Genomic DNA, 138837 nt, shown 5'->3' on the forward strand with positions numbered 1-138837 from the left:
CTCTAGAAAGAAGCACCCTAACTAGCGTCGCCTATGAAAACCATCGTCCTCGCGTTTCCAGAAGCCGAGAAGCCTTTTCTTCCACGCTTCCCGCGGCAAGAGGAACGCGTATTCGCGCGTTTCGACATTCTTCCAGCACAATGTGGCTTCGGGGTGGCTCTGGCTGCGAGGGACGACTGAAATTACCTGGATGCGAATTTCGCGATGCATCGCGACGCGTCCATTCGCCAGTTTCACAATTCACAATGAGCGTACTTTGCGTCGCTAGGTCTCGAAAAATTGCATTGTCTACTTTCCTTCTTCTGTTCGTCTTGCGTTGCAAATTCTAGCACTCGTGTTCTCTTCAGTTTCGAGTAGGAGCGATCGAACACGCCACGAGGAAAACAACGACGTCGTTGTTGCACTTCGTTTACTCACTGACGGTGTTTACCTCGTTGCCGCTCGAGGGGAATATTGGGAGAGCGAAGCGATTCGCAAACACGGAAGAAGCTCGCATAATCGCTCCACGAAAACGCAAGGACATTTTTCGACCCTAGAATAACTTGGTCTGAGATCATATCAGGTCAGCTTCAGAACTCTAGGATTAATCAACGGTGTTTATTTATATCAAGATCTCTATAGGTACTCAACTTGATAACAACACGTACAAATTTCAATCGAACCCAACAATCCTTCCTACCATCGAAATACAGTACCTTAACCTGCTCTCGAAGTAAATCAAGCCCGAGATACATTTTCCTCGAAGATCAGAAATCCTTCGTGTCGACTTTTCCTAGGACAATTTTGTGGTTCGAGTGTACGTTTCTTCCCCGAGATCTGCCACCGATTAAAGCCTCGGTTTGTTGTCCCTTTTATATGGGGAATACGAGTTTCCCCGATCACACTTTCCAGCAGCGAGCGTTGCATCCGCGTTTGCAACTTGACCGACGACGAGACGAGGCTTTGATGTTTGAACCGGGAAATGCAGCGTGTAAAGTTCTCTGTCACTTACGAGTCGTCTATGCTGCACGCGGACTTTTAACCGCCTCGCTTTGACGCGATACCGAGGCTGAGGGAAATTGCGTTTGATTAGAGGGCGTGGTTGTTGCTGTTGCTGAATTGAAATTCGTTGTTGCCTCGGAACGTTTCAATTTCAGTTCACTAGCCTCGTCTCTGCTACATTCGCGAGTAGAAATGGGATCGGTGGAATCGTTGAATTTCTTACTTCGTCTGCTTTTTTGGGCATTCTCCGCATCGACGTTCGCGGTTGCTTAATAGCGCATGTCAGTGACCTGTTGGCGCTGAAGGAAGTTTGCGCAAACACGTTCTGTTTGTGAATATTTATATCGTCACGGGTTAACGAATGTGTGGCTGAGTCTGTACAGCTATTAGGCGGCATTCTCGTAAGGAAATATGCGCAGGTTCGGTGAAATTACCTTACAGAGAGGTTGTTTCCATCGAGTTCCCTAATGGGCAGATTATGCAACGGAGGATTAATTTGGATCGTCTTTCGAGCGAAAGATAGAAGAGAAGTAAGGAAACAGTAGAAATCATAAAAAACGTAGTGGTTGTACAGTGAGTAATTTTCTGGTACATAGAGTAATACTACTGCGTTGCGTCTTGGATCAACTAGATCGACTCCTTCAGCGAGGATTATCTTGCTTCAGACGCAAAGCTATTAATCGCTTGGACAGTCTCCAAGTACATAATTAAATGAACAGATTATTCAAACGATTAATAGCCTCACGTCCAAGACTGGATCTGTTTGATGAGCTTTACCGATGATGAGGAGCGAAAGACAGCAATTTGCTCTTCGTAGTAAAATGATTAGTATCATCAACTTTTAATTATCCTTGTTTGTGTAAACGTGAGCTCAGGTCTATACCACGTCGAATTCCAGAAAAGTAGTAAAAGTAACGTGTTCCCAATTTCTCCCTATGGTCACCGCTGATATTCCAGCCAAGTCCAACTAACCCACCTCGTCAAACATGAAAGTCCAGCTCTGTTAACGCGTTCCAAGTTCCATTATCCGCATCTGCCGCGTATCTCGCTGCTCTTACCGATTGTTTTCCCTAATTCGCGGCTAAAGACCACCTAACCCCTTCGCCTAACCGTCTTCTATCCCGTCTACCAGCTCGCTGGGCCACCCGCCCCCGTTCCGATTTTTCCTCGGTTTCGCGTCCTCTGTCTCTCGTTTCCGGTGGTGTGGTGGCACGACTATCAACAATCAACACCCTCGAGAGCAACGAGGGCGAGAGGGATGCGGCGTAGGGGCGAGGCGACGGGAGGTGGCGGCGGTCGCGCCCTCCACCACCCCGCGGAGCAACGTGGCGATGGTGATGGTAACGGTGACGGTGGATACGGGCGGAAAAATGTGTGCGCCGGGCTATTCCGGCAGCTCGTGGGAGAGCTCGTTCGATTCTCAGTGTCTGGAAATAATTAGAGGCCGAGGTGGCCCGGGTGTTGCCACGGCAACCGCCAATCAGAGGGCAAAGAAAAATTTTTCCTTTTATATCGCGCATTTTTCTGTGCTCGCCCCGCGAAAAAGGGGCTCGCGACGGAGGGGGAGGCTTGGCAGCGCTGCGGATCGCTGCCGAGGGGGTTGGCGAGGCGCGCTCCGTCACCCCCACGGAAAGATAATGTATGCAGAGACACGTTGAAACATGTGGATATACGCCTGTCACCGTGTGTAAGCGTGTACGTGCACCCATCGTTGGCTGCGTGGGTGTGCGACACCCGTAGACGACGAAACACCCAGGAATCTCGATTGCACGTTACCACTCCGCGCACTCTTGTCTTCACGGTTCGCTGTGAACGCTGCCCGCCGATGCAGCCTCGACAACGTCCTAAGTGCTCCCGCGAATTTTCTTCGCCGACGGACACACGGGGCCGCGATTCGTTCCTCCTGTTGCCACCCCACTCGACAGCCTCTGTGCTTTCTCGATGATTATTGTCCAACGTGGCAGTTTACCGACCAGAAATTCCTCGTCCCTATCGAATTTCTGGCAGGTGAGGCACGACGACGGGTGAACGCGGTTTCGGAAATTTTCTAATCGTCCACCCTTAACGATGGGGAGGATTTCTGAGCGATATGGATTTAAACGCTTAACGCTCTTGCTCGAGTATACTTCGGTACAGGGGGAGGATTGCCAAAATCCACTTTGGATATTGCGTTTGATATCCCCTGTTTGGATCTAATTTATGGGCAGAGTGATATCGATCGATTCAATCATTCGAAGCCTTAATTACAAACAGACCTAAAATCGTGAGGATTGCGTTGTTTCCGTAAAACTTCTCTGGAATAAGTTGTTTTAATTTACTCGCAGTGTAATGTGCCGGCAACATCTCGAGAAGCTATTTTCTAAAACAAGCAACGTGTATTTTTCGTGCGCATAGCGCAAAAGTTATTGGGAGTCCGGAATTTTTAAGTTGTTCGCAATTCTTCAATCTCACGACCCGAGGAGCGGGAAAACTATTAAAATTCAAACACACACGCGGTGCAAACGCCTCAAGAAAAATAATGAGAATCGTGGCGAGGCACGCTCTCGTCAACATTCGAGCGTTTAACGCTTGCCTGTGCTCGATCCTAGATCAAAATATTTATTCATTTAGAACGGAATGTAATAAAAGCACCCTTGTTTGGCAAGCAATGCCATTAAATCCCTCGCTGTTTAAGGTTTGGTTGTAGAAACGAATTCGGTCAGGTAAAAAACACTCGGGATAAGAATTTCTGATGCAGTACAAAAATTAATTAACTATATTAGAAGGAACCTCTGCCTTGCTGGAAAATGTGAAATAAATTCTAAAAAAAAACTGGCTGCTTACGTAGCATTTCCTGTAACTTTGCAATTATCCATACGAAACTGTAAAAAACATAGTCGATTCAAGGCGTGCGTTCGCGAAACAAACTTTCCGCTCTGATGGAATCTTTGACGACTTGTTTCTTGCGGCAAGCCACAGCCATCCCATTAGAAACGGGCACGAGATGTTGTTTATTATTTCGTTTGCACAGCGCCACGGTGCAACGAAAACATTCTCTTTGATGTGTCGCCGCGTCTCGTGGCATAGGCTTTTTCAATTAATGCAAAAAGGAGTGTCTTAAGCCGACACCCCATGGAACACTTCACCTCGCTTTCAAAAATGGCGTGCGTGTGCCAGAAGAGACGCGTTTCCTATTGAAAGCGCGCCTTGGAACCCGCTCTGATCACGATGATGACAAGGGAAACGTGCGAATCTACAGTTTCTTTCGGGCAATTGCTGTCTCAGTGGGTGAAAATACTGTTTCGACCATGAATCTGTCGACAGGTTGGCTAATTTGTTAAAGAAACGTGCAGGAATTGATTGATGTTTAATCTAGAGGTACGGTGTACAATATGTCCTCTACTTAAATTTATTGCTCGCAATGACCACGAGTAGTTATTGATTCGTTTATCCCAAATATCAAGCAATAACTGTGGTTATTATTTAAATTATTAGAAATAATCGATATAGACGGACAAAGGATTTCTGGAGAAATCGTCGAAAAGACGTCCTTGCACGCGTCAAGTTCGATGATTGTACACTAAAGGAAATAATAAATGTCGACACGCACCGACAAAAAGCGGCTCTTTCCCTTCGAAACGAAGTGTGGGTGTCACGAAGCAGCACGGCCGCCTGAATGGTTCTTATTTTGGTTCGGTTTGACAGTGAGCGCCTTTGTTTTGGCCCAAACTGAAAGCCGTACCTGTTTTAATTAACTTATTCAAACGATACCTGGCCGGATATGTAATGTCAACGACGAAGGACATGCGAGGGACGTTTAAATGGACCTCTTCAGATACATGGCAGGTCACACGACCATCGTGAAGCGTATTGGAACGGACGAAATGTCACTATAGCGTTTCATTGGCCCCGCTCTTGGACACCATTGTGATTCGAAGGCGAACGTGTGCTTCGAACAAGTGAGAAAATCCAGAGGTTCGACTAACTGCATCACTATTTCACTTTCTATCGACGTATTTGTCATTGCAAGGAAATCATCGACTTCTCAATCTTTTCCATTGAAGAATATTGTTTGGTTTGTTATTTAAAAACAACAAGTTGGTGTCTACGCGTAAGTGTATCTTAATTAACCATTATTCAAACATTTATTTTTTTGTACGAGTGAATAATTCGTCTTTTCTTGTCTGTCTAAAAAATTTAACTGAAACTTATTACAATTCTCGAAATTATATAACTAGCATCATTTATTTCTGCTAATATATTTCGTTCAATCGACACTTTTGTGTTCGAGCAGCAAAAAACACAAGGTTTCTACATGAGAAATTCACTGTCTGGTCCTCCAGTCATCGTGGAGCTTGGTTTCGATTGGTGATGATCCAAACGAAAATCGAGAATCAAGGATCCGTCGAAGTTTCGGGTTTCCGGCGGTCAAAATTTCTTCCGGTAGCCAGGGTTCGCGGTGCAAGAGAATACCGGGGGTAACACGACACGTATATCCCTTCTTGGGCCAGCACGTGGGAAGAAACCGCCTCCTAAATACGCTCATAGAAACCGTGAAAGGGGTGTGTTTCAAAACATGTCACCTTCAATATCGGCGCTGGCCATCGATCCGATACCAGGCTGGACGAAGGGTACGGTGTTCCCTTTCGAGGATCGTATCGAGAACTCGTCCTCGATTCCATCCTCTCGACGTCGTGAAACAACAGAGGCGAGGTCCCTTCGAACCACCATCAGAAATCTCCATCGTTCGCGTTGGCTTCGTCGGATTCGATTTGTTCCTCTTTCTTTGACAGTCCTGATGTTGAAATTCAGCTCCTGTTGTTTGTTTCTGTCCTTCCGGTTTCGGCGTTTAATGGCTCGCGAGCTGCTCGACGCCGAGAGGTAAAAAACGGGATCGATTTATTAGCTCAACTCGGTTTGCGATTAATTCCTCGGTTCCTCGCGGTGATCCTGTCTTCCTGCTCACGCTCTCTCTTCCGGCGCGGTTCCTCGATCTCTTCGCTCAGTAAAAAAGCTCGATTCCTAGGCGGATGTTTGGATATCCTGTTGCTTAATTGTGAGGAAAATTGTGCTTCGATATTGTCTTCTTAGAATTTAGGAGAGAGATGAAAATTTGGTTGGAATAATAAGTAAATAAAATGAAAAATGTGTTCTGCTATTAATTTTCCAGCGAGGGATGATCCTCCTCTATCACTGACTACTGCAGGATTCTTCGTCTTCATATCATCGCCAATGGTGTAATTAATATACCCAGTGATCAATTACGGCGTCGACCAGTTGATCTTCCTAATTTGTCTCGTGTGTCCGTTAATGGAATCTCATTTGAACGTGAAATGCGGGCTCATGCGTTCACCGCAGCACGAGACCGTGTACGCGTGGACATTGGGTCGCGAAAAATGAAGAATTTCAAATTCCATCTTCCTTCGGAGATGGGCAATATTTTATCCGAGTAATAGATAACAAATAAAACCAGAGATTTGTTTCTTCGAGCAGTCAAACTTTTTCCCAGATGAATTCCCTTCTATAATTCAAGCTCCAACTTTGATTCCACGAACAACGCGTAAAAAATCATTCTTATTCTTTGTCTTCTATTCTAAAATCTTCATTTTTCTTCACTGAAATTTGCCGTTTCACTGTTTGCGACCCGTGAATAGATTATGGCTGCACGGTTTGGTATCTGCTGTTTCGACTTCCTAATGCTCGAATGGTACGTATAATCTACTATCGATTACGGTCAGTCTAATTCTCACTTCGATTGATGTTCTGCATCATTAACGAGACGTTACAAGCCACGTAAATGCGAATTCGTGCGTGTCCATGCGCGGATGCCACGATCTAGCGATTCATGCGTGGACCATTTGAATCGATTGGGGAGCGTATCATAATGTTGCGATAGGAACTGTTTCGTGTAACGAATGTTGTAATTCGAGCACTAATCAGCATTAATTTTTTAAAGTAAACTGAATACGTTCCTGTAGCCAAGGAAAGGAAAATAAAAATGACATCGTTACATTAGATATTTTAAATATCTCAAAAGTTGGCGATCGAATGGGAACAAAAAACAACGACACTATAAATCTACAAAGCCAGAAGAATTATTTATCATATGCGCATCGGTACGCGCGATACAATATCGGGAAAGGAACGAAAACAATTCTAAAGCAGCGTGATTCCGAGGAGGATCGTATTCCCAGTTCACTTTACTTCGGATTGGATTAATGGCGACTGTGTACGCGGCTTGGGTTTTCATTACTTTCGACCACAACCTCGACGAAAGCGCACCTACACGATAACCTTTCAAAACTGACACCTGCGAGCAATTAAACGAAATCACTTCTGGTCAAACAAGATCTGCGATCGCCTTCGTTCGCTATCCTAATTGCGTTCGCGCTACCAAAATGGTTCCACTCTTTCAATGAAAAATAACGGATCATTCATTGGGCCTTTATAGAAAATACCATTACTTTTATTGGCGGATAGCACGAAATTTCTCTAAAAAAAAACGTGTTGAAGTGCTAAGAATCGCCAAAATTGGTGAATGAAACGCGATTGATGGCGCAGGGATAGGAAAATTGGCAGTTCCCTTATTTCTGACTATGTGCGAAACGCAATGTTGTCGTGAAGTCATCGTCAGACGGCCTAAGTTGTCAATTGGATAGAAAATACTCCCCCTTGATAGACTATATCACCGAAAAGGACCTTGTTCGTGGCGTGGTCAGCTTCTCATGGTACGAAGGATTGGAAACGCGCGATATTTTTTGGGCCACCCCTAATAATATTTTCGGTATCGCCTGTCGCGTAATTCTACGCGCGTGCACACATCACCGGAGGCAGTAAGACCGTAACACGCGAGTGCACACATAATGCGTTTCTGCACGGCGAGAGACTCGCGGCGTGTGTTTACGCGTGTGCGTGGGCGGGTGGGCCCCCTCTGTCTCTCCCGCTTTTAAACAGTAAATACATTTTAGCGGTGTAGCGGGTAATGTGTAATATTTTTAATTGGATCTCTCCGTCTCTGTCTCGCCCACGCCTTCCCTTCGGCTGCTTCTTCCTGCGGCAAGAAAACCGCTCGAAACTCCGTCCGTCTCTGTCCCTCAGCGCGCGTCTCGTCCCTCACCGTCGTCGCTGACGGAACTTGCAATTATTTTCTCGTACCTTGTGGATTGTCGCGCTGTAAAAATTTCTTCCCGCCGCCCTCTCGCTCGTTCTATCTCACTCTATCGCTCTCGTGCGTCACGCTTCTCGTGTGTGGGTGAACGCAGGGGCGGATTAAAGCGTGGGCCTCCAGGGGCTACAGCCTTAGGAGCCTTCGACGGATGAAGGACTCCCAGAGATCGAGGGAAACGTTATTTCATTCGCGAATACTCGGAGTACGAGGACCCTAAATTGTGTATGCTGGATGGAGTATCCTAAATTGGCGGTGCTGAGTCAAAGCTCGAGTAGTCTGCGTCGAATCGAAGGCTTAGTGTATGCTTTTAATCAGGAGAAAGAGTAGTGCCTGCATCTCTTGTTGAGAGCAGTACTACAATGCAAATCTCGGTATATCTTGTAAATATGGTAAAATAAGACATGCAAGTTCAAGTGAACATTCTTTAATATGTTCAGTAGTCAGTGTACAGTGAATACAATTTTCGCGACACAGCTCATGGGTTGCGTTTAAATTTATAATAATGGAGCAAGACCTCCCGCGCGAGTAGCAACCGCCTATGTTATCAACCATTACAGTAGTCATTGAATTTACGTTAACGAAAACATAATTTAGTACGACGAAGGCATTCAACTCAACAACCATATCTTCGAGGAGTATTACTCTCATTCCCTTTTTGCTATGCTTTACGAACGCAGTCGCAATTTTTTCCTTGTGTTACAGGGGGTCCTAGATGCATATATACCGTGATAAATAATCAGGGTATAGCCCAGGGGTCTATAATATCTTAATCCAGCGTTGAGTGAACCGCGTCGTTTTTTCCGAGCGTCGCGCGTAGGCTTCCACGTTTCCCTCGGTCCTCCTCCCTGTTTCCCTGCCCCTGCTCGCGCATTATATCCTGGCTTTGACGGCCGCGTAGCCTCCAGGTAGCATTAGACCCCGCAGAAAAGAACACTGAGGTGAATTAGTGACAGTGGCGGCCCCGACGATTCTTTTCGCGACGGGGGTGGCCGCGCATTGCTGAAAATTGAAAAGCAAAATGGCGCTTAAAGGCTAGACCCACTCCGAGGAGCAACGATACGGGTGCTAATGGCTTTCCTGCGGGCTGAGCTCGTCCTGTCGACTCCGAGGAGGACCCTGTGTCTTCTTTCCGTCAGCCACCTCAGGCTTTCGGCCCTCATTGTGTCCCTGTTCGCACCTGACTATCGTAATTGCCGCGGCGCTTTCGCGTCCATTCGAAGCTCGTTGCGATGGAATGGGCCCCTTAGAAGCGATTAATAACGATAGAGATCGGCGACTGGGCTTCGCGATAAAGATGGGGTCTCTGGAAGTCGCGGGGACATTGTCCTACCGAGGCCTCGCGCATTAGGCGTTTCGTAGCTTCGAATGGCGATGGGGCTGAGGTGTGAATGGAGTAAGCATTCGAGGATTCTTGAGTCCACTGCGATTGCTATGGAAAAATTAGTGAAACGAGGCCCTTGGAAACATTCGAGTTTGATGAATCTCTCACCAGAACACTTTGCTATTTTAGAGTGTGAAGCGATAAATGTTTAGGCATCGCCAGAGCGTTCCTCCAGTCGAAACCTAATGAGAATCAATCGTGGAGCCGGAAAAAGGACGCTGATAGGGATCTCGATTGTCATTGGCACCAGAAACGGACATCTGTTACCAGGTGCTGCGTAGATTTTGGATAAACATCTTCACCGGATGACGAAGAATTGCGTTTATTATTCGAAACCGTGGAAACTGTTGACGCCGATAACCATCGACGCGGGCGAGTGTCGCTGACTGAAAACACGCGCTCAATGGAGTTGCAAAACAGCACTATTTTTCGCGTTGCTTTTCACAGAGTGAAAAGCCTCGGCGCAACAAACGAGACGAGATGAAAACTTCGCGTGGAATATCCGTGTATCGCGAAACGGAGTGTCGGGTAAACGAGCCAACTGGAGATTTAATTTAACCTCGAAATTTCTCACCGCCTACGAGCTCGAGACCTCAGATTATATTCGAATAATCTAATATTCTCGCTGGAGTTTATATTTTTCGGTCGTGGAGTGCAGTCTCGGGTGAGCTTGGAAATATTTTTATTCGCTCGATGCCTTTTACGTTCTCTTTTAGAGAATAATGGTTTTAAGAAGATGAATTATAATGGTCTGAACTATTCATGGATTTGTTCCTTTAAATTTAATATTCAACTCATGCTAATTGTTGATAAAACTTTGATCAGAAGTCCGAGGAATGGTATTCGTGCTTCGATAGGATTTTGCTTGGTCCAGACAATTAGTTTTTGTGCATTTAATATAAAAATCAGTTAAATTTGATGGAGAGATCGAACGTCGATATGGAACGACGAAATACATACCTTTCGCGATGAGACAGTCACGGAAGATGCTTGCCGTCGCAATGGCGTATTTCCTCGGTACTTTTAGGCCTTCCGCCAAACATTTACGTGCGGTTTTCCACAAGTTTTCTACGACAGAAGGGTGTGCAATTTCGATCGAGACTGTTGCAGAGAGTGTGCAACAGACAGGGCAATAAATTACAACTGGGACAGTCACAGCACACGAGCTTTCCAGGAACTAACTCGATTAACTACACGAAATAGGTAGTAGAGAAAATTCGTGCAATAAACATTGGTTTAATCTTATTTTTAAATAGTTAACTAATGCTGAGAAACTTTCAGAAACCAATTTGGAGTTGGTTAGTAACGGCGTAATGTTTAAAACAGACCAGAAAACAATTACAAATCTACCTAGCCTACCCAACAAGTACCTCATTACTTCCGCATTAAAATAAATATTTAATATTTCACGAAAATATTTAATTTCAGCTATTTCTAAAATATTCATAATGAATTTCCTTAAAGTTTGAATAGAAAACTGAGGGTGACGTAGTAGTCTACCTATTTCTGATATCCTTCCTGGACGATCATCCACAAAATTAACGAATTATCATAATTTGAAATATTCTACCCGCTTCGAGAGCTTTTTTCGCTTAGGATGAGCCGCGTTCTCCACGAAGGTCCATGAAATGTGAACCATGAAAGCTGTCGCGAGGAGGATCGAGCGATTCCACTTCGTCAACACCCGATTATCTCTGGACTTTTGACAAACGAGCCGCCTGGTTTAGGCTGCAATCGGCCATTCCCGAGGAAGATTGCAGTCGGCCGAAACGTCACTCCTTTTGTGTGCCATTCTTCTGTCTCAATCGGCGCGTAGGTCCACCATTTTGAGCGACACGGACGTTGGCCCAATTTTTAGGGGTTGGTCTTTTGTAGATCGACTGGCCAGCCCCGAGCGACCCTCCTGCTGTGACATTTATTTAACAAGGTAACGACATTACCGCGTTAGGTCAGATTAGGGGATCCCCTGGCGTGAATTCGAGGGTCTAACGACCAATAGAATTTATTGTTCCGGGCAATGTACGTGATTTCTCGGTCGTTACGTTCTCCCATGATGGCTACGTAACGGATTTTCTCTACCTCCGTCGGGCTGCTGGTTTCATTGTATATTCTTCTTTTTTGCAGATCGCATCGAACCCTGATTTCGAGGATCTTAACGATCTTCCTATTATGTTGCTTTTCTATATAAGAGGGTTTGAGGAAAGGGTGCACTTTTAAACGACGATGTAGATCTAGATTTTTCTGAATCGTTTAAAAAGAACGTCAAATAATATCATTCTTCCGAAAGGACTACTTGGTAATTTAATTAAACGTAATCATCATTAATAAGAACAGACGCATATCAAATTGCACCTCAAACAATATATTCCTCGTAAGAAGATTTTCCACTCACGATAAAATAAAGAGGAACCAAAAGCATGAAAAATCCAACTGTTACCTCTACCTATCTCTACTTTACAACAATTTTTGTACATTGTTGGTGCTATCAAGTCCTCGTTATGCTCTGAAGACGATTCACCCCATGGTCTTATCGATACATGATATTCAAACAAAATTAGGATGCACGCAACTGCTCCATCTTCAAGATATGACCAAAACAGAGTCTAGTTTCTCAGCCTGCATCGAGTAATCGTACGAAAAGCGTCGCTATCCTCCACGCCACGCAAATATTACCCAGCCGCGTTCAGCCATTTTGTCCGTTCTCCGTTCGTGCTCGCAGGCGGCGGACACCATCTCTGAGAGTCTGTTTCGCGGGATCCCTTCAATTAAGGTGTGTCATGTCGCCTATGATTCTCTGTCCTTCGAGTGGTAGATTGAGCCAGCGATTCGATGACGAACGACGAGGAAGAATAATAAGCGGAGCGCCATTAGCCCGCAGCACGACCACCGAGCCACCTTTAACGATTTATTTAGCCCCCGTGGAAAAGTGGAAAGTCGGTACCGCGGTCGTATAATATGCGGGGTCCGTGATTCGAGTTAACGAGGATTTTTATAGAACAAAAAACGCACGAAGGAAAGGAACGAAGGGCGAACAGAGACGGAGAGTGCACCAACGAAGAGGTGCTTAGGAGTTCGGAGGGAGAGAGTGTGGAAAGAAGGGAAAAAAATAAATGTTCCAGGGCTTGAGGCCGCAAGTATTTCGTGCAGGGCCGATGTAGGATATCATTATCATTTAATTTTCGCGTTCGACGAAACGGCTCCCAAATCCTGGCGTCGTTAACGTTAACATCGTTATTTGGTCGGTCCTCTCGTTGTTTTCTATAGAGCGTGAAATTTAAATGTCCCAATCGATGCCCGATCATTATTCTCGCTGTATCGGTGGGAAACGCGACCGGTAACTGGTACCGCGGCTGAAGGGGGTTGGAGAAATGTCGAAAATACGAATCCTCCTTCTTCGAAGCGTTCCATCCAGCCCGAGGAGCTCGTAAGGATTTCCTCGAAACGATCCACGCCTCGAGAAACTCCTCGTGCTCGTTTCTTATTCCACCGTAAGACGAGCCTCGCTGTCGTAACGTTGATCGTGACGCTGCGATTCGTTAATCTGGAATTTTTTACGTTTCGCTCGTATGTGTTGACTGGGAATCATTCTGAACAATGGTCCAGGAATATCTTATGAAAATCAAGCCACAGGAACGAATGCCAGACATTGTACCGCGGAGTGCTTTCGCAAAATTGTATTGAATAATTATAAAACAGAATGAAAGAATACAGAGTGAAAGTAACTCACGTAACTGGCGCGTATTCGATAATAATAGTGCTCGTTCAACAAACAAATTAGAAATTTGAGACAATAGTTTTTAATGACACTTATACTACTGATTACTCTACGATTTTTCTAATTTATCACGTTCATTTTGTTCTGGAAAGTAATCAAGATCATTGTAGAAAAAGTATTAATAAAAAAAAACACTCTAAAAGATGTTCACTCAAGAACTCGAGAAGAGTTCATCGAAAGTATATATTTGTAAATTAAAACAGTTTTTAGTTCTCACGTTGAAAGTAGAAAGCGCACCGTGGGAACGAAAACTAATTTACAATGCGTCCCGCAATTCCGGCGCATACTGCATAAATCTAAATAATTAAACGTTTAAAGCGCGGAAATATGACATTTTATTGAATGAAAGTGATTACTAGTCGCTGGAATTCAGCGAGTTTGTGCATTTAGCGATAAAATACTTTATCAGGGGGTTGTTAGTAGCATATTGCAAACGAGGTTAACTTTAGGGGTGGTTACGCACACATTGGCGCCATCTGTATCATCGATGGCTAAACGAGATGATCTTTTTTTATTAATTCCAAAATTAGCAATCATATAATACCAGCTTCTAACCTCAAGAAGTGAACTCTGCGAACACATTTTCACTAGGTTCCGAAATTTGATAGAATTGTCTAACGTCAGGAAACAGGGGAAACTTCCTTACCCGTTGGTAAAAATAACCCTAGACTGTCGATACGAAAGAAACCTATAGTATCGCATAGGGATATCGCAAGCGAGGTACAGTTCCCTACATATATCGCAGACGAGCTTTGCGACGATATCGATATTACCGATACGCGATTCGAGTTTAGTTACAGTAGCGCTGCGATCTTGTCTTCCTCTTTTCGAACGATGGTTGATACATTTTCAGAGTACAGAAATTTCGAAACGACGAGGACGTCGCAAGTGTGGACACGAAAATTTAAAAAAATTATTCTGTCATGCACAGTAGGCTTAAATAAATAAACAATTGTATGCAAGTCATTGTTGCATTGATAACTGTATGTCAAAGAATGCCGTGGACTGTCACCGTCAAGGACAGTCCGATAAATTCACGATATTCGCTATTTACTCTGACCTGAACATGTATTAATGTTATATGCTCGTCAATTATTTAAATGCAGTATCTACACCGAAATATATCAGGTGTATCATAGCGAAACGACGTTTTCTTTTACGATACATATCTACGTGCACAATACACCACTCATTTCAGAATAGAATAATAATGTCTTAATTGCTCTCAGCGCAGAGAGATGCAAACAAAAGCAAAGTTCGCAATTTTTGTCCATTATTCGAGATAAAAGAATGGTTTTGCAATTAAAATAATAATTCACCCAGTATAGTATCGCGGACTTTGGATCACTTCTTTCGACCAGCGCCGCATTCTTTTGAGCAGGACGTGAATCATCGACGATGACGACATCAAACATAGATATGTGAAGATTTTGTATATGCAAGACCGTACAGCCGATGACTTCGTTAAAAATCATCCTTTTTTACCGTGGTTTTGTTTATTTTATACAAAAAAACGATCAAACTTCCCGGTGCTCTCCGTCAGAATTAAAACATCCTTCGTATACGCAAGCCAGCACTTGTTAAACATAAAAAAACTCGTACAATTAACCAGCCCTCTTTTCAACACCAATTTTACCCTCTTGGGCGACTCACATAAAATCAACTAAAGAGGTCAACAGCTAAGCGACCCAGTCTTCAATTAACCTCCTACCAGCTTCCACTAAACTCCAGGAAAGTGTCTCGCGACCGCGAAATTCAACGTGTTCCCAGCAGTTTACGAAGTATCCCATAAATTTCCTGGTGAATTTTCTGGGTCAGCGTAACAACAAAAAATGACCGGAAGGGAACGTTGTAGAAAGCTCGGTCGGTTCCTTCGGCGATTGCGTATTTCCCGCCGGGCGGCAACGAGGCCGGCCGCGGCGGGGCTTTCGATTAATCGATAGGACAGTTGCCGGCGGCTTCGTCGCTGGTTTCCTTATCAATGGCCTAGTTCGAGGTCGGGCTACCGGGGGCGCTGCACGCGTCGCGACGCCTGGTCTCTCCTAGTTCCGCCGCTCGCGTTCAAGTCGAATTTCAACATTGACCGTCGACGGACGGGCCTCGTCGCCGGGGCGAAACTCTCTCGCGTGCACGCGTCGTCGGTGACGGAAAATGACGGGCACAGGCCCGCGCGATTCTCCCGTGTGCTGGCGCGTCCTCGTGACACCCGTTACGTGAAGGTCCTGCGGCCAGGACACGGCTGTCCGACCTCGCCCGCGCTAGCATGAGCATTTCTCAGGACAGCGCTGCTACCATCGTCTGCAGGGAGGTCTTCGACGAGACGTCGCATCCCTCCAACGAAGGTACGTGGACAGAACCCGTTAGTTGTTCGATTCCAGGCCGCCGCGAAACCCTTCGTCCAACCCCCCTCCTCTCGATCGATGCAGCACGGGGAGGTTTTCTTCGCTTGGCACCGACTGTCAATTGGAGACGGCCAACGTTCACCTCGATGACAGATCGAGCCTTTTAGAAGCCACACATGATAGATTCGAAGTAACCAAGAATAGTCTTTAGCTAAATTTTTCTATTAATTTTAAGAGTGTAGATAGTTGGTTTCTGAGAGGCTCGAGTGACCTTTACTCCTTGTCCAACGTCACTTACGATTCCGTTTCTCTACTAAAGTTATAATCTATATACAATTCTCTTTCCGCGAGCAACGCACCGACGATTGTTTAATTTCCATCCATTATCCATTTTCCTGTCATCTTCTGATGTCCTTTTTCACCCTTCGAGCAAACGCTATTACCATAAAGTCATCCTACCCCTGTGAAACGCGAATCTACCACTGCCACAGGCTAAGACGTGACGTAGGCGTCGAAATTCCTCGAAGGGTTGATTCTCGGGAGCTATCGGTGATTCCTGAGGTCGTGGCCTTGACCATCCGTAGTCAATCGCTTCCGTTTGGTGTGCTCCTCGGTGGCTGAGCACGGATCACGGACCAGCTAATCGATGATCATTCGGTGATACGTCACCAGCCGCCGTGCTGGCTGTCCAACGCATACGGTGACAGTGGAGATCAGCGTAGCGATTCCAGGCTGACGTAATTTCAGGAAAGAGTTTCCTAAACGTCACACTGGGACGCATTCGGTTGCGCAACGCAACTGACGCCAAAGTGCATGCACCTGGAAGAGTTGGTAATGGCGCGGGCAGGCACCCTACAATAAGACGTTCCTTCTCGATGACCGAGTCCTAGGAACACACCTGCATTATGTTTCGAATAACGATAAGTACACAACTGTGTATCCAGTAGATGAACAGAACGAGTCGAATGAAGTTTGTTTGGCAATACGAGCAGTCGTATCGATTGTACGCTTTAATGATGGCCGAGATAAGGAGAAGGGTGTACTTAAATAAGAGTTAAAAGTCACTTTTCCGCGAAATTAATTTTTCAACTGTGGTAGAGAGATTACTAGGTTTCATTTCAGATAAATCTATTTTACTAAATAAGTTTGTTGATTTCACGATGACGAGATAAATGTGACAGTTCAGAAAAATGACTACAACCTCGGCCAAGTTCATTCCGATCTGTGAATGGCGATTGGGTGGTCACGTAGGAAGTGTTAGGACACAGAAAGTTATAAATAAAGCGACAGAGGGTTGAACGGTTTCGGTGGTGAGTTTCCTTGTTTATTTACACCGTGCTCGGTCGGGAGCAGTGAGCTCGTAGCCTAGCGCGCCGAGGAAAATCAATAGGATCCGCAGTGCGGCGAAAGTTTTGTCATAAGCCCCGAGAACCCACCCCCGTGGTGGCATGTCAGCGTTGAGATTCCGCAGACGGAATCTGTCACGTGATAAATCGAGAGTGGACTACGATCCTGCGTGATCATCCATCGCAAAAGTCTATCGCGTGTCCCAAAAATCTTGAATCGCGACGCTTTGACTGGCTGCTAAATTTTCTCCACCGAGGGGAAAGACAGATGTTGTGGCGGGTAACCCCCATACGCCGAGCCACCTGTCAAAGACTTCCATGATGGAATTTTAAATCGCCCCTGCTTTCAGCGCTGTCGACGCGACCGTTGTCTCCTCAAAGAATCCATGAAGCATTCAGCTCTCTCCTCCGTGACTCCAGGCGACTGTTTACTTTGTCGTTAATCGTACCGTTAAAGCGGTTTCCCCGTGTCTTTGGTGGAGACAGTCGATTTTTTAGTTTTCTTAAGGTTTAGGCCTCGAAAGGACGCATTTAAGATAGTAAGTCGACGTTCAAAGAATCAACGTAGAAAGTATGAGATCGGGATGCAAAGAAGTCTCACTGTAAAAATAATTAAATATCTCAATTTTTGTTAATTTTCCTATCACAAGAAATTATAAGTATTGCCCATTTTTCGACTGGAGACGAAGAAACTAAATTCGAACGCCCGTTTAAACTGAACTCTCCACCTTACGCGTTATTCCAGTCGTTTCCGTGCGAAGAAACTTTGAGAACGATATCTCGAAGATGATCGTGACGGACGTGTTCCCAGGCAATGGGAGCTCTTGTCGCGGTTAATCGGAAAATACGCGTATCGTTAAACCGCGTTCCTAGCTTCGGTGGCTAATGAATTATTTCTAACGAGTACGTGGAACGTCGACGACTGACGTGACGTAGACTTGTCGGAGCTCGTTAATCATTTTTGGTTGTGGCTGATTAAACGAAATGGCGAGATCGATGTCGCGATAAATTGCTGACTCTCGTTACCTTTTCGAGCACCTAATTTTCGGACCTTTGTCCGCGAAGTACGCCCTAGCGGTTGGGGTAATGAAAAATTAATTAAGCATGCACGAAAGCCGATAAACTTCGCGACGAGTTACCGCTTCGATGCCTGCTCGTTTCCAACGTTTGATCATAGTCTCCCACTATTTAAGATTTACTTAAAAATAATTTTCACTCGAGCTAGATCGATTCCACGAGCGAACAGGAAAACTATAGTGCTGCGTCAGTGGTTCCCCGTTTTTGCAAATGAAAGAACACGTCATTCGCCACTGCATCCATTAACGTGACGAAGCACGCGAATAAATTTCCCATTTACTCAGAGTCAGAAAATTAATTTCGATTTTCTTCTCGGCACCGTGACGCGTTTCCTGTTACTCGGTACAATGCTAGCTGCCCGTAAAGACATCTAGTCGTCCCTCATTCTTCCGGAACGACAGTTCCGCGTTGCCACGTGTACGCTCCACCTGGCCTATAATCGATAGACATCGTTACACATCGCACACACGACCGAGCTGGGAACCTTGAAATCACTTGTTTCAAGAGTTTATTAATATCGTCTCGCGTTACTCATCGACGGGTGTATTTATACCGTGGAATCATTTAAAAATGCCACCCTGATCCGCAAAACGAAGACGAAACGAGGCCCGCGCGCTGATTAAGAATAATTCCAAGAAGCGTCGGGAATTCTTTTGTTCGGAATAATTCAAGCGAATTCTTGATGGAAATAATCATCAGGGAATGCCATGGTTGGTAGAATTCTACCCCGAAGCTACTCTGAATCACTCCCATAAAATTCTACACCAATAGAAAATTACCACTCTTTCCAAAACCAGAGCGCAAAATTATTTCATCCGAAGCAACCGTTCCGCTCCAAATCATGATTATTTAACAAGAGTTATCGATTACCCTCGGATGTGGATCTTAATTGCGGAGTGGAAACCTTTTGAAGTAAAAGTAAGGACTTGTGCCTACTCTAACCTTTCCTAATGACAATTTCTTTGTTCGTCGTTGAACCCTTGACCTCGTTTCGCAGCTTCGTGAAAGCGTCGCGCACGCATCCGAAGCGAACGGTGCGTGTTCCAGGGAAATTAATACCCAGCCTAGTCCCATGAACACCTCCGTGATAGATCCGATTTCCAATTAGCTAATGGAGTGCACGCGTGCTTTTTTCCAGAGGTGCTCGACTACGCCAGGCGGTTGGGAATCGACCCTGATGCGGAACCGCACCTCCTGGATTTGGCCCGCGAGGGCCTCATGGCGGCGCTGCCCAAGGGCTGGCTGCCGTGTTTCCACGAGACCAGCGGCTCCTGGTATTATTACCAGGCTTCCACCAAAACCACCACCTGGGAACATCCCCTGGATGCCGTCTACAAGGAGCTGGTCGAGCAGGCCAGGGCTGGCAACGCCAGACAAATGAGCGTCGGTACGGATTGCCTCGTCATTACGGCTGAATGGAAAATATAGGATTAACCCTTTGCGCTTGGTTCGCATGATGCGCCACGCGCTAGATAGGGAATTGCGATAGAAACTACGATGATGGATCGACATTTTTCTTTCGTTTGATTGCTGTGTAGCGAACGGATGGACCGTGAGTTTATTCTCGTCGTGACGTGCGTGTACAGCGACTCACGAAATTGATCAGTTAGACTTTCCCCCGTCAGCAATTTTTTTTTTTTCGACCAGTGTCACTCGTGTTCCAGTGACAGAGGTGTAGTTTAGAGGGGGTCGCGTCATTCTAGTACAGTGGTTCTTAACCTTGTCGAGCTCGTGGGTATGAAACCAGATCTGAATTACATGGGTTAAAGGGGGAGTGACTTGGTGGTGGTCTCGAGGATTAGATCGACGCTTGTTCTAGGCGAGATTTTCTCTACTACTAAATTCTAGTAATCGTTTCGAAAGGTATTAAATTCAAAATTTATTCGTCTTCACAGTGGTTAAGAATCACTGCTGTAATAAGAGTGACGTTCTTATTTACTCTCATTTACGAGTGATACGAGTATGTACTTCTGATGCTTTCTTCGATAACCTACTCGTGTCTACATCGTCGATATCCGATTTAGAATCATGTGATATAATTCTATTTATTTATACGCTATCTTCTCGAAACGAATTCCTCTTCGTTATCACTTTGCAATCTTCGCAAACACTGATACAAATTTCTTGTCTAGTGCTATCGGTAACCAAAATGTGTGAAACATAACGGAGAAGCACGAGCTACCATTTTTACTACACGGTTCACTGGTTAATTGCACAGTAGATTAGTCGTTATAGTCGTCCGTTGATAGATTGAGTAGGTAGGAGAGATAAAAAATAGATAAGAATTGTTCTAATGCTCGTCCGACTGTTTCGAAGTGCGTGCTATCCTGTCATGCGATGATCGAATAAGCATAGTAGGATTTTTTAAGAGCACAGCGTGACAGTCACGTGGTAAGGAGGATAATCATGGTGCGAAATACGTTTTATCGAATGACCTCGATAAATGTTTATATTAATCAGTCTGTCACCCTGTATATCCTCCTTAGTCGAGAGTTTGTGATATTTTAGAAACTGATAGAAGAAACATTTATTCAGGGAAATAGTTAGGCTATATCTATACGTATGCATGTGGTCCAAATATAAGTCATAGATAGAAATATTTAAATGTTTTGTATACTTGTCTCTTGCATAGGTAACAAACTTTACTCTTATAGGAATTTCTATAAAATTCTTGCTAAGCAGATCTCATTTCATTTTTGCGATTCCTTGTCTAACGGTATGCATGAATTATGGTAGGTACACTGAAATCGACTGCATATCTTTTAATGGCCAGCAATTACATCGTAGGTTGCGATGAATGTCAAGGGAATAATTTTAATGGCGCTTCTATGACGACAGAGTATGTATACAAATGAATGCACCGACGCTGCAGCGAATTCTGCTTTGGGAATTTGATCAATTTTGTGAGTCATTGTAAGAGAGAATACCGTGATAAAGACTGACTTTGCCCTAGATAGGTTTTAAATATAGTAAATAGATCGAAAGCAGTGTAACACGTGTTTCGAGTATTTTCTTATCTTGGCGCAGCAGGCTATTTATTAGCAGTCGCATTTCCGCGTGTTGTACATGCATGTAAAGAATATTGTATGTAAATAAAGCACAAACATGTGAATTCTCGAATCGTAATGGCATGATTATTATTTTGTTCGTTTTTTCTTGGTTTCGTGCAAAGGGTTAAGACTCGCAAATATTTTCTTGACGCCTTATCATTTGCAACAGTTGAACATTTTTATCGATTTCTGCATCAGAATCGAACCGAGTTAGGTTTCAACGTGCAACGCCTGACATCTCGTCGTCATGCTTTCACTCGATAACAATTTAGACCAACATTCGTTTTCGTCCACGTGATTTCTCGACACAGGTGTTTGTAAATAAGATAAGATAATCGTAATCTTGTCAATCAACCGCAAATTCTTCCCCCGATTCTTATCTCGACGAAATGTACGTCGAGTAGAAAAACAAGTGTCGATGAAACCATTGGTTATCATTCAGAACAACGTTACAGTCTGGTGCAAGCATCTCTGTAACCGTTTTCATTATATGTTTCAACTAAGCAGAATTTATCAACGCTATCCGTTAACTTTCAGCATTTCACTGAGGAGAAACCAAACATCAGCTCGAAGCATTTAATCGACGAGCACATGCTTGTACCAGATCACGCTAATGCGCATTGTTCCATTGGACCTAGATCCTACAAATGACAATCTTCGGAATTTCACGAATTATTATTCCAAGCGTCGTTAAAGAAAACACCTGTTTACTAACGCTAGCTCCATTGCCAAAAATTTCGACGATCGTCATCAGCGTTGCATCGTTTTACGCTAATGTCTCGTCTGGTTAGCGCGTTCACGCTTCGATCCACCGACTCCAAGGACTCCCTTGGCAATCGAATCACGGCCTGGCTTTTCGTCAACGATGAATTATATTTTTAGGTCGTTCAGCGAAACTCTGGCCGCTGTCTTCCAATTTCACCTGCGTTCGCGCGTCGCGCGACTTCCACGTTTCTTTTAATTGATAGAAGAAATTGTTCTGCGTATGTTCATTCGTATGAAGAAACCTATAAAACCTCGCAGCATCTTTGCATGAAATTCAAAGTAGAAGAATCTATGCTATAAACATGGTTCTAACATTGTTTTCTCAAAATGATGTCAAAGTCGAGAAGCTCCGAGATGGAAGTTTCGATTCGTTTTGAAAAAAGGAGATAAAAATAGTTAATAAATTTCGCGCAGGTTCTCGTTTCTTGTTTACTGAGTCGTTTCCCCTTCTCCCTCGGTTTCTTTGATACTTTCAGTCGCGGAATCGACCGTACATCGTTGGAGCTCGCGCACTCGCAGCGACCGATTCCGTATCGGTTACGTAAAGTGGAAATATTCTTTCGCGCTTGACCTTGGAGCATCGAGTTCGTGCAATTACAGCACGCTTCGTTTTCTTTTCCAATGACCGCAGACCGCCGACAACGAGACGGCCTCCACTTATTGGCTCGGTTTTTTTTTTACGTAACGACACGTAATGCCACGCGAACCTCTGCATTCAGGTTTTCCGCAACCTTTCGATCCGCTCGCGTGCCTGCAAATTGACAAGGGTCATTTCCACCGGAAAATCGGAACCCAATGAATGCAACTTCCTGGATTTTTCTGAAATTAAAATACGTTGAAGACCATTGCGATAATTGAACGTAATTTTAAAGGATTTTCAAATATTTTAATAATTGACGAATTAGAAACTGAATGATATCTATTTCAAAAGAATGATCTTTGAGAATTTTTAGTAGGTTCTGGTCATAGTATGTTGCTTCAAATTGTGTCTGCTTTCACGTGAAACGATCCATGAAGAATATCGAAAGCGGCCGTATTGTTATTTACGCGAACGTGCACCGATTACGATAATGTCAACCTTATCTCGCGCGGGAGACGCTTTTGCCCAACAAATACGACGAACTTTGAAAAATACCATCCCAATTTAATTCTGAGATATTTTTGTTGAAGTGATCGATTGTTTCTAAAAACAAATCAAAACGAACAAGATCAATCTGGTTGTAATCACCATCGATCGTTTTAATCCGATAAAGCGATGCATAGCATTGCAATAAATTGCATTGTACCAATTGTTCCGCAGAACTATATTGGTCAAACTTTGGGAACTCTACTCGCCTTGAACGCGAAATAAATTTTCTCTTTGATATGCGGAGCACTTTTAGACACCTCATTCAAATTCTGCTGCGCATTTCCATAACCATTGTTATCGCATTGCAACGTTCCTCTCGATTGCTGGGTTGTTCTGCGTGTTTTTTTAAAGTGCTGTATTGTCCACTGCATATAAGTGTAATACTAGTTTACGTTTCGCAAGGTTAAATTTAATGCTAGCATTTTTTTTTTCATCGTTGAGCGGCGACCTTTGCATTTCCATTAACGCTAATTTCACGGGATTTCTCGTTACTCTGTTCTGTTATTAGTGCATATTTGCGCGATAAATACGACTCGGTTAATCTTCGTTTGTAGCGAGTGGTTGCAGTACCTGTGATCGTATGGACCTAAAAATAAAAGGCAAACAGTTACTCTATTTGTAGTCAAACGCATGCAAAAATAGAAGGCATATAGTTGCAGTAGATGTAGTCGAATGTATCCAAATGTAAAAGGTGACAGGGTAGCGTACATGCCAAGAACCTTTATAAACTTTTTACACAGTTTTACAAAATTCTACTCTAACTTGAACTAGAACTATTTCCACTTTTTATCTGACTTCTTACTCACTTTTTTTCTGACCTCAAGTTGAGTAGAAAATTTCAAAAGTTAGGCCATTTATTTCTGAAATACCCTGAGTGACACACAGCCCCAAAGCCAACATCGTGAATGTACACGCATACTAATATCGCATAGTCACAGTGTTTATAAATACACTGGAGAAACAGTGGGTCGTAAAAGAGTATGCGTACCGATAATAGTATCGGCAAAACCGATATTTTTCTAAATCGATACGACCACGTGTCAGTATTTTGATACACTCATTCATGAATACATTCGATAAGCAGTATGGACGTCAGACGTATATTTTCAGCATAACTAAAACTTTAACGAAGTAAATATATTTGCGTAGGCTCTACTTCTATAAAGATGGAAGGGTGCTTCAATCCTCAAAGGAACATCGAGTCCCTGGCTGAACACGAGGACGCCCCGTGGCGTTCGCGCAGCTCCGTGCTTGTAGACCCCGTGCTGCATAGACGTTTTTCACTCGACCTCTGTCCTATCGAAAGGATTGAAGAACACGCTCGTTGAACGCGTTTCGAGTGCAACGAAGTTACACACCGTCGAATTTGTCGGTCAATTTCCTCGATCGGATACACCGACGCGTGGACGGCGCTCGTCTGAGAGCCCTTGAAACACTTTCGTGCCGCTCGCCAGCGTGCGACACATTCGTTAAGGCACTCACGTGCCAGTGCACTCGCTCGTGAAAGTACGTAATAGTCGCTCGAAACGAGGATCCGTCCAATTATCGCGTCGTCGTATCGAATGCGAATCGTTGATGAAGCGACGTTCTTCGTCGGTCCAACTCCGACGTTGATGACGCGATTTAAATGAAAATGGAGCGATGAATCAATAATCACGCGACCGCATCGGTGTTTTCACCTGATTACGAACCACGCGGAAACGTCTCGACGACCTTTTGGCACTGAAACCGTAACGAGCTCGTGTGAAAATCGCTTTGACCAATCCTTCTCGAGCTGGGATCTGCAAATTCTCAGAACGAGGGATATACGGTAAACTTTCAGAATGAAATATGAAGGATACAATTCTATATTCCATTTCATATTTGGCACCACGCGAGAACGCGTGTAATAATAATCGAAGATTTGTTACTCGGAATTTTGGCGCTAAGTATAAGAGTCATGTGCATCGGAGAGTTATTACAAAATCGGATGAAATTCCACGATCTCGAAGATACAATGTTTCTTGGTTGTTTTTGCTAGAGTATAGTTTTTGAGGATTTCTTCGCGTAGATAAACATCGGTGGTGGTCCTCGCCAGATTTCGACGACTTTGAAACGTTTCTGTAGTCCTTTTATCTAGCAAAGAATATCTTTGGCAACTTTGCATCTCGGGAACTTCCTGTCTCCGACTAAATTTGCCAGTTCAGATACTGTTTCTAACAGACTTGCCACGTATAACAGAAATATTATTTGTACAAATTCGACGACCGTATTACTTTTTACAGATAGACAAATAACTCACGTTCTATCTGAAGATAACCGTTAAGGTCGAGAACCTGTTCTATTTATCTTTTTATAAATGGACCTAGCCTTATGAAGAGCTTATTATACGCTATAATACATCGGTATTGCATCCGGTTATTCGTACGATAGAAATCACTTTTTTTAGGAGAGGCTTTGACGAATCAACGAATCCAGGAATAACAATTTAGTTGCAGAAACGTTCGATCGTGAAAAGAATTGAAAGAGGGTCTCGAGTGCTGTGGTTGTGAAAGGCGTTTCGAAAAAGAAGAAACACAGTTTTATACGCGACGTGAAGAGCTCCTCGTCGCTGATACGTACAATAATCGGTATCGCGTTTTCCCAGTCTTCTAAGCGTGTTTTCTTATCCGTTTCATTGCCGTCTCGCTCGTATCTGTAGTATAAGAAAAAAACGAAAAAGAGGAAAGGAGAGGAAAACAGTCGTTGACTTGCACTCGAGGGAACGTTGACACCTCTTTTCGCTCGACGGTTCGACGAGGAAAAGTTTAGCGTGCAATGCTCTGATCCCCCGAGCAAGCGTCGACGCTTCCCCTCTTTCGAATCCCCCAATCTCGATCGACAGCTACACTTTGCTTTTTCATCTCCAGAGGAGGACTCGAAAACGACAGCCAAGGATCTCGAGTCCCACGAGGAGGCGACTCTGCCCAAGGAAACATCCTCGAAGGACGCGAGCAAAGCTACCAAGGCGATTCCACCTCCCACTAGAATTCCCACCAAGTTAACTCCCTTGAAGAAACTAGATAAAGGCGAGGGTGCCAGGAGGAAGGACCACCATAGCCAGGAGAGGCAACATTTCAAGTTAGACAATCCTCTGGCGACAGACAGAGCCGCCAGAGACTACACCAACCTCAGGTTCCAAGATCCTCGTTTCTACGAGTGCCCGAAGCTGTTGGAAACGGTGCCACCTGTGTCAGCCACGCCGACAACCACGCCTACGACTCCAGTGGACGAGCTCGATCTGAAAGAGGTGTTGAAGAGATCGGAATCCCTCAGTCCGCGTCACGAGAAAGACTGGGAACAGCTATCCAGCAAGTTTAGCTCCGAGGAGAATATTATCGACATCGACAAGCTCAGCGTTACCACGTTAGCCAGGTCAGAGAAGTCGGATAAGTTCGACAAGGAAAAGCATCCCAGTCAGTTTGGCCAACAAAAAGAACTCACGCTCAGCGGCGGGGGAACTATGTTTCTGAAGAGCAACAAGAGCAGAGACACCACTCCTATCCAGGAGACCGGCAAACTGGAAGATTTCAAAACCGTGGCGATTCCTGACGAGATCGTCAGCGTTGGCGGGGACAGGTTGAAATCGATCCTCAGGGAGAAACAATCGGAAGATGGTAAGAGGATTAAGGTCACTGTGCTGAGTAGGGCTTAGTTGGAATATATCTCATCGTTTTAACGAATAATTTTTCATTACTTAATTAGTCCGTAGTCCTAGCAAGCAGCTTATTTGTACTTTTGCCTAAGGCCATCTTCGAAGGAATTAAATTATAGAAATGTCTAATACAAAAGTAACGAACCCTGGCACGACCACCTCGGTACTTAAGCATTTTAATTATTGTATAGAAACCCCCAATTTATTAACTTTCATTACTTCCTAACAGACGACAGGCCAGCGGACGAAGAGCGGAAAAGCGTTCGGTTCGACATAGAAAAAGAAGCGGACATCAAGTTCACCTACTCAGGGTCCGAGGATGAGTGGGAGTCCGAATCGGAGGAGCAAAACGTACAAATGTCCTCGACGATGTTGAGCAAAGTCGCTTCGATTCTATCCTCCCAGAGGTCGAGTTCCCAAAGCCTCGACGATGAGAACAAAGAGGACTCTGAGAGCAAGGTCGAAGAAGACACTCGGAAGAGTTCGTCGTCGGACAAGGCAGAGCCGTCGAAAAGTAACGGCAAGGTCGTTGGAAGGCGTTTCGTCGTGCAGAACGTCTCCGAAAGCGAGCATCGCACCCAAATGGCCAGAGATAGCGTGTCGAGGGAGAGCAGCTTGGACTTCGTACCGCCCAGCAAGTTCGACAAGGTGAAAAACATCGACCTGGTTTCAAAGAGCGAGACCGACTGCAGCGTCGCCAGGAGTAGCGATTCCGACGAGTTTCGGAGGAACAAGTCGAGGATGGAGAAACCTAAAAAATCGGCGATACGTTTCTCCAAGGAGAGGCAAACGGTCGACGACGACACCTCCGACTTGTCCAGGATCCAGCAAGAGCTGGAGCTTCTGAGGAGGCACAACTGCGAAACGACGAATATGAACGAAGTGAAGGCGAAGCTCAGCAAAGAGCATCAGGAGGACATCGAGGTGCTGAAGAGGGAGTTCGACGACAAGCTGGAGCTGACGAGGAAGGAGTTGGAGGAGAACTTCTTGGAGCAGAAGAAACTGCTGGAGGAGAACCTGAACGACAGACTGGAAGACCTGAAACGCGAAATGGCTGAGAAGGTAGTACTCCACGTTAGGCTTTACGTGCTCGTTGAGGTGCTTTTCGCGTTTAACTGAATCCTTGATCGTTTTCCAGGAGGAACGAGAGATTCAGAGGCTGATCGCTGAAATGGACGAGGCGAGGTTGGAGAACCTGAAGAAGGTGAAAGCCGAGCTGGAAATCTGCTACGAGAAAGAGAGGCAGGAAATCTTGGCGAACTTAAAAACGGAACTCGACGAGAGGAAGAGGGAGTTGCTGGAGCTGAGGAACCAGGAAATGGGTAAATTGGAGAACGAGCACGAGCGCGACTTGGGGGAGGAAAAGCTGGCGAAACTGAGCGAGCTGGAGCTGACCAAGCAGCACACGGAGAAGATCGAGGCCTTGAAAAAGGAACTGGAAAAGGAGTTCGACGAACTGCGTGCCGAGCTGCGGACCCAGCAGAGGGAGAAAATAACGAAAATTACGGAAGATCACGAGAAATGTTTGGCAGAGATTCTACGCGATTTTAGAATGGACGTGAGTACCTGACGATGCCTATTACTTTGAGTACCCGAGACTGCGTACGAGATTGTTGCCCAACAGTCGATTCCACATCGAATCTGACAACATTCTGTTTGAAATAAACACAGTGGGTAGTCGTTTTTTCTTATTTTGCAGTTCTGTCTACCAATGGAAGTTGGAAATATGTCGCGAATCGTTTGCTAATCTCGATCAACGAAACTTCTCGACGCCTGGAATGTTGATTGCGAATGAACAACGATTATCGTAGAGGTTTTATTGATCCAGGTTACCAGATCATTTTCAACACGTTTCCAATTCTGTTTAAAATCCTACCTCCAATTCAATGTCCACCGTTGTTTAAGGAAACTAGGTTACGTGCGCGACACGAGCGATTGGCGTTACGCAATAACTACTCGTAGTTAACTCGCACCCGAGGCGTTCTATCGCAAGCTTCCAGCCATATCGCGTCAAGCGCGATTTCTTTCAGCGAACGCAATAAAACTGCAGGCCAAGTTCCTCCGGGTGTTAATAGATTCGTCATTCGTTTTCTCGGTTTCGTTCACGATTGTGTAATGCCGTCCAGACGATCGCCTTAGCGGAATAGCTTTAAGAGAGTTACTCCTGGAATTGTTGTACTCTAAGCGATTATATTTTAAGAACAATAAATCGTCACTGCGAAACGTCACAAAATGCATCAGTACATGTATACTTCTTCCTCGACACACACGATACACGTAGACTGCTTAGACTAGTATTTACGAGGTTCGTTATGTTGGATTGTCTCGTGGAAGAGGATCGGAGGGACCAAACGCGATCCAGGCAGAGGCTCCTGAAGGGGTTATGCCACCTTTGCGGCGAAAAAAAATCAAAATCTTATTTTATTTGAAACGATAGTAACCTAAAAAATGATTTTAAAATGGTGTTGTTATAAAATTTGCATTTATGAAATATACATGGCGCCTAGAGTGATAGTCTGTATGCAGGTGTCGATGTACGAGGGGTTGTACATACAATAGGAGGTACCATAAATAATTATTGCTTCATCCAGATCAGGAGCAACGCAATATCAGCACAAAAAATATTTTGTCAAAGCTTGGTCAGGCGTGTAGCGTTACCAAGAAAAATTCGTAAATGTATGATGTGTTTCGCCGCCGTCAAGGTTGCGTAAGCCCTGAAGGGAATTTGTCTGCTGGCATTTCAGGAGGGTCTCACGCGGCAGATGTACAAGCAGCGTTTAGAGGAGATTCGATCTGACTTCTCGAGGGACGCGGAGAAAAAGGCGCAGAAACTGGTGGAACAAACGGTTCAGCAAGAGAGCGTGGACATCGAGAAGATGAGGTCCGAGAACCGACTGCTGCAGGACAAGTATACGGCGCTGAAAGAGAAGTACAGGAAGCTGAAGGGCGAAGTTCGTCTAGTTGTCGAGAGGAGGATCAGGAGGAAGGCGGGATACACCACGGCCTCGGAGACCGAGAGGTCGACGTCCACGAGGACGAGAACCGACAGGACCGAGTCATCGGAACAAAAGTGAGTCCAGCCTCATCTTCTTGTTTCTTCGAGTTCTTATCGCTGTCAACCGTTTGCAATTTTGTGCAACAGACACATTGTCTAGCTTCTTCGTCGAACCTTGAACGAGTTTCAAATTGCAAATGGTTGACACGCTGAATTGCATTCGTGTGTACTTGAACACGATCCTTTTGAACGAAGTGGAAGCATGCCTTTATTTTCGTGTTAAATGTACTAACGTTAAGTTCTTGCACACTCATTTACTTCGTCACAATCCCAAGTACCTTCACAGTCGGTGACACTCCGTAACTGAACCGAGCACGCGAATTGTGTACCATTGTGTAATCTGTGTTTCCTCACGACCAGAGTCGGGTACTTTTCAACCCCATCGAACTAAGCAATTCAGTCCTGAAATTTTCTCAAACTCACACGTTATCGCAAACACATTATTCCTAGCTTCTTCGGAACACCTTCCATGCACTTGTGATGTCCTCCATATCGAGAACACCTTAGGGATACAAATTTTCCAAAAATATTACATACACACACCGCGTTCCTTTCACATTTTTTTTTTATAAATCTAAAGAAACACAAACCTGAGGATGCTCCAGTGTTCGAGTAGCCTTTGAAATGAAATCGTCCCCAACGTTACTCGTAAAATCATGGAAGAGTAAACTGTGAAGGTACTCCCTCACGCTCATGCGATTCGCCTTAATGTCTGGCTATAGGCCTTAAATCGTGCTCGCAGCACCCCGGTGAGGAACACGCGCTCGAGCTCAGTGACGACGAACGCCAAGGGGCACGAGGCTCAGTCTGGGAGCGAGCAACCGGAGAGCCATCGCGAGCTAGAGGACTCGAACCCTCCGAAGGTCAGCTCGGAGTTTCAGAAGACCGCCGTCGCGGCTGTCGCGAAGACCGCAGCTCGATTCGAGTCCGACGACACGACAACCGCCAGCGAGACGAACGCCAACATGATGAAGAAGAAGAAGAATTTCAGCAAAAAGACCACCAGCGCTGCTCGGGCCAGCGCCAGCTCGAATGCTGGGAACAATAACAACAACAACCCTGAGAACCCGGTCGAGAACATCAGGAAGCAGCTGAAGAAGCTGGAAGATCTCGGTGACCAGTTGCCCAGCAACGAAACGGCCTACACATTGCGTTATCCTTTCCAAGACAAAGGTGACTGTTGAAGAGAGTCTTCAGGCAGTTTCTTAATTTATTTATTTCTCGTAGTGTTGATGTTATGAAGAGAGTACACATGTTTACTTTGTAGTTTTCGACACACTCCAACAACGTACAAGTCAAATATCTACAGCTTGAACGCTTCGATTATGCTACCGAATACTTTTCGATGCGAAACGAAAGTTTTTCTTTTTTCCGAGCGTTTTCTGGAACTCTGAAAAAGTGTTTCTTTTCATTTATTCCCCAGGCGTCTATAGACTTTACTTTGGCTAAACGGCTTATGCTCCTCGACACGCTCGTAAGTGCACCTACCAGATTTTTCGTTCTCGTTCCGTCAACCCGTACGCTTCTGTTCTTCTCTTCCGTTTCGTTCCTTTTCCGTTGTTTCTTTTCTCGCACGCCGCTACCACGACCAGTCCGAGCGCGAGCTCGTCGGATGACACCGAAAAGGATTCTGCTCGATTTTTTAGCACCGGCGAACGCCTCATCGGAGCTGGAGTTCTTCCGGCACCGAATTCACGTCGAGAGGGATTCCGTGAGAAGGGCTCAGGAGGCGCTCAGACACCAGGAGAACGCTTTTCAGGGGCGACAGAGGGCTTGGAAGCAACGTAGCGCCAGGGCAACCCTCGAGCAATTGGTTCAGGTACGGCAGCCTTCAGCAATTTCATACTGGGTGGGTTTCAATCGATCCTAAAGGCAGGATCCTGTCGTTCAAAGGAGAATAAAAGAGGGAAAATTTGTTTTAACTCTAGGATACCTAGGTACACTTTTCCATGATTCCTTAATTCTTTAACGTATAAGATTCATTGAATTTTTTGAAAAGCAATGTTTATGGTTCCGATTGATTTCTCCTAGGAGGAACGCGAACTGTCAGACATGGAGGTGAGTTTGCACCGCACTAGGAGTCTTCTAGGTGAGAAAGTGATCCACCTGAGACACCTGGAGCAGACTCTAGAGAGAGTGGCCAGCGCCAAAAGGAACGAGAACGACGCGACTTGTACAAAGAACGATGAAATGACGCTGAGCGACCTGTCCAGCGCCAGCAGCGGTTTCAGCTCCACCGATCTGGGAACGGATACGTTCATAGGTGAGCTATGGAACCGGTAAACCCACACTCACTTAGAATCACCCGCTGTCTCATCGTTCTTTTTCGTTAATCATTCATCGCTTCCTAATTTTACTCCTTGCTAATTGATTTCTGATTCTAATGGTGAATACTGCTTCTTATTATGAAAAATCAATCATCCTAAAATGGCTACGCGAACATCGTTTAAATTCATTTGTTTAATAACAGATTTTACCTCTCTTTGATCGTGTACATGTTCTTGTTGTAAGGTGTTCCAATCTTTTATCTAGATTGAGCCCATATAATAGATATATAGATATTTTTGATAGAATGCTTGGAGGAACATCATTTAATGAGTACAAGTAATATAAAACAAAAGTCAGTCCTTTGTAGCATTCCCTATATTTTGCACAGAACAACAAGAACACGTGTGTTTGTCGAAAAGGACTAAAATCAAAATGTATCGATTTAAACGATGCTCGTATAGGTATTCTATGCAGATTGAATTTCTATGTTTCTTTGGATTATCGCAGCTTTCGTCGAAATGGCTGCGAAAGACGGTCGTTCGCCTTAGTTTCCTTTCACTCGAGTATTTATTTTCGGTTTTGTGTCATGATCCCCCGTATTCAGACAAACCGGATCACTACCAGGAGTCGACGGAAATCATCGCAAGCCTGGAAAATCTAAACTCGGAAATACGTGAAATTTGGGGCGTACTGAATAAACGGCAGGACAATAACGTGCCGCCTCCGCCGACTTTGATGTACTCCTATCTGCGATGGCTACGTTTACACCATCTATCTGCGCAGCCGCACAACGTGCAAGGTCGGTGCAAATCGGTTTTGCGAATCTTCCAGGTCCCATCCACACCTGAGCACATCTATAATAACATTATAGTGCAATCTGAAACAAACGATTCATTCGCGTTTCGATTAAATCGCGTACTACGAGTCGTCTTCGTATAAAAATTTAGAAAGCACGTAGAAACACAAACGAATCGTTTGTTCAAGACCTTAATTCTTTAATCGTCTTCCTTTCATCCGTACGTGCAAGCTTCTTCCTCGATATTATTTAATATACTATTTCAAACAACATTTTATCATACTTTACGATTATTTCATTTTCGAATCACACCTGCGTTATCTTATTTCATGAAATAAATTTCATAATAGTATTTCTATGTTTAAAATAACGAAATGCTCTTGGAAGATCATACACGTTCCACAAGTGGAAATTAGCGTAAACAGTATGCTTCATTGATATTTTACATATCCATAGATCATGATACGTATTTATAGTTTCAAATACTCGACGTATTGATCTACGAGGTAACGATTTATGTAAATCGCAAATGTGCTGGATACCCAACAGGTTCCCATGCAAATTTTGTTAGTAAAACGAAAATGTCACATACGTCGTTAGGATTCATTAACGGATCGTTCGAAACCGTATAAATTGTTAGATAGACAAACAGTGTCTGATCCATCGTTCTATCTAAACTTAACGTTGTTCGTCTTTCTTTCAGGGACATTTGGTACTCCGAATATCCAGTCGAACATCCTGTCCCAGTTGACAGCCGCGCAACCACCGACGACCACCACGCAGAACATCATCGCCCAGTACGGACCCAATAGTGGTTTCACGACCAGCGTTGGAACCGTCGAAAAGACCTCCTCGAATCTGATGGAGAGAACGTGGAATCTTAGAGACTGGCTGCGACAGGCTCGCGTCGAGAACACCGACCTGATCAATCCAGGCCAAGCGACCCTCTGAAGAGCAATCCGTTGTCTATCGAAAAATTCGTTTCCAAATATCATTCAACCAAACGATCCTTCCTCAACTGGTATCGCATCGTTGAAGACTCTGCTTGCGAAGAAATCTGACGACTCGTTCCATTAACGATTCGAAGCAATGCGTTTTGTATGAGACTAGTAGAATATTCGTCATGTTTTCATTCTGTAGATTTGTAGTTACACGTTAGCTCGTTACTTTATTAGTTTTCCTAGGATCGATTGATCGCATTAGAAGTCAGAGACGAGCAAAGTTCGACTCGGATGATCGATAAATGAAATGAAAAGTGATTTATCGATAGAGTTCATTGGATTCTATCATCAATTTTGCTCGTTTCTGTAAGAAGTATCATTTGGAAGCGAGTTTTCCGACGTTCGTCGTTAGAATAAGTCTGGAAGCGCGCACCCGCTCCCAAAGAGTCCGCTGCGCCGGTCTCAAACTTCGTCTCCGTTTGTTCCTAACGAGTTCAGTTCGTCTCTTTGCTGAATCATCAACCAAGACTGCAACGCGCGCAGAGTCGACGTCTCGTTACCCGGTTTACGAACAAGTATGGGCGTCGAGGCGCGACGACTGCGACGCGCACAGGCGTTCCTTGAATCTTTCACTGGAAGAGCAACCTCCTCGACGATGAAACGTTCGGCCGTTCCACGCCTAATCGAAACTCAGAATTCTTACCAAATACAGAGAGATTTTAAGTCATGACTTTAGGATTTATTCACAAAATAGATGTTCGCGAACCTTGTCGTTTTATACTTTTTAAACAAATTGGAAACTTGCAATGGAAACGATTATCCCGAATAGGGTGATCTATTCGACATGGAACGAATCCAGGGGCGTTTCTCGTGATTAACTTCGCCCTCGAATTTCCAGAGTTGTACCGGACAGCAACTCCTCGTTTTGTGATTTCGTAGTTAACCTAACTGGTTGACGTCGAGAAGTACGAGGCTTAAGGAAAATGGCAAAGTATGTAAATTGACGAGGGAACGCGTATTCCGCGCGAAAACGCAAGGAACTTTCGGGCGCGACAGAGTTCTCCTGTAAATAACGAATTTTCTCGATGTCCGTAAGCGGCTCGGTACGGTTCGCTGATTCCTTTCCCCGACAGTCTGTTGATCCTTTATATATATTTTCGAGATCGATTTTTCCGCGAGTGTAACGAGAATGTAATTGTACGTATCTCTATATTCTATACACTTACCGATAATATACATTTACCAGATACTCGGAGTCATTTCGCGTGAAGGTGAATCACGTTTGAGGCAGGGGATCTACGACGTAAACCGATAGCGCGATCTTCGAGGTTCGAGAAGTGGACGACACGCATTTCTCACGACTTGACAGAACGCATGTGATAATCCGAATCAAACTTATTAAATAGAGTGTCTTAGCTTTTGTATACTCATCGTCGCGAGCCATTGAACGCGTTTTACAATCGCATAGAACGATGGAGGTAACGGGATGATTTCTCGGCCACTTGATCGGGACTCGAAGCTCCTGCGCGCGTGCGATGCTCTACCAGAGATGGGGAAAATTTCGTTCGACGACAGACAACGAATGAAACCAGAGTACAGGGATTTACTCGCGACGTGCATTGATGGAAGAAAGTATAATAATATCAAAATACTTCGAATACGAATAGAAACCTTGATCAGGATGTGACTTTTCCCCATCTCTGGATCACCACGATATGATGTCTCTCGAATGCCAAAATTTCATAATTATCGACATTCTTAATCGTATTACGCGTACTACGATATTTACAGGGAAAGTAGACAGGCGGTGTATGCCAAACGCTTCTGGTTCGATCGATATTCCCCAGAGGCGACTAATTAATCCACCGTACCAATTCCAGACGATTTTAGAGGTTCAATCGATCTTCGACCCCGGTGCATTTAGCTCGCAATAATCCTGATCTCACTAGATGTATAGTATAGGGCGGTCAGGGACTCCATCCCTTGTGACTCGCGCATAATTAACTGAATTTTTGACGGGTAACTATACCCTAGAAGTTCCCCCGAAGCAACTTTTGCGATGTACCTTGTTTCCACGTAGTTGTTAAGTAAACGGTTCCTTCTTTCTTGTTACTGTCCTCTTTGATACTTCATTCGACTACGTTCCGTTTAGCGATCATCCTGACGTTGATCGATGTTCGGACAGGACGATAATCGTACCGTTAAAAAGTAATATGTATCAATAGAGTCGTTGGGTCGATATTTGGAATCGTAGAGTCTCTCCCCGAGACGTTCGAGCTCGCGAACGTCCTCGACAATCCCTACGAAGGTTCCAGAGCGTAGAGATTTTATATTAGTACCGTCCTTTGCGAATCGTACAAGTATCTTCCTCGTGAACGATTGTACCGCCAACGCTTGTCGTTCGACGTATCGACGTATCACGATCGAGGCTGAGCAGAATTTTATTCGATTGATATATCGACGAATGCAATCGAACGTAGCGCATTTAATTGAAGTGTTAATTAAATAAGTTTTTATTCGTTCCAATTTTTATGGAAGCAGTAACGCGTAAGATGTCGTTTACCTTTCTCTTGTTATCAGAGTTTTTATCTAGCTAAGAATATTGCCCATTTCCGATTAGGGTGTTACGTTCGACATTCCCTCCGTTTGTTTCGTCGACTGTTCGAATGGTGCTTCGCGCATAGTGCAATAGCGAGAATCCATTTTACGACTCGATTGCGTTGTTTTGTTACGTCACTTGATATCAAGTTCCTCGCACAACGAGTTTCGCGGAACACGATGGCGAAGATGGGTGACACATTGTTTGTGAGGTTTGTCTGACAAGGAGCGAAATAATTTTATTCGAAAAACTCGTGCAGCCATCCTGGCGATGGCGGAAGCGTGAAGCGTACGGCCAAACTTCATTCGGCGGAATTTATTTAAATGAACGATACATACTTTGAGAGGATTTGCATCGCGATTCACTCTGCTTTTTCTTTTTTCGTTCGTCGACGCGTACGCGCACTATACGGGAGGTATTACGACATTCGAGATTCAGTAAATTAATTTTTGGAGTATGTACCTTGTATATTCTGTAATATATGTAGTATATATTTGTATGGATGCAAATATATATATGCTATACAAACGAGTGCTCTGCCTCTTATTTGTCACATTTCCGACAGACAAAGCAATGAAAGTAATTATATAGATTAATTTTAACTCTCCTCAGATGTTTCTCGAACATCGTTGACACGTACTTGACAACCTGCCAGCGAATAATGTTAAATAAACCATGGCCCTACGCAAATAAACTGCAATCAGTGTGCGTGTTTTCGCAGTGATCGCTGTTTTCCTCGAATTCGTCTCTGCTGGGCAGCCATGATGTCATTCGTCGAGATTTGCTACGAGTTTTGTTCTTCAGGAAGCTCTGGGCTGCTCTAATCACCGGCGATGTTTTGCACAGCAACAATCTGATGCAGGCAGAATCGACACCGTCCACCCTTTCGATCAACTCGCTGGGCAGATTCTCGTCGTGCGCCTGCTCGATCAACTTTTGTATCTTGAAACATCAAAAGATCTCATTATCGAATACCAAACTACTTCGATTTACTCAAATATCTTCTAATCGAATCAAGTATCTTATTTTGTCTATAACTCACTCTCTCGTTCTTGCTCTCCATGATTATGTTTGCAGGATTCCAGGACGAAGCTTCGTCCTCGTCGTCTAAATCCCTCGCGATGTTTCCCTTTGGAGGATTCAACCCGAACATCGAACTTATCTATAAACGTGCACGAAGAAAATAAATATAGTTCGTTACGCATACATTTTCAAGCATGTACTCGCCATTTGCGCGAGGAATATGACACTGTTCACGGCGATCGCTGTAACTTTCTGCGAGTCGAGCCCAACCAGCCGGAAAAACGCTGACATGATGCCAGAGGGCAAGAAACTTCCTTTCTCCTTCGTGTCGCTGTCTTCTCCAAGCTTCTCTTTCTGCTTACGACCCAAACTCCTGGCTACCAAATCGGCGATGTCTTTCGCAGTCTCCAAATAATTCGTGGCGTACTCCAGGCCCACCTTAATCTTGTCCAGGACACCTGAATGATCATTATTTAAATACAAGCACGATGATACTTGAATTATTATTATTTTCCTCTGACCCACCATCGTTTTTCTCCGGCAAGGTTGCAGCACAACTCGCTACAACGTAGACGCAGATGATGCACAGAGATTTCTGCATGATGACACGACAAACTATAGAGTAACACTGAAAAATCGCACTCGAGTTGCTCGTAACGGATGTTAATTGCATATTTCCACCCTGCTGAGTTCTAATGTTTCCGCTCCTGATTCACAGCGTGGTGACTGGTCGACGATCGCGACTCTTCTCGCTTTGTCGACCAAGCACGAGAACCGAGATCTTGTGATTCGGGGGACAGTTGTACCCTGAATTAGTACAAAACGAACTTTTGTCCAGACAAGAAACGCTTCTTGTACTTTACCACAATCATAATTACAGTATTCACCGACGAGTTTAGCGAATCTACGTTAAGATTGTTTTTGGTGATCGGTGAAGCACTGTCGATCATGGCGACCGAGTAAGTAGCAATATACGTATTACATAAATCTAATCGGTATCCTCTTGTTTGTAAAAATTTTAAAATAACATAAACAATATGTAATACAAGCATTAGCATACAAGCATTGTAATACATGTAAAATATTAAGGAAAGGATTGCATAGTATGAAGAATCTTTCGTTCCAATGATAGGTTTACGGAACGCTTCCGACGCTTCGGTTTCAGGAACTTCAACGCGCTTGTTGCCGTTACTTCTATTTTATTGCTGTTTTCGTGTTTGGAAGCTGCGTCTGGAAATCAGACATTTTTATACGCAGACGAGATTCGCGGTCTGAGCGAACTGCCGATGACCGAATTGATCCGAATAAAGTCTTCCTTCGTGGACGAGAAAGGTAGAAAAATAATGTTTCTGAGATTATTTTAGTTGATTCAACATTGAATCAATTTTGAATCAATTGTGCATCACACAAATTGCATTTATAATGCACAGATTTCATGGAGGATGACGAAGAGTCATTCGACGTGTCGAGCAGGACATTGTCCTTGTCGCTGCCAATGGCCCTTCCCTTGAAGGGGTTGAATAAAAAGCCAATGAGGCGATACGAGGAGTACTGGGAAGAGAAGGGAAAGGACACGAAGATCTCGAAGATCTTTCAGCTGGCAGTCACGGCGCTTTCGTTCCTGGCTTTCGGCGGCTATTTGCTCACTCTCATAATAACAGCTATTCGTCGAAACTCAGGAAATACCGGCAATGGAAACGTCATAGTGCTCTCGGTGAGTCGATTGGAAAATGTGCGATCCGAATTTTCTACTAAACCTCCACATAAACAAATGCATACCCCTACAATTCAGTAAACTCTATTTTCAAATTTCTGAGCTCGCTGTCTTTCAAAACGTCGTGATACGCAAAATTTTGACCGACAGCGATGCTTCCCCTCCACTGCGTTCAATAACAGCCGAGAAAGTAAAACAAACCCGAATCGAGACGAGCGGCGCCGCTGGGATCGCGTCCAAAATTACGTCGTTTTCTCGAAATCGCGAGAATGCCAGGATTCGAGGTAATCGGATCGTTATCGAATCCCACGCGTCTGTGTTTCAGAACCTGCAAGCTCTGCAGGCCTACAATCGTCCCAAGAGGAGCGTCCTGATCTTCGATCCAGCGGAGAACGACTTCGAGATCGAGAAACTTTATCAGGGAATGATCATGCTGTCGCGAACTTACGCGTTGTATAATTAATTATTTTGTTTAGGAATTGATGATTGTCGATAATTAATTTCAATATTGGAATCGAATCAGACTTAGTCGATAAGATTTACCAGCACGATTGTAACGTATTCGTGATTTAAAAACTAAAATACTTTGGTTCTAAATTCTGACCAGAGCTGAAGCGTAGCCAAATCGTCGACAATGCTCACAGATATTATTATTACACCCCTAGGCAAAGTTTATCTTAACAAATGATCAAATAAAGTTTGATTTCATGTCGATACTGAAATTAATTAATCCATAACGGCATGAAATAATTTTAACATAAGTCTTATTTCTTTGCCGTACTGGAGGAACGAAGAGAATTTGTAAATCGATCAGCGCGTGATCCGAAAATGGCCGCGACAAAAAATGCCGAGTCGCGATCGTCGGACTCAATTAGAAGTTCGATTATCATGATCCAGCGGACTCTCGAAAATCCTAAAACCTAATAAAATCGAATAGAGGATCGCGGTGTGTACATATCCCGAAGAATATTCTTAGCGTGTGGGTAGAGAGGCTGCTTCAAACATGGCTGTCCAAATAAACACCTAAGTGACTGTATACTCCGAAAGTCTGCATGCAAAGATAACCATATGGCTTCCAGAGATATCATCGGCCATACGTCTCTATGCTATTATTCTACGGATATGTATAGCCTGAGTAGCATTTTTTCTCAAACTTCATCCTTATACCGCCTTTTTCGTTAACTCGTATCGTTGCTAATTCAAAGATGGACTCGCAAGTTCCGCGGTGATGCTTATTCTGTATAAACACTTTTAATGGTTACCAGAATGAAATTGTCTCTAAATAATACATTTAATGCATTACCTGCGAGGTGACGGAGTATTTAAACGTTACACGATACAATAAAATATAAAGAAACTTACAGGAAGCTTATTATTTTCGCTTTAAATCGACTAACGCGTAGTACAACAAAAAGAAACGAGTACGTAAAAAAAAGTAAGAATCGATTACATTAAAATTTAGTAAATTAAAATTGGATTGTACTTATTTTTCGTCCACGCGATATTTGCCAAGGTTCTCGTGTATAAATTTGGACATAAATTTAACGAGTGTTTATTTGATTTCATAATGTTTTACGCGGTTGGGTACGTTTTATAATATTTACTTAATAAAAAAACTCGGGGAGTGGAATGTTTAGTACGCTCCATGGTGGCAGGCAAGCTTGGCATTAGACACATCATCCTTCAGGGACCAATCTTCTGAGAGACACGCCTACAGCATCTGGGCGGACCAATCCTACGGTCGAAATAGCAAGCAGCTCCGATGATTTTTTTTTAAACCAAAATCTGCTCTGAAGATGGCAGGAATACCTTCGCTCATTCATCCTTATGCACTTCCGTGAAAGTCATTCTACAGCAGCTAATTATCTTCGTCGACTTCGGTGACTTACGTCCTCGTTATCTCTAGTTCGATGACGGTCGACTATAAAATTTTCATCGAAAATACCGTGTCTACTTTTGGCGGATAGTTGTTGGTTTTGATCATGCAACAAACAGTGAGAACGAGTGATACGTGCTCGTGAGAAATTGATCTGTTAAAATGTTGTGATCGTTTAAAATTGTCTGGTGAAACAGACGAAGTCTAATTTAACAAGATTAGAATAATTAGAAGTGAATTTGATTAAGTGTCAAAAATGAACGAAATCAAAACCCGTGTTGTGGATGGAATAAACTATTCGAAGCAATTGAAGTTCGGAGTGGAACGCATTCTTTCGGACGAAATTTCTTCGAAGAAGACAGGTGAGGACGTTGGAATCGATTGTTTAAATCCCTGACTTGTTAGCATTCAAAAAAAAAAAAAAAAAAACGTTAAAGAGTGCAAAGAAAACCAAATAATAAAACGTGCTTAGGATATTTTTTATACAGAATGTACCACTTTAAACAGACCGTTTAATTATTTCATTGCTTACCGTAGAAATGATATAGAAAGGTAATACTTGCTCTATAATTAGTTGGCTAGTTTCCAGTGGGACACTCTGTATTTCTCATTCTTATGGACGACTTTTGAGTAAGATCGTGCGTTCCAAAGATGTGCTCAGGCCACTTCCTGTTCAATTTTCTACCGTACGGTGTCCCTGCCCCGGAGGTTGCGTCAGGTGTGAAGGCCTTCGAATGTGCCCTAGACCTCTGTACGGTCAAACGACGATTCTCGGCAATTATGGTAACAACAATCACGGAAACGGAATCATCGAAAATTATGGAAACATCTATCGACCAGCACCTCTACGACCTGTCCCTCGAGGTAAGACTTCGACTTTTATTTAAACGAGTAATAGCCCACTAATGAAAAAAATATCACGGATCGGTTCGTTTAGTAACGATTCAAGAATGAGAAACGGTACACATAATTCGTATCTACGGATTCACTGCTGGAGGAAGCTGTTCTTTGCTTCGTAGACAGATCGTTTCATCGTTCGGTCTAATCGATAATTTAGAGACCCCCCAGTTCGAGAGCGTTTAGATCTCTTTAGCGGAAATCATCGCGAGAAGCTACGCTGGTGAAACGAACGTTGCGTCATTAACAAATGCGACCATATGGGCCACTGTCTTGTCTCTCGAATACTCGGCAGCAAGTAGGGCAAAATATTTACGCGCCAGTGTATTCTCGTGTTTCCTGTCCGTGTTTAAACGACATCTTAAGTGCCACCATTCGTTTACGCGCGATCTAAACAGCGGTTTCGTCGCGACCCTTCCCCCGTTAGTTAAAAGTCGGAAACTTCGACTACCGTTTCAACATGGCTCGTGAAACCCCCAGATGCTATAAAATATCAATTACGAGAATTAAATGTCCTTAATGATCTTCCACAGAGAATTCCGAAACAACTCTCGATAATAGAATTCGTACAACTGACCAGTTGTATAGTTCCGTTACTCAAACGTGTATAACAAATGATATATGAAGTCAATTGTCAATTGTTTTAAAAATTATTTCAAATAATTCAGATTCCAACGTTATTTTTCACACGCAGCTCTTATAAACATTTCGAGGCCTCTTTTGGATCGATCGTCATAATTCAACGCGAGCCTAGAATTGATTTAGTTGGCGAAGAACGCAAGGATTCGCCAATCGAAGTTGCACCTTCAAAGAGCAGCATAGTGTTCCCGAAATAACTATGATCCTACTGGTCGTCCAATTCATTCGGAGGACCGTACCAACCGGAGAGAGAACCGCACTGTTTAAATTCGTACACATGTTGTATACATTCTGTAGGGTTGTAAATCAGCCAGAAGTACCCAATCGCGGGGGCCTCTTGTTCGTGCTAGGATCTGTTGAAACAGACACCCGTCCGGCTTAAGAGTTTCGACTACCGTTTACATCATGTCACGTCTCCCTCTGATTTATGATCTCCACCCCGTGCATCGCGACGTATACCCTTGGGTTATGCTTTATAGACAAAACCCATGTATCAACTGAGAGATGGGAGAAATTTTATTCGAATGGTTGATATATATAAAACGACGATATAGCAATTTAATAGCTACATTTTTATCTAATTAAACGCTCGAACAGATATATTCTTTCAATAAAGCTCCTATAACTTCCACAACGACACCAACCAGCCAACCGGAACCCAATACTAGAAGAAAAAGGTCGTGGTCGAGGGCAGTATTCAGTTCCTTGCAGCGAAAAGGGTTGGAGAGAAGATTCTCCTTGCAAAAATACATAACCAAGCCAGACAGGAGGCAGCTCGCTGCTACTCTGGGTCTGACAGATGCACAGGTAACAATTCAAAGTAATTATAAATGAATTATCATTTTTCATAAAAGCTTTCCAACTGTTTCAGGTGAAGGTTTGGTTTCAAAACCGACGAATGAAGTGGCGGCACACGAAGGAGAGCGAGAACGCTTCCTCGACGAATCCTGAGGTGAAGGAGTTGTCTAAAAAAATAACGAAGGATAATTTAAGGAACACGACCACAGAGAAGGTTGTTTCGGACGAAGAGGACGTCGAGATCGAAGTCGACGTGTGAACTCTGGAGTGTACATTAACGATAACCGATACGGGTCTAGTTTGTAATTTACGAGGATAAGTTTGTACGATAAATAAACTTTCTATATAGTATATAGCAGATCTTCGTATAATATACGTTACGACGTGAATTTGAATGCGCTCCTTCAAATGTTTCCATCTGCTACCAAGGCAACTGAATAACTGACTCGACATTTACTCTTTTACGAACAAAAACTGCGTGAAATATAAATTCATTGGCACTAATGACTCACAGTCGAGGACTAGATAATAATTAACTTCAGTAGCGATGCATCGTTTGCTGCCAAAAATCTCGTCGTTCTCCCGTCGGTACTCGGTGATAAAGGCGACGAAGCCTCTGTCGACAACAGAGAGCCAGAAATGCCTCAATATCAATGCCTCGGACATAATCTGTGAGTACAATTCAAAAGTAAAGTTCGGAGTAAAAGTCACCAAAGCATTTCCTCTGACGTGTCCATCAATTTATTTTGCGAAGTTATAGAAAATGCTTTAGCGAAGTAGTGGCCAATTAATCTTTTATATCGAAAGAAAAGTGACGGTTGATGATAGAAGGATTGAATTTTTAATAATATTTCAGCCGCGTCCATGACTCAAAGCCAAGCATCCGTCATCGCCGAGCCTTTGACGCGCGCGGACTCGATTCCCCTGTTGGATACGGATTCCACGGATGTTTCATCCGCCTTCGAGGTGTCCACGGCGAAGATCGAACAGCAGATCGTCGCTGAAAGGTCGCCATTACCCTTCGAAGAGGTTCCTGGACCCGCCTTTCTGAAGATCTGGGAGAAGTATTGGAAATACGTGCCGCTCCTCGGTACGCAACTGTTTTCCAGTCTGCTAATCAACAGATTCACTCAGGGTACGATCTGTTGAAGTACCAATAGGTCGAAACTCAAAGACCCTCTCGTTAGAAGATTTGTTTTTTGAAGTAAACGAAGTGTAACCTTTATTGGTAACTGAAAGGCTCGTATTAATGTTGGAAATGAAACAATGAATGCAAAGCATTGGCTTGAAGTACCAAAAACGCTTACACATCATACTATTATTAGTATTATTACGAAGCGAATCATGGATAAACGTACTGGACACGAGGCGTTGCTGAGTCTTCGGGTTTCTGATCACGCGCTCCCCGATACGTCATGATATTGTAACGAAAATAGAGTCGCGCGTAAATCGACATTAGCAGATTCTTTGAAACGAACCACGTAGAATGTATCACTGTTCCCACGAAGGGAGATGGTTTCATTATACCCGAAATGACTCGTTTTCAGGTCGATTGACGTGGAACCGCAACGTCACGCCATTAAAGTATTTATTCAACGAGTACGGTTGCATCGTGAGGATCAATGGACCTCTCTCCGGAGATATCGTTATGATCCATAGGTAAGATTTTCTCGAGTAACGTTTTCCAAAGGACCTTGATGTATTCCTCGATTTTCACAGGCCTGAACACATAGCTGAGGTCTTAAAACAAGAAGGGGATGCTCCCATTCGCAGTGGCATTGATATTCTGCAGCACTATCGTTTGCACTATCGCAAGTACCGCCTCGCTGGGCCGTTTTCGCTGTTAGTAGACATCTATCTGTTTGTATATCATTCTGAGCCTCCTAAAATACATTAAGTTAATTTCTTGCGGTTAATTGCCATGCTCCATATCGAGAGTTCTTCAGGCAAGGTGCGGAGTGGCTGGAGATGAGAGAGAAAGTGAAGAATGAGTTCAACGAGATGACTTCTAGTTTCTTCTGCAAGATAGACATGGCTTGCGACGAGATGATCAACAGGATGCACAAAATACGCAACCAGCAAGATGAGGTGAGTCTCTAGAGGCCTTAATTTAAAGTAAATAGGGACTTTTTAATCGTGGATCGACAGGTACCTCGCAATTTTCACGAGGACATCACGCGATGGGCGATGGAGTGTTTCTTCACCACCGTGTTTAATAAACATGTTGGATTTCTGGAGTCAGCAGGCTATAATTCGACTTCTGAGCCAGCGAGGATAATCAGCGCCTTGGCAACGGCTCACAAGTACATGAGTCGCTGCGAAACTGGCTTCCAGGTTTGGAGATTCTTCATGACGCCGTTTGCCAAGAATCTGTTCGAAGCCTGCGACGTTCTGGATGGGTAAGTCAGCTTCAAAATGTTGGCTTGAAGTAATTGTTCTACTTTCTAAAAAAAATAAAAGCACTTTTGGATTGATCGATTCCATGTTGAAAAGTGTCGTAGGAAAGTACGTTCGCCAGGCTCAAAGTAAACTTCGAAGTCGATCATCCGCTGGAGGAAGGAATGAGGGGATCGAGGAAGGATCGCCAGTTTTGGAGAAGTTTCTTCTTAACGAGGGCATTCATCCAGACGACGTTTCTACGCTGCTGATGGACATGATCATCCTGGGTGTACAGGCGGTAACGATCTGAAAACACAATGAATTTTGTTCAGTTGAATGTTCTGCTCATTTTCAGACGGCAAACTGCGAAGCATTTTTATTGTATCACCTGGCGAAGAACCCAAGGACTCAAAGAAAAGTCTACGACGAAATCATGAACGTTTTGCCAAGTAGAGACTCACCCATAACAGAGAAAACGTTGAAGAGTATGCGATACTTGAAGGCTTGCCTCCAAGAAAGTTTGAGGTAAGTTATTAATATCGATATAAAGTGTGTTAACTATAAAATCGACAATTTGATTTGAAGGTTGAGACCTGCGTTCCCGTATTTCACTAGGCTCCTGCCGAAGACTATTTCGCTTCATGGATACGTGATACCAAAAGGGGTGAGTGAAATGAATAGGAAAATTATTTTGTTTACCCATTATTTTTCTCCATCTTCAGACGTTTGTCATCATGGCAAACCAAATAACCTCTCAACGAGAGGAAAATTACGAGGATCCAGAGAAATTTCGACCAGAGAGATGGCTAACAAGCTTTTCAGAAGGTAACACAGACTTCAGCTGTCTGCCATTTGGCTACGGAGCTAGGTCATGTTTGGGGAAGAATATGGCTGAAACAACGATGATGTTGCTTACTGCAAAGGTTAGTGGAACGGAGTTGCTACTATTACAAATTTATTAAATATCTAAGTAAGCTACTAATTGGATTTATACGCGCCTTCAACGTTCGAATTCCTCGCCTCCTATTTTCAGCTTGTGCGGCAATTCAGAATCGAGTACGATTACGCTGATATCAAGAGCAGATTCATGATGGTGAACGTGCCCAATAAACCGCTTCGCTTCCGTTTCGTCGACAGGATTTAAACGATGAGGAGGCTGATGGTCGATAGAAGCAGAGCTTTCGGCACCCCATTTCACAAACAGAGCTTACTTCGTTGCTAAGTTAATGTATAGAAGGCGGTAGGAATTACACTAAGAGCGTCGTAGGTAACAATAACTGTAATTTAATGCTCAGTTTCGTTAAATATTCACTTTATCAAATAATAAAATAACGTTATTACGATATATGACATAGTTCATACGTGTAGTATCGCTCTCATCGTTGAAAAGAAAGCGTAGGCGGTGTACAGAACCTGGAAAGGAAAATTTGACGATTCATTGTTGTATGTTTAAACGCTGATTCTTTTAAGGCAACAAGATCTTACATGACCGCAAAATCTCAAAGACCATGGTGTTAGAAATCGACCTGTGTGAATTATGGTGGGCTTCTGGCACATGTTGATCGTTATTAGCGCAATCTTGCGTACTCGTGGCTGTGCGTTGAACCACGGAATTGCAGTGGAATATTATAACCCAATGATCCGTGCATTTGATTCAAAGCGGCGAAATAGTATGTTATACCTGTCGAGGGCTTCGCAGCAGGTGGAAGGCATTCTTTTCCGCTTCAATCGTCAATTGTTAGTTTCGTGTAGGAAAGCAACTGTTGTGGGGGGTTCTTTTCATGTGTGCAGTTACGTCTGTGCACATTCTTCCTAGGTAAATTAGTCTTCCTATGGAGAAATGTTTAAAGGGTATATGGAGTTAAAGTGTATACGAAGGAAGAAATAAAATTCGCACATCTGAAAAAATCTGACATTTTTTTATATTCATGATATGTTTTTCATCGAGGATGTTGATCATTTCTTCATTTTAAGACACTTAGGAGAGAGTATAAAGGATCTTTTGTGGAAGAGTGGATGTATATCAATGAGGTCGAATATTTTAAAGATATATTTCTTTATTCCACAACCGAGATGAGTGAAATTAGTACAATTTACGGTACAAACGATCGAGCTCAAGTGTTATCAACATCGAATACTCAGCTTTCATCGTCTTCCTCCAACATCACCATCCGTAGAGCAGTAAAAATGGTGAACACATTGGAGACATACTAAAACATTGTCAAGTCCCAGACATTACTGTTAAACGAACAGCACAATAGATAGTTTGAATCTAATCGTACCGAACAGTAGTAATTCAAAGACAGAGCTGGAACGATTCCCTTGATACTGATAGCTACCTCCTTCTGTGGCATCAGCATATACAGCACGCTCTTCTGCAGAGTCAATGGATGCTCGTACCACGTCGATTCGTACGCACCTTGGATGGCGTTCTGGCTCTTGTGGCAATAGGAACTGAATCAATGGCATTCAGGAATTCGAAAACAAGGAGATATCGGAAACCGACTCACTATGTCCATCAAGTGATCCGCTGGCAGCGCGCACATGAATACTTTTAACAATCCAGCTCCACCCAAGAAAAAGAATTGCAATTTTATCGTGAATGGCACTTGCTGTTTGAGAACAGACAATAGTTTAGTATATAGAAAATAATCATTTCAACATATCATACATATTCGTTCAATTTATGTTCATGTTCTGGCCCATTTCGTATCGTGACAATTTCTAGATGAGAAATCTTATGTCTTACCAAAGTTTCCCAACAATTTTCAATGTATCCTAATCCTTGCAATTATTATCGTTTCTTTAGATGCAGCTAGAGTGTTAAGCTGAAACAAGAAACTCCTAACAACGAAACAGAGTGCTTACCCCTATGCAATTAATTCCGCAGAGCACAAGTACCCCTCCGCATATCGCTAATGTAGACAGGGCAATTAATTTAACACACTTGGCCACTTCCTCAGCGTATCTGTAAGAATACGTTGGCTTACACCGTATACATTTCCACTGGCTTACCATAGACTCTTGTGTCCACTTCACTGAGGTTGTGTCGTCCATGTAAGAATATATCCCATCTAAAAGTAGTCTCTCACCTTCTCACAAAGCGGTATTTGGCGACACCTTTGATCAGACTATGAAGGTCGGTGATGTTTCGCAGCTCCATCATCAAAATCTCGAATCGTGCAGCAGCAAAAAGCAGCAGCATGGCGCCAAGCATGCTAATAGACACATGGGCAGCGCATTGTAGACCAACTAGACCTTGGTGCAGGAAAATAATGGTCCTCAAAGGTTCGTAGTCGACAGGGAACGGATATTCAGCGTTGGTCGGGAAGGGCTGGTGAATCAATACGCTCCCCACGACAACGGTAAACGCTGCCGCGTAGAACCAGATTGCAGCCGCTCCGTAAAACGTGCTATATCTCTCCACGTATCGTTGGAACACGACATTTTCATACGACTTCGCGTTCTCGCAGTAAAGTATCATCTCTTCTATCACCCGCTAAAACACGTCGCTGAAATTACTGATTCACATATCTCTCTATGTTTGATTGGACCTGCTATAAACACAGTCCACGAATCTTTGCGATACACGGTGTATTCGCTGTGTGAGGAACCACAGTTGAAACCTGAGAATTCGCTCAGAGACGAGATAATGTTGATACGAAAACAGAGCTTCTTTTCTCAAGGAATTCTTCATGTCAAAACTTTAGGAGACACTTACCCGAAGACGATCGTACTGGTTGATGCAGAAAAACGTCTGCAAGATAACCTGGATAATAGCCAGTAACATACATCCCGCCTGAGCAAAATTGGTGAAGTCATCGCGTTGCACGTACAGTGCATACGTCAAGGGGAAAAAGAGCCCGAATGCGCTTAGAATTACTCCTAATCTGAGGACCTTGAAACGGAGTACCTGAGACTTGGTAGCTTTGGAACGAGGCGGCCAACAGAAGGTCAAAGCCACGCTGATACGAGTGAACGCGATAGCTTTTTTGAATGTTACGTTTCCAAACATGACAAACGAGTGTAGCGACTAAATTCTCGAACGGTGACAATCGAATCTTAAGAATTGCTCCTTATAACCACCAAAAATGCATTTACGTTCTCGCACATGTCATTGTAAGTACAATACGCTATCTTGATTTGTATTTTTAAGCCGGTTTACAAGGAAAGATTTTTGAAGCGTTGATGTGCAGACATATCTTAAACTCGAGGATTTGATGCAAAATGATTATGCAACAATTCGAACGAATAGCAAATGAAAGTATCAGGTGAATTGCGGAGGGATGCTAGGTTCCATGCATAAGCCATACTTAGATCAATTATTTAGATTCGAGAGGGACGGAATTGTATGTTGTACTTGTAACAGCTGTTACAAGTTTCGTGGCTGTTGCAAGGCTTTGTACTTTGATTGTTCTCGCTCCCACCAATAATTGGTAGGTTCATGTGGGAAAGCAACTGCGGGAGGTGTTTCTCTCCATGTGTGAAGTACCGCGTGCGCACTTATTTCCTAGGTAAATTAATACACCGATGAAGAAATACGGATGGATAGTAGTACCTGTGAAATAATCTAAGTATATTTAGATATGAGTAAAAGATAGACGGTAGCGCTAGCGCCAGATATACACGGTGTATACACGGTGGCGTATAATTTTTCACGTATTTGGCGTCGAGACGCTACCGCGTCTCTAGATATCTGCCCACTGGTATAAAAAGTTCTGTTTTCAGTTTCCGTAAATAACGTAAATTTAAGTACAATTTCGCTTCGATAATGAAAAGTAGTACTCAAAGAACACCAATCCTTTCATTATTGAGCCAAGACTCCTTTATTTAAATACACTTTGTGTGTAACGAAACATTTGTGGATAAGTCCATGCACGTCATTGATACTATACATTTCAAATATATATTTATTCATTTTATAATTAAGATAAGTAACATTAAAAAAATTCATATTTGCCATAAGAATAATCCAGTTCAAGTGTTGTCGATATAGAATACTCAACTTTTATCGTCATGCTTCATCATTGTGACCCGTAGAGCAGTGAACAGGGATATCACATTGGAGACATACTGAAACATTGCAGGTCCTAAAAATCACTGCGATATGAATAGCATAATAGGTAGTTTGAACGCAATCATACCAAGCAGTAGTAGTTCAAAGAGAGAACTGGAACGATAGCCTTGATCCTGATGGCTACCTCCTTCTGTGGTATCAGCATATGAAGCACGTTCTTCTGCATTCTCAATGTTTCCTCGTACCACGACGATTCGTACGCACCTGAGATGGCGTTTTGGCTCTATTGGTAATAAAAATTAAATCAATGGCATTCTGGAATTCGAAGACAAGGAGATACCGAAGATCGACTCACTACGTCCATCAAGCGATCCGCTGGCAGGGCGCACATGAATACCTCTAACAATCCAGTTCCACCCAAGCATAAGAATTGCAATTTTATCGTGAGCGGCACGCGCTGTTTGAGAACAGGGAATAGTTTAGTATATAGAAAATATTCATTCTAACATTCTGACGTATCATGCACGACTATATCTTATGTGGTTCCTAAGAAATTTCATTGTGTCCTAATTCATGCAATTTTCATCGTTTCTCTCGATACGACCAGAGTATTAGGTTGCAGCTAGAAGCTGCTAACAGCACGACGGAATGCTTACCCCGATGAAACTAATGCCGCATAGCACAAGCGCCACTCCGCATAGTCCTAGCGTGTTCAGGGCAATTAATTTAACACACTTGACCACTTCCTTTGCGTATCTGTAATGACACACCCACTGGCTTCTCATAGATTCTAGTGTCCACTTGGACGAAATTTGTTCCCTCATCTCCCTTCAAGAATATATCTCATTTACAAGTAGTCTCTTACCTTTTCACAGAGTGATATTTGTTTACTCCCTCGATCAGGCTATGAACGTCGGTGATGTTTCGCAGCTCCATCATCAGAATCTCGAACCGTGCAGCCGCAAACAACAGCAGCAGAGCACCAAACATGTTGATACATGCATGTGCAGCGCATTGCATACCAACTAGAGCTTGATGAAGAAAAATAATCGTTCTCAAGGGCTCGTAATCCACAGCGAACGGATATTCAGCTTTGGTCGGAAAAGGCTGAGATATCAACACACTTCCTACGACAACGGTACACGCTGACACGTAGAACCAGATCGCAGACACTCCATAAAACGCGCTATAGGTTTGCGCGCACCGTTGGAACACGTAACTTTCATACGATTTCGCTTTCTCGCAGTAAAGTATCATCTCTTCTATCAACCGCTACAACATGCCACTAAAATTATTCGTTCTTAAATCTCTCTACGTGGTGATTAATTCGGTAATGTACACAGTGCACGAATGTTTGCGGTACAATGAGTATTTCCTATGTCAAGGACCAGAGTTGAAAGCTGGGAGCACAGTTGAGAAAGTGTCGTTACAAAGGCACAGCTTTACTCAAGGACTTCTTCGTCTAAAATTTCGGGAGATACTTACCCGAAGACGATCGTACTGGCTAATGCAAAAAATCGTTTGCACGAGAACCTGGAGAGTAGCCAGTGTTAGGCATGCCGCCTGAACGAAGTTGCTAGGGTTATCGCGTTCCACGTAAAGTGCATACAGCAGGGGAAACAAGAGCGCGAATGCGTTTAGCATCACTGCCGACCTGAGAATTTTGAAACGGACTATCTGAGACTTGGTAGCTGCGAAACGAGGCGGCCAACAACAGGTCAAAGCCACGCTGATTCGAGTGAACGCGATCGCCTTTTCTAATGTTACGTCGCCGAACATGCCGACGAAAAATAGTAACCAAGACAGAAATTGCTCCTTATAACCACAAGAAGTACATTTTTGTTTTTACACATGCCATTGTAAGCAAAGTAACTATTCTGATTTGTATCTTAGATCTATTCACAGGAAGAAGTTCTTGAAGCTTTGAAGTGCCCACACATGCTGAATGTGAAACTTTGATACATAAATAAGTATACAAAGATTGGAATGAATACTAAATGTAACCGTTACCTGAATTGCAGATGTATGGTAGGGTGCATGTATAAATTACCCTTCTATCAATTCTTTCATTTGAAGAAGGGTAAAATGACACGTTATACCTCTACAGACTTTGTTGGCAATTGCGCGGTTTCCCTCTCCCTTAGACTGCGAATTATTTCGCGTGAGTATGCTACTGCTGAGACAATCTCAGAACATTTACAGATCCCAGTGCGTATCGAAAAGTAAATCTTCTTTGAAAATTCTACATTTTATATGACACAAGATTTGAGTTGTGTAAGCAGATTGGATTTCACCTGTTGACAATAATCATTTAGACTCCCAACGCAAGTAAACCATTTCGTGTATGTATTCCATAATACATCGTTCAAATGAAACAACAATAGTGTAGGAGTTTAAACGAAAAATAAGGCACGGGGATTCAAACCCACGATCCTCGGATTCACAGTCGACCGCTTTACCTACGCGACCAATCCCGTACCCTACGTTTCGTGTTCTTATTTGACTCCTTATTGTTGGGTATGGGAGGCGCGGACACTACAATAGGATACAATCAAAAAAAGTTTAAAACGACACAGTCTACGTAGCTATCCTTTATTGAAACATAGATGACTAAAATTGACTATCGCGCAAATACCGTGGATCTGTACATCGGGAGATGTAACACAGCGAACGAGAAAAATGCAGCTGAAATCTACTAAAATTTGACATACCTAGTAGAGATCACGGTTTTGAACGGGTATCAAATACACGGGTGCACGGAACACGTGTACCGTGTATCAAGGGATTAAGAACACGGGTATTTTTAGTACACGGGTACCCGGGTATTGAAATACGCTGACACCCGGATATCGAAATACAAGGATATCCAGGTACGTACAGGTGCATCGAAATACACAGATACGGATACATCGAATTATACGGGTACAGTATCCAATTATTTTTATATACAAACTCTTACGTAACAAAAGCTTCTATTCTAAAATAACGATCCTTGTTAATTTTGAAGAAATTTATAAGCTATAAAACAAGTAAATGAAAAAAGTGTAAACCTAAGAAGAATAAATATAACAGAATAAATTTTTTAGTATGATTTGTAAAACTTTATTTGTTAGTTAAAATAACTGTTCAAGTCAATGTGCGTACCCGTGTATTTCTATATCCGGGTACCCGTGTATTTCGATACACGTGAAGTAGGGATCTCTAATACCTACTATAGTGGGTATAACAGTGCGAATAACAGTAGTGTAGATGAATTTAAATAAAAGCATTTTTCGAGCTGTTACCCAGGCCATACGGAATTTTTCTGTGACTACTCTCATACCGAATAATAATCGGTCAACGCCATAGCTACAATTACCCGAGCTGACCACTATTAGTGTTTGAGGTGACAACGTATATCTACCTTACGACTTTCTGCATACTTAAATCCTGTTCGTACTATGACGATTAGTGCAAGATTCGAACTGCATTTTCGCTCTGAAAGATAAGTAACAAAATTTTATTTAACAGTCTACGTAAATTTACTGTTACAATAATTGTCTCTCAAGACAGAGGTAAAGTCATCGATTAAGAATCTTTCACTACATTTCCGGATGCAGTTATGCATCACTGTGTGGGACGTTACTTGACTTGTAAATAATTCGTATACCTTTATTACTCTTTATACATAATGGAAAACATATGCTTACCGTTTCCTCTTACAATTAATAACATTTTTTTGTACAGTGCCTGAATCCATGGCCATTTCAACCGCGATACGCTGGCGTTGGAGTTGGAAACAGGATAGTCTGATGCTGAAACGTCCAAGTGAGTAGTTACTAAGCGAGTAACGTATCTGACTACTAAGCTGACTTTTCCACTACAAAATAATAAGCTCTTTGAATAGTAATTGTTACCTGCATACAGTGAGTGTTTGTGTAAACGCTTTTTGTAACAACTAGTGACAATAATGATGAGGGGAACGTTGCCACTAAATGCGTTTGCATTAATGTTTTTTATTTTGTAACATATCATGTTTTGTACACAGAATCGTAAGTATTCTTTACACAAAACGTTCATTTATAATCTTATCGTTTCCTATTCGATCCATTCATTTAACTTCCCTAATAACTTGGTCGGTGAATATTAAACTACTTTTGTCTTACAAGGGAAGTTAATATGCACAATTAAGAAATTTTAAAACCTTTGGTAGATGTAGAGTAATGTACCTGTAACACAAAATTGAATAAAAAACTAAACGCAATTCAAATTAAAAATCTGTACAGATGATGTACAAAACAAATTAATGTACTTACACCTAGGCGATTCTAGTCAGTAGTTAGGATAGTATTATTAGTTCTTGGCAACAAACTTTCGTCTTCGTCGCTAAGCATGACACGCAGCGCAGTAAATATCGAAAATGCATTCGCCACGTACTGAAACGTTACATAAAGTTAATTGTCACAGTAACGCGATAAACGGGCATCGCTATGAGCACACTCGTACCGAGCAATAATAGTTTAACGACATGACTGGGATGACGCACGCAATGCTGATGGCTATCGGTTTCTGAGGTACCAAAGTTTGCATCACGGTCCTCTGCATGTTCAAATCTTGATCGTACCAATCTACTTCGTACAAGCTTCGAATAGCACCTTCGCTCTGATAGAAAAAAGATAGGACAGGTAAATTATTACAATAAAAATCCACTCAGGTAACCCAGAGAAAAGCTTACCACGTCCAACAAGTTATCAGCCGGCCAGGCGCACATGAAAACTTCCATTAGCGCAGTCATAGCCAAGAATAAGAATTGCAATTTTATCGCAAGCGGTTGCCGCTGTTCACAGAAAAATCTGTCCGTGTTTCCAAGATGCGATTAGGACAGTATAATAACGTCGTTACATACTTACTCCGACAATATGAAAACCGCAGAGTACGAGCAGAAAGCTGGCCACAATCGTCGCGGTGAGAGCTATGTACTGCGCAAACGTGACCACTTCTTGCGCGTATCTAAAATAGAGGAACTTGAATGTGTAAATAAAAAGAAGAAAGTTGGACAGTCAAGTGTTCCTCGGTTCAAAGTTGTCCACGACTCGTAAAAATGAAAATTAATTAATATTCTGGTTTCCAGAGGATGGTCAAGTTTAGTAAAATTCCTCTTAAAAAAAAAAAAAAAAAAAAAAAAAATGTTTCCTACCTTTTCACGTGGTAATACTTTTGTATGCACTCTACCAACATTTGGATATCTTGAACAGCGCGCAGCTCTATCATTATGATCTCGAATCTAGCAGCTGCGAATAACAGCAGCATTGCAGCAAACCCGTTCACGCACACGTTCGCAGCACACTGAAAACCGACGACTGTTTGGTGAAGGAAAAGCGTCGTCCTCAGAGGCTCGTAATCAACGTTAAACGGGTACTCCGCTTCTGTTGGAAAGGGCTGATCGACGAACAGAGTTCCAACGACGAAAATAGCCGCGGTAACGTAGAACCATGTCGCGGACACCCCGTAAAACGTCGAGTATTTGTTGACGTAACGTTGTAGCACGAATCGTTCGTACGACTTGGCTTTCGCGCAATAATCTGTCATCTGTTCGAGCAACCCCTGCAACACGCGACTGCTGTTACCAATACTTCGAACAAGGTACGCTTACATCGAATGGGATGCTGGATCAATCGTCGCAGCTTCTACCTGAAGCCTCTCGTGATGGGCGAGACAGAAAGACGAGTGTACTGGTATTTGTGTAACAGCCACGCATAAACAAGCTGCTTTGGTGAAGATAATTGGGTCGTTGCGATGCACGTGGAGTGAGTACAAGAGAGGAAGAGCGAGTCCTGCAGCGCTAAGAACCACCAGAAGCTTGATGAACTTGTATAAGGTGATCTGAAATTTGGTGGCCGTCGATGGCGGTGGCCAGCAATAGTTCAAAGCCACGCTGAACCAAGTAAACTCTATAGCCCTCTCTGGTGATACGTTTCCAAACATAGTTAAGCAAAGCAGAAGCGTATTCGATGAAAATGAGAATTTGAAGATTGACTAGGGCGATACTCAGTGTTGAAAAGTTTTAAACTTTCATTACGAAGGAGCTGAAGGATTGCGCGCGAGGAACTCGAGTGTGCGGTACTGTTTTAAAAGTAGAGACGATTGGTACAAGAGAACAACAATGAATACTGATTGTAAAGCAAATCGGGAGGAAGGTAGGGGTGACTAGCACATTTTTACGTTGTATCCAACCCCTTGGCCGGTTCAATTGTATAGAGACTACGTAGAGACTATGAATATGTTATATGCACGTTGCCGCTGTAATGGCAGCTTTTGTGTATTTCGCTACATTTCCGGATGCAGTTATGCATTCCTTGCAGTTATGCATCACTGCGTGGGACGTTACTTGACTTGTAAATAATTCGTATACCTTTATTACTCTTTATACATAATGGAAAACATATGCTTACCGTTTCCTCTTACAATTAATAACATTTCTTTGTACAGTGTCTGAATCCATGGCCATTTCAACCGCGATACGCCGTGCGTTGGAGTTGGAAACAGGATAGTCTGATGCTGAAACGTCCAAGTGAGTAGTTACTAAGCGAGTAACGTATCTGACTACTAAGCTGACTTTTCCACTACAAAATAATAAGCTCTTTGAATAGTAATTGTTACCTGCATACAGTGAGTGTTTGTGTAAACGCTTTTTGTAACAACTAGTGACAATAATGATGAGGGGAACGTTGCCACTAAATGCGTTTGCATTAATGTTTTTTATTTTGTAACATATCATGTTCTGTACATAGAATCGTATGTATTCTTTACACAAAACGTTCATTTATAATCTTATCGTTTCCTATTCGATCCGTTCATTTAAAATCCCTAATAACTTGGTCGGTGAATGTTAAACTACTTTTGTCTTACAAGGGAAGCTAATATGCACAATTAAGAAATGTTGAAACCTTTGGTAGATGTAGAGTAGTGTACCTGTAACACAAAATTGAATAAAAAAATTAAACGTAATTCAAATGAAAAATCTGTACAGATGATATACTAAACAAATTAATGTACTTACACCTAGCCGATTCTAGTCAGTAGATAGGAAAGTATTATTAATTCTTGGCAACAAACTTGCGTCTTCGTCGCTGAGCATGACACGTAGCGCAGTAAATATGGAAAATGCGTTCGCCACGTACTGAAATATTACATGAACTCAATTGGCATCGCTATTGTATAAAAAAAACATGACTGCGAGGACTCTCGTACCGAACAATAATAATTCAACGACAAGACTGGAATGACACACGCGATACTGATTACTATCGGCTTCTGAGGTAGCAACGTTTGCATCACTGTCTTCTGCATTTTCAAACATTGTTCGTACCATCCCATATCGTACAAGCTTCGAATAGTACTTTCGCTCTGACAGACAAAAATTAACACGTACATGATTCCAATGAAAAATCCACAAAGATGACGAGGAAAAACTCACCACCTCCAACAAGTTGTCAGCTGGCCAGGCGCACATGAAAACCTCTACCAGTGCAGTCAAAGCCAGGAATATAAATTGCACTTTGATTGCAAGCGGTTGTCGCTGTGAAGCAAGAAAGTCTTTTCATGTTTCCACAATGCGGTTAAAAGAGAACAACAGTACGGCTGCAGACTTACTCCGACGATGTGAAAACCACTGAGTACGAGTAGAACGCTGGCTACTATCGTCGTGGAGAGTGCTGTATACTGCACAAACGTAACCACTTCCTGTGCATATCTGAAAGAAGTATGCAGTACGTGTATACACGAGGATGAACATTGGGCAGGTTAAAATGAGGATTTCTCAGTTTGAAGCTACTTTTTGGAAGACCTATAAATGTGAGAAATTAATTTTATATGAGTTTATAATTCCCTTACAAACGGTCAAGTTTTCGTAAAATCTTGTTTTTAATTTCATTGTAGTGTATTGCTTAGAAATGATTACGTAGCTTTGATCAAAGTAATCATGCGAGTTGAATTTTTATATTTATGGATCCTCTGACTTAGCACTGAGGAGTTATAACACAGTTCTTCTTCCCGTCAATGTTTCAGGCCGTAATCGCGTCACACAGTTTCTAGAACTACTAGCCTGAGATAGATCATGGAGTTATCGTCACTCGCCCTCGATTCTTTGAACAGAATCGCAAGCATGTCTATTTAAACAGTACTCCTCGATCCCACACAACTGACGGGAATAAGGACGTTACTGTATTCTACTTGAAATTTATCCCATACTTTCTCACATGGTAGTACTTTCGTATGCATTGTATCAACGTTCCGATGTCCTGAACAGAGCGCAGTTCCAGCATTAAAATTTCAAACCTAGCAGCTGCGAACAACAAAAGGAGGGCAGCGAACATGTTCATGCAAACGATGGCGGCGCACTGCAAACCAACAAACGCTTGGTGGATGAAGAGCGTCGTCCTCAGAGGCATGAAATTTACAGGAAACGGGTACTCTGCTTCCGTTGGGAAGGGCTGATCTACGAACAATGATCCCACGACGACGACAGTCGCCGTCAAGTAGAACCAAGTCGCTGACACCCCGTAGAACGTTGAGTACTTGTTGACGTAACGTTGCAGCACGAACCTTTCGTACGACCTCGCTTTCGCGCAGTAATCCACCATCTGTTCGGTCAACGCCTGCAACACGTGACTTCTGTTACCAATGCTACGATTCACGGCACGCATGGATCACTCGATGCCAGAACAATCCTCGAGGATTCTACCTGGAGGCGATCGTAATGAACAATGCAGAAAAATGATTGCATCGGGATCTGTGAAACAGATGCTGCGAGGCAGGCCGCTTTGGTGAAGATGACTGGATCGTTCCGGTGCACGTGGAGTGAGTACAAAAGAGGTAGAACGAGTGCAAAGGCGCTAAGAATCGCTAGGATCCTCACGATCTTGAAATAAACCATCCGAGGTCTGGTGGCTGTCGATGGCGGTGGCCAACAGTAGTTCAAAGCTACGCTGTACCAAGTAAACTCTATGGCCCTCTCTGGAGTTACGTTCCCAAACATAGCGAAGCAAGATGAAAACAATTACGCATTTTACGAGCAAGAGAACTCGATGATAAACGAATAAATGGACCCTCAGAAGAGAAACAATTCACACTTTTGTCATGAAGCGATTCGTTTGGACTCGAACGTGTAATGGCGTTTCGATTGAAGAGTGAATTGACGCAAACTCTGCCTGCAATGGAAATTGGAGTAGGGGTGGTAGCACACTTTTACATAGTACCAACCCTTCGACGATTCAATTGCGCACAGACTGCCTGGAAACTATTAATATGTTATGCCCATTGCCGCTGTAATGGGTGCTTTCGTGTATTCTTTTTCCTATCCGTATGCAGTTATGCTTTCCTTGCGCGAAGATAATTGTATGGGACATTACTTGTCTTGAAAACAACTCGCATGCCTTTGTTGCCCTTCATACATAATGAGAAAGCATGTGCTTATCGTTTCCCCTTGCATCTATTAGTATTTCTTTTTACAGAACCTCATCTGACGGTGATTTCAAGCTATCGACTGACACGCACAGACGCTGAAAGTGACGAAGTGAATGTTTAATAAATATGGAAAGGCAATCATGATGCGAGAAAATGGATATCGTAATGTAAGGTGATTTTAAACCGTGATTTTAGATCGATAAATAATTTTTGAAGTAGTAATGGTCACTTGCCTGAAACCGATATTTGTTTTAACGTCTCTCGCGAGAATCTGTGGCGATGATTGTGTGAAAAGCATTACAGCTAAGGGCATTTAAAATAACATTTTTATCCTGAAATATGTCATGTTTCGTACAAGAAAATCTTAAAATCACGAACACGTGAAGAGCATCTTTAATTAAATAAAACATGTTTAAAATCGAACAGAGCATACTATATTTGAAGGAATGATGACGGTTAGTGTATCAAGTAAATTAGCAAAAGCATTGGCTCTACGTAGGCGTTATTAGGAAAGCTTACAAACTTGACTTTCCTTTTGGAGACGTTTCTGGAAACCATGTAAACGATGAGGATCTTTGTATTATAATTCATGCCACCTGAATACAAGATTCATCGTATATCTTTTATTTTAGTGCCACATACTTTGATTAATTAGTCAATCACTAATTCCTACAGCATCATTCGACGCAATCAACTTTTGGCCTCTTCATTCAACACTAGTCGCAACGTAGTGAACATGGAAAACACATTTGCAATGTACTAAAAAATCAAAGATCATCCGTTAGGATTTAGGATCGCGATCCTCCGTCTCAAGATAAGTGTTCACTTACCGAGCAAAAGAATTGCAATGACAGAACTGGAACCATGAACGCCAAATGGATGGTTATTGGTTTCTGAGGCAGCAACGCGAGCAGAACGATTTTCTGCATTCTCACAGACTGCTCGTACCATGTCGATTCGTATACGCTTCGCATCGCCTTTTCACTCTGGTAGCAAAAAAGATTTACGTCATAGCAATTGTGAACGCGCGGGGATACAATGGAAAAAAAACACATCACCACTTCCAGCAAGGTATCGGCAGGCCACGCACACATGAAAACCTCCAGTAACGTAGTCCCAGCCAAGAACATGAACTGCACTTTTATCACAATCGGTTGGCGCTGCTTGTAAAAATATATTTACATGTATTATTTCGATTAAAATAATAGCTGTAGCTACTTTTTAAATATCACGAGTATGGAATCGTCAGAGAAAGTTTATGTCAAGTATGAGGTTCCCATGCTAGCTTTCGAGCATCAATAACCTTTCCTAAAGACAATCATAATGTGTAAAATAGCGGATTAATAGACTTACACCAATAATATTCAAGCCGCACAGCACGATTGGGAGCGTGACCATCACTGTCGTGTAGAGGGCTGAATATTGGAGGACATTGACCACTTCCTGTGCATAACTGGAAAGACACTACCTTCGTTACAGCTATTTTGGGTACATCCTTTTATTATTTAATTGATATGAATTTAAAATACATGCACAACGCATCGATTGTATAAGAAAAAATAGACGAAAATCAACGTTCTGTGTCGATTAATTAATAAAGGACATCGGCAAGAGAAGAAATTATCATTTTTATTAAAAAGAGAAAACAATCTTCATTCTGATTAAACTTGTCTCGTACCTTCTCACGTGGTAATATTTTTTTAGACATTCTATCAACATGTCGACGTTCTGAACAACGCGTAGCTCCTCCATGAGTATCTCGAATCGTGCCGCGGTGAACAGCAACAGCAGTGCAACGAACATGTTGACGCACACCATCGCGGAGCATTGCATAAACACATAAGTTTGGTGCAGATAAATCACCGTCTTCACGGGCTCGTAATCGACGGCGAACGGATAGGCTGCGTCAGTTGGAAAGGGCTGATCTATGAACAAAGTTCCTACGACAAAGATACTCGAGGTCACGTAAAACCAAGAGGCAGACATCCCGTAAAACGTCGAGTACTTGTCGACGTATCGTTGGAGGACGCATCTTTCGATCGTCTCTGCTTTCGTGCAAAACTCTGTCATTTCCTCGACCAACACCTGAAAAATGTAACTGCAATTACTGACTCTCAATCGAGTAGATTCATTCATTTTTCTCGCGTCGAAAATGGCAATACTTGTGAGCTTTCGTTAAATATACTACGAAGTTAAATCTACCGTATAGAAAGTATTCGTCTCTCTTTTTCCAAATACTCATTTGTTCTTCTTGAGAAAGACTGATTTCGACTAAAGAATCGTGAGAGACTGTACCTGAATCCGATCGTGATGAACGATACTGAATACCGACTGGCACAAGATGTGAATGAGAGCAAGAGTAAAGCAAGCGACCTTTGTGAGAATGACCGTATCGTCGCGGTGCACATACATTGAGTATAACAGCGGAAAAACGAGTGCCGCGGTGCTAAGCATCGATAGTATTCTGAAGATTTTGAATCGTAGGACCTGAAACCATGTGGCGGTAGATGGCAAAGGCCAATAACAATTTAGAGCTACGCTGAGTCGAGTAAAAGTTATAGCCTTCTCTGGGGATACGTCTCGGAACATAATAGAAGAATCTAAGCACGATGTATTCATAAAGAACAGCCCTTCGAGATTAACTCGCGATAGCAAAGGAGCAACGGAATTAAAAATCGAAACGCTCCGCTATTCCGAAATAAAGTAACTAAACGATATCGCTTTCAGAGGTAAGGTAATCGGTAGAACGTATTTAAAATCGATACAAGTTAGAAGTATAATAGTGCAAAGAGATGCTAGCACGATTTCGCGTGGGAGTACCGTTTAACAATTTAACTACAGAGGTTGAAGTTGCCGATATTATGCGCGTTCCAGCCCTAATAATATCTCTTTACTCCTGCATACGGCTTCCTTAGGGGAAAATAATTTATACAAAACGGCACGTGGAATGCAAATCATTCATGTACCAATGTTGTTGTTCACATGTAATGAAAAGGTATCCACTTACTATATCTTCATAGTATGTATTCTTTTCGTAAAACAGCAGCTGAAGGAAAAATCTTTCACGGAATGCTGTTTTCAATTTGGAGAACGATTGAAATCATAAAGTGTTAGTAATGCGAATGTTTACGTTCGGCTTATTACAAACAAGTGTTGGTATAATACTCACCAGTAACGCAATATTACTATCTTATAATATAAAGCGAGAATATTGCTTCAAAAGAGGTATTCAAATTACTTACATCATATGGGACGTATTGTCATACATGTTACGCCACATACTTTAAACATAGTATTCGCTCACGTTTGGCACGATTTCCTGCTGTTTGTCCTGAGATTTCACAAAAATCATTCATATACTGAATAGAACAAATCTAGAGGATTACATGACAAATTCTATTCACGAAAGGTAATATCCGATTTAATGAACGTTTGTACTTACTATAGAAATGGCATGATAGTTTCCTTTACTTCAAATGATTGTAAATGAACGTAAGCACTGTATTAAACAACAGTAAATGGGTACAGAGAAGCTGTATTTCTCATTTCCAAAATACTTACTTACTTTAATTGCAAATGATTAAAATAGATTGTCTTATGTTTAATGATTCAGACTAGCTATAATTATTCTACTGATTATATTACAAATGACGCATATTTCTGATATTACTAAACATTGTTTATTTGCTCATCTAAATGAATTAACAGAAGCACTGACTATGTTGAGTGGTCAAATAAAATCACAAGTTCGGGAACTATTTACAACAGCTATGCGTGATCATTTATTGCATATTCCGGTTCTCCTTTATTGCTTTGAGAAACATGAAGTCGAGAGCCCTCTATTATACAAGTGGTAAGATTCGGCATGTACCTTCAATTAGTCATTCAACATAACTCGTAAAGCAGTAAACAGAGTAAACGCATTTGACACGTACTGAAATAGATAGATTATCAATAAATGTAAAGAAATAGTAGAATAGCTTAAAAAAAAATATTTCCATACCGAACAAAAAAATTTCAATGACATAACCGGAACGATGCAAGGGAAACTGATGATAACTGGTGTTTGAGGGAGTAACGAATGCAGGACCAGTTTGTGCATTTTCAAATCCTGATTGTACCACACTGATTCGTACACAGTTTGCATAGTGTTGGTACTCTAGTAATAAAAAGGACTCACATAATAGCAATTAAGAACTCGTACAGACGTTTCGAAAAATTACTTTACCACTTCCAACATATTGTCAGCTGGCCACGAACACATAAATACTTCCAATAATGTAACCCCAGCCATGAATATGAACTGCGCTTTTACAGTAGTTGGTGTTTTCTGTTTACAGAAATATGATTACGTTTGCGACAAACAATTGAAGCTGACCAAGAGGAGTGTAATATACTTACACCGATAACATTGAGACCGCAGAGTGCAAGTGGCAAAAGGGCCATAATTACTGTATAGAGAGTTGTATATTGAGCCATGTCAACCACTTCATCTGCATCCCTGGAAAATCAAAACCTTCTTTACATCCCTCCTGAATATACTTGGTATGTGCGCGTCACTTGTTCTCGTACCTTCTCACACGATAATATTTTTTTATGCATTCAATCAACATTTCGACATTTTCAACGGCACGCAGTTCCACCATTAAAATCTCGAATTCCGCTGAAGCGAATATCAACAGCATCGCGGCAAACACGTTGGCGCACGTCATCGCAGAGCATTGCATACAGAAATATGTTTGGTGCAAGAAGATTATCGTTCTGACAGGCTGGTGTTCTACGTCGAAAGGGTATTCAGCTTCTATTGGAAACTCTTCAGGCCCGAAGAGAGCTCCTAATATGAACAAGATCGCAGTGACGTAAAACCAGTATGCAGACAGCGCATAAAAAGTCTTATACTTGTCGACGTATCGTTGTAGGATCTCTCTCTCGTAGGATTGTGCTTTCGCGCAGAAATCGGCCATGTATTCGAGGTACACCTGCAACACTCTAGTCCAGTTACTAACTCTTGAATGGGTATTCGTTTTATTCGGGCCAAAAATAGTAATAGAACTATTATTGACTCGAAAGAATACCGGCTCTGATGAATTTGTCGAAGTAGTTGTTCTAGCTCTTGCGTTGTACGATACCTGAAGTCGTTCGTGATGAGCAATACAAAAACATGCCTGGCTCAAGATATGAAGCACACTGCAAGTGAAGCAGATCACTTTGGTAAGAGTGATCGTATCATTCCTGTGCAGGTATATCGAATATATTAAGGGTAGACCATGCAACGCGGTGCTTAGCATCCCCAGATATCTGAAGAACTTGAAACGAATCACTTGAAATGTTGTGGCATCTGATGGCGGTGGCCAATAACAATTTACAGCTACGCTGAGTTTCGTAAAGGCCATAGCTTTCTCTGGGGTAACGTTATCGAACATAATGATAGAAAATAAGCACGAACATGTATCTGCTCAGCTTTTCACGATAGTGTCAATTATTTTGACAGTCAAAGAGCAGCAGAATGAAGGATCAAAACGTTGCCCGCTTTACACCTAAAGTCACTAAATGATCGTGACTATTATTGGAGCATTACTACTAAATTCAGTATTTCGCGCAAAGGAAATACAGTGGGGCTTGATTAACCATTCTATAATTTAGCTTTAATTGGAGCTATGCAGTACGGTTTCCACTTCAATTAAATCTTCTCACTCCTGCATTCGAGTTTCTTATGTGAAGATAATTCCTGCTGCCGGCATGTGGCGTGCAATTATTCCTTCCAATCAATCATTCATGTGCCGTTATTACCAATCGTGCGTACTAGGAACTTTTTGTGCTTACCATTTCTTTTAATAACGTTCTTTCTCACGTAGCTTCAATCGATAGTAATTTCAACCATCGTAAGCAGTGCTTTAAACTTAGGAGACGGCTGAAAGTACCGATTGAATTTATATGTCTATATTAACATTACAACGTGATAGAATTGTAATTGTTTATGTTTGATAAATTTACAAACTAATGAAAATGTTTGGATAGGATTTTCTGTGATGGCATTCTAATAATGTCAGGATCGATACAGGGTATGTTTCTTGTGTTACTAAGTTTCGTTGATGTGTTTCTCTAAATAAACTAACGGAAATACTTTCTATGTCGAGTGGTCGTCAAATAAACTCACAAAATCAGGAACTACTTGTACTAGCTATACGTGACCATTTATTGTATTTTTCTGTTTATTTTTGTTGCTTTCGAGAAGCACGAAGTCGAGCGACGTATATTACATTGAATGCAAGATCCAGTGTGTATCTTCAATCCTATAATACGTACCCAAATAACACCAATGTATATTTTAAACTACTACTAGTCAATGAGTAATTAACATCGTACCGTCAATCGTTCAACATAACTCGTAAAGCAGTGAACAGGCTAAACGCATTCGAGACGTACTGAAAAACCAGAATATCAATGGATATAAAAATACAATCGAATAGCTTCAAAAAAGATATTTCCATACCGAACAAAAAAATTTCAATGACATAACCGGGACGATGCAAGGGAAACTGATAGCCACTGGCGTTTGAGGGAGTAACGAATGGAGGACCATTTTGTGCATTTTCAAATCCTTATTGTACCACATGGATTCGTACACGGTTTGCATAGTGTTGGTACTCTGATAATAAAAAGGATTCGCGTAATAGCAATTGACAATTCGTACGGAAGTATCGAAAGATACTTTACCACTTCCACCATGTTGTCAGCTGGCCACGAACATATGAAGACTTCCAATAATGCAGTCCCAGCCATGAATATGAACTGCGCTTTTACACCAACTGGTGTTTTCTGTTTACAGAAATACGTTTACGTTTGCGACAAACAATTGAAGCTGACTAAGAGGAGAGTAATGTACTTACACCGATAACATTGAGACCACAGAGCGCGAGTGGCAAAGCGGCCGTAATTGTCGTATAGAGTGTAGTATATTGAGTTATGTTAACCACTTTCTCTGCTTCACTGAAAAGTCAAAACCTTCTTTACATCCCTCCTAAAGATACTTGGTATGTACGTATCACCAGATCCGATAAAGTTTATCTCGTACCTTCTCACACGATAATATTTTTTTATACATTGTACCAACATTTCGACATTTTCAACGGCCCGCAGTTCCACCGTTACAATCTCAAATTGCGCTGCGACGAATATTAACAGCATCGTAGCAAATGCATTGCCGCACGTCATCGCAGAACATTGAATACCAAAATAGGTTTGGTGGAGGAAGATCACTGTCTTTACAGGCTCGTAGTCGACGTCAAAGGGGTATACTACCTCTATAGGAAATGGTTCTGGACGCAAGAGAGCTCCAACGATGAACGCGGTCGCGGTAACGTAAAACCAAAACGCAGACAGCGCATAAAAAGTCTTATACTTGTCGACGTATCGTTGTAGAATCTCTCTTTCGTAAGATTGTGCTTTCGCGCAGAAATCGGCCATATATTCGAGGTATACCTGCAACAATTTGCCGCAGTTACTAACTCTTGAAAAGGTATTTGTTCTATTCGCGCTATAATTAGTAATTCTGATCTATTACAATATGTTCAAAGAAAAGTATACGTGTACCCTAGACTCTTCATTGTACAGAAAATGAAGTAGAATCAGAAGTTTTATTGACCCAAAGAAAAGAAAGGAAAATACCTGGAGTCGTTCGTGATGAGCAATACAGAAGAACGCCTGGCTCAAGACGTGCGCAACACTTATAACGAAGCAGGCCAGTTTAGTAACAGTGATCGTATCGTTTCTGAGGATGTACATCGTATATACTAGCGGTACCATTTGCATCGCTGTGCTGATTATCCCTAGATATCTGAAGAACTTGAAACGAATCACTTGAAATGTTGTGGCATCTGATGGCGGTGGCCAATAACAATTTACAGCTACGCTGAGTTTCGTAAAGGCCATAGCCTTCTCTGGGGTAACGTTATCGAACATAATAAAAGAAAAGTAACGACAGTCAAGAAACAACAGAATGAACAATCTAGACGTTACACTCTTCACACTTAAAGCAACGAAATGTTCGTGACTTCAAAGGTGAAATTAATCGTATAATATTACAGAACTCTATACTTTAGGGAAGGGAAATACAGTGAAACGTTCATTAACCTTTCAATACTTTAGTTTTGATTGAAGCCTTGGAATATGGTTGCTATCCTAATTATATCTTCTATCTCCTGCATTCATTTTTCTAATGTGAATATAATTTATACGAACAGCATGTGGCGTGTGAATCATTTCTTCGAATCAATCATTTATATGCTGCTGTTGCCACTCATACGTGAAGAGTGTGTGCCAACCGTTCCCTCTAATAACATATTATCTGATATAGCTTGAATCGATAGTAATTTCAACCATTATACGCAGTGTTTTAATCTCGGAGAACGGATGAAAGTGTTGATTGGTTCTATAATTCTATTTCAATTATGTATTTTAACATACATTTCATTAACATCGAGATATACTTCGATCTACTACTGCTAATCAACCAGCAGTCTATAAAATAACATTATTTGTACGTATTCAACTTTCGGCGTGCTCGTTCAATACGAGCCGTAAAGCAGTAAATATGGAGAATGCATTTGAAACGTACTGAAACATTACAGATCATCAATCAACGTACGACGAATTAACATTAGAAATACTTTTCACGTACCGAGCAATAAAAGTTCAGCGACAGAACCGGAACGATGAACCCCAAACTGATGGTTAATGGCTTCTGAGGTAATAACGCGAGGAGGACAATTTTCTGCATTTTCACAGTCTGTGCGTACCAAGTCGATTCGTACACTTTTTGGATAGCGTTACTACTCTAACAGTAAAAAAGATTTATAGTAACAGCAATTGAGAACTTGTACGAAGAAAATGAGAAATCAATTCACCACGTCCAACATGACATCAGCTGGCCACACACACATGAAAACCTCCAGAAACGCAGTCCCAGCCATAAATATGAACTGCATTTTTATCATAACCGGTTGCTTCTGTTTGCGGAAACATTATTGCGTACCTTAATTCGCAATCAGCAATCGTTGACACTAGCGTAATATACTTACACTGATAATGTTCACACCGCAGAGCACAAGTGGTATACTGGTCAGAATTATCGTAAGAAGTGCTGTACATTGAGTAACATCAACCACTTCCTGTGCGTAACTGGAAAGACACCACCTTCTCTACAGGTATTCCAAATGTAATTTGCAATTTAAGAGCATACACATCAGTACTCTGGTCTATAGAGACCACCGATAATATTTTTCAAACGTAACACTGCTTTAAGAGAAAGTAAATTTACTCTTGGAAGGTTAATAGCAATTAAAATTCGAACTTTGGATTCGTGTAGCTTTTTAACCGACTTTGAAAAGGCGGAGGTTGCTCAATTCGACATGTATATATATTTTTTTTTTTTTTGAAAAAATATCTCACAAAAACTTGAGTAAATTGTTAGTTGTCGTGTGCTTTATTTCGACCTTGTACAACGTTGTTCACTCGTTCTTTATTCTGATCTTGTTCTGTACCTTCTCACACTGTAATACTTTTTGATGCATCGAATCAACGCTTCAAAGTCATGAACATCGCGTAGCTCCAGCATTAAAATCTCGAGTCGTGCTGCTGCGAACAACAACAACAGAGCAACGTAGGCGTTGGAGCTCGTCATTGCAGCACACTGTATACAGACGTAACTTTGGTGCAAAAAGATTGTCGTCCTCAATGGTTCGTAGTCGACGTCAAACGGATATGCAGCGTCTGTTGGAAAGGGCTGATCTATGAGCAGAGTTCCTAAGACGAACATGGCAGATGTCATGTAAAACCAGGATACAGCCACCATGTAAAACGTCGAATATTTATCCACGTAACGTTGCAGGACAGATCTTTCCTGCGACTTTGCTTTCGCACAGAAGTCTGTCATCTGTGCAATTATCGCCTGCAATACATCGTTGCTGTTACAAAATCTGACAAATGAATTCGCTGAATTGTAATCCATTTCAAGAATTTTCTTTAGTCAAGGATACTTATATAAATGGTATATAAAACATCGTTTCTTTTATTTAAATTCATTGCTTCTATCGTGCTTGGAACGAATAAAAATAATAATGGAAAGATTTATCGAAAGACCAAAAATTATCTCTATAAATTACAGTCTGTTAACTTTCGGAGCACACGTTTTCAAACATATAGTAAAATTCTTACCTGAATCCTATCGTAATGGATGTAGCTCAGAATTGACTGCCCGAAGATGTGTACGATAGCAGAGGTGAAGCAAGTCACCTTGGTGACAGTAAACGTATCAACTTTTATGTTCACGTAGATCGAGTACGATAGCGGGAACAGGAACACCCCGACGCTAAGCATCGCTATAAATCTATAGACTTTGAAACAAAGCACTTGGATCCTCGTGGCAGTTGGCGATGGAGGCCAATAAGCATTTAGAGCCACGCTTAACCGAGTAAAAGCTATCGCCTTCTCTGGAGTTATATTTCGTATCATAATGGGACACGACTGTCACGGCAAATTATTTAAAAACAATAAGGATTTCGAGATCAACTCGAGACAGCAAAGAAGCAACTAAGATTCGAAGCGTTTCTTACATTTGAAACAAAGTAACTAAACAAACGATTCTTATGCGATCTGATCGTGGGATAGACTCGAATATGAATTTAAAATTTACACGGAAGAGAACACTGTAATGAATACTGTACGCAAAGCAGAGGGATGTTAGCGTACTTTCACGTGGTACCAACGATTGGTCAATTCCATTGCGTAGATGATACCCCAGCGCTATCAATATATTATACATTTTGCCGCTGTAATGGTAGCTTGTGAATTATTCTCCACGTTCCCTGATGTTTCTTATGTTAACATTATTTCGTTGAATGGTACTTAGCTTTCGAATACTTGGTGTACCGTTGTTATTCTGCATTTGTAGTAAGCACAGTTCATATCTCATTAGTCGAAGGAATATGTAGCAATTGTTGTAGGTTTAACCATAGCTTTTGAGCCGTTTTCTTCTCAACGTTACTTACAGTTTCATTTCAAATCCCTTCTCAAGATATCGACTATGTGCTTCTGCTTGCTGTTATCGCTAAAACTGAAAATTTGACATATCGAGGTGCAATGCGCCAAAATAGAAGAGCTTCCTTGTGAAACTTGCAAGTGTAGTGACAGAACAAAGTGATTATTATTATTACGATGTATTTAATACAAGTCATTTACTCTAAGGGATGTTAAAATTATGCTTTATGCAGTTCGATGGCGCGAGCAGAGGGAGATCTGGTACTACTAATTTTTTTAAGGTAATTTCCACATAAGTAAGGAAGTGCATTCAGTTATTACATTACTGTTAGGTCATGCTTCAATCGACATTGGTGTTTTTAACCATGATACGCACTGCGGTGAAATAGGAGAACGACGTGTATAGGTACTGAAATAGATATAATAACAATTTACAGCTACGCTTAGTTTCGTAAAGGCCATAGCCTTCTCTGGGGTAACGTTATCGAACATAATAAAAGAAAAGTAACGACAGTCAAGAAGCAACAGAATGAACAATCTAAACGTTACACTCTTCACACTAAAAGCAACGAAATTTTCGTGACTTCAAAGGTGAAATTATTAGTACAATATTACGGAACTCTATACTTTAGGGAAGGGAAATACAGTGAAACGTTCATTGACCTTTCAATAATTTAGTTTACATTGAAGCCTTGGAATATGGTTGCTATCCTAATTATATCTTCTAACTCCTGCATTCATTTTTCTAACGTGAATATAATTTATACGAACAGCATGTGGCGTGTGAATCATTTCTTCAAATCAATCATTGTTGCAACGCCGCCACGCCGTTGTTGACACTCATACGTGAAGAGTGTGTGCCTACCGTTCCCTCTAATAACATATTATCTGATATAGCTTGAATCGATAGTAATTTCAACCGTTATACGCAGTGCCTTAATCTTGGAGAACGGATGAAAGTGTTGATTGGTTCTATAATTCTATTTCAATTATGTATTTTAACATACATTTCATTAACATCGAGATATACTTCAATCTACTGCTAATCAACTAGCAGTCTATAAAATAACATTAGTTGTGCATATTCAACTTTCGGCGTGCTCGTTCAATACCAGCCGTAAAACAGTAAATATGGAAAATGCATTTGAAACGTACTGAAACATTACAGATCATCAATCAACGTACGACGAATTAACATTAGAAATACTTTTCACGTACCGAGCAATAAAAGTTCAGCGACAGAACCGGAACGATACACCCCAAACTGATGGTTAATGGCTTCTGAGGTAATAACGCGAGGAGGACCATTTTCTGCATTTTCGCAATCTGTGCGTACCAAGTCGATTCGTACACTTTTTGGATAGCGTTACTACTCTAACAGTAAAAAAGATTTATAGTAACAGCAATTGAGAACTTGTACGAAGAAAATGAGAAATCAATTCACCACGTCCAACATGACATCAGCTGGCCACACACACATGAAAACCTCCAGAAACGCAGTCCCAGCCATAAATATGAACTGCACTTTTATCATAACCGGTTGCTTCTGTTTGCGGAAACAATATTGCGTACCTTAATTCGCAATCAGCACTCGTTGATACTAGCGTAATATACTTACACTGATAATGTTCACACCGCAGAGCACAAGTGGTATACTGGTCAGAATTACCGTAAGAAGTGCTGTACATCGAGTAACATCAACCACTTCCTGTGCGTATCTGGAAAGACACCACCTTCTTTACAGGTATTCCAAATGTAATTTGCAATTTAAGAGCATACATATCAGTACTCTGGTCTATAGAGACCACCGATAATATTTTTCAAACGTAACACTGCTTTAAGAGAAAGTAAATTTACTCTTGGAAGGTTAATAGCAATTAAAATTCGAACTTTGGATTCGTGTAGCTTTTTAACCGACTTTGAAAAGGAGGAGGTTGCTCAATTCGACATGTATATATTTTTTTGTTTTTTTTTGAAAATATACTTCACAAAAACTTGAGTAAATTGTTAGTTGTCGTGTGCTTTGTTTCGACCTTGTACAATGTTGTTCACTCGTTCTCTATTCTGATCTTGTTCTGTACCTTTTCACACTGTAATACTTTTTGATGCATCGAATCAACGCTTCGCAGTCATGAACATCGCGTAGCTCCAGCATTAAAGTCTCGAGTCGTGCTGCCGCGAATAACACCAACAGAGCAACGTAGGCGTTGGAGCTCGTCATTGCAGAATTCTGCATACATACGTAACTTTGGTGCAAAAAGATTATCGTCCTCAATGGTTCGTAGTCGACGTCAAATGGATATGCAGCGTCTGTTGGAAAGGGCTGATCTAGGAGCAGAGTTCCTAAGACGAAGAGGACAGATGTCATGTAAAACCAGAATACAGCCACCATGTAAAACGTCGAATATTTATCCACGTAACGTTGCAGGACAGATCTCTCCTGCGACTTTGCTTTCGCACAGAAGTCTGTCATCTGTGCAATTATCGCCTGCAATACATCGTTGCTGTTACAAAATCTGACAAATGAATTCGCTGAATTGTAATCCATTTCAAGAATTTTCTTTAGTCAAGGATACTTATATAAATGATATATAAAACATCGTTTCTTTTATTTAAATTCATTGCTTCTATCGTGCTTGGAACGAATAAAAATAATAATGGAAAGATTTATCGAAAGACCAAAAATTATCTCTATAAATTACAGTCTGTTAACTTTCGGAGCACACGTTTTCAAACATATAGTAAAATTCTTGGAAAGGTTCATAGCGACATAGTTGCGATAGACGTTACCTGAATCCTATCGTAATGGATGTAGCTCAGAATTGACTGCCCGAAGATGTGTACGACAGCAGAGGTGAAGCAAGTCACCTTGGTGACAGTAAACGTATCAACTTTTATGTTCACGTAGATCGAGTACGATAGCGGGAACAGCTGCATCCCGACGCTAAGCATCGCTATAAATCTATAGACTTTGAAACGAAGCACTTGGATCCTCGTGGCAGTTGGCGATGGAGGCCAATAAGCATTTAGAGCCACGCTTAACCGAGTAAAAGCTATCGCCTTCTCTGGAGTTATATTTCGTATCATAATGGGACACGACTGTCACGGCAAATTATTTAAAAACAATAAGGATTTCGAGATCAACTCGAGACAGCAAAGAAGCAACTAAGACTCGAAGCGTTTCTCACTTTTGGAACAAAGTAACTAAACAATATGAATATGAATTTAAAATTTACACGGAAGAGAGCACTGTAATGAATACTGTATGCAAAGCAGAGGGATGTTAGCATACTTTCACGTGGTACCAACTATTGGTCAATTCCATTGCGTAGATGCTACCCCAGCGCTATCAATATATTATACATTTTGCCGCTGTAATGGTAGCTTGTGAATTATTCTCCACATTCCCTGATGTTTCTTATGTTAAGATTATTTCGTCGAATAGTACTTAGCTTTCGAATACTTGGTGTACCTTTGTTATTCTGCATTTGTAGTAAGCACAGTTTATATCTCATTAGTCGAAGGAATATATAGCAATTGTTGTAGGTTTAACCATAGCTTTTGAGCCGTTTTCTTCTCAACGTTACTTACAGTTTCATTTCAAATCCCTTCTCAAGATATCGACTATGTGCTTCTGCTTGCTGTTATCGCTAAAACTGAAAATTTGACATATCGAGGTGCAATGCGCCAAAATAGAAGAGCTTCCTTGTGAAACTTGCAAGTGTAGTGACAGAACAAAGTGATTATTATTATTACGATGTATTTAATACAAGTCGTTTACTCTAAGGAATGTTAAAATTATGCTTTATGCAGTTCGATGGCGCGAGCAGAAGGAGATTTGATACTACTAATTTTTTTAAGGTAATTTCCACATAAGTAAGGAAGTGCATTCAGTTATTACATTACTGTTAGGTCATGCTTCAATCGACATTGGTGTTTTCAACTATGATACGCACTGCGGTGAAATAGGAGAACGACGTGTATAGGTACTGAAATAGACAAAGGAACGATTCAAGTATGTGGAACTGTAGATGAATACAATTTACTGTGTATGAAAATTAAAAAATTACCGTCGTGTAATACGACAACGAAAGCTTCGGAAGAATGCCGCTGATTCGAATGGCTTCCAGTATTTGGGATCTCAGAATGATACAAACAATCTTTCTCTGCATTCGAACGTCCTTCTCGATCCAATTTGTATTGTAAGCAGCCACAGCAGTTTTTGCACTCTGGATTGCCGAAAATGAAAAATAAAGAATTGTAAATACAACATACTTGTTTCGTTATATGTACTTGAGTTGATTCATTAAGTAACGTTTAATTTTAATTAATCACCATTTGAATTAGATTATTAGCTGGCCAAGCGTACATGAATAATTCCACGCTAGCGCTGAACACCACTAGAGCATACAAAGCTTTCAAAGGTAACGGTTGACTCTGTTTTTTAGAAAATTGAGAAAACTAAGCGTCACGCTGTCGCATAACATTAATCCATACTACGTACCGTGACCAAGTTCAAACTGCCAAAAATCACGGCTACGTTTGTCGTCGCCACTGTTGCCAAGACTAATATCCTGACGGATCTGTATACTTCCTTCGTGTACCTGCGATTCGATGAGTGATGTAAGAGTGTCGCTTTGGATACGGATTTTTTTTAAACATTCTATAATCGCTTACCTCAAAAGTTCAACGTGCTTTCTTATCCAGTCGTTGAGCTCTCCGTCCGACTTGACCTCCCGCAACAGGATCGTTAAAAGCTCGTACCTGGCCGACACGTATCGCAGAAGAAGGGCAACTTGAGCGTCGATCGCCATGCCCGCGGAGGCCTGGAAGCCAACAAGCGACTGATGCAGAAATATAATGCTCTTCAGCGGCTGCCGTTCCACCGGGAACGGGTATTTCGCATGCGTAGGAAACGTCTGCGGCGTGTACAACGGGCCAGCTATAACGAACGCTGTGGTAATGAAACACCAGAATATGTAAACCCCATGGAAGCATTTGTATCTGTCCACGTAGCGTTGAAGGACGATTCTCTCTTCCTTGGTGGCGCGCTTGCAGAAGTCCTCCAGGTCGAAGAACAGGGCCTGAAAGCACCTAAATTTTCACTTGCCAAAATTTCAGGGTCGGCATTTTCAAAGGAATAATAAGGTTTAAGATTTCCAGGTATCCTTGGCAAAAAAGATGTGTCTATCGTTTCGCGAGTCATTTGGATAATTCTTCATCCTTGAAAAAGTTAACTAAGCATCAGAACACTTTCCTTTTCTCAAAGGACACCTGGAAGCCTCAAAAAGTGTCAACAGCTAAAACCTCGCCTCTGAAAGCCTCGAATATCAAGGAAGCTGTAAACTTACTTGAAATCGTTTCTGCTGCACGCGGCAAACTGCCATTTTAATCGCCACCTGGGCGACAGCCGAGAAAAGACTCACTGTTTTTCCAAGAATTATGGGCTCTTTACCGTACTCAAAAATTGATCCTAACAGTGGCAAGAGCAGTACCAGCGAGCTAAAGAATGAGACGTACCACATTATATTGAAGAATGCAAGTTGAGCTTTGGTCGCCAGAAGCGAAGGTGGCCAGGAAAACACCAACGCCACGCTGTATTTCGTGAACCTGATCGCCTTCTCTGGGGTCACGTGGAACCCCATCGCTATTAAATGTCTTTGCGACAGAAGAATACAGAACTTTACTTTCTAATCTCTCTGCTCATGCACAATTTTGAAAATCTTCGAGAGAGAAAATTTTTCCCGCGTTTCGCCAGGCCCGTAGAACTTGGAAACAAAGTAATCTTGTTTCTCGAATCAATTTCTTCTCATAAAAGGATGATAATTCCCGGCTATAATCGACCTGGAGTTGCTATCGCGAACATCATCGAACGGTAGATAACGTTAATAAATTACGCGCAGTCCAGCATGCCGTGTAATCAAGATTCATTGCTGGTTATAACAATTTTATCGTCTCGTGAGAATGCTGCACGTTCTCCGATTTAGTAGAATCCGAGCGATTTTAAGAGCCTGTTACAAAGTGTTCTCTTTAAACTACCGAGGGAAGGGTTTAGATAAAAATGTGGAAAATGTTGCGTAGTGGTCCAAGCTAATGGAGTGTTTCGTTTAAAGCAACGTTGCCCAAGATAGACAACTACGCTTCTTTCCAATGAAAATTTCTACGTGACAAAATTTACAGGAGCATTCTGCATCTCAAAAGTGAATTTTTCTGCAAGGCTTTCGTATGTTGCAAAACCCAATTTACTGCGGGATAGTAATTTACTTCAATGATGTTTGTATAATAATTCTTACCGGCGATAGTGCTGAAGTCTCATTCCATTCTGGCTCGATAACGTTGGATGTGATATCGAAGCGACCTCTAGCTGAGATGAACAAAATTTTTATCGTGTGAAACATTTCGAGTCGTTTTGGGACTTTAGTCGAGTCGTATACAAAAAATTTCATCGAACGTCTAATTCAAAATTGATAGAATTTATGAAATTATTTCTCTCGACTGTCAGTAAAATTGAGCTTATCGTTCGGTGGTATCGTACCAGCAATCGATACCGTACAACGTTATCCAACCATGGCAAGTCAGTACCATACGGAAACAGAACTGCACGACTCTATACATGTATAACTAGTTGTACCATTTCTATTTCTGCACCTATTGCTTCTCTGCATTATGCATCTCTGCATTTCGTACCAGACGATTGGATTTCACGACAAGCCAGTTCTATCGAGCATTGACTTAATATCAGGGATTCTAGTTGCCGAATGGTGTAATATTTTCGCTTAATTTTCTCTTCAGTCGAGTGAAATTACACCCAGAAATTTTGCATATATACGAACGCTTGGAAAGAGTTACAACTTCCTACAACTCTCGACGAGTGGCTGTGAAATTCCTGAGTAAGCTTTTCGCGGAGTATAAAACCCGGACAGTCTCATGCCTTAAAGAAACGTTTCAAATTTGCAATGCGACGAGGAAACGCCGAGCAGCGACAGGCCTCCCCGATCATAATCCACGGAAGTTCGAGGCCGTATTAAACTTTATATTACCATTCGCTCTGTAAAGGTTTCATGTACACGGCTTATATTGTCACGCCTGGCCCCACCCACGGGCTCCACCAATTTACGACCGACGTTTCGTCGTCCACGATCGCGTGATATCCTTTTTTTCCCTCGCCCACAAACAGGGAGACGTCTCTATTGATTTGCGACACGGACACGTAAATGGGGTTGGTTTCTGAAAAATTTGGGGAAAGTCGAATGCGAGTTAGGGTGGTTTTCGTTACGTAAATTGCCTGAGACCTGTCCATCGCGAGCTACATACTCATCCAACGTTCAATATAATACGTAAATTTGTATCAATTTTTTCTATAGATTTTTTAATTCGTCGATGACAATAATTTAATGATTCAAGAATTTAGGAATTCAATTTTTAAATGGATTATAGAATCGGATGCGCGGCAGTGTGAGCTGTGAACGAATCGATGAAACATATTATCGGCAATTTCGTCGGTCCCAGTGACGTAGCAGTCGGGAAACGAATCGGAAAGCGTCGAGATTCCCAGCGTCCCGTAATAATATGATAAACTCAGTCGATCAATTTTCTTCGACCGCACGGATATTCCATTTAATCGAAACGGGACGCTGCGCGCGTAAACAAACGCGGAAAGCCATCGTGATTGGTAGGCGACGTTTTTATTTCCCCGGTTCGATTCCACGCTGGACGAAAATTATTACGTATTCAGTAGCCGCGTTAACGGACACGGCTCGGTGTGCGGCCGTTATCCAAACCGACGTACTCAGTTTGCCTGAAATAATCGGCTCGACGCACGGCGTTCGATGCAACAAAATTCCCAAAACGTGGCCACAATGAGTAATTATGAAATTCGGGAAATAAACACGATCTTGTCTGATGGTGGAACCGGATCTCATGTTTATTTGCGATGCAGTCGCTTGAAATTAATGACTGGCAATAGTTGATCGTACTTGGGCTATTTTGATAAATAATAACAATGGGACGATTCACGGTGACAGGTGCTTCGTAGATCAGAGCGCCTGTGGATAGGATCTACCAAAGAAACTTTTACTTTTATTTCGAATAAGTAAACAATCCCTCAAATTCATACCAATAATAATAGACGTGTGAAGTACTAATAAAGTGATACGTCGACTCGATGTCCGCGTTCATTGTTCGAGAGTCGTAAAATCTCAGTTGATCACAGCCCCGCTGTGTTTATTCTCACCGATTTTACGGTTAGTATCTTCTCACGGACGCACGTGTGGGGCGTCAGTTTACGATGAACGCGTAACGAGGACGGAAATTTTTGTGTAACGACGTCGATCGTTGTGTTTTGCATACGAGACTCCCGATGAAATTGATAATCGCGGCCGGGTCGCATTCGCCCCGCTCGTTACGCTGAATTTGACGTTAAATCCCGCGGGATCGATTCCACGAAAACTTGGATATGTGATCAGTCACGAATGTGTATTGTTTCAGGATTGTTCGAACGGATCGATGATTGATCAGGCGACGATTATTTCGTGCAGCTGTTCCGATCGACGCGACATCCTGGTGATTCTGGTCGGTTGTATAGTATCTAGTACTTCTCGATTTCCACCTCCTTGTTGAAGCATTTACTGTGAAAAGAAGGTAATCTAGTTAACGTTTGCATGTTTTAAACAAGTTGTATTAATAATTAATAATACGAAATTTGTGGACAATCTTTCAGTTGTGTATTTTGAAAATGAAACCATCGTGATGGAACGATGTGAAAGTAATTTGATCGTTAGATCGGTGGCTGATACACGACGCAGATTAACTTGATAACGTCGAAGCGATTTCATTAGTCGGCACGATTAACCTTATCGTTTCCAGAATCGGTGGTCTTTCATTAGCGCAAAGTATACTGTCCGTTGCGTGACTTACGACCGATACATACCGAAGGCAATGTACGGAAACGCGAGCTTATCGCGTGCAGCGATAGACTCTTTAGACACAAATTACGCGTAAAGCATCTTTTTGTTGTTTTAAAAAATACTCACTTGTAAACGATCGTTGGAATGAGAACAATTAGCACGACCCCAGCCGCACATACTGTTACAGATAAAAGAATTTCCGATTCGGAGAACGTCGTTTTCTTCCCTATGCTCGCTTTCGATGTGATTTCATGGTGACCTTCCTGAAATATGAAGAGAAACATGAATTAGCGTATGCTTTTCAACAAGAATGTTTCCTCCTCGGTATCCTTCTCATTTCAGCAAATCGAGTCAACGCAAACTAATGAAATACAAGGCGAAGCTGACATTCGTGTTCGGTTAGGATTTTTGTATCGGGAACCGAAACACCCTCTATCGAGTTTCGAAGAGTAGCGGGGGCTGATTAGGATTCCCGACGCGCGTGTTGCGCAAGAAGGCGTTAATCCCTTAAGTAGCGATAACACAACGAAACTTTCTAATCCAGTTTTCGACGCGTGTTCGCTTGAGCGCCGTCTCTATCCTCCCCTTCACCCTCGTTTCTGACACTGGGCCGCGCAGTCACCCCTTTGTTCTGTTTCACCGAACACGAGGACTAACGAGACAAACAAAATTCCCGCGGTTAGCCCATTCTCGCCTGCGAACAATCGGACAACGAATTAATTAAACCGAAGAAAACTTGGACCATTTCCACCAGCGGCCGTGGGACTTCTGAAGAACGAATCCCTCGAGAGACTGTTTTCGTTTCGAACGCGCTTTACCCTTGTATCGTGAAAAAAAGGATGAGGTAGGTACGGTTCTCGTTGCTATCGCACAATGTTCTCTTCTAACTGAAATTCAAAAATTCACTTTACGCTTGAGATGGAATAAATGAGAACAACTTTCGTGTACAGAAAAAGGTTTCGAGAGCCTCCGACGATGTTTTAAAAACGTCGGAGAAGCTAAGATTTCTAAATCATGTACCATCTAACCGTATCTCATCTTTTAATGTCAATCTTTGGCTCTGTTTTCTCATGACCACTCATTTCTTGTAGCTTTGGCGACCTCGCGTGGGATCGAGCGCAACGATTTCCTGAGCTCGACGGCCGACTTGTCCTCTGGTTCTCATTAAAAGTTTCGCGGACAGGCTGGTTCTTCCGTCGTGGGCCGGCTTATTGTTTAACTTGGCTCGTTAGAATCGCTCGAGCTGAAAACGCAATATCGGCCGCATAAACAGTTTAATCGCACGACAATCCGGCGGACTTTCGGCGCGCGAAACTTTACGACGCCACGCGCGCACGAGTCGATAGTTATGCATTCGGCGAAAACAAGGGAACTTCCGGCTTAAAGTTCCGCGGTGACGTTCACCGCCTGAAGGAGCCAACGAGTTTCCTCGGTTGCTGAAAATTTAGGCAGCCCGGCTACAGCCCGACGAGACGTCGAAATATTGGAGATCTTGAATTTAGTTGGAAGGTAAAAAAATGAGATGTGCAAATTCGAAGAATCTCCCAAACAACGTTCTCGAAAATGGCTCGTGATTATACAAAATTGTACATTATTACTTTATAATTACAAGCTTTGTTTCAGTTTTGATCCTGAAGGCTCTCAAGCACTACAAAAATTCTGTTGATAACCTAATCTCTATCTATTGCAATCTTATCTGAATGTACATAAATCAGGCGTAGGTTGAAATGGTGAACTTACCTGAAATTTTGTCGCTAGGCAGAGCGCAGCCCAGGAAAGCGCGAGAAAAAGCGTAGTTTGCTGAAACATTTTCGTACAGCGATCGCGACGAGCGTAAAACGACTCCAGAAAATTTCTCTACCTGTCACGCGTTATTATCTTTCCGCGAAGGCTCACGACAGCGATAAAACGGTCTATTGACGGATCGTCGTTTTACGTCGGACTTTATCGCTCGCGATGCACGTGGTGGGGTGGGTGTCTTATCTGGTGCAGACAACATATTTTATGTATGCGCCGTGCACGCGTGCCTGGTACATCTTGGTCACAGGTGCAGTCTTCCGTGAATCAATGGCGAATCAACGCGAACGTATTCGCGGCCATGAATGCGAACGAACGGTATCTCAATCTCTTATGCCTCTTCTATTTTTATTACGTGCGCGGACAAGCAGTTCGCAATGTTTTCACGCGCATGGAAAACCAGTTCGAATTTGAATCATTTTGCTACCTGTCACTGAGGAAAATAGGACATATATAGCATAGCTCTTCTGTCATTTCATTCGAGAGCAATTAGGTTATTAGATCTCTGGTTAATCTCGTTCCGTCGAGTGTCTGGCAAATATTTTTCAGTTCTGTTTCTCGAGAAATTGAGATCGAACAAATGCTTCGCGACGAATGAATCGGTTAATGCGTCATCGTTGATTCTAGTATTTAATTAGAATTTATGTAGCTTTTGTCTAGGTCGATCTCGTAGAGGTGTTACAACTTTAAGGTAGTAACATTACTATGCTTGAGAAAGTCTGTCTTTTTTTATATATTAAACGTGTACGTACCACGCTGTCTAAACGATTCTAACAGTCATTGTTTTCAGGTTTGATCGTGAGGAGGCTTCAACGACCTCTGTACCAAGCAATTTCAGCGTGCAAAGTTTCGGAACTGTTTAATTCTCCAGCTCGAAGGTACCTTGGTATTTACGGTACCAATCTGTGCTATCGATTTCTGTGTCAACATTGTAAGATATAGGGGCACTTTTATCAGAAATACTGCAAGAATGCACGGAATCTTCTTAGAGCAACTATCCAGGTAATCGTCGATCGAGCATAAATCCCTTGGTAAATGAAACGTCAGCGAACGGGACGTATAACGAAGATCTCCGTCAAAGACGCGACGGATGTTTATCGTTTCATCCGACGCGGCTCAAAGTTGAACGTATCGTTCGCCACGAAACGGCGTATCAATGCTGTTATAACCGCGATATGCTACGTTTTTTAACGATGAAGCGCGTACCCGTCGATGCCGTCAAACGTGCTGCTGCGCCGCGAAATGAAAAAGAAAGAAAAAAATCGACCAAACACAGACCAATGAAGAGGAACGGAGCGGAGACGAGAGGAGGAAAAACAGGAACTACACGGTGTACACCTGTTTCCGGCACTTTTTGCTTCTCATTCCGCCACTGCAGGCTCAAAGGACATCAGCGGAAATTCCATACGCGCGCCGGCTACCGGGTACCCACCCATCGATCCTGTTCCTTTTTCATTTCGTCGCCAATTTACATCACGCCCTGAACCGAGCTTCGCTTCGTTACCGTTCGCTGACCAAAGTTAATGGAATAACCGACGAATCGACCAACTCGATTCTGTTCATCTCAGCCACGCCACGGTGTTACCTTGCACCGTTTTCTCGTGAAAACGCCCCGCGACGTCACATCGCGCTCATATAGCGATAAATAAAATATGAATAAAATGTTGTTTCTCGAGGTGTTCAATTTTCAAGACGATCCTGATGAACGAAAATTAAAGATGGAAGCATGTTTTGTTATTGGATTTATCGTTGGCAAGGAGACAACTTTATTTTGAATCGATAAGAATTCTTCAATGGACGAATCCGAGAAATCTCTAGTGCAGCTCCGTTTACGATGAAGCAAGGGAAAATGAAGCTCTTCGTTGACCTAAAGGATTTCACTGGAAGTAGCCGCTGTCCGCTACAAAGGAACACAGAAATCGAAGGTGTCCGCGCGCGTGACATCCGCAATCTGTTATGGGGTGACAGGCAATATCCAATTTAACAAAGTTTCAAACTACATGCACAACGCTAACCAGATCCCTAACTAAATTAACGACAGGATAACGATCCTCTGTGCGTTGTCCTCGCCTTCCGGAGCAATTTATCGCGGCCTTCCGCATTGCGTGTCACAGAGCTGCGACGTTTATTTAAGGGATTACTACGACAGCTCGAGAAAATTAAATTTGTATCATCTACTTTCATATCTAAACCTTTTAACACCGCGACGGGCCTTCTATCCGCGGTGACAACGTACTCCTCGGAGTCCCGCACGGCGACATTTTACTTTATCAAATTTTATGGAATAGAAGGCTCGGTTATTTCTCCGTCTGCTGGACACACCAGTTCTCCTCGGGGGAATCGGCGAAACAATCTGTAATATATCGAGATCGACAAACGGCAAGGAGACGCGGGATTAAGTGAAATCGATAAACGAAACGGTCTGGGGACCTCCATTTCTTCCCTCGTCGCTCCTTTTTGTCCCGTTTTCTTTTCCCATTGTCGTCGATGCTACGGCGCGGGTATTCGCCGGTGATATCGTGGTTCCTGCAGGAAACCGCAGCATCTCCAGAGACGTCGCAGGAAATCTTCATTATCGGTACGGATGGAAAGAGGAGAAAATCCGGGGAAAATGGTCGTCGGTACGACGACGTCGATGCGGAGGGCAGGTCGCGAGACCAGGTGCGGAAGTTTCGAACCCAGCGGGGAGAGAAATCGCGTACATGGGTCTTGCATCAGAGCGTAATAAAGGCGATGAGCGTTCTTTCATCAGGGGAAAAAAGTTTTGTCCCGTTTTGCCGCCGGGAACTTCCGCGACGCGAAGAAAATCCAGTTTGTCCCTGGATGAATATGCATGGAACGGAAACCCGCGGAAGGCCCGACGATATAGGTATCGTTCTTAATGCAACTCGCGGGTATATGTTCGCGAAAATGTAAAGAAAAAGGGAAACCAAAGACGCGTCTTTCCACTCCCTTTGTGTGTTGGAAAGAGAATAAAAAGGAACGTCCTGGGAGACGGAATCACTCCTTTAAAGAAATTATCGAATGGTTTGCGAACTGTTTTTCCTTGGCATCGAATCGATATCAATAATTTCACCAATTTAATAAAACCGAGTCCGAGCAAAGAAATGAAACAGGAAAAAGCTGAGAGAGAGAAAACCTAGAGCACTTTACAAGCACCCACTTAATGAAATTTGTAACCGTCGAAATACTCGGAGCAACAGATAGTCGATGGCGCGAAATTTATCGAAGCGTGAAATATCAGGTATGTAATCTCGCGTCTCGACTTCGTATTCCTCGTCGAGCGACATTTTCTCGCAACGGAAGGCAACGTTTCCTTAAACGATCGACACTGGGTCAGAAAAAGGGAGAACTTGCGTTTGCTGCCAGGATACGCCGCGTGCCTTAATTTAATTTTTACTCGCGCGAATTGCCGCGCCCGAATAATCCACAGGGAAATACTCGACCGTGCTTTCCTTGACGTGTTCCTTTTATTCGGCGTGCAAGCGCGTTCGTTTCGTCGGTATTCTTCCAGTTTCAGCGCATGTGAACGAACACGCGTGCGTACATGTGTACGTAAGTACAATCAGACCCTGTTGAACACGGAAACGAGGAAGCATCGTGTTCCCAGTGCTCGCACGAACGCATCGACATTTCCGACGTAATAGAAACCTTCTGTTGCAAATTTCCTCGGCAGCTTTCGACGCATCCTCATCGAACTCGTGCTGCTTCCTCGATGAACCGACAATCTGAATCCCATTGAGTTGAATTTTTTTTCTGACATCGACCGATAAACTATACCGTAACGTTTATATGTCCCAGAGAACGAGAGACATAAAATGGATAGCAGCCTGGATTTGAAAAGTTTGAGATTTTCGAGAATTACAACTTTTTAGTGAATTCATACTATTTTTATGTTATTTCCATCTTTTTTTATAATCACCCAGCTGTTTGTTGTTCAAAACGAGACAGATCTCTGCGAATTGCAGTTCTGTTAAAAATACGAAACACAAGTGTAAGCCGTACGTTCCGAGTGTCGATAATACCATGGCCAACAATAGGAAAATATTAACGTTGTTACTGCGAACGCCGAGCATAATATATAGAACGAATACAGCGAAGGTATCTTGTTACTGGAATTATGTTAACGAGAGGTACGTTGTAACCGCGCGAGAGATAGATTTTCCCCGCGACCAAACCCCTGCATTAGATAGCCCGTCATTCGAACCACTAATACCCACTCGATGATTTATTAATTACAATCATTGTAATTCACATCGGTTACTGTTATTCCATTCACCGCTTCGTTAACACCCAACTCGCGGTATGATAAATTAACGAACGCGCCCGGCTCGCGTCCCATCGAAACGGGACTATCAAAACTGTCGTGTCGGTTACGTTATAAATCATGCGACAGGAATTGTTACCGCGCTGTAAACTGCTGTGAAAATGAAAATTATTGTTTCAGTTAATCAAAATACAAAGGGAAAGTTGCTGGAAAGTAATTACAGTTCTCGAAATGCTTCACTTATTCGCTTCCACATATTTTGTACGAATGACCTCTGTTTTCAATTTTTTCCCGATGGGAAAGTATGTATCTGTTTGATATTGAACAAAAAAAAGAAAGAAAGAAACGTGATATCTGATACGTGATATTGAAAGAAAGAGCGACGGTGGAATGACTTCACAGTACTACTGGTCAGTCATTAGTCAGACTTCATGCGTTGAACGAGTAAAAGCATAATCCTACAAAGTTTTCATTTATCGCTTACCACATACGTCCAAATAATGTTAGCACTTAATATTCCTTCTCCACACGAGTACTAACATAATTTAGTCATACTCCGTACCATTCGGATGAAATAATCAAATGCATTAGAACGCTGTAAAACGAATTAACTGCCTAAATCGAGAGCTTTCTGCGTGCCAAGCCAACGAGCACGCAGACGAGTCTCTAACGTGAAAATAATTGCATTGAAAACATATTGAATTGAACGTAATGTTTTAATGACTCCCCGAAACGACCGTAGTTGCAACCAGAGTGCTCGATTCGCGCGTTTTCTAACTTCGCGTCGTGAATGTTATCAGAGAGGACGTTAAAGCGAATGAATGCAATAAAGCTCATTCTCGAATGGAATTAACGGGTCCCCGATTATGCATATTCATGCATCTGTTTGCCATCAAAAATATTTAATCATCTAGTTTATTTCATCCATCGGAACGCACGCGTTGGGGAATATCGATTTAAATATCGTCGTTCGATGCGTTTCTGTTCGATGCTCGGACTGTTTCCAGGTGTTGCGGTCGTAAAATCGAACTCGTTACAGCATTATTGCAGCTATTTGCGTGAAACTCATTAACCATATAATAAATCGTTCCCTCTCGCGCCATACTACTTCTAATCGCGCATTCCCTTGTTTTAATTGCGCGCTGGATTTAATTTCAACTAACCGGTCGAAATGTCGTTAACAATCAGCGTTCTCCCGTTGACGTAGGGCGGCTAATTTTATTAATTTGTCCCTCGAAATTACAGAAATCCATTCAATTCACGGGACAAACTCTATCCAGTAAGTAATCTTAGTGAAACTGTCGAATATCAACGAAGAGGACAATATTGGAATTAAATATAAACTTAAGGAAAAGGAGATAACCAAATGTTTGACTGCAGTGTAAAATGTTTCTGTAATATTCGAAGAATTCAGTGGGTGCAATCGGTTTCAGTGAGTAATTCTATTTCTGGCGATAGAGCCAAAAACTGAATGCTTAGAAGAATCGAAGAATTCTTTGAAATATTACCTAAGCGGCGATTGGACACAAGGACGCGCGAGTACAAAGCTTGAAGATAAATCGACGTAAACTTATCAAATCCTACTCAAGGGTTTCGTCGCTGCTTGGTAGCCTTTGTGGCAAGAAACAACAGAGTCATGAATTATCTCGAGAATTCCGAGCTCTACTCGAATGACCGATGAAATATGAGAGTACTCCAGTGGGGAGCGAGCGGCAACAAGAATTGTTCCCTCGATGAACGATGAATTTCTCTAAATGCAGCGCGACTATGGACTAAATGGAGCGACGGCTAGGATTTCAACAGATTCGCCTCGTCTTGGTGTGGCCGCGACCTCCACTAGTTTGGATCTGGTTTCCGTCGTCGCGTCTTCCTTTCTTTTCCACTGCAATCTCCGTGGGAAAATGAAAGAGCGGTATCTTACCTCGGAAGGTCGAACGAGCAAACTTTTCCATTCCGCGGCGCTGATCCGCGATCGAGCTGCGAGGACCTCTCAGTCGCAGGATATTAAAAGTAGATTAAGATCTGGAGCTTCCGACCTCAGATTCGATTCCTTCCCACGGGTGGTGAATCGCCCAATCGTTCTCAAAGACGGACAAGGTGTTTCAGCGAGAGAAATCGCGAACAGGCTCGTCTCGATCGTGGGAATCGGTCTATCAATATTGGACCAAGACGTCTCCCGGAAGTTTCATCTGAACGAACGAATATCGCAGTGGAATAGTTTGGACAAGTTTCCACCGTACAAGTTTCTTCTCTACTTATCTCGAGGTAGATTTTTCCCTTTTCCTATTTCCACTTTCATCAGAAAGCAGTCTGTCAACGGATTAACAATCAAACGGATTAGCTCGTGTTGCCAAACGAAGTTGGACAATTAATTTGCCCATGCATAATCAAACATCATTATTCAAAGCAACCAAATGACAATTCCCACGATTCGTTTAACAAGAATAATTTCGATTTCATCTGTAAATTTGTCGATCTAATTTCACTAGAAAATTATTGGCTTGTGACCTATAATGTTAGGTTCAATGCACTAAACTGGTGCATAATTTGATCTGAGATTCTAGAATTAATTAATCTCTATGCTTCAACCGTAATGTCAAGGGAGCGTTCTGTATTATACATCGAGATCCATTGAATGGCGTAGGGTAAATCCAGCTGCATAAACCGTACGTGCGAGAATGTTAACGCTTCCAGGTATCAGATGGCTTCTTTGGAGGACTGTTATCCTTCATGAAACGTGATCCATTTAGAACGACGTGTATTTGTTAATTTTTGGTTCATAAAGTCACGTTGTACGTCCTGGGAATTGTCAGTAACAGATTCTCATGAAAATTCGTGCAAATGTTCATTGGTCAAAGTTTTTAAACAAAGGAACATATTGGAAACTGTTTCGAATAAAAGTTTTACTGTTTCCGATGTAGAAAAAGTGCTCAATAACAATATTTTATAACTTGTATCTTCGTTCTAAAATTTACGGTTCGAAACACGTTTCGATATTTTTGATAATTTAAGAGTCGGATATATCCGTAGAATTAGTTAATTTACAAGGGCTGGTTCCTCGAATAATAAAAACAAGATGAAATCGCCAAAAAGAATATTTTTTTTTGTAAACGATAAATCTCGATAAATCCTCTTAGATTTGAAAGTCTCGGGAAGTGCGTGCTCGAGAAAAGACTTCATATCGATCAAAGAATTAGTTGGACCTCTCGGAGCTCTACCAAGTTTAATAGGACGTCCCTTGTACCAGCCAGATGAATGGGATCTTTAAGACAACAGGATGAGCCTGTCCTCTGTACACGATTCATCAGTTTGAAATTCGAACCGCACCATCCCAGACGATCGCCTGGCGACTGAAGATAAGGAAGGGTTTGGAAGATTCTTTTGGAATATATCAACGCTCTCGAAATTTATTCATTCCGGGATATATTTTTCGGGTTCCCAAGCAAAGCTTTCTTGGCGATCGATACCGCTTATAAATTTGCGGTCCCGTTGCTGCAAATTATTATCGAAGATCCCTGACTGGTAGAGCCAGGCTGGCGATAGCGTTGCTCCATGCACGACCATTGAGGCTCCACAGTTTGTCGATGCTATTGGCCAGAGGTAGGCTGAATTTTATTCGATTCATAAATGATGCATGAAAACTGAGTGCGGTGATTGATTCGCAAAGCCTATTGAATTGATTAGTTATTCAAGTAAGCTTCTATACGTTAACATTGAAGCATACGTTGATTGTATTCAATTTTCAATTAATTATTTATAGTCGTATTAATTCCAACGTGACACTGTTCATGTAAACGTACTATTTATTAACGAAAGTCCATAGGAACTCCGCTGTTGATACATAATTTCATTTCACGATTGAACTTGCAATTTTTATTAAGCAAATAGTGTATCAAACGTTGCTTATCTTCCTTCCATTGGTTTAAATTTGCATCGACATAAGAATGTTGTTCATTTCTGTTAGTAGCTCTATGGCTATGCTAACGAGGTCTGTTTTTCTAAGGCACGATTTCACAACAGACGTGTCTCTCGAAATCGCGTCGCTCATTTTACCTGTTCATTGCTTTTGCACGTCGTCGCGGAAACGGCACGGAAGTTTTAATTGCCTTCTCGAGGTTTTCGCCGGCCAAGCAGCGGAAAAACGAGAATTAAACTGTTTCGCGATCAAGATTTCGATACCCTGCGTTCGTGTTCAAGGGGATACGACAGATTGACGGTCTGAAAAATAAGTCAAAATTTAGATAATTTTTCAACAGGTACAATAATCTATAAGCTAGCTTTTCTTCTAAAATTGATTGCAAATGTTTAATTTGTGTGAAAATTGTGGCTACATCACTTGGACTGATACTGAAGATAACCGAATCATCACAAATAATTTTCTTGTTTGTCCTCATTAGTCTTCCTATAGAAGAAATGTTATTGTATAGTTTGAAGGGGCGTCGTTTATGCTAGGAACGCTCCTGACAAAGGAAGAAACCGAACTTGGAGTTATCATAGGAGTGCAGGGGGTGGATTGTTCGAATCGTGTCGGGAGAAAAATCAAAGATCGAGTTTAAAAACTCGGTGGACCCTTCTGCGGCGGTATTAGAGGAAAAATCAACGACTGCGTCGCCGGGCTGAGCCTCGTTCGCGGCAATTTGTTTCACTTTGCGGGCGTACTTCCACCCTCGTTCCACTTCCGCCGCCTTTTCGATGCTCGTTTAATCTTTGCGACCCCGCTTGGATCCCGCCATTAGTTCCACGTAGTCTCTCCGCAGCCATTCCTGCGGGTCGCGTTTCTCTTACACCGATACGAACTTTAGGAGAAACTTTGCTCGTGATCCGACTAAAGACAACGTCTCTTTTTGTTTTTTGGCTAGTGCCGTTGCAACGAACAGCCCTCGCGTTGAATTGGCGTTGCTAAGAAATACAGATGGGTCATTCCCATTACGGTGGGTCCACCATAGGTAGCATCAAACACACGACATGGCAATAATTTGTATAAATAACAAATACATGCGCAGAGCGTTCAACAGGTTCCTATACGAATTTTGCTAGAATACTCTGTAGCTAAAAATAAATACAGATTGCGAACAAATATTGATTTGTTATGTAAACGGTAGCTGTTACTTCAAACTTTATTTAAAATATGAGCTTGTTCAAATAAATCGACGTTTTCCAGGATTTTTCGGTAGAGACACGATTTCAAAATTTTAAAACACAGTTTAGTATATAAAGGGGGCATAAAATCACGTTGTACGACGCTGGAATTTGTTAATAAATAATCCCGTTAACGCACGGAATCGTTAAGAATGTATTGGCTCCCTGAACGGCGATTGTACAGGATGAAGAACGAGTTTCTGACGTAAACGTATAGGCGTTCCGTGGGCAAACGATTCTTATGATCTACGAGTAATTTTCCAAAGTGGACTCCGTTCTCGTTTCTCGACATTCGCCTCGTGCAAACGTTACTGAATTACTTGCGGGAACGCAAGCAAACTTTTCAGAGAACAGGCGCGCTTCGAAACGTTGGACAAACACCTACGCGCGTACGTTTTCCTGCAAAAGGAACACTTTCGTTCGCATTGTTCCAACTTCACCTGAATAAACTAACCGAAAACAATAGCGTCTGTGAAAGGAAAAATGATTAAACACGAGGAAGTGAAACGCGGTGTTTGTAATTAAATAGTCCTAACCGAGCAATTTATTTGCTTTTGCTCGCGCGACTGGCGGGATTCATAGTTTGTCGACATCTGGTCTAAGGTGCCTTTTCCTAAAGATATTAATGGACGTTTGTCGGCCGAAAAAGAAAATATGGCCGAGGGTTGTAAGGTATTTATGGTTTGTCCAGACACCACAGCACGCCAGACGGGACAGACGTGACGGCGAAAATTAAACCCGCTTGCCTGGTGGATCGATAAGTCGAAAACTGAGGAGTCCCGTTGCAACTGCAGTTGCACGCGCAATCACGACAACTGCGGCCTCGACTTCGTCTGCTCGCGGCGGAAAGGCAGCCGTCGTGTCGCAGTTTTGGTCGAAGTCAACGCACGAAAACCGCCGCTGTGCTTTCGTTCTATGCGAGAATCGATTTCCCGTCTGTTCTGCGTCGTAATTTATCGATACCCGTCCCGATCGCGTTCTACCTCCGCCGAACAACTGGCAATTAGTTCTACCTGCATTCGGGAATTCGTGCGAAGGATCTTGATACCGATACGTGGGGGGAGGAAGCCCGTTCCTACTATGCATTTTTAATTATCGTGGTACAGTGGCATAATGTTCCAAATCTGACGATTATCGATACAAGTGTGGCGAGTTCGGTCTGGGAACGGGGCGAGCTCAATGGGGTCAGTCGAACGGGGCAGCGAATATAGTCTAGTTGAACATTTTCAGTAAAATGTCATAGGTGATCGTGCTTGTTTTACTTTCGAGTTACATCGCCGTCATTGAAAATACATCACGTCATTAAAAAAAGTTTCTGTGATGTTTTTTTTTTTTCTAATGCAATGGACGATACGGTACAAAATGAACGAACGAAATAGGAGGAGCGTGCAGTCGGTCGGTCGATTCCAAATATTTTCCTTCTCGATGTAACCCATCGGGTAACGCCTGGGCAGAGAGTGGAGCGCACATGCTCCTGTTTCTGCAACTAAAAATACCGTCCGAGCGTCGATCGAACGAGCATTTCTGAAACGCCAGGAAAAGGAATCCTCGCAGCAAAAAAAACACGCGCGAAAAAGAGTTGCAACGAATGACTACGAGCAGGTGTTTATACGCTCGGTTCATGCGACGTAGTAAGTATTCTAAATAGCTCGCAGAAGGAATACTTCCATTCTTCGTCCTCGATGACGCTTTCGTTAGACTCCACGGTGGCTGGTGGAAGGATCCAGCCGTGTCAAACAACGACGTTTCGCTTCACGTTCCGAAAGCAGAGACGGGCAGGGATGTAAATCCGATAGTATTGTAGGTAGAAATAATAATGTGTATCGAGGAGAGAAATAGCAACGAGATCTTTGGATATAAGAATAAATGTTACATTATAAGATTATTCGTTCAGACGAGAATTTTGTTCGCCACTAGGCAAACCGATCGGTGATAACCAGTCTGGTGTTCGTGAACGATTCAGTAAGCGTTCGTTAACTGAAGTTCGATGTTAATATCAGACGATGGCGTTGTTCTTTCGCCTCTTTACTTCCGACGTCGGCGTCGACCGGCGAATACACGCGCGTAAATTAATGGGACAGAATTAAATGGCCTCGCGTCGCCGGTCGCTTTCGGCGACTTATATTTTCAATCGGTGAGTTCTTCCTGTTGATTATCGGTTAATTAGCGCTACAGAATGAAGCCTCGTTAAAATTTGCTGCGCCGGATAGAACTGCTGTGCGTTCTGCGAGTTTTTAACTTTTATACGCCGTAAATGTAGCTACTAAACAAGGTGATCGTGGAAACTAGGACAAGCTGCGTACCTCTTTTCGAAACGATGATGCAAAAAATTGGTACAGGAAAAAGTCGACTCCCGCAGCGAGGACTTTTGATGATGCAACTTCTGATTCTCTTTTTTCGGTTTCACGATGCAAGCGCGATATGCAATTGCGTTTAATTTTACTGTCAGTAAAATCACCAATAGTAAATAAAAATAGTTGTTCCTAGGGTTAGAGGCACCCTTCTGCTCCCCATGGCAGCCGAGTTTCTTAAGAAAACTCCCTCGTCCTCTCGTGTCGTGGAGCACGCTTTTCTTTCGCGTTGTTTTGGTATTATTTTTATTTCAGAAGTTTGCGCTTTCCTCGGTGTACACTCCCGTTCACAATAAGTCATTCGGAAATTTTCAGCGAGGGTATGGTGCCCCGTTGCCAGCGAAAGGTAGAGAGAGGATCAAAGGAACTTCATAAAGCGGAAGCTGGAGGGTCGCCTCGTACTTCCTCGAACCGTTCGATGGCTGACGGGAGTATTTTACGAGCAAGAGACACGTTCGAACTGCACGGACGGTACTCGGTGCTCGAGATTTTTCCTTTTTTTTTTCTTTGCGAGGTGCCGTGTACCGCGACGAGAAAAAAGAATGGAACAAACAGGAATTAGAATGGGTAGCTCTCGGAATTACGGGTGCAAGTGGGACGACGAACGCGTGTAACTTTCATAGCTACGTCGTTCCACGGTAGCACGAGGACAATAAAGCGTTTCGTACCCGTAATAAACAAATCTTTGTTCCACGCTGTTCACTGGCTGTGCTGAAAGAAGCTGAAGAATCGCTAAATAAACAGGATTGTAAAGCGACAAGAAAGCACCGAGCACCACGACACGGATTAAGATCCGAGTTTCTGTGCGACGATCACGCGACAAGAAACGCGCGATAACCCCTCGCGAAATTATCTCGTGATTCATTTAAATGGGGACACTGTTTGCCTTTGAATGAGACGTCGACGAGTCCGGCGGTACGAATTTTATTTCCCCTCATTGTTCGTCGAAACAACGAGCGAAGAAAGGATACTGTCATCGTCGGACAGGTCTTAACGAATACTCGAATCAACCACTGTGAGATATAAATTACGAATCCCTTTTATGTCTCGTTGCTCGCGCTACTTCGACTCTGGGAAACAAGGTTCCCAGAAGCATCGAGTTCGTAGCATGGTTCGAGCTGATTTGCATACCCCTTGTTGGGTTTGTTCGCACCCAAGAGTGACATTCTGACGTTACAACGCGAAGATTTCTAATCGCGTGCATTATATTCTTTTTCATGGGCGAGATTTGTCTAAAACTCGTTGGTAGAACGTGTCTTCGGCAAGTGTTAAGAGGACTTGGTACAAATATTTCGAATAAATGCAGTTTAAATTAAGACACTTCTCGAGATTCATCGCTAAAGTTTGCAGAGTCCGTGGTCCAGAGAAGTTGCAAGGAGAACCGACAATTGTATCAGCAGTGCTACCGTTAACCCAGAAGAAATTAGTTTCTCTGATATTCAATTTTAATAGCTCGCAAGACCGCAACGAAGGGCATTCATTTTCCTTCGTTTTCTCTTGCTTTCCATCTCATTGACTTCCTACCCAGGAACTCCGTTAAAGATTCCTCGATAACTCGGCTCCCTGGGATAACTTCGCGAAGAAAATTCCGCGCACGAAGAAGCAATAAGACAAAGGAGTAGTAGGGCTCAATGGTAACCAATTTCAACGATCGTCAAGTACGGGTAAATGTCATTAATTTTCCGTAACAGTTGTCCATTAGTCTTCCAGGGCGTTTATTCAAATCACGGAATATTATTACAAGGAACAATTAATATGCCAATGTCACCGATACGTCCTTAGAATTTTAAATTGAATTAACGTCATCGTACCACGAATATCTCCTTGTTTCTCAATTCGGAAGTTATCGATAGGATATTCGCGAAATAATATTAATATTAAAACCCAATTAAATCATTGCACAGATCATACCATGAACGATACGGACATACAATTTTAATAAAAAGCAGAATACTGTTAAACGTTAATGTTAAGCGGGATGCAAACTATCGCGATATCGTTAAATTCATGCGTCGAGTTATGGAAAACAGTGATACAGTAGCGGATGTCGTTTGCGTGCACGTTTATGCGATTCATGCACGATTCAATTTACAGTACATTTAATTAAACGCAATAATAATACAGTTTCTCTTTGAATAAACGTTTCAGTATCACCCTATGGCGTTGCCACCGCCCTTTCGATTTATCGTAAAATGTCCCCTGCTATCATTCACCGGAATGAAACGATACAGCGAAATAACCAAAGATGAATAATAAAGGTGCTCCGAATGCGATCGTTAATTCCATAGTGTACATCAAATATCGAATTCTCAATTTGATGACAACCCATTGTTCTCGCGTTTTTCACGTATTATCCGAAACAATGACTATGAAAGAACAATTAGGAGTACGAGGTAACAAAACGTCATAATTTTAAGCACTAGGCACAGCCAGAGAAAATTAGGAACAATCCACTTATACAAGCTCGGCATTGTCATTGTCGTTGTTCTCGGAGTCTTTGATGGCATTGTTGTCTACGTTTTGTGAGAAAACAGCATTTTCGACGCTCGAAGTGGCTACAAGTAGAGGACATATGATTGTGCAAGTCTAGAGGGCAAAGCGTATGCATGCGATTACTGCAAAGCTGCGTAGATTTTCTTCGTGGTCCACAAATGTCGATAAAATAGACACAGTGTCGCTTGAAGAATTGAAGCATAATGAATGCACTAAAAATTGTACAACACAATTTTTCCTATAGTTAACGAGACACTTGAGATGTGGATTACCATTTAAAAAACATTTCAAATTTATGCACTTCGAAAATGTTAAAGCTGTCACAGATGGCTATTTAATAACTATTATAGGTATTTCATCGAAACGAAGAGACAGGGAATAGGTTGAACGGGTATCTCGAGTCAGAGGTGTCGTTAATTCTGAAAACCGATCGATTCCGAACGCGAGATCATCGCGGTTGTTTCTGGTGTGCCTGGATACGTAATCACGAGGGAGATATCCACACGTTGGTCACGATCGAATTGTCAATCAGTAAACGTCAGTTTCGTTAAAAACATCGGTCGCCCTGGAGTCGCGGGTAGCGTTCGCCAGATTCCACGCATCGGTTTTCGATTTGGGCTACGGATCCTCAGCGATCGAATCTCTTCGCGGCTGAGCGGGAAGTAATTTGGGGGCGGACATTATCCGTCCCGCGTTCCACGCGTAATAAATTGAATCTGCACGGACTGGCGTTCATTGTCACGGAATTGCGACGAAATTAATTTTCCTCCAAAATACTCGTCCCGTTTCACGCAATTGTTAATTACTCGTTGTTGACTTTTTTCTTTTCGTTCCACGCTCCCTCCAGTCATGCAATATTTTAGCAAGAATCACATCAGAGGCAAATGAGGCACGAGTCGAACGATCAGGAGACTTTTATTAATCAGTGCAACTATAACAAAATAAACAACGTTGCATAACAGGAACAATGGAACCTCGTCAGGGTGTCTTTGGAAAAGAGTAGGGTCGCGAGACGATTTTTAACCGTGGTGTCCTCCGTCGTGGTTGTTCCCATTGCTGTTGTGGACGTGAGCGAAAAATCCGTCCTTTCCAGCGTGATACTTCACGGTTCGGATGTTACCGCCTGGTTCTTTCACTGTGTACTCGCCGACGACTTCGTTACCTGCAAGGAATCGGCAGTTTACGTAACTCGCTGTCTCGGGCTTTACATCGGCTCGCAATAAAACAGTAAACAGTCGGTTATTCGTTTTTTGCAAAATATATATTCTTTATAAACTTCAAACGCTGAAAATTACACTCGACTGTGCAACATAGAGACCCGCAAATAACCTCCGAGATTCGTTTATCTGCTTCCTGTTTCCAGTAGCCGAACAAAATTAATGAAAACATTGCATCCCGTGTATACTTTATCGTGAAAACAACCATGAATCGGAACTTTTTGAAAAAGAAAATTGCAATTTCTGCGAAGCAGGTAAAGAGACGACTTCCGTAACGGTTTACAGAGACTAATTTGTAACTCGAACCTGGAATGAATCTCTCGTTTTGGTACTTGCGAATACATTGCTGTCGGTGGAATCATTTTATTTTCCAACTTCAGCCGCAGAAAATGAAATGAAATCACAGTTTTATCGAGAAACCTTTCGTCCGTTAAGCGATTTACGTGCCTGTGGTGGAGTGAGTGGAGTAACTAATTACGAGGAATCCCTGCCGCACCTCTGATATCTCGTTTTGATGCTATCGATCACTCGCGATGGTCGCTAGTAGCGAAGTCAGCTGTGAGTAACATTCATAGTCGGTATGCGAGATGGTTAGAGAATTAACGTGGTAAAAGGAGGTCTGAATGGCCTCCCATAGAGTGGTACGAGTTATTTCCAAAGGGAATTTCCCGCCGTACATAATTAGCGAAGCCACGAAGCGTTTCGCGTCGCTGTGCCGCATCAAACGTATCGCGCATTGTTAGTGCTCTTCTTTGAACATTAACGGCCAGCAATTTTGATTTCCGCTCATGGAATGGATCCTCTAGCGGGGCTGCAATCAGCCGCGGTTGAATCATCGCGCGCCCGCGAAAACCAAGATTTGCGTCGCGTAATTAGTTCCCTCCCAGATAACGTTACGATCTTGTTAGGTCAATTAGAGAGCTGCCTCTAATTCGACGACAGACTCGCTAACGGCGGACGAGGCATTAACGGAAATGCCAGCGAACACGGAACAGGGAGATTTCCGCCTATTTAGAGAGAACACCGACAGATGCTTGATGCGAAAAATACCAGAGTTACGGATTTCGTATTGCACAGTCATGATTCTGAGATATAGCAAACCTTGTAATGTGGGACACGTAAAACTAGAGAATGTTTAGGTTACAATTTTGATGATTTCAAATTTGATGAACGCAAGCGAAAACAGACAGCAATTTTACTTTTCCCGCTGTTATTGAAGCCTCGCGGAAGCGATCTGGAAAATGAATGTATACGCCAATTATAAATTGCCAGTCGACGACTTGGCGCATTTAGATCAACGGAACGCTATCAGGAATACCGAGAATTCTGCGACTCAAGTCTGGTCATTCGGAATTCCAGCCACGGTGTTACTTCGTGTACAGGGATCACCGGTGGCCAGTTTTTTTCCTGCAATCAGTTGGCCCCTCTGGCTGGTGTACGTTTGTCAGTTTGTTCCCGAGGTGCTGCATCGCGATTCCATGGACGTATATAACCGTGTCATTTTCATTCCTCACGACCATATCGGCCACACTGGGACGGGACAGACACGGAAAGAGATTAATTTCTTTTCGTATTACGCTCGACTTACCATCCCTGTGCTCCTTCTGACCGTGGTAGTCGCCGGTGTGATGATCCTCCACCCCGTAGGAGAACTCGTAGTGCGGATGGGCCACGTAGTCGTGGTGATGGTGACCGTGCTTGTCCTCCCATGTGACCTCCTTGCCCTCGCCTATCACAGGCCCGTGAAAGTGTTGGAAAGAGTGCGCGTGTCCAGCCTCGACCCTCGCGGCGCACAGAGCCGACAGGCCCAAAACCGTTGCGATGAACTGCGGGGAATATTGAATTTGCCATTAGTTATTCGAGGGAATGCGGAATTTCGAGCGAATGGGCGTGTTTGACTGCGAGATTAACTTTGCAACATCGGTGCGATGCTCGGTGTCTGTTTGAAAGTTGAACGAGAGTCCAGCGCTGCTGGTAATTGGATCACAAGTTATGGTTGTCCACGGTGAGTGACCGAGGCGTTCGTGAAGGTGTGCTTCGAGTACCGTTTTGTAATTAAATCGAGTATTCAAGTTGGCAATGCATGCACTGTTTCTTTGAATAATTGGGATAATCATTTAGACGATATCTATTATTGTTCGAGAAGTTTTCTGCGGGAATTAGAAACGTGATCCGACGAAATGATAGACGTAATCGACGGGTGCCACCGTGGACCAGGAGAGAAAGATTCCATCGGCGCTCGAACATCCCTGATAATTAAATGGTGCGAAACGAGTGATCGATAGCGCTGTTCGGAAACATCAGCGTCCGCGTAACACCGGTGAGACAAAAATGAGGAATGGTCAATCGCGTGATGTACACTCACTTTAAAAGCCATATCACTCGTCGCGCGCTCGCTACTGGTAAACAGTTGGATCGATCGATCGATACTAGTCTCGCGATCGCTCCAAAACTGACCGTCTACCGGCGACGGTATAGTTCCTTTTATAGGTCCACTTTAAAAGTTTCCCTCTGCTTAATTTTTCCTTGGACCCATGCCCGGAACTTCCCATCGGTGCAGACGTTGCAAAACACAATTATTCAAGCGGCCCGACGCCGCAAAAAGCGTCGCAGCGGTGCTCGCTCGAGCGCGCATTAGGCAATCCAAGAGCCTAATTGAGTCCGTTGAGAAAGATGACGATGGAAAAAGGAAGGAACGGAACGTAGGAAACGTCGTCCATTTCTTCGCAGAGGTGACACACGCGTTTCGATCGTACTCGTCGTCGCTCGTCACGCACGATAGATCCATAGGATTTTGTTACGAGTTCCGACTTTCTTTCGCGGAGGCTGCTTTCGGTCTTAATCGCACGCTTCGTTTCCGCTGCAATCCTGGAACGCGATGACTGTTAAAAAGGAGATTATGGTAACTGGGCGTTGCGACGAAGCTTGTTTGCTTTGGCTCGCGCACTCGATGTCTAATGCCGTAACAAACGAATGGGTTAGGTTTGCCCTCTCATGAAAAATAATCAGTTTAGTAGTCGATAATATAATAATATCAAGAATAAAGATCATGTGCAGGATTACAATCAATTAATCTTACTGTTGCTTATCGGTATCTTAAATCATGCGAATTGCCTAGTTTCATAGGAACGCCTAACCTTCGTTTCTTAAGCCCAGAGTGAAAATTGTACACAAACGCTTTCGCCACCTGATCTGGCAAAGACCCCCAGCGAATCAGTGGCACGATCGCTCGCAAGAAATTGGGGGAAACGAGCAAAAAAGCAATCGTCCATCGCCTTCGGAGGATTCCACGCCAAGGAGTTCGATTCGAGCGCGTTATATCGTAACCGGGGCACGAAACGATCGTCGGATTTTTGATTCCCGCGAGTGGTCCTTGCGTTATTAACAAAAACTACGGGATTCCATTTGGCCTGTCGCGAAGGAAAACGGTTCCCGTGGCCGTAGGAACGGAACGAGGAGACGAGAAGAGGACGGATTCTGGCACACGATGTGCTGGAGCGGCGGAAGTGCTCGAAGAGGCGCTCGGCTTTTGAGTTATGACACTTTTTGAGTCGAGGAGTCGCATTGTGAATGGCGCATCCGGGTCCAGCGTAATATCCCAGCTCGATCTTCCAGGGTTGGGGACGGCGATAAATCTGCCTTAAATAAGATTTGCCGGCGACACTCTAGCGAAATAAAAGGAACAGAACGGCTCGAGTGGCGAGGACGGTTTACCTTGCTTCGATTTCATTTCCTTGACTTACTAAATTATTTTTCAGGTTGTCGCGCAGTGGTCTTCAACTTTACTGGTTAATTTAAATACCGAACGTCGCGGAGTCCTTCGATATTTTCTTACATCCTCTCGTGAATTTGCCTAGCTTCCTCGCGCTATTTGCAAAATGCATACTCATTTCAGGAACTTTTAAATTCTCCTTGCGAATAAGTGAATGTGTATCCCCGTGCATTAACGACAGCTTATTAACCGACAAGTCAATTCCAAGTGGGACTATCTGGTCGTATAATTTGTTTGAGGAGAATCCGAAAACTTTTCCGTGGTCCACCGCTCGGTGCTACGCACGTGTTTGAACTATTTCAATTAAACGAACTTTGTCTAAAAGCTCAATTTATTTCTCAAGCGTTTGCTCTTCGATGGTCCTCGGCCGTTCCAGGTTCGACGAGAGAGTCAATATTAATTAATATTCGAGAACGATTGGTCCACTTCGAATAATTCCGCGCGACGGCTTTAGGTGCAATCAAAAGTCCTGGAGGTAGGGAGTCGCAAGAAACGAGTATCCAATAATTCTTCGAACGGTTCGCGCGAGTCCTTTGTCCTATGAGCGTAGCACGGGATGCAGTCTCAGTCGTAAAATGTATGCGTCGCAGAGAAAACGAGAAACGAGAGACGGAGAACCAAAATAGAAGCTTAGCTGCAAAGCACACGGGAGAGAGCTCTCTGTTCAGCGCGTATGCCAATGATTCCCGGGTAATATCGCGATACAAGGCACAGATAGAAAGCAAGAAGACTCTGAATCCCCACGGGGTAAATCCCGAGATTAACGTCGTGTGCTCTTGTTGTCCAGATAACGCGGTGCTGCAGTCCCTAAGGCTGCACCAGCGCAGGGTATGTTTCGAGTAATTGAAAAACATTGCTCGAGCAATTTAGTTAGAGCGACCATAAAAAGAAACGCGCTTTGGACGACTGTTGACGTTTCGGGTCTATTCGAAACGATGTTTAGAGAGTAGAAGGAAAGGAACTAGTCGCGAAAGTATTCGCTCCATCTTTTTGTGCTCTTCTATACAGATGAAAAATTTGCAACAGAAGAAATGACTTTGCACAGTACAACTCGAGCGAGCCAAAGTTGAAATAAATCATGGAGAAGACGTCAAATGCCAACAAAGGCTTCGGGGATATAGAACAAAGCCATTATACCCTATACAGATGGTTCCAAATTAGACTACATTTGTGGGAGCTGTTTGCGTCCCCTCGCAGCTGAATTATTTGATGTCAGATTCTCCACCAAAATTAGCTTCAGTCTCCACGGCGGAATCTAAGGCAGTGGAGATGGCAGTGGAATTTGCTAATAGACAGTGTACAGAGTCTCATCTAACATCCACGCACTCCACCCACGGAAGTCAAGGCTTCTAGCTCGCAGAGATGGACTTCTCACGACTCAACGGAAAGAAGATATCAGGCCTAGCCAGAGAAAGCTGGAAATGACATAGAAAAGTTCCTGCTCGAGCTGCTCGTCCCTTTCTCGAGCTCCCTCCGAAATTCGTCTGCTCATCTTTGATCGAAAGCACTCGTTACGCAGCAACCACTTATCCGTGGCTGCACGGAGAACCTATTGTAACCAATCCTCCATAGGATGACTATGCGCCGAGAATTCTCAGGGCAAATTCCAAGGAGATAGCTCCAGCCAGATAAAGACGAATAGTTCTGTTTGTCCGCGAGTTTCAAGGTGCATTCAGCCCGTGCTCGTTCCTCTTTGTCCTTCTCTCCCGTTCGTCGTCCCAGTCTCCGTTTCTTTTAGAGCCAGGAACGCCGACAACCCTGTCGCTATTGGCTTCTCAAGGCGTCGACGACCGGACTCCGTTTATAGGTCACGATCTAGTCCCTGATTCAGGGACGAGGAGCAACGACACGCCACCCAGGATACCTCCTTGACCTCCATCTGAGACTTGGAATCTCAAAACAGTCGACACACCCTCGCGAACTCCCTTAGCGACCCACACGACCCACTCCAAGACAGTGACTAAACTTCGGACCGACTTTTGATGCGAGGATTGCGAAGCAGTCTGGCGCGAGGCGTTTACAGGCAGGAGCTCGGATTCGGAGTGATTCTATGGAAATCGCCAGGGGGAAGTCTCTGAGAATTTCATCACGACGCGTGGGAATGCGAGAAAAATGTTAGAAAGAATGGATACGCCGAGGATGTAGCGGTGTATCAGAAAATGGTGTAAGGAAAGTTTGGAATCTCTGTCGCGGTTCTCCCTAATCTGTCCCCGAGGTGATCCATCCTGGGCGACGACGACGGTAACGGGATAATCGACTCGTGACATTAATTACCGCGCGACTCGTCCGATAACTTCCCCCTTCGACGGGCGTTGAACCGTGACGATAACGTGAAAGGTCGGACGTCGAAAATTTCAAAAGACTCCGGCGAACTGCAGCGTAATTGCGGAGCTGGATGATCTCCAGCGATACCCTTCCCCACGAATACCCCAGGTGGTGGGTACGGATAGAGATTTTCGCTACTTCCTCTCATGGTATCGGTCTCCCTAACGAGCCGAAACATTTTCCTGGTCCTTGCTAATTTTCCAAGTGTCCCGATTACGGCCTGATAGCCAGCGTGGCTGGCTCACGGCGCCGCCTCTCGAGTTAATTGGTTTTCACTGGCGGCGCTCAAGTTATGGATACCCTGGTCGGATTACCGTCCGTTGTAAACAGTGGTTTCGCCGCGATCCAGCACGAAAGGGGTCGCGAACGCGGCTCCGGTTCTCGAAGAAATATCCGTGCTCGTATCTTCGTCGTTATCTGGCTCGCGTCGTTAGGACTTAATTGCTTGGCCTGTTTACCTTTCGTCGACCGCGACACTTCGATACGGGATTCGGATGGGTTTGGATAAGGTAAACGGAAGTTGGGAGCCCGTAGAGGAAAGACAGATGCGATTACCTGGGAGATATCGAGCACGTTAGAGGACCTAAATAGTTTCGCCTACATAGGTTGGTGGGTGTTAGAGCTGCTCTCAGCGGGGAATTGGAATAAATTGGAATACAGTGTTTATTCGTTAAGAGCTCGAGGCTCTGGACCTTCGTAGAATACATCTCCAAAACGATCGTTCGTGACTGCTCTATCTACATATATACTGTATCTACAACGACAGAAGGCATATGTTGCTGGGAAGCATTCTATAACAAAATATTTCGATGACGGAGCATTTATCTATTATCAGATTCCTGTTTAAAAAGCCTCAGTAGTCCCAAATACGACAAAATCCCCCTCAAATCGACAACACCGGTCCTACGTTTGCGTACGCTGGTTCTTGATCTGGGAACACGGTAAACTTGAATCCGGCACGAGGCACAAAGCTGCTCACAGCTGTAATCACTGTCAGGATTGCGGGAGTATTGCGGAAGCATGTTGGAATAATGAATGATAAACTCTTCTCTGCATATTCCGTGGATGTACGTCTCCCGAGACGCCCGTGTATCGTCTTTAAAGCGCATCGCTGTGGTTGCCGCAACTCGGAGGGGCTCGAGACGAGTACATATGCATGAAGGAGCTTAGGCGCGTCCTCCGCCCATTCGCATATTTACTTGTTGGCCTTGCACTCCTGCGCGGATGCCCTAACCGAGTATATAACTCACAGGATTCAACGAATCTTTCGTTCAGTCCGGAAACGAACTGCGAATAACTTTTCTTCGGCATGAAACTCCAAACACGTGGATGTGTAAGTTTCGTCAAGCCGTGAAGTACAATACATAGTCGACGTCGTTCGCTTTGAAGAAAACGATGGAACGAGTTCGCGGTACATGCAATGCCAGAACGCACAGCCAGCCCCATTACACTTTCATAAAACGCTGATTCTTAACGTTTCTTTTCCAGGAATGTTCGCGTCTCTCGATAGACGATGCATCGAAGAGTTACGTTCCAGAATGTTTTCGTGCCAACGAACCGAACACGAAACGTCATCCATTTGCTTTAGTAGCCGCGACAGAGCTGTCAAGAACGATCCAGCCATTACCAAACGACCAGATTTACCGCGCAGTAAAACTGTGCAACGTTAATGTCGCCAGTTGCTATTCCAGTGTCTCCAGAATCGCGGCCCACGGTTATCCCAGCGTCGTTCGACGTTTCCACGCTACGTGGTCGTAGACGTACGCGCGCGTCCTGACGATAAATCTATCCGAAGCCGCCATCTTTTCGACTCCACTCCTTCGCGTCGCCACTAATTGGTTTCCGTTACGGAGACTGCGGGTGTAAACGTTCGCCACAACCTGACGCCGCGCGCTGCTTCAAAATAGAGTTAAATCGATATCAGAGAACGATCAAAAAGTGTATATTATTTTTCGATACAGAAAGTGATCCTAAATGTTTTGTACACGATGGAACATTGGTGGGCTATTTCCTGTATTTCCTTATGTTTTAAGATTCGTGATTTTACAGCGAAACTCTTCAGCTGTCTTTTCTGTCCAGGCTCGGATTAAGATGAAAGATTCCATCTGAGACAAAAGTTTTATCATGGTCGAGCGTGGGAAGGGTGGAGGCGTAATCGTGGGACAATTAAACGAACGTAATGCAGCGTCGTTACCTCACTGGCCTCGGGGCAAGCGGGAACTCCGAACAAACAAGCGAGGAAGGAAACCTTAAGACTGAGGGAAGTATCCATCCGCCAGCGTCGTCGAGGTAATTCGAACTATCCAGCGGCGCGACCGTTAAGCCACCCATGGTGGGTGGTGGACACCCACTTTCGTCGCCTTGGGGGCAGACTGTCTGTCGGAGAAGGCGAGCAGGGGAGGCTGGATGGTCGCGCTCTGCGGCTGATGCGAGCGGTTGCCGAGGTGGCGACCTACGGCTGTCGCCTGGGGCTCCCCCAATTCATATGCAAATGCAAAAGCGGCCGACCTCCGGGCATTGTTCGCCCTCCAGGGGAGTTCCAGTGTCCCAAGGCTTGACTTACTACGCGAATTTCCGGAAAACTCTAACGCGGAGGCACCCGCGGTGTAATTGATACTCACCCATCCTCGGCCGTCACGGACCACCGGTCCTCCGCCACCCTTTTCACCCTCTGACGACCGAAAAAAGGAAGGAAAAGGGGTGTGCACGAGGATTGAAGAAGACGGGGCGCGGGTCGCGTTGTATACGATCGCCTTTGTCGCTTCGCCAACGGCCATTGTCGGTCTCTTGCACCGTTTAATGGTTCTCCAGCTTCCCTTCAAACGAGCTTCCCACAGCTTCGCTCTCTAAGAATCTCGTCTGGTGAACATGGGGTGCCTCGTTCGACCACGATTCCTCGATCTGTGAAGACTACGATAGCGGTTGAATTCTTCTCGCGCCGTCTCGTGGAACCAGGTGTTTTTAATTTTCCCAATTCCCGAGGCGATCTCGAGAAACGGAGCTGTACGCCATTCGATGGCCGTTTTTGAGAATTGTCCTGCTATTCTCAGACGGAATGGACGGTAACGGTAAGATCGTTCAACGGTTGTGGAGTTTCTGAGACCTTCTGCGATTCCTGCGTATTTGATCGTCTAGGGCATCGAAGATTTAGAAATATTCAAAGAGATGATACTTTCCATTTGGTGGTATTTTCAAGATGAACTGCTCTACAAGAGAATAATAGTGGTAGATCGCAAAATATAAAAGTAGTATATGCTGCGCCTGAAGTGAATTTTCGAGATACTAAATTCACACAAATATTATTCTACAGTCGAGCTTTCGCGGGACCATAAATCTGTGGCAGATCCATTGTTCTTACGGACCTGACCAAATTAACCCTTCCTCTGTCACCCACGTCAAAACTGACGCACGGTTGTCTACCGTGACACGCTTCACGTGTCAGTTTTGACGCATGGTACTTTTTTCGCGACAGACTGGGTCGCTGGAAGTGCTCCATACTCCGCTGAAAGAAAAATGCACGATAGATTCATAGCAACATTCAAACTTATTCACAAATAATGCAATGTAATCATACGTGCATGTTTGAGAAAACTTGTAGACAGACACACAAAAACGAATGAATTAATACAAAATGACGAACTCTTTTTTTGGAGTCGAATTAATTTGACCACCTCTGGGCAGCTTCTAGCATGTATACAATTTTAAGGACAGCGATGATTCTCGAGGATGGCTACGAGCACAGTTTTGGATTTAAAGAGTTTTCGAGAGGTAATTTCTAGGGAAGCTCACCTAATGGGAACGAGAAATTATAGAATTGCAGGATGCGCGCTTTTATACTTGGCGCTCAGACTCTCCTCATTTCTGAGCCTTTCGAAGGTAAATACGTTTACACGTTTGTCGACAATTTCTCTCTGCTTATGAAGCTTAGCTGCGCGTGGTGTAGACGAACGGATTCGCTTTCATGAATATCAGATGTTCCTTACTTTTTTCCCGTGTTTTCTTGTCTCATTTATGCACGCACATTATCCGGAAGCGGATTAGCGCTGTACAGCCGCAAGGAAAACGTATAACTCGATTTCATTCAGTCGCTTCAGCTTCTTATAATTATTTTGCGCGCATAATTGCGCGAAATGCGCGAGCCAGAGGCAACGTACGCTTCATGCTTGTCTAAAAAAAATACAAGCTTCCCAGTTCCGTTGGCATGCGTTCCACCCGCATCCTATTAAACTTACTCGCGCGATAAATTTTTCGTTTGCATTTGGAAAAGTCCCGACAACTTCGCAAATTGCTTAACGCCGCGCTAATGGCTGCTATTTTCAAATTAGACGAGCTTTATTCGTTACACTGTTCAGCGTCTTGATAAATTCCTGTTGAAAACTTTATTACCCGATAATCATTGCGCCGCTCGCGTTTCAGAGGAAAACGAGGAAACTTAATCAGTGTTTTAGAACTCTTTAATGCACTAGAACAGTTTATAAAATTATTCTTCGGCGTTTGCGCGTTATTCGAACCTGCCTTGTTTCCTCCTTATAACGAGAGCAGTCTCTTCTTAACGGGCGGTCATAATTTATTATCCTTTAAAGGTACCTCGTGTTTTAGATCAGAAAATGGGCAAACACTCGGAATTTTCTGGAGAGATTTTTATCGTTATTTATGCAAATATTAAATTAATTTTTGCATGAAATTTGTCGTAAACGTGAAGGAATTATTAAATATAATTTCAGTGGTGTAAAATGTCATTGTAAACGAAGGAGACGATTGCGCAGCATCCAGCGATCAGAATGGAAAAATACTAAGAGATTAATCTTCTACAGAAGTATGCGAGGCTTTCACGTATTTTGGAGAATCTGAAGGTTATATCGTCATCGTGAAGTCAAGCACTACTGATACCACCGACAAAATGCAACAACATTATTGCAAAAAGCTGTTCCTGGCGTATAGCCGTATGATTTTGCTGTATACTTGTTTTATTCATAAAGATCTAGAGTCCGTATTAAGTGCACTTACTTTAGCTCGCAGGTGAGTCGTAGATGCTCGAAAACTAAAGCCTAGGAATTAATGTAACGGGATCCTTTGACAGAGTCCAGCAAGGAAGCCGTACTTAAGGCAAGCCTATTAGTTCCTTCGGGAGATCAAGCTTTCGTTAGACTGAGGCCTCCAAAAGACTCGATTTCTAATTTGATTTATACTTCCTTTCTCTTTCTACCTGAAACGCTATATAGTGTATTTTCCATAGCCTGATTTTTGCGCTCTTTTTCCACCCTCCTTTTTCCGCAACGTTAACGACACCCGCGCGGGAACGTTTAAACATTCTAAAATAATAAATATACACTGTCGCGTCAATCTGTGGCCGGATTCACTGAAAAGTTTGCAGCCGTTGTTCAAATGGAACCGGTCGAGCTGCTTGTTTTATAAACAAGCGAGACGTAAAGCGAAAAGTTCGCGGACGCAATTTCGCAGTAAAACCTGTGGTTATCACATTGTCACTGTTCGGCTCGTAACGCAACGCGTGATATATAATGTAAGTTTGATCGAAAAAGTTCGCGGCGCTTCTTTATGAGACACGGGACTGGGAGGGTCCGTTGCGAGCCAACTGTTCCGCGTCAAATCGCACAAAATTTGACACCATCCGCGCTCATTCCCTTGAAATTGCTACCCTCTATCACCAGTTATCATCGTAGAAAACTGGAAGCTAAAAGTCGACGAACTTTAATGTTGACCCGCACAATTGTAGTTCCTCCTTGGTTCTTTCAACACTCTGCTTCTCTATTATAACAGAAATTCTTTCTTCAAAGATAAACTCTGCACGCTATTGTGTCAAGGATTGTCCTATGACCCTTTTCATGGTTGAAATTAGCCCTATATCTAGATCCACGTTCAGTTAAACAACAGACATTCTCCAAGTTCTGAATTTAATCTTGTCGAAACCGGAATTAAAGTTGCTGTTTTCGGAGCTCTTTCGTTAATCGCCGTTCCGCGCTACGAGGGCTGTTTATTATGCAAGTGTTTCGCAGCTTTCACACGCTGAAAGTGCACGCGGGGGCGCTTATTGCGTTATGCAAAGTCGTCGAGTCTTTCGTATGGCCCGGCGACGTCCAGCGTTGGCTGGCGTCGCTGAAACCGTGAACAATGAACGGCGATAAAGAGCGTCGCGTCCAGGCACGAGCCTCGAACAAATGCTCGTTTCGAGGCGGCTGATAACAGAGGACAATCGCTGAGAGAGTCTTCGCAACGATGAAACTCGAAAGAAGTTTCGCTCGTGCGAAGCCAGTGTCGAATTAACCCTGCGAGAACGAGCGAGTTTTATCAACGGCCAAGTTATTTCTCCGACTCTGCCGTGCTGGTAATAGCTTCATCATCTCTGGGGTAATTGCGTTGCGACGCTGTATAATTAGAGGGTATTTCGTGTTCGGAACATGTCCTGCATGCAGCACACCTTTCATCCTGGGGAAATCGTTCCACGATCCTCAGAGGTGCTCCTCTCTGTTGCACTTGCCAAATGAATAACCAGAAGAAGCGCGAGCCAAGTTTTTAAAATGGTATTTAATTCTTTTAATATTTAAAAATGTACAAATGATTATTAGAGCTTCAAGAAACCTATTAGATAAGTCAGTGAACAAGAATTCATGTTCTTCATCGTAAATCTTATTATACAAAATTAAAAGGGAAATAAGACATCCATAGCGACGCGAATGCATAATAGGAAAAGAAAGGAATAAAAACTGAATAATGAGAAACACAAATTGTCGCAGTCCCTTACGTACTTGGCGCTCGTCTGCGCTCGCGATCCACCCCTGATTGCTTCGTCACGGCTACGTAAATGCCGTTAATTGTGTAATATAATGTTATTACTGACAATAGCGACGCAAGTCGGAATATCAGCGCGCGGATAAGGCGGTACAGTTTATCAAACTCGAAGCGTCTCGTTCCCCCTCAAATGTTGCGTCGCCATCTCGCGCCGTTCCCGCGGTTGTTATTTTTCCCATTACGTCGCTCGTAGGTCTCGTAGCGCGATTGTTTGGGGAAAATATGGTTCGGTTAGATGACGTCGTTGACGCAAACGTATCTCCCTTGTTGTCCTTACTGTTTTGCGAGCGAACTATTTGTTCCGGTGATTTTTATCAGCGTGCACCATCGCCCGAAGATTTCGAGACGCGCTCTGTTGTCTATAGATGAAAATTGGGACACGATGCGTATAGAACTGTACAAGTTCCTAAAGTTAGCAATCAAATTTCGGAATCATCTGTATAATTAACATACAATTCCAAGCATTTTGTTATAGAGGATCATAACTGTGAATAGCAGAAACGTTCGGAACAGAATGCTTGGGAAAGCATCATATATAATAATTAGTTTCCAATTACTGAATGATTAATTGTTAATATACATTTCAGTCTATATGAAACTTCGCAAATTGTCAAACGAAAGCTTTCGCAGCATGTTTGATTTCGCCCAAAAATGAACAGAGTCTAATATTTCAATAGAACAGCTACCAGAGACCTTCAAGGAATAAATCAAGAATTAAAATGGCGAATGACGAAGAGCTTTATTTACCAATGCCATCAGAATTAGCTGAGCGTTGAAGATCGCGTTATGTCTGATCGAATAGACTAATTGACATATTAAAACGGCTGGATTCTAGACAGAACCCGAGGGAGGGAAATAAATCAGTGGTCTAATTAATGTACTATTTGATATTCGATACGTTAACCTCGCGACAGTTCTATTCTCAGCTACGGTGATCGATATTATTTTTTCAAAGTTCTGCCGCTTTTAGCATCCAGGTCGAAAATCTGCTGACACGCGGATGAAGTCGCTGGGTCTGACGAGATTATCTCTATCCGTCCAAAATAAGAAGCATTATTTACTCGACTCGTGAGCCCCTACGGAAGCACGGAATATCGTAAGTTTTTCCGACGCCCATGGGAGATCCTCGAACGACCCGTTCGTTCGATCGCGGCCGTCCTGATACGAAGATCCTCTCGCGATCAAGGGGACCATAAACTTGTGACAAATATCTATTGCTTCGCGCGTCTCTCGGGCTCTGACTGAAAAACGGAGGTTCGCGTCTTGAATTCGCATCGGGGGCAAGGTATGCTCGATTCGGAAACGAAATCTATTCGGTAAAAAATCGAGTTCTATAATGGCGATTCAAGGAAACATTTTTCTACTTATTCTCGCTTCGCTTTATTTTTAAGATTCAAAGGTCGGACCACTTTGAAGCCAGCAAGGCTTCGTAAAAATGGCCCTTGAGTTAATCTCGTCCAGTGTCACTTTTAGGAGTAGCTTAATCGATCGTTAATCGATACGTCGATCTATGCATCGATATAGCGGCTGTTACTTAGTCAACGCCAACCTTTCGACTCGGTTGTTCTTGTACCGTGTCTTTTGCCATTGTTTTGGTAATCGGATCAGAAGTTTCCGGAATGAATTTTAATAGATAATTGGCTTACACAAAGAGATACTTAGAAGGTAATTTACATTTTGTTGGAATTGAAAAATTTGCGGAAGTTCGATGAGCCCCGCGAGTCCCGCAGGACCGAACCCTTTAAAACTCCTCGAAGCCTCGAAACTGTTAAAAGTGTTCTTCGCGAAGCCGCTACGTGACCGAGCATTTAATTTCTATTTCTCGGAAAGGGACGGCGGTCGGGGTGAACGTTTCAGAACAACTTTCCGCTAATAATTCTCTCGTCAAACGTGACTAAAGATTCGTTGCGTGTCTCGAAGAATACGGGCTTCGAGCCGATTGCTTCGCAACTTTCCTTCGACTTTCAATCGGAGAGAATAATGCACGGTTTGTCTCGAGAGATTTATTGAAAAAGGCTATCGATGTTGACGAAATCTCGCTTCGAACCAGAAATAGGCAGAATATATGTAATCGTAATTCTAATTTTTAATAGATAAATGACAGATAAGCTTCCATTTCTCTTATTAAATGTATAAATGAAAGACCTCGTTATTCAATGAAACAGTATAATTTTAATATAAGTTGAGGAACTTTTGGAAGAGACTGTGTAGCTCTCTCGAGGGATTTCGACAGCGATAGCGATACGTTCGGGAGTAGCCTGAGGACCGTTGGAGTCTTGGAAAAACTGCGCGAAGACACTTGGGGGCGCGGACTCGAAATCTATCTTCACCCTTATAAAGTTCTGGGCGAAGTCTCGTAATTTCATTCCCCATGGCCGACGGATAAATCGAGAAAAAGCCAGGAGCCGTCTCTCCTTCTTATTCTCACGCTGGGGCTGCTTAGTGAAAACCCGAGTCTCATTCGACTGGCCACAAAGAAGATTGTTACCTGTCGTTTCTTCCATTTCGCGTTCCCTTTTTCTCAGACCTCGATCGAAGGAAGCGAGCAGCTCCAGGGTGCGATCATTAGTGGGATAATTACTTTCCTTCGAACTGCATTGGACCCGAAGTAAACACTTTCGCAAAGTTTAGAATTCAAACAAAGATTAGAATTATTTTATGGGGATAGTCCAAGCTACGTACATTCTCATCCTTTCCATAAAAGTTCCATCATACAACGTTTATCTGAAGTACTTATTACAAGTTCGCAGCAGATTACCTCGCTATTACTCGCAACGAACATTTCACGTTGGCACGAATGGATCATAGCGTGGATAGCTTCAGTGAGCGTCTTATCCGTGTAGTTTCAGCCGACAACTTGTCTTCATTCGCGTGCCACGACGATTGCGAAGTATCGCACGCGTGCATGCGTGCACCGACGTTGGACAGGATTTCCTCTGAAAAGTGGTAGGAGTCGAAAGGAACGACGGAGTCACGAGGAGACGGAGGGGTCGCGGAGGGGCATATAACGACGTATTTGCATAAGGCGAGCTTGAAACGACGGCATAAGGATGGAGGAAGGAAGGAAATGCCGATCGATCTCTCGCAGCGACGTTATTTTCGCGGCCAGTCCTGAATATTCATAAAACAATGATTTGTGGTTTATTGCCGCTCCGCTGCTCGCATTTCCCCCGTCCGATTCATTTTCTCTTTCGCTCGGTTTTTATACGCACCTCTCCCCTCGCGATATTCGTTTGGGGATCGATCGTTGCTTCTATAACATCGCCTGAATTATTTGTCAGGGACGCGGTGCCACGTCGCGCAGTTACTGTGCATCACAATTAGCGACAGCTATTTTTTCACTCTGTTTTTCCACACGCAGACCAAGTCGAAACCTTTAATCTGCTTGCAAACGGTCCCATCCTATCGCTAGGAGTCCCCCAACGCGTCTAAAACTTTTCGCTAACGTTTCGTCCCTTGTGCCTCGAACAGGTGATTAGAGGCTTCGAGCGACTCGGTAGATAAGCAGAGGAAACCTTATCCGGGATTGGGAACTTTATCGTCGAAGAAAGGAGGAAGCCGTAGCGCTTTAACTAATCTGTGTACTAGTTTGTATAAAAGATTTTGAAAGTCTCACGTTTCACTGACGGACACTTCCACCCACTTTCCCAAATCTAACTATTCTGTATCGAATCTTACCATATCACTCTCTAATCGCACCACAACTTTTCATTTTAAGTACCTATTGAGATATTAATATTAAAGCTCAGTTAATATATGCATTTTACCCCGTTGCGACCATGTAAATATTAAACGTCCAAAATTGAGGTGAAATCAATAGGGAACGTTTGACAGATTCATCGTTTGACACAGGGTGTGAATTTGGGGAAATTACCATCCGGTGCTGATATCACTAACCGCTGGAAACAGAGTATATTGAATACAGTGTACTGGGTCGACTGCGCATTTACGAAATTTCCTTTGTTGTTTTTCCCCGTGTCGATGTAACAAACAAATTTTCCACAGTTTTAGCTATTCTATCGAACAATTACTTTACCCACGGCGATGTAGGTCCCTCGAGGTGTGCGATTTAAGCGCAGTTCGCCTACTCACCGAATTACTTCCTCGCTGTTTAGCATTTCGTTCGGCGGGCGAGCTCTAAACGAAATTCGTTTCCGTTCATTGCAAATACAAGTTCATTGCGCCACGGAGGGAAGTTTACCGGGAATGTTATTGGTATTTCTGCGCCGTATTTCCATACCGTTTCACCTAGCATCCCTTAAGTCGTTCTTGACGCGTCTCGGTCTTATTTGAGGTAGCATAAGCATGGGAGGGGGGGGGGGGTAGCGTCGAGCGAACAACGAGGAATTCGCGGCTGTCCTGTTCTTGGTTCATCCCCGGTTTGCTTGAATATAGAAAGAACAAAGGAGAACGGTGAATGGTGCTTGAAATATTCACGGGCTTGTTACGTTTACCTCGACCGTGTCTGACCTGTTTCGGTATAGGCAACTGCGGCGTTCTGGACGGGACGTCGAAAAAGCGAGTAATGAGACAGAGTGGCGTTCCAGCGATCGCAAATGCTGGAAATTTGAAATGTAGAGCAGACGTGGATCAATTGCGTCAACTTTCTTTTACTTTCCGCTGTAAAACGTTCGCCAAGTTCGCACAGTTTCTCGGATGAATGCGCGGGAATGAATTTACCGATGAAACGTCAGCCTTGGATCTTATGGAAGACCCGAAGCTTTTTATTTTCATAATAGGAAATATTTTAAAAGAAGGAAAACGCTCCTTCGAATAGACTCATCTTCCTTTACTTGACGATATTTGACGAACAATTGAGCGTTTATAATCGAAGTCGCGAGTAGAAACTAAAATAGGCACGAAAGGTTGCATCGACCGTTGGTCGTTGCTTGAAAACATTCGCTTCTCGGTTGCCTGATTGTTGAATGACTTCCAAACAATCTGGATCGCCCTCTGAATCGTCGAGGCTCCTTTCGTTCTATTCTCGAGAGGACTTATCCACGGCCAAGCCGTTTACGAATTCAAGAGCCAAGACAGTCTTCGATTCGATGTATTCTAGCAGCATTTAAATCTCATCCTCGAGACCATTTCATCCCCCGCTTTCTTCTTAATATTGCACGACCCCATCCCCTCCTTTTGGTCGAATATCGATGATACAGATTATCACGGAATCTGAGCGATACGCTCAAATTATTTCGACTCACCTTACGCGATTGGAATCCATTAAACACCGCTCTCGAAAGTATTTAGGGACTATTGCGTCAATTTTAGTTACTCCTCCAGTGATTTTTATAGAAATTTGATTTATCTCACGTTACCTTCTATAGTTTCGGCAACCTACACAGGGTGTCGCACCTTTAAAATTGGTGTGTAACATTGTACGATGTTCCCCGTAACCTCCACTACCAGCTTCCACCCAATATTAATGCTATTTTCAAGCCATAAAGAAGAGTCATATTTTATCGAATTCTCTTCCTACGCCATTTCATGCAGCCGTTGCCTTGCTGATCGCCGACTCGAGCATTATCGATACCATCGTTGTTCGCATACGCCCATGTCGCGGAGGGTTTGCAGTAATGCCACGTCGCGCCAGTTTCCAGCTATTTATACGCAGTGATAGACGCAAAGTTACCACGGGATATCCCTAAGCGGTTGGTAATGATTGACCGTAATCGATGAATTTGGCCTTATCATCCTCTCTCTCTATCCACCCTAACACATTTATACTTCGCATCGCAAGATCCCTCATTATGTGTTCAACCGCCGCCAGTGCTAACAATGTGACAATAATTGTAATTTATGCTCGAGGCTGTCACCGTTGATGCAACGCGAAAGGACACGCGTGCACGTGAACGCGTTCACGTCCGAATGTGGAGTTAAGCCGGTTAGAGGAACGTCGCTTGACTCCCTGAATTATGCCTGCTTCTGCGTGCGGTTTCAGAGCAAACGTTTGCTACTTATTAGCGTCGTGGTGTCACGTTGCGGGTCATAGCACCGTCGCGTTTAACTATAACGCTTTGTTTAGGGTTTCGAGGAGCGTGTACGTTTTCTGATCAGGTATCCTCCAATGATGTTCCTTCAAGCAGGGTCCAACGATACTAATCGTTTATACTCACCCATCAGCAGTCGCTGAAAATCTGGAATATTCATTTTTACATATTTACGAAGCCATGGTAGCCGTGTTTTCGCTCGCGCGTTATTTATTTGAAAATATTCCTCGAAAACAACGCGACGGACTTCGCAATACCGCGCGAATGCGGTGAGCGAAATAAAAGTGATTTTATTTACCGTTGCACTCGGCGATAAAAAATAAACTCGTCTCGGCGTAATAATTCACGATAGATCGATACATACGCGTTCGATACGCGTGGTCGAGTGCAGCTAGAACGCCGATGAGCCTGGGATACAGCGAAGCGCGTCGCTGTCTGTTTCTTTTTCGCTTTATGCAAAACAGGGTCGACGGGTGAGGGAGCCTCGACCCACGAGGGCTATCGGCATTGAAAACAGAAAGCAATCTATAAACCGCATAACCCGATACGATGCTTTGATGCAGTCGTTTTGCTAGGATCAATCGGAAGATCCGCACGCGGGCACATCTCTTTGATTAAAAATCGAATTGCGCTTCGAGTACCCCGGTTAGTTGTGAATATGTCCACCGCCTGAAGAATCTTTTCGCAAATGCATATACTATTCTGCGGTACTCCCAGCCATCTCTTTCAATCACGAGCCAAGTTTTATCAAATCAAAGTCTGAAACTTTATGTATCGACAGAACTAGTTTTATGTTATTGTTTCAGCATACATGATTATTCTAAAATGTGCGGTTATATTTTTTCATTCGAGGTACTGTTTGAGAGAAAGTTGATTCTGTGTACAGATGGGACTCGCTGGTGCGTCTGACCACTGCTCGCTGAATCTGCTAATAATCGAGCCGTTGCGTCTGACAATTGTCTGCTATTTCTACTTGCATTGCAGTTTGTAACGCACTGTAGATATATTCTTCCACAGTTAATCTCGTAATTCGTCGACTGCGTCAATGGAGCTATTGAACATTGGGAACATAAAGTGACGCAAATTGCAATCATTCGAATACACATTTTACGTTACGTACAAAACGCCCCGGGTCTCATTTTATTTAACGTTAAACTCCAACGAGATTAACGACGAGTCCATTGTCGATTCGCTGATAATTTAAAATCCTTTCGATGTACGCCGTGTAAAACACGATTCCCAATCCGTCGTTGGTTATTTTTCGAATAGCATTAAACGCGTAACCGCTCTATCCACTTCCCGTCTATCGCGAGACTCGAAATGCTTCGAAATATACATATTTAGCGTTCGGTCCTCCAATCATTTGCTTATATTATTTTTGTCGCAAATAAATTCGCTGCAAATCAACACGCACCGATGAGCATTGTTACATAAATTCGTATCGATTCTCTTGGCCAAGGATTGTTAATCTCATATATTCATGAGAGTAACGAGAATTACATGGCGGATACGAGTAGAAGCTATGCCTAATTCTATATGCAAGAAAATTAAACAGAAATCGGAATGTGATCCGTAAGATACTTTTCCACCGAGGATGGCCTTTTAAGTGAAAAGGTGCAATTCTTGTATTCGATTTCAGTGAACGCGAAACATATCTCGCGAGACGTACACTTTTGTATTCTGGAAAAAGCGGATAAGTCGAGTTTTCGCTCGATCTTGATGGTTCCGATGCCGATATCCGCTGGAAGGCTGTATCCTCTCGCAAGGCTCCCGAGTTTCCTTCGACGAATAAAGCCCAGGGCAGCGATTTCATAGGGCGGACGCAAATTCGAGCATCCGTGCGAGGCAAGACTCGCATCTCGTCGGCGCGCGCCTCAATTCCCGACGAGTAGGTATCTTGACCTCGGTGTTTGCCAGTGACGGCACCGGAAACTCAATTTCGAGTGGCCCTCCTGCAGGCCCCTCGGCCTTTCAGCTCTACATCTCCATCTACTTTCACCTTTACATCCCGAGTACCGTTGAAATGCTATCGCGAAGGTAAGCGTCGCGGCGTCGTCCTTCCGACTCGAGCGGATCAGTCGAATCTCCGAATGCGCGATCTTGACTTGTCGATGGCTTATCGTTCCGCGAGACGTTGAATCGATCGGAGATAAGGGATCGCAAGCAGTTCTCTATCATGTATCGAAAAGATGTTCAATTTACCAGGAAGGTCTCCTTGTAGAAGATTATTCCGGAAGGAAGACGCGAAGATCTCTCCGTCGAATGAATGAATGAATGATAGATTGGAGAAGAGATAGTAGTTTGTAGAATTACAGGCGGCAATTAGAAATTCTGTATGAGAGGTGTTTGCATTTTAATTTTATCAGGATTGAGATCGACTTTTCACGAAAAATTTAAACGAAAGCGAAGGAAGAGATATTTGGAAACTTGCGAATAGTTTATGCTATACTAACGGTTCCCAGCAAGCAACGCGAGTTCGCGATACGCGTGGTCGTGCTTTGTGAACTGCTTCGGTCTAGAGTCGTTCGATATCCTCTCCATCGAAACGAATTTCCTCTTAAAACTGTGAAAAGCCCGGTAAAAAATTCACCACCTCCGAGAACCATTATCCATTCCTTTCTTCGCGCTACGTTTTTTCACTCGCGAATTCGTTCGATTATCATGAATTTTCCATCCGTTCGAGTCCGTCCGTGGCAGGATCAATAATCTACCGGAGGAATGTTTAATTGGTCCTTGTCCATTGTTAGACTAGAACGAACGCTCTGCTTTCTAGTAAGACGACTCCTAGCCGTGCAAAAAGTTTTTATCGAAACGAAGCTTCCGATAGTTTTAACTTTCATTCGCGAACGGTTCAGGAGTTAGCCCTGTTATTCGAATTGATGGATCCTCCTCGGATCCGGTGATCCTTGTTCAGCAATCACAGAAATCGGATACTCGAACAAAAGAAGGAACGAGCTCGGTAGAAGCGATAGGAACAGAGCTTGGGAGAATTCTTTTCTAGAAATAAACTCGATAAATTCCTTTCAAAATAAATTTAATTCCAGGTAAATCCGATGGTAGTCTGGTGCAAAACAATTATTACGTAATATACCACGCAATTGAAGTACACACATTGGGAAACGAGTTTTCGTTATTAAATAATCCATTAAAATTATGCCCTATTTTGAATGCAAATTGGGTAATCTCTAAATAAAGATTTTTTAAGAATACAATGAAAATAAACAAAATGAGTTCTGCTTGAATACTGATGTGGAAGCAGCCTCGGAAGCTTGTCCGTGGGTTGTGAAAACATTTTATACGCGTAGTTTAGCTCGAACGAAGAGGAAATTCTTTGGCGAACACTGCTCCTTAAATTTCCCATGGTATACGTTACACTCGAGGACTGTGGTCCAACAATTCTTTATTAGGCAACGAGGCCCGAGGCATGGAGCGTATGTATACTACTAAATTGTCTTTGGCACCCTGGTTGCAGTGACGTTTACAGGTGGTATATATAACTTTCGTGTTTATCAGCAGTCGCGTTTAAATTCACCCATACACGCTGTTGGTTGCCAACACGGCAGCCTGTAAACGGTGTCTAATTATTGCTCGCGATAATTAGACGGCGTCCTTTGCTTGTTCACTGTTCGTTCGCCATTTGCTCTCGCGGAATTAGCGGACTACCGCGACTGGATATATAATACACGCAAATACTTGTATCAGTGATCATCCACGAGTAGAACCTATCGTCGATTAGGGTGAAATCTTTTAGGTGTACACGCTATATTATATTTTGATGTAGGTATAGACACTGTCGCCTAGATCGTAAGAAAAATTTATGTTCGTGAATTATTCTCTGAGAACGAAGGCAACCAAGAGCTTTACCGCAATTATCTCTGAAAAGGGTGAACGTATGGGCATTTATTGACTGTCTGCCATTCAAGTTGGCGGGGGTGCTCGGCACGAAGCACTTTCTGCCCTAGGCTAGCGAAGAAAGGATCGTTATTCTTGACGGAAACGTGAGGGCACTTCAAGGATCATCTCCGCAGGGGACGGCGCGCCTTTTAGCGCCCTCGAAGCGATATCGCATGCGTTCCATGCAGCTCAAGTGGCCGCACTTAAGCATTTGTCTCACGTATCTTGCCAGTCGCCGATCGTCATTGGACACCAAGGCAGGACGCGACGATTGTTCGCCGAACAATACCTTTATTCGTGAACAAAGACGAAAAATGAGCAGGCTGGCGCGAGAGACGAGGTGAAAGCCGTCCAGGTAAAGCTGGAAGACCGTAGAAAAATGAGGAAGCGCCGAGGGGACGGAAACCGAGAGGATTCTGATTGTTCCTGGACCTTTTGCGATCACTTGAGCCCAAAAGAGCTGATTCCCCGTTGCTGTGAGCCGCACGTGTCGCGGTTAACACGTATGGGCTGACATGATTTGGCTTCGTTTTATATAAGAGCCAGTGACGATATCGTTCAATTTTATTTTCATTCTTGGATGAAATTATGGTTAAAGAATGTTTAAATCGCTAATGCGTATCGAAGTTCTGGCTCTCAACGATCGAAGTGTGAGGCATCGAATAGAGGACGAAGAAAGGAGGGTGATAACAGAGAGAAAAAGAAGAGAGCAGGTGAAGAAGGATCGGTTAAATCACGCTGGCGAGACGCCAACCAATTATGAATGTAAAATTATTGTAACATTGATACCGAACGAGGAAGGAAAAGGATGGCCGTCGTAAAACGGATATTCGACTTCTACTAGAGTCTTTCTGTTCTTTTCGTGCTCGTCCTCGCTTTCGCTCAGGGTGTCACATTATTCGGGGCATTGTTCATGCAACATCGGAGCCAACTACGTCACGTCGAGTAATTGAAATCCAATATGCCTACCTCACCTGGCAGTTCGTAGCGAGTCTCAGCATTTTATTACGCTCTACCAACTTTCTTCGCGTCATCGAGAAAATCGAACCAGGTTTCGGTGCAGATCGCGTTGCAGTAAATCGAAATTAGCCTATTCGAGCAGCCAGCCACCGTAACTTTATTGATCAGCACGGACGATAGAATTGAATTTGGTACAAGCTTGGTAAAATTGGGTTTTTTGTGCTACGAGAATTAAAGCTCCGAGTAGAAGCAATTCGAAATTGTTCTCCTCCCTTTAAGGGGTTATGTACAGTTGGCCACACTGAAAGGTTCGATTTTATTTATCCTATTTAGCTGGACTTTTAATTTGGTTAAAATGCTTTTATGCTAGAAGTTCGTAAATAAATTAAAGAAAAATACTTCAAATCAAACTCCAGCCATCGATGACTGTAACGTTATTTTCCGTTTATAAACTGTACTTTCTACGAACGTGGATGGATTTAAGAGAAACTTTAGTAGATTTGGAAACTTTTTTGTACGACGATATAGGACAGGTAACTCGCCCGGGGATTATCACAGCCTGGAGTCGAGATTGGATGCTGGTCGATACTTCGTCGCGATATACTGTTTCTTTTACGGGTATAGTGATATCGTAAGGCCTGGCCCAAGTACGCCCAGCGTGTCGTTTAGGTCACTGCTTCAAACTTGATGTATCAAATATTTCTAGCACGAGTAACTTCCAACAGTTGATACAAATTGTAGACCGATACGTATCGATGAACGATAATAGTAGCATCGTTTCCTACAGGACCTCGTATTACAATACCGAAACGTCGGGAAGGTTAACACATTCGCACACGCCACGACGCGATGCATTACCCCAGGGCGCGAAGCTTTCACCGTGGTGACCGAATTTCCCTGTGAAATTGAAACAGTCGTGGCTCATGGCCACTTTTGCGCACCGCAATGTGAAACAATTAATAAACGCGGCTGCGACGGAGATGTCCGCGTCGTTCTGCACATGTAACAAGCTGAACGCGACCGCTGCATTATAATCCATTAACAATTAACGAACTGCTAATGAAATGGAACGCCGACCACCGTTGGTCGCGTCGACCGACGGGAGCCCCTGAAATGGGTCGATCGTTATGATTTCCATCGGCGACCGGAAACGTTCGGCTACCGGACACGAGCACCTCCCTTCTCCCCTAACCGCTCGCTGCCCACCTCGTGTCGTAATGTCATCGTTCGAGCCGGAACTAAGAATAATTCTCGATCGTCTATCGCGCTGGAAACGCGTCTATTTTCCTGCCAGTTTATCGATACGCCGTGACGATGGGTAATTATCGTTCCGTGGCCGAATTTGCGATGCGGATTCCGCGGTGTTTACCACCCGGCCGATGTTCGACCTCGTTCATTACGGGAAACAATTGCTCATTTTGCTCGCTTCTAGAATATAAACGCAAGTTATTCTGTTCGCGCACTTTTTCGAGGACAACCAAGTTCAAGCATCTCCAAATACAGAAATGAAATTTTTTAGAGTAACGAAGTTCTCAGGAATCAGACGTACGTTTTGCGGAAACAAAGTCTGGCGAGAGCTACGTGATCGATTCGCAAACTGTGTTTCAGTCTGGCGTCAATTACGGCGAACTTCGCCGAGTAGATTCACCTGTCCGCGCTCTAAATTCCTTGTTATCGCCCCTCGCCTCCGGATTTCCCGTGAAAAGAACATTCTTCCTTCGAGGTGGAGGCCTGCGTCGGAAACGTGTTCGTTGTTTCGAAGCGATCCGTGGCGCGAAGAAGAGCCAGACAGAACAGTTTTCTCGTCACAGGCGAAGTTGCTCGGACGCTGAAGTTGAGAAAGCTCCATCCTTCTACCACATAATTACACGAAACGTTAGGAACGACCGTGCCACGGGGAATTTCTAATTAAATCTAACGCGACACTGCTGATGACGCGATATTTAATGCAAAACTTGGCTAACTAGCGCGAAATTGAAAAGTTTGGTGTCCGAGGGTGAGCTCGCGACCAGCGATTGTCTTCCTCGGGATTCTTCTTCACGATGAAGTACTGAAGTTTCTTTGGATATTTATTAAGAAGTAATACCTGAGCCAGGTATCTTAGGTAACAGAGAGTGACAGCGTGGAGGATGTAATAAATGTGAAGGAGAGAAAAACGAGAGCTCAACGTACCTTTGATCAAACGGAATTTTTATCGACTTTAACGACTTCCACGCCAAAGGAAGCGATTTGAGCCGTCGATTTCTCGATGTCGAGGTCGTTTTGGTTCCTCTCTCTCGTCCAACGGTATTCCACAGGTTTTGCTACCCTGAAAGAGAAGCCCGGCTAATTACGCTAATGACACTAGTGTTTAGCTGCTCGTAAAGTAAAATGCCGATTGTCGCGCTATTAGAGCCGATCGTTGTCGATGCGAAGATTCCATTCTCCTTCTTCTTGGTCGATTAGTTTTTACGAGCCGTGCTTCGTGCCCCATCCCCCGCGCGCAACGTTCTAGACAATGGAACGATCCAGCCTCGGCGAATATCTGGCATCTTTTTCGTCACTGATTCTCGTTCCAGTGGATTCCAACAATGCCTCGCAACGCGAATCTCTAACTCAGTGATTCCCAAACATTTTGTCCTGGCCACTTATTTCTACATTTGTTTTTCCAGGTTATATTTCCACCGTTAAATTCAGCATCAAAAACGTACGTAGATGTACAATCATCAACATTTTTGGAGAGTCTGATTAAAGTCTCGAGGTCTTAAAAGAAAAAGAAATACGTACGGTCAATTTCGCATCAAAACGAATCGTGCCAAACCCTGCCTAACAGGAATCTCTCCGGTGGATCCTTGATGCCTCCGAGCTCTTCGAAGCATTTGTTATTTCATTCCGTAGGACAAGGTCGTCGGACGTCGAGACGTTGCGAGTTTTCGATAAGAGATTTCGATACAGCCTCCTCGAGGAGCGCATCTGGAAGTATGGAGGGATCCTGCAAGGAGCGTGCCACGACAGAGGCGCTTCTTGCGAAGCAATGAACCATGGCCAGCTTCGATGGTCTGCATCCATCGAGACTCTTAAATAAAGGCAAAAACCGTGACCTCAAACCATTTCTCCCTGACGGCGTTTAGCCTTTGTAGCGCGATTTTATTGGAGACCCGACGGTTTTCTTCGTCGCTAACTTCGTTTACGCGTAACGCCGGAAGCTCGGTGCTTCTGAAAAGGTCAGGAGAGCACTCGTCTAACAAAGTGTCGCTTCGTATAGCCTTCTACCTTCACGCTGCGACAATCTTAGCGACGATCGGGAAGCTTTGCGAAATTGCCACTCATATCGAGGGGATTCGATGTTTGTCCTGCTCTCCGCGTAATTCGCAAAGGAACACAGCGTTCCTGCTCTTGCGAGGAACGTCCGTGGCTCTGATAAAATTTGACTCACGAATAGGGGACTCGAAAATGTAGTACAAGTATGTTTTTCTTAGGTTCGTGGGGTGAAAACTACTCTTGAAATCGTGGATGAAGAAAATGGCAATTTAAAGTTTTACTTTGGAAGATTCAGTCGAATTAAGTTATTCTAAACTGATCTACATCGAAGAGACGACATAGCGAACGAAAAGTAGCTCGATTCCCACGTCGATATTTGATTTGCGACGTAACAGTGACTTTCAGTCGAGTTCTTCTCGATAACGCATTCACGAGTGGTGCTCGTTGGAACGAAATCGTCGTGAAATCCTCCACTGGCAAACATTGCGCAAGTAATGTCATAATGGCCGTGGAGTCGGCGATAATCGTACTCTCAGTGGAGTGTGCCGATTATATTTCAAGGGCTATTCTGCCTTTTCTATGGTCGCAGATATAGAGGACGTTTCGCGCTGTCTACTCGAGGGAATTCTACCTGTGCCACAAACGCGTTATCAAAACTTCGTGAATCGAAAGCTAACTGCAACGCTGAGATAACGTTAAAGAGTCTCAGGTAATTCACGGAGAAACGTTTCTCAGTCAAATCGTCGCGAAAAGGAAACTTAACGTTCGAATTAATTTTTTCCCGTTACCAATTCCTTCGCCTTCGAGCGCAACGAAGTCAGTCAAACGTACCTGAGGAATTCCGTGACTTTCAAAGCTTCCAAGGCAGCCCTGAGTGACTTCAGAAATCCGAGCAGCGTTTACCAAAGAAAAGATTTTTACCGTGGACTCTGTTGTTGCGCTGTAAGCCGAGACGAACGATTTAAAGTTTCGCTAAAGCTCGCGTTAACGAGGTCTTCGACCTCTCGTCGTCCCTCGAACGTCGAAGTCGACACTGGGGATCGAGAGCGTTGACTCTCGGAACCGTGCAACTGTAGCATCGGTTGCTATCGACGATCCCAACCACCTACCCTTCGACTGCACTCTGTACTCATCGAAGGTCGAAGTGTGTTCATCGTCTCGAGGGAACACTACGCCGCCATTGAGAATTCTGCGTATGTAGGCGTCTTTAAGGTCCAAGTAACCGTGAAGTCACAAAGTAGCAATTAAAGTTTCATCGCGTCTCCAACTTCTATGCTCAAGAGGCAGCCGATGAAAATTTCCTTGCCTCTTACAATCCTCTCCGCCATAAAATGAATTCTCTTATCATATAATCGCAGCTGGTAACGTTGGGTTAATAAGGCAAATTTTCGGAGTTTGCAGTTTCATAAAATTGGAGTGTCAAAGAAAATAATAACGTCCCGTAGCGCGTCATAATAGCGCGTCATAATAGCGCGTTCCACACTAGCGCAAAAAACGATTTTGGCCAAATGAATTGTTCCACGCAGATATGACATCGAACACAATTAGCGATACGTTCATTGAAGATTTCAACAGAGGCTAATTGCTCATTACTCGATTTATCCGACTAAACGACGCATTAGTAAACCCGTCCCAGCCCGCGTTTAATGAGTACAAATGGTCCAGGAACGGTGGCACGTGAAACATATTATGTCAATTGGCCCCGAAACTCGTGCAAGGCATGGAGTAATTATAGAATAACAATTATTAATTAGTCGTGCCCCGGGGATCATCTGGTTATAATGCGTTCCATGACCATGAACAATGATTACGTCGTTGAAGCATGTGAGTTCGCGTACTGGTTTTCGGCTAGTTGATGAATATTCGTAGCGGAAAGAGACAGAATCGTCGACGACCGATAAGAACGGATTCGTGGGAATTGGAGTTTGACAAGGAGAATGAATTTAACAACTCGAATCACTTTTACTTATTTCCGTGGTACACTGAAGAGGAAGGAGCAATCATTATCGGAAGAACAATGGGGGTTGAATAAAGGGGAAGGAGGAAAACAAAGAGGAAGAAGTCGACGATGAGCGTATTAATCAAGATATAAATGCTTTCAACGCTGGGAACCTGGTGACAATTTCATTTAACGATTATTGCTGCCACTCGGGCGCATATGTTTGGACACACCCACGTCATGCAGTTACATGCAACACGCCGTTATACTCGTTGCAACATTTTCGCGTAATTTAGCACGTTCAGAAACACGCGCGCCCTCGGTCGAGGGTACGTGCGAATTACAAATGTTCCGCGAATTGTCTCCCGTATGGACCGCCATCTCCAGCCTCTTAGCGTTCACGTTCTCGTTTCGGGACGAGTGGGGCATTCAAAAATTACACGTGGATGAAGCGTACTTATTCCATGCAACGAAACATTATGCAATGCTCTTATAATCGATGACTTCTTTTAACATGAAGTTGTACGTTGAATATTCTTCGTGCAAAGCATAAAGAGTTCTTAGTATAAGAAACAATATTTCATTTTTATTTGGATGATGTACCTTTAGGAAGCCACCTCGATGTTCTCCGAATTGTTCGAAATATTTTAATCATTCCAGAGTAATTAAATGCTAAACATTGTCTTCCAGTCCACATTATTCCTGGCTGAATGCATCCGACGCACTAGAGGTCCCTGAATGCCTATTGCTCCAATAAAGTGCGTGCCGCTGGACCCATCTCCTTTGGGAATTTAATTATGGCGACATTCAATTAGGATACGTACAACGCGCCTATGTTTTGACGGTAGTCACTTAAAGCCGTAACAATGGTTAACAGCCGAACGTGGACTTCCCAGCCGCGTGATTAAACGGTTAACTGGTACTGTTATACGCGCATAATGGGAGCTGGTATTTCACGAGACTTTTCAATGAAAATTTCTAGTTAATTCCAGTAGATTATTTAATCTGTCCCCGGGTCGCTCTGCGGTTCCTACATTCCACGATTCAACGACACCCGAGGTAGCAAGGAGCTTTTAAATTGCCCATCGACGCGTTTTCGCCAGATTTCGAGGCAAGGAATTTTCGAATTAAATTCTCTTCCACTTCTATTCCCGAAGTAAAAGATCTGCAGCGATCTTTATTCCTAGACACGTCAAATTTCCATAGCACCAGCATTCCTGATAGTAAAAGATGACATCCCCAGTTGAGCCAACAATTCGTTCCATCGATTCTAACCAATCTTACCCCGTTAATTAGATGGCCGCGATTGATCGGCGTGCGTGGACGACAGTCGCGTATCGAGATTTACGAGCTGGCGAGATTCGCGAAGAATTCGTGGGCGTGGGTGCCGGAACAGTGACAATACGACTCGAAATTAATCGACCCGCGTCCTTGGAAGCGAACCGAATCGTCGAACAGGGGTTGAGGTATCATCGAATCCGATCGATGGTCATTGCAAACGGACGTGGGATCCCGGGGTTCCGAAGCCAGGACCGATATTTATTGTCCTTCTATTTGCTAGGGCTGACCATGAATCAGCACGGTGCGACGTTGTTGATCGCCGAGACGCTGTTTATTCAGACTGTCAACAGGCAGCGCGTCCTGGTCTAATATCCGACGCAGTCTCTGAGCGCGATGCACGTGAATCGGACTTACTTCCGCGTATATATTCCGCCTATTCAGGAATTCATTACGGCCCGATTCTACGTTCACCGAGATTTACCGGATACGGAACCGCCTAGAAGGGCGAGCGAATATCAGGCATTTCGATTCCAGGTTCCAGCTCGTCGGGGACGACCTGAATTCGCCTTCGACTCCCTCCGTTCATACCCTGACGCCGTTTGGGTAACGAGAGGGAAGATAAAAGTCTCTTTCACCAGACGGAACGCTCGGGATATTCTCGACGCGCCAGACCTTCGATCTTGTTTATTTATTTCGCTTCCATATCGAGTAATAAGGCTCCGAGCGAGCAATACAATTTTGTTATATCATTATTTATTTTGCTCGAAATAACTAAAAATTCATTTCTACACTAATGTTAACGTTTCGTCAATTCTTTTCTCGACGGGCGAGAACAATTAAACTTTCCAACAAAAATTGTTCCACAGTCAAAGGGTTAAGTCTCGTCAGTCCAAGAGTAGAAGAACGACTCCACGATAAGAGTGGCACTCGTGATTCTTTTCTAAAAGACGAAATCCACGAACGAACGATGGGAACTGGAGACCGCAAAAACTCGTCGAAGACGAATGGATACCATTTCTCCTTTAAGAAGCTCTTAAAACAACTGGAAGATCGACGTTCTACGCGACGGTGGCGCGAGTTCGACATCGGTGGACCTTAAATCATCGGATTCGCTCCGGTTTCGCAAAGTTTGTAGATTATCGAATCGACGAGAACCACACCTGACTAAAATGAAACCCGAAGAATCGTCGAAAAAGGTCGCTGTTATTGGTTTTCCAAAGTTATTACTTGCCTAATCGCTCGAGAGGATACAAAACAGAGAATGCTTCTGTCTAGTCCTTCGCAGGACTAAATTTTACAATGGATCAGCTTGCGTTGTCATAACCCAGATGCTGGCTTCTCGATAAAATGTTAAAATCACCGGTAAAAATGACGTCGAGTTTCCGTTGGATTCGAGTCATTCGCAAAGTTAATCGCGCCACGTCCTCATAATTTACATAATTTTCATAAAGCATTAGCGAAATTTCCATCGAAGCCGCGTCGCTTGAGACTGCGACGCGTACGTGTGGTGAGATCGATGCGCGAACATTGACGCACCGCGATGGTTGTGTCCGATCCAATGCGTCGGTTGACCACTGAATCCTTTAGAAAATATGTAGACTATTAAATATTATATTGTACTAATAAATATTTGGATAAAACAGGACATTCATGGAATTCGTGGCGTTAGCGCAACTCATTTGGGAAACATGGAGTCACAAGCTATCGCGTGGTCTTTTAATAGCGTTACGCATTTAATAATACATTCAGTGGCTAAGGAAAACGATGGCCCGAAGAATGCATTTCGTTAGAAGTCGTTATCTCAAATGGTTCGTCGACGAAATTCTCAGAAAAATCGGACCGCTTTATTTCTTGGAAATGCGTACGCTCTGCTAGTACCAATAGTAAACAGGAAAAAAAACGCTGACTCAGCACAACGTGTCACTGACCTATCCTTAAGCGCGAGTTGAGGTAGGTCGTTCACGCACGTGCGAGAGAGAGAGAGAGAGGTCCGAGTGTGCGAGCACGAGGGAGATAGTGAAACATGAAGAAAATACGCCTTCCTTCGATCGACGATATCTTTGGAACGCAAAGTCGAATCGGTATGAAACAAAAACCACTTGAAAGGGGAGGCATCGACGCTTTTAACGACGGCTTAGTTGTGAATTTATCTTGCGTAACTTCGGAGCTACAGGAACGCAAAGTTTCAACATTTTTAAAACGCGTTAGTAGAGAGTTTATTTAAGTATCCTAAAGAATCGATACACTATTCAGATAATTTTATTTGTAACGATTGTATTAATATACCATGTATACTGCTGGTAATGATTAATTTAACTATAAAGTATGTATACTGTTAATATTCGACGTGGCATGTCCCTTGGACGATCTTATACAGCGTCTGTGACCAGGACCAGCGACGCCAAAGCATTCTGCAGTAATGTACTTGACTGTCAGAACTAGCAACTTGTCGTACTCTTAGTAGAATGTTATAGCAGTAGAATTTCTGTTGTACTGCGAGTCACTCTTCCCCAATCTCTCAGAAACTACCCTCCGAGCACAGAATACTGTAACTACGGTAACGAATCGTGCCATCTTCGAGTGTAGCTCAATCGAAGGAAAATTCAGCACTCTCGCATAAATATCGCATCAATATTAACTTCTCCTAAACGATCTAATCTTGGATACTAGCACACAGCTCCGGGCTAGTTGTATATATTCGATTCTGTTTAACGCCGTGCTCCGTACGTGTATCACGATTAAATAGTAGAAACATACTCGATCTCCCGCAAGGCATGTAATATCAGAGGTAAATGGAAGATAACGAACTGACAACGTTAAACTCGTACGATAAATTCACTAAGTTCTGGCCCGCCTCAGCGGAACGTGCACACGGCGGAATGTATTAACGTCGCCGGCGAAGATTTACGGCGCATCCGGCTTAATTTCTTAAAACGCTGCAGTCTGAGGCGCTGCAACACCGATGTCGTTCAATTATTAAAGCTTCGCCCTGCAAAGTAGAGGCGAAACGTTCGCCCGATTTATTCGATTTTCGAAACGCTGCGCCTTTATCGTGATTTGCGCCGCCGTGAGACTTTCTAGATAACTGTAGCACAGAGAGAACATTGTTCTAGTCGTGGAATAGCATTTGATAACGATGACGACGAGGTACAATTATTTTCTATCTAAATTTCGAAAAGAAAGCCTCGATTATTAGAACTTGTTCCTCGCCCAAAGTGACGGTAATTTCGTCGCCCGCGTATCGAAGCATCGCACCAAAGGTTCGCTAACAAATATCCCATTCGCGCAGTACCTCGTAAATCTGGCGCTAATTTCGCCAGCGAAAATTGGCCGACAGCCAGAATCGTGAAAAAGTTATTCGTCCTCGGAATAATGTCGTTTTCCAGCTAGCGACTGTCGAACGCCGCGACGCCACCCGCGGCACGGCTGTTTCCTGATTCGCGATTCTTCCAGGAACAACACCCCGTCATCGTCGCGAGCAGCTAGCAGCCCCCAAAGAAATTGTGCTCGCTCTCGCTATTCTAAAGCTGCGGTGCGCCATGACGACTGCGCGTTTCACGCATTCCGCGCATTCCCTCGTTTATTTTAATTCTGAAAATGCGCATTAAGTGCGAGTTTCGCCACCGTGAACGTTGGAATTCCACGAATAACACCGTTTTGTTGAGCGTTCGTTAAATTGCTCAACCCTCGAAATCGAGACGTATTCGTTGGGAATTGTAGGATTGCCAAGTCGTGGTAACAAAGTTGACTGGAAGAAATTGAGAACGTTTCCATGAAGATGAAGTTTAGTATCGTGGAAGTGGGTGTATTTGGGGATCGAGTTATTCGAAAGCAACGACACGATGGCTTAAACTTTCCCTACTTTCCCGTGGGCGACGTAATACAATACTTCAATTTCGTCAAAATGTCTGACCTCGATTACGGAAATTGCTCGAATTGGCATGAAACGACCCTGCAACGAATATCAAGGAGGTATTGTCTCCGACAAGAGCCAGAACGCCTCTTCCCAAAATCGCCAAAGTTATGGCTGGACTGGGTCGCCGTGAAGTAATTCGGTACATTTCGGTACAAAAGTTTCCCAGAGGGAAAACAAAAATTGATAGCATCGTGCTGTTAAATGTAACTCTCCGTCGATCGATGCCCGCTCCAGTTTGTTTCCAAGACCAGCAGACGAACTATCGAGAGCACGGAAAAGCGTAAAGCGTTGGAGAAGTGCTACGTGCAGCGGAGGAAGTTAGTTTCCGTGTGTGAAATAGACGGAGCCAAAATACAAAACCTTCCACTACAGAAAACCAAAGAGCAAGCGCTCATTCACCGTGCACCATTTTTCGTTTCAACCGCTTTCAGAGATTTAAAAAATATAATATTTCAAGTAAATATTTGACTACGTCGGTGGATGTATTTAACTGTGAATTTAAATTAGAAACGAGACGATTCTTTTTAGTTATTTATAAATTACAGCGATGAAGCTTCAAGGGAGAGCTGAATTAATTAAAATTCAGATATAAATACTCCTACTAATGTAATGAGTCGACTTCTTCGGTTCAGACAAATCGACTCACAATCCATGTCTGTTCTGATAACGCAGACTGGTCTCGAAAGTGCAAGACTACTAATGAAAAGTCGAGCAAGTGAGAAAATCCTGGACGACTGACGCCAACAAAGGACGCCAAAGTGGGTCTCTCTGAGACACCCAATTCGTCCTTTCACTTGAGGGTTCATGCCCACCCGCCAACTTCCCCGTATATCTACGTAGGAAGGATTCGAGGACAAAGTTCTCTGAAAGTTTCACGGAAGATAGTCGAACGCTTCGAGACAGCCGGGAGGGAGTCTCTGGAAATTCAAAGTTATTATCTGTTAGTAGCAGAAGGTCTTTCGATCCCGCCTTTCAGCTTCCCTTCCCTGGCACTGTATTTACTCGCCTATGCCGGTTAGCGATTAAAACCGGTTTCGATCCAACTTATAATCGTTTCTCGACTTCCCCTGACTTGGCACAGCTCGACTCGAGTGCCAACCATGAAACAGGCAATTAAAATTTAAAGACAACAACTCACCATGTGTTTTATCCTATTTCTCATTTTGTTATTCAGAACCAACCTGTATTTACCGTGTATTTACCGTGTAGGATTCAGAGAGTACGATGATGCCTGTGTCCGAGAGACGCGAGAGTGACGTATGGGCCAGTATTAATAATGCTGGCACGCAAGTAGCAAGCGGCCGCGAAATTCGCGTATCCACGGGTAAATAAATTTATAACGGGTGGGTGGCAGTTTCAGCAGGGCAGATTTCCCAGGTGACGTTTCACGTGCGGACCTAAATACGGTTACAATAATTATTACTGCAACGGCTGGAATATATTTCGGTTCACGTGTTGAGCCTCGCGGACAGCCAAAGTGGAAAATTAATTAACCGCAGGCGCGGATAATGAGGTCGACGTTATTTCAGATGTTCCGTCGAGTGCGTCGTCGGAAACGCGGAAAAATCCTCCCGTGAATATTTACCAAGATCGCGCTGTCTATACTAGTCTTCCACAAGCCGTTGCAGCGAGGTCGACTAGGATGATCCCTGAATTCCATTGTGAACCGTATATCTCTCTTATTTTATTTCATGCCTTTGTTCGGGGATTCTATTCACCATATTTGAAAATAAAAATAGATGGTTCAAGAAGAACGAGATCAGGGTCTGGGGTTGTTCTACAACCTACTTCAGGATTTATCGTCACGAAGACTTATATTACCCTGGTATCAAGGATAGTTGTGCAGATTATCCAACGAAAAATCGTTACGTCTGCGACCCTCGTTAAAAAGAGTCCAGCAAATGGGAAGAACCAACTCACAGTCCCAGTCCACTAAACCTATGGTTTGTTCTTTTTCCGCGGACGTTGTAAATCGCAGTCGTTAAGAGAATTCGGCTACGTAACCGGCGCTATTTCTTCGGTAGAGCTAAGTAAACCATCGTCCAATCGATGGGAACCGATGATGCCCTGGCTCGCAAAACAACGCCGTTCTTCCAGCAGCGTTATTAGCGTAGCGGGAACTAAGGACGCTCATCAAACGGAAGAAACAACGGCGCCATCCAAAGGAAACAAGCCTGGGCGTCTTTCAGGGCACAAAGTAGCAAATTGCTCCTCGGATAAAAGCCAACGTCGTGAAAACCAGGACAATGGAATACAGCCGTGTGGCATTGTTTCGCGGTGTTCCTCGGTCATTATCGTTCCTGGCGAACAAAATCTACCGTGAAAGACGTGCAGGTCGAGGGAACGGTCCTGCAAGTGTCCTTAATTCGTCTTAATCACTTAACGCCTCACGCGATCCTTTTCCTCGCGGGTACCCTAATCGCGAAATCTGGATCAACGGTTCTCTATTAGAGCCACATGGCACTGTTTAGTGTATTCTGGACAAGAGCATTAGTGAAAAATATAAGAATATGATACTTCAATTTTGTCTTCTGTAATTTTTAGCAACATGAGCAATCGCGAGAAGGCACGAGGATGAATAAAACATAGAAGGGCTAAAGAAGGATTGAGGAACACTGATCTGTACAACTCGCAATCGCTTCCTTCTCCGTTCGCGTTCCCTTTCAGGTCATTTAACGCGACTTGCACTCACTACCGGATACACCGTTGCTCGCGTCAATATCACGGAACACGATAAACTATTTTATCGGATAATGGAGCCCTGTTGCTTTTTAAGAATCGATCCTCAGTCGGTGGTAAATGTAGCGAAGCGAACGAAGCGGTTATCGTGTAGGAATTGGCGTGCAGACTTCGCGTAGTGCGCCCGTGACGAAGTGCCATTGTTGGCTCTGATCGCTGCCTGCGATCGCTTCTGTTGCTTCTGGTGTGGTACTTTGCTGGAGAAGGCCTTTCAATGATATGTCAACTCTAGAAGAGGAGGGTTTTTCGTGTTTACCGGTCAGACAATTTTAAAAGCATTCCATTTGTCCCATGCAAAATACTTCTCAAAATGCTATTTACGTGCCTCTAACTTTCTACGATTAATCAATTATGCCAAGTCGTTTGAACACACTCAGTTACCATAAATAACTTCGATAGTATCCCGCAGGGAGTGGAATCGATAAAACTGAAACGTGGATCGATTTATTTTTTAAAGTGAGGAACAACTCAGCACTTTTGTAGATTTACTGGAAACAACTTCTTCCGAGACGACCGTCCCAACAGTATATCAAAGGAACGCTCGAAACTTGGATCGTTTCGAGCTGGACTCGAGGTCCGAGAAAACCGACGGTCGTTCCACTTGTCCATAATTCATACACGGCCGCATATACGTACAAAGGTAAATTAACGAGCAGCTAGGTATTGCTTTAATAATCGCGGGGACAGCGCCGAGCCAGCAGGAAATTATTGTTAGTCTTCCTTTCAGGAGTGATCTAACAAAGATAGCGCGGCCAGCCGTGCCAGTAAATTACGATGTTTGAATACTCTACAGAAGCTATCTCTCCCACTCTTTGATACAGTATCCTGGCTCTCTATGGATATTCAAAGCAATCGTTCGCGAGTGAATCTCGACAGGACGAGAGTTAATTAAATATTCCACGGTGATGTTTAAACGTATCCCGAGCACGAGGGCAACTCGAAGGAACCTGTTTGGTCAGAGATAAAGCTGCGACGAGCCTGATTACACACGGATGTGGGCAAGATTCACTTCCGCGGTGACATTCCTTGACCCTTTTCAGCCCTTTTGAATTTTCAGCCATACTTTCCGCAGAGAATATTCGATAACACTTCGCTTTCCTTATTAAGAGGTCAATTTCTTGAGTATTCAATTGCATGAATTATCGAGAAAATTTTTATTAGACACTGCACGTTGCATGTGCTTACAATACACTCTATGAATATTCGAGTTGTATAAAATGAGTTTTATGAATGAATTAACAAGGTAGAGGAGGTAGAGGAGAATCGATGGAAGTATTAATATTACTCCTGTTGTATAGTAAAAAAAAAAGGAGCAATGCAAATGCGTCACCTTGTCGTGATAACGGCTGAAAGCACATCGAACGGTAATTGAAAGTCGCCAGAGTACGTAATTAACATGAAAGTTGTTCAATCACCACCAACGAATGTATTTTAAATTTCAGATTCCTATACGGTCGAACGTCGGCGCACGTCATTAATCATTTAATAAATAAGGGACACCAAACATTGTTTCGATTAATATTCCGACGATTACATTTAGTATTCATAAATTCATAACGCCGTTGTATACCGCGGTATCACCATTTTCAATTACATGGGCTGATTTTCCCTTGCTTCCTGTCGATCGAACCTCATTGCCTGCGAAACGAAAGGACCACGAGAGTTTTGTTCACGGAACAAATCAGATTCGACGGTAAACACTCTTGAGGTAAGGAGTACTTTAAATTCTTTAGAGTTTGTCCAACTGTTTTGGTAATATTATCCAATTCCATGTAACTCGATCCGATTGATACCAAATTTTTCATTCATTCATTCCAACGATCGCGAACCCCGAATACTCGAATGCATTCGTTGAATTATTTAAACAAGGTCCTCAACTTGGAATATGTATTTCATCCTCGAACGACGAGTCCCTTTTTTTCAGCTCGCTAGGACGAACAGTCTCGTCCCATTGGAATTCTCCTCGTTAAATCGAACTTCGCACGCGTACACGACCGAATAGATTCCTTTCATAGACAAGATACTCCCGCCTCTGGCTCTTTTCAGCGCCTCTTTGATCGGTCGCTGCCTTGTTTCGTCGAGATGGTGCGCGTACGAATGGGCTCCCTTTATCTCCTCGCACTTTGCAAGTAATTGTATCGCTTCAAAAAAAAAAAAAAGAAAAAAAAAGCAGCCTGTGTGCTCTACCATGGTCAACTGTAATTGGAATTGTTCGAAAGCAATTCGACGGAGGGTCTGCAGAGTTTTTCCGAGAGGGAGTCTTTCCAACAAATGCCTCTAACGTTTGGTGTATAACGATTGCATCGATAAGATGCTCCGTATCGAATTTTTCGAAATACTCTGTGTATATTCATCGTTCGGCACTATTTCAGTTACACACGCAACGCATTAACGACTCGTAGAAGCGAATCGAGAACGCCACCACCCTCTCTGGTTGGCCGCCCCCAGCTGTCCGCTCGTATTTGCAGGCGAGCGTATTACCCAACTCCCGATAACGGATCGCCGTTACTTTCGTTATTTCCATTTACACAGCACGGACCTTTCCAGAGATCCCGCGATACCTCGACACCTCGAACGTCGATTCGCCAACAGCGACTCGTGGGTAGAAACAACTCTTGCCTCGAATAGTCCTATTTCCTGTCGATAGGTCATTTGAAACTATATGGATCTGTCCAGTTCGAAGCTCTAATAACGACAATTTATATAGAAAATTACTGGTACTTGATTTTCCCACGAATTTCGTGCTTTGAAGCGGTGAAGCCAATTCCTGGGTACGGAGTACCGGGTGGCTCTGAATGCTTAATGTGAAACGCAGCGAATCCCTTGTGCCTCGCTTTCCCGGAGTAACGAAACGCGGAAACACGCGCAACAAGGTAAGTATGACCACTAATATGTTCTAAACTATTGAGAGAAGCAGCGACCTCGATATTCTTCGAATCGATACCCTTTGTCGCGATCTCGATGATCCTTTATCGGTGCATCATCCGCCCGGGTTCAGGATCAGAGAGCATTAATGCAATTAGCCTCGCGCTTCGCTCGAAGCGTGCCGATGACAAATTCCCGGGCTTACGGGCTCCCTCGGCAAGCAAAGAAGATATATCTTCGTCGAAACTTTGAATCACGGATATTCACTTAGCGGAATTCGGTTAAAGAGGTCCGCGGGAAGCGGGCGGCATAAGTACTTCATAACTCCATAAATATTGACTTTATTGAAGCTTGTTAGGGACGCGAGGGATCCCGCTCGGCGGGAAGAATGTCGCAGCACGATTCAAGTTTGTTTTCAGCTCTTGTCGTTTTAAAGATTTCGAGTCTGTCTTAAGTTTCTTCATCGAAGAAACTTCTGTATACTTTCACGCTAGAGGAGACACGAATCTCTTCTCTATAGTTTTATCGATTTCCTCGCAACCAGGTCCCAATAGTCTCCGCAGTTCCGGTAACAAGGTTCCGTTTCCTGCGGCATGTTCAACGTCAATATTTCAGGTTGTTTCGCTCGTCGAGGTATCCATTAGGAAATCGTCGCGCCTTAAGAGCCGCGCACCGATATCCGGTTGCCACTTAACGAGATTGTAACCGAATGGATTCGTTCACCGTGCGGTAACAATGTTGTTTATCCTCCGCGAGGCGAAATGAAATGTTCTTTTACAGGATCTGACAGCAGAGCCTGGAGAACGGTGGGTGGTCCGTCGCGAGACCTTTTACTTCGCCTTGCCTCGAGCGTACCTTTGATTCCTGTCATCCGAGAAACGAAGCGCTCGTCTCGAGGTGGGTCTCCGCTTACAAACGAACTCTGCGACCAACGTCCTGCGACATCCGTCCGCTGACCTGTCTTAACGACGTCAAAGTAGGACAACGAAGGAGACGCGACGCGAGGACACGGCTGACGTCCACGAGTTATCGAATACGGAGCCGTGTCCTGGCATCGATATTCGAGGAGTTGGCAGCTGTCGCCGCGTCGAGAGGAGAGGACGAGACAGAGGGCTAGGGTGGAAAAAGAGGGGTGACGAAAAAAAAAGGACAAAGTACGAGAGTGTCAATCGATACCGTTTCCAACCCGCTCCGCGCCTAAACCACATCGATAGGGTCGCCTACGAATCGTTCTTGCACCGTGCTTTTCACCGTCCTCACGCTTTGCTGACATAGCACTCGAGGGCTGCTATTGGTGGGTTCGTGCCTCGCTATCGTAATCTATTCGCTCGGCTCGATCGGTTTCAGGGCGAGCCATCCACGAAGTCTATTGCTGCTCTGGATTAACGAGCCCTCTGCGTGTGCCCTCCGCGTCAATAAATACTGGGTTGCGGAGCAAGTTTCCATCCCAGGATGGGGATTAATTTTTTAAATGCACCTGGTTGTGCTTAGAATTAATTAACGGGGTGTCCTGAGAGATAATCGGAGAACTTACCTCGTCGACACTGAAACTTTTTTATTTTTAAGCATTGCACGTAAACTTCACGTTATTCGAGTGTATAAACCACTTTGTCCATGTGTGAATTCATTGAAATTCAAAGTACACTACTAGTATATGTGCTTGTACGTCAAGACTGCCTTGATCTAGAAAGCATCGAGTAGTTTCATTCCGAATCTCATCAGATATGTTGAGATTAATCGAACAAATCGAATCATATCGAATGAATTTAAACGCAGAGGTTCATCCATTC

The 138837-nt window shown here is 43.3% G+C and overlaps 15 protein-coding genes and 1 long non-coding RNA gene across 32 annotated transcripts; 5 read left to right on the plus strand and 11 right to left on the minus strand.

Annotated features, from left to right (window-relative positions):
* The first annotated feature begins 15284 nt into the window (after positions 1-15284).
* On the plus strand, positions 15285-36856 carry LOC128886333 (centrosomal protein of 164 kDa-like). Of its 3 annotated transcripts, none has more exons than XM_054141080.1 (11): positions 15285-15626; positions 19188-19436; positions 25882-26628; positions 26896-27728; positions 27805-28224; positions 29411-29736; positions 30464-30894; positions 31368-31540; positions 31753-31984; positions 32594-32788; positions 33489-36856. In XM_054141080.1, exons 1-11 carry the CDS (start codon positions 15548-15550, stop codon positions 33734-33736), a joined length of 3933 nt encoding a protein of 1310 aa, XP_053997055.1. In that variant the 5' UTR covers positions 15285-15547; the 3' UTR covers positions 33737-36856. The 3 variants fall into 3 exon arrangements, 1 of the variants encoding a protein (XP_053997055.1); XR_008459795.1 differs by having other exon boundaries at positions 15286-15626; positions 32614-32788; positions 33489-33629; XR_008459796.1 differs by lacking the exons at positions 32594-32788; positions 33489-36856 and having other exon boundaries at positions 15287-15626; positions 31368-31658; positions 31753-31877.
* Positions 35789-38383, minus strand: LOC128886335 (uncharacterized). The gene is made up of 4 exons (XM_054141081.1): positions 37874-38383; positions 37553-37806; positions 37368-37487; positions 35789-37267 (listed from the first exon to the last, which is right to left on the minus strand). Exons 1-4 carry the CDS (start codon positions 38019-38021, stop codon positions 37007-37009), a joined length of 783 nt encoding a protein of 260 aa, XP_053997056.1. The 5' UTR covers positions 38022-38383; the 3' UTR covers positions 35789-37006.
* Positions 38297-39794, plus strand: LOC128886237 (uncharacterized). Its single transcript, XM_054140937.1, has 4 exons — positions 38297-38307; positions 38514-38680; positions 38779-39062; positions 39388-39794. Exons 1-4 carry the CDS (start codon positions 38297-38299, stop codon positions 39523-39525), a joined length of 600 nt encoding a protein of 199 aa, XP_053996912.1. The 3' UTR covers positions 39526-39794.
* Positions 39795-40565: 771 nt separating this feature from the next.
* On the plus strand, positions 40566-43607 carry LOC128886493 (H2.0-like homeobox protein). Its single transcript, XM_054141429.1, has 4 exons — positions 40566-41300; positions 41590-41802; positions 43091-43281; positions 43346-43607. Exons 1-4 carry the CDS (start codon positions 41195-41197, stop codon positions 43529-43531), a joined length of 696 nt encoding a protein of 231 aa, XP_053997404.1. The 5' UTR covers positions 40566-41194; the 3' UTR covers positions 43532-43607.
* A 178-nt stretch (positions 43608-43785) lies between these two features.
* LOC128886507 (probable cytochrome P450 12a5, mitochondrial) lies at positions 43786-47095 on the plus strand. Its single transcript, XM_054141459.1, has 11 exons — positions 43786-43943; positions 44129-44407; positions 44820-44931; positions 44992-45114; positions 45219-45360; positions 45421-45671; positions 45766-45949; positions 46007-46176; positions 46237-46315; positions 46374-46574; positions 46685-47095. The coding sequence occupies exons 1-11, from the start codon at positions 43820-43822 to the stop codon at positions 46793-46795; spliced, it is 1776 nt and encodes a 591-aa protein (XP_053997434.1). The 5' UTR covers positions 43786-43819; the 3' UTR covers positions 46796-47095.
* A 694-nt stretch (positions 47096-47789) lies between these two features.
* Positions 47790-52972, minus strand: LOC128886238 (uncharacterized). Its single transcript, XM_054140938.1, has 13 exons — positions 52154-52972; positions 51534-51940; positions 51325-51424; positions 51024-51125; positions 50796-50951; positions 50658-50724; positions 50178-50209; positions 49373-49684; positions 48744-49150; positions 48520-48619; positions 48162-48263; positions 47934-48089; positions 47790-47861 (listed from the first exon to the last, which is right to left on the minus strand). Exons 1-13 carry the CDS (start codon positions 52445-52447, stop codon positions 47790-47792), a joined length of 2307 nt encoding a protein of 768 aa, XP_053996913.1. The 5' UTR covers positions 52448-52972.
* Positions 52973-54357: 1385 nt separating this feature from the next.
* Positions 54358-57470, minus strand: LOC128886508 (uncharacterized). Of its 3 annotated transcripts, XM_054141463.1 has the most exons (10): positions 57308-57470; positions 57100-57205; positions 56339-56489; positions 55845-56251; positions 55558-55657; positions 55383-55484; positions 55154-55309; positions 54964-55083; positions 54565-54876; positions 54358-54462 (listed from the first exon to the last, which is right to left on the minus strand). In XM_054141463.1, exons 1-8 carry the CDS (start codon positions 57468-57470, stop codon positions 54976-54978), a joined length of 1293 nt encoding a protein of 430 aa, XP_053997438.1. In that variant the 3' UTR covers positions 54358-54462; positions 54565-54876; positions 54964-54975. The 3 variants fall into 3 exon arrangements, with proteins under 3 accessions (XP_053997438.1, XP_053997435.1, XP_053997437.1); XM_054141460.1 differs by having other exon boundaries at positions 57100-57470; XM_054141462.1 differs by having other exon boundaries at positions 54359-54876; positions 57100-57470.
* LOC128886512 (uncharacterized) lies at positions 56638-60741 on the plus strand. The gene is made up of 3 exons (XR_008459854.1): positions 56638-56844; positions 57137-57237; positions 60160-60741. It is a non-coding gene; the product is annotated as an uncharacterized LOC128886512 (long non-coding RNA).
* On the minus strand, positions 57914-60166 carry LOC128886511 (uncharacterized). 3 transcript variants are annotated; one of them, XR_008459852.1, is made up of 4 exons: positions 59391-60166; positions 58898-59304; positions 58125-58400; positions 57914-58054 (listed from the first exon to the last, which is right to left on the minus strand). XR_008459852.1 is itself a non-coding variant. In XM_054141469.1 (3 exons), exons 1-3 carry the CDS (start codon positions 59682-59684, stop codon positions 58181-58183), a joined length of 921 nt encoding a protein of 306 aa, XP_053997444.1. In that variant the 5' UTR covers positions 59685-60166; the 3' UTR covers positions 58088-58180. The 3 variants fall into 3 exon arrangements, 1 of the variants encoding a protein (XP_053997444.1); XR_008459853.1 differs by having other exon boundaries at positions 57938-58054; positions 58128-58400; XM_054141469.1 differs by lacking the exon at positions 57914-58054 and having other exon boundaries at positions 58088-58400.
* Positions 60742-60745: 4 nt separating the features above from the next.
* On the minus strand, positions 60746-63301 carry LOC128886509 (odorant receptor 4-like). The gene is made up of 6 exons (XM_054141464.1): positions 62408-63301; positions 61791-62197; positions 61466-61565; positions 61171-61272; positions 60943-61098; positions 60746-60871 (listed from the first exon to the last, which is right to left on the minus strand). The coding sequence occupies exons 1-6, from the start codon at positions 62729-62731 to the stop codon at positions 60803-60805; spliced, it is 1158 nt and encodes a 385-aa protein (XP_053997439.1). The 5' UTR covers positions 62732-63301; the 3' UTR covers positions 60746-60802.
* Positions 63302-63769: 468 nt separating this feature from the next.
* On the minus strand, positions 63770-66939 carry LOC128886510 (uncharacterized). Of its 4 annotated transcripts, XM_054141465.1 has the most exons (9): positions 66830-66909; positions 66606-66761; positions 66479-66537; positions 65242-66405; positions 64685-65091; positions 64514-64613; positions 64341-64442; positions 64116-64271; positions 63770-64046 (listed from the first exon to the last, which is right to left on the minus strand). In XM_054141465.1, the coding sequence occupies exons 4-9, from the start codon at positions 65533-65535 to the stop codon at positions 63990-63992; spliced, it is 1116 nt and encodes a 371-aa protein (XP_053997440.1). In that variant the 5' UTR covers positions 65536-66405; positions 66479-66537; positions 66606-66761; positions 66830-66909; the 3' UTR covers positions 63770-63989. The 4 variants fall into 4 exon arrangements, with proteins under 4 accessions (XP_053997440.1, XP_053997443.1, XP_053997441.1 ...); XM_054141468.1 differs by lacking the exon at positions 66606-66761 and having other exon boundaries at positions 66833-66939; XM_054141466.1 differs by having other exon boundaries at positions 65242-66537.
* On the minus strand, positions 66481-68044 carry LOC128886239 (uncharacterized). The gene is made up of 5 exons (XM_054140939.1): positions 67781-68044; positions 67223-67594; positions 66830-66931; positions 66606-66761; positions 66481-66537 (listed from the first exon to the last, which is right to left on the minus strand). The coding sequence occupies exons 1-5, from the start codon at positions 68042-68044 to the stop codon at positions 66481-66483; spliced, it is 951 nt and encodes a 316-aa protein (XP_053996914.1).
* Positions 68045-68530: 486 nt separating this feature from the next.
* Positions 68531-71559, minus strand: LOC128886496 (uncharacterized). Of its 3 annotated transcripts, none has more exons than XM_054141434.1 (7): positions 71476-71559; positions 70328-71225; positions 69655-70061; positions 69193-69292; positions 69019-69120; positions 68793-68948; positions 68531-68728 (listed from the first exon to the last, which is right to left on the minus strand). In XM_054141434.1, the coding sequence occupies exons 2-7, from the start codon at positions 70622-70624 to the stop codon at positions 68660-68662; spliced, it is 1131 nt and encodes a 376-aa protein (XP_053997409.1). In that variant the 5' UTR covers positions 70625-71225; positions 71476-71559; the 3' UTR covers positions 68531-68659. The 3 variants fall into 3 exon arrangements, with proteins under 3 accessions (XP_053997409.1, XP_053997408.1, XP_053997410.1); XM_054141433.1 differs by having other exon boundaries at positions 71471-71559; XM_054141435.1 differs by lacking the exon at positions 68531-68728 and having other exon boundaries at positions 68814-68943; positions 71471-71559.
* A 535-nt stretch (positions 71560-72094) lies between these two features.
* On the minus strand, positions 72095-74355 carry LOC128886497 (uncharacterized). 2 transcript variants are annotated; one of them, XM_054141436.1, is made up of 6 exons: positions 73940-74355; positions 73231-73637; positions 72768-72867; positions 72594-72695; positions 72368-72523; positions 72095-72303 (listed from the first exon to the last, which is right to left on the minus strand). In XM_054141436.1, exons 1-6 carry the CDS (start codon positions 74234-74236, stop codon positions 72235-72237), a joined length of 1131 nt encoding a protein of 376 aa, XP_053997411.1. In that variant the 5' UTR covers positions 74237-74355; the 3' UTR covers positions 72095-72234. The 2 variants fall into 2 exon arrangements, with proteins under 2 accessions (XP_053997411.1, XP_053997412.1); XM_054141437.1 differs by lacking the exon at positions 72095-72303 and having other exon boundaries at positions 72389-72518.
* A 15-nt stretch (positions 74356-74370) lies between these two features.
* Positions 74371-85871, minus strand: LOC128886498 (uncharacterized). Of its 5 annotated transcripts, XM_054141440.1 has the most exons (9): positions 81796-82451; positions 80182-80318; positions 76501-79776; positions 75827-76233; positions 75654-75753; positions 75485-75586; positions 75220-75378; positions 75051-75138; positions 74371-74805 (listed from the first exon to the last, which is right to left on the minus strand). In XM_054141440.1, the coding sequence occupies exons 3-8, from the start codon at positions 76792-76794 to the stop codon at positions 75070-75072; spliced, it is 1131 nt and encodes a 376-aa protein (XP_053997415.1). In that variant the 5' UTR covers positions 76795-79776; positions 80182-80318; positions 81796-82451; the 3' UTR covers positions 74371-74805; positions 75051-75069. The 5 variants fall into 5 exon arrangements, with proteins under 5 accessions (XP_053997415.1, XP_053997417.1, XP_053997413.1 ...); XM_054141442.1 differs by lacking the exons at positions 74371-74805; positions 81796-82451 and adding an exon at positions 85504-85871 and having other exon boundaries at positions 74833-75138; XM_054141438.1 differs by lacking the exon at positions 74371-74805 and having other exon boundaries at positions 74833-75138.
* Positions 85872-97089: 11218 nt separating this feature from the next.
* LOC128886240 (cuticle protein 7-like) lies at positions 97090-99696 on the minus strand. The gene is made up of 3 exons (XM_054140940.1): positions 99685-99696; positions 98908-99145; positions 97090-97264 (listed from the first exon to the last, which is right to left on the minus strand). Exons 1-3 carry the CDS (start codon positions 99694-99696, stop codon positions 97122-97124), a joined length of 393 nt encoding a protein of 130 aa, XP_053996915.1. The 3' UTR covers positions 97090-97121.
* Positions 99697-138837: the final 39141 nt, after the last annotated feature.

Source organism: Hylaeus anthracinus, unplaced genomic scaffold (assembly GCF_026225885.1).
Source record: "Hylaeus anthracinus isolate JK02 unplaced genomic scaffold, UHH_iyHylAnth1.0_haploid 11982, whole genome shotgun sequence".
Classification (NCBI taxonomy): Eukaryota; Metazoa; Arthropoda; class Insecta; order Hymenoptera; family Colletidae; genus Hylaeus; species Hylaeus anthracinus.

Coding starts and splice junctions, on each gene's coding strand:
- LOC128886333 (XM_054141080.1), top strand. CDS start 15,548: ATGAGCATTTCTCAGGACAGCGCTGCTACCATCGTCTGCAGGGAGGTC. Junction 15,627..19,187: donor GTCGCATCCCTCCAACGAAG/GTACGTGGACAG, acceptor GCTTTTTTCCAG/AGGTGCTCGACTACGCCAGG. Junction 29,737..30,463: donor ACCGAGTCATCGGAACAAAA/GTGAGTCCAGCC, acceptor TCGTGCTCGCAG/CACCCCGGTGAGGAACACGC.
- LOC128886335 (XM_054141081.1), bottom strand. CDS start 38,021: ATGCAATTAACATCCGTTACGAGCAACTCGAGTGCGATTTTTCAGTGT. Junction 37,807..37,873: donor CTTGCCGGAGAAAAACGATG/GTGGGTCAGAGG, acceptor ATGATCATTCAG/GTGTCCTGGACAAGATTAAG. Junction 37,488..37,552: donor TCATATTCCTCGCGCAAATG/GCGAGTACATGC, acceptor GCACGTTTATAG/ATAAGTTCGATGTTCGGGTT.
- LOC128886237 (XM_054140937.1), top strand. Junction 38,681..38,778: donor TTCCTTCGTGGACGAGAAAG/GTAGAAAAATAA, acceptor TATAATGCACAG/ATTTCATGGAGGATGACGAA. Junction 39,063..39,387: donor GAAACGTCATAGTGCTCTCG/GTGAGTCGATTG, acceptor TCTGTGTTTCAG/AACCTGCAAGCTCTGCAGGC.
- LOC128886493 (XM_054141429.1), top strand. CDS start 41,195: ATGAACGAAATCAAAACCCGTGTTGTGGATGGAATAAACTATTCGAAG. Junction 41,301..41,589: donor AATTTCTTCGAAGAAGACAG/GTGAGGACGTTG, acceptor TGCGTTCCAAAG/ATGTGCTCAGGCCACTTCCT. Junction 41,803..43,090: donor TCTACGACCTGTCCCTCGAG/GTAAGACTTCGA, acceptor CTTTCAATAAAG/CTCCTATAACTTCCACAACG.
- LOC128886507 (XM_054141459.1), top strand. CDS start 43,820: ATGCATCGTTTGCTGCCAAAAATCTCGTCGTTCTCCCGTCGGTACTCG. Junction 45,361..45,420: donor TACGCAACCAGCAAGATGAG/GTGAGTCTCTAG, acceptor GTGGATCGACAG/GTACCTCGCAATTTTCACGA. Junction 46,575..46,684: donor TGATGTTGCTTACTGCAAAG/GTTAGTGGAACG, acceptor TCCTATTTTCAG/CTTGTGCGGCAATTCAGAAT.
- LOC128886238 (XM_054140938.1), bottom strand. CDS start 52,447: ATGTTCGGCGACGTAACATTAGAAAAGGCGATCGCGTTCACTCGAATC. Junction 51,941..52,153: donor GCCAGTACGATCGTCTTCGG/GTAAGTATCTCC, acceptor GGCATGTTGTAG/CGGTTGATAGAAGAGATGAT. Junction 50,952..51,023: donor CGGATCGCTTGATGGACGTA/GTGAGTCGATCT, acceptor TATTACCAATAG/AGCCAAAACGCCATCTCAGG.
- LOC128886508 (XM_054141460.1), bottom strand. CDS start 57,470: ATGAACGTTTTGTGTAAAGAATACATACGATTCTATGTACAGAACATG. Junction 55,485..55,557: donor GCGGTTTTCATATTGTCGGA/GTAAGTATGTAA, acceptor TTCTGTGAACAG/CGGCAACCGCTTGCGATAAA. Junction 55,084..55,153: donor CGTTAAACTATTATTGCTCG/GTACGAGTGTGC, acceptor GTAACGTTTCAG/TACGTGGCGAATGCATTTTC.
- LOC128886511 (XM_054141469.1), bottom strand. CDS start 59,684: ATGTTTGGGAACGTAACTCCAGAGAGGGCCATAGAGTTTACTTGGTAC. Junction 59,305..59,390: donor TTCATTACGATCGCCTCCAG/GTAGAATCCTCG, acceptor CACGTGTTGCAG/GCGTTGACCGAACAGATGGT. Junction 58,401..58,897: donor AAGTACTACCATGTGAGAAA/GTATGGGATAAA, acceptor TACTTCTTTCAG/ATATGCACAGGAAGTGGTTA.
- LOC128886509 (XM_054141464.1), bottom strand. CDS start 62,731: ATGAATACATCGTGCTTAGATTCTTCTATTATGTTCCGAGACGTATCC. Junction 61,273..61,465: donor GCGGCTTGAATATTATTGGT/GTAAGTCTATTA, acceptor TTTTACAAGCAG/CGCCAACCGATTGTGATAAA. Junction 61,099..61,170: donor CCGATACCTTGCTGGAAGTG/GTGATGTGTTTT, acceptor TTTTGCTACCAG/AGTGAAAAGGCGATGCGAAG.
- LOC128886510 (XM_054141468.1), bottom strand. CDS start 65,535: ATGTTCGATAACGTTACCCCAGAGAAAGCTATGGCCTTTACGAAACTC. Junction 64,614..64,684: donor AAATATTATCGTGTGAGAAG/GTACGAGAACAA, acceptor TTGATTTTCCAG/GGATGCAGATGAAGTGGTTG. Junction 64,272..64,340: donor CTGACAATATGTTGGAAGTG/GTAAAGTAATTT, acceptor TTTTATTACTAG/AGTACCAACACTATGCAAAC.
- LOC128886239 (XM_054140939.1), bottom strand. CDS start 68,044: ATGGCCTTTACGAAACTCAGCGTAGCTGTAAATTGTTATTGGCCACCG. Junction 66,762..66,829: donor CTGACAACATGGTGGAAGTG/GTAAAGTATCTT, acceptor TTTTATTATCAG/AGTACCAACACTATGCAAAC. Junction 66,538..66,605: donor CATTGAAATTTTTTTGTTCG/GTATGGAAATAT, acceptor CTGGTTTTTCAG/TACGTCTCGAATGCGTTTAG.
- LOC128886496 (XM_054141434.1), bottom strand. CDS start 70,624: ATGATACGAAATATAACTCCAGAGAAGGCGATAGCTTTTACTCGGTTA. Junction 68,949..69,018: donor CTGATGTCATGTTGGACGTG/GTGAATTGATTT, acceptor TTTTACTGTTAG/AGTAGTAACGCTATCCAAAA. Junction 68,729..68,792: donor CGCTGAACTTTTATTGCTCG/GTACGTGAAAAG, acceptor GTAATGTTTCAG/TACGTTTCAAATGCATTCTC.
- LOC128886497 (XM_054141436.1), bottom strand. CDS start 74,236: ATGATACGAAATATAACTCCAGAGAAGGCGATAGCTTTTACTCGGTTA. Junction 73,638..73,939: donor TCCATTACGATAGGATTCAG/GTAACGTCTATC, acceptor GATGTATTGCAG/GCGATAATTGCACAGATGAC. Junction 72,868..73,230: donor AAGTATTACAGTGTGAAAAG/GTACAGAACAAG, acceptor GTGTCTTTCCAG/ATACGCACAGGAAGTGGTTG.
- LOC128886498 (XM_054141440.1), bottom strand. CDS start 76,794: ATGGGGTTCCACGTGACCCCAGAGAAGGCGATCAGGTTCACGAAATAC. Junction 75,754..75,826: donor AAGCACGTTGAACTTTTGAG/GTAAGCGATTAT, acceptor ATCGAATCGCAG/GTACACGAAGGAAGTATACA. Junction 75,379..75,484: donor CTAATAATCTAATTCAAATG/GTGATTAATTAA, acceptor TCGGCAATCCAG/AGTGCAAAAACTGCTGTGGC.
- LOC128886240 (XM_054140940.1), bottom strand. Junction 97,265..98,907: donor TCAGAAGGAGCACAGGGATG/GTAAGTCGAGCG, acceptor GATTCCTTGCAG/GTAACGAAGTCGTCGGCGAG.